This window comes from Ochotona princeps, chromosome 30, assembly GCF_030435755.1.
Source record: "Ochotona princeps isolate mOchPri1 chromosome 30, mOchPri1.hap1, whole genome shotgun sequence".
Lineage (NCBI taxonomy): Eukaryota > Metazoa > Chordata > Mammalia > Lagomorpha > Ochotonidae > Ochotona > Ochotona princeps.
The window spans coordinates 4,544,125-4,663,934 of NC_080861.1; the positions used below are offsets into that span (position 1 = coordinate 4,544,125).

Genomic DNA, 119,810 nt, shown 5'->3' on the forward strand with positions numbered 1-119,810 from the left:
AAGAAAAAATTACAAGTGGCAAAAAAACACCCCACATGAAAATACGCTCAATATCACTAGCCCCTGGGGGACTGTAAGTCAAATCTACCACCAGACATCATCTTCCTCAGTAAGAACAGTTACGGTTAAAAAGTTTCAAACGCTGCCAGAGAAGTGGAGAGAAGGGACCCCTTATGCACTGCCAATGGGGATGTAGATCAATGCAGCCAATATGAACAGCAAGGCGGCTCCTGGAGAAACTCACTCCCCGTTCCAGCTAATTCCACGCCCCTCCATCAGTCAGAGCAGGCCAGGCTGTGCTGCTGTTAAAGCAATTCCAAGACCAGAGGCTTGCTGCGAACACCTGCCCGGGAATGGGCCCTCCAGGGAGGTGCTTTGCAAGGACTTCTGAGCCTAAACTTTACATTTGTGCCTTTCACATCATGGAGAACTATCCAGAACCTGAAGGCAGACCTTATTTATGATGTCCTAAAAGGGACAGATCATGTTACTTTGATCTCATGATTCCTAAACTTGCTTCAGGATCAAATGAGAATTAAAAAACAAAAACAAGACGCACAAACTGCACTGCTAAACATTGAGATTGGGGCTTTCGGGTTGAGGTACAGGAAGCTAGACTTTTAGTGAGATCTCCAAATAACTCTAAAAATTATCAAGGTTTAAGAACTAACTCCTACTTTGAGCCAAAGCTAGCCTGAAACCAGCTTTTGTAATCCTAAAATTTGATTGGAATATCATCAGATAATACGCCATACATATCTACAATTTTCATGGCAGATTGTAAAATATTTTTTAAAAAGTAAAAAAGTGTTTGGAACGCAATGTGCCATCCATCTGTGTGTTCTATGGTACTGCTTATATGCCATCATGGCAGAGCAGAATAAGAGGAGAGCCCTAAGGCTCTGACACACTGTGTAAGTTATGTACCGTAGCATATTTATGGGAGAGCTTGCTGGCCTCTGCTTGAATCAATTTTCAGAGTCAGATCACCACTTGTGATGGATTTCAGCGATACAACATAGGAAATCGCTCATGCAAACAACACCTGCGCTACGCTTTTTACAATCGGCTTCAGGTGAGAGATGATTTTTTTCCATACATGCAAATTACCAGCCTGATTTAATTTTTCCTGCTATATACTGACACCTAGTGATAGAGATGTGAAACTACAGATGCTTAATCAGTAATTCCTGAAATTAAAGAGTCATACTAAATAGACTTTAGGAATCAGACTTTGCTTGAAAGATGTGAGCAGGGCTAGGCAGCCTGAAAGAAAACTGATGTCTATCTGATGTAGTTGAAATCACAGGAACATTCATTATGATGAAGTGTGGAGGAACCGAGGCTCCAACAGCAATCACAGCACAACACACTGTCAGTGACGACACAGATGCCGGCCGAGGTTGGGCTACAGCTCGTGAGGCTGCCCGCCCAGCTTGGAGCACCGGCTCAGTGCCCGGCTGCTCCGCTTCCCATCCAGCTCCCTGCTAAGGTGCCTGAGAAGGCGGCCAGGTCCCAGTGCTTGGGCCTCCGCCACCCACGTGGGAGACCTGGATGGAATTCCTGGCTCCTGGTTTCACCTTGGCCCATTTTGGGGAGCGAACCAGCTGATGAACAATCTTTTTCTCTGCTGTAAATAAATATTTTAAAATATAACGAGAGAGATGGCTGACATAAAACCTTTGGTTTTATCTTCTGGGGAAGCCTTTAAGGCATAGTTCCAAGGTGATTGCAATGAATTGTCAAGCTTAAGAGCCATTGCTCAAACGCACATTAAGTCACCTGAGAGTCGTTTTAATATTCAAATTATACTTCAAAGGTCTCTGAGGGCACCTGAAATATTGACTCCTAGCAAGTGTCGAGGTGATGATGAGTGTGGGACCATGCTTGGAGTGGCAAGAAATGATGTCGTTTTAGGCAATCTCAGAGGATTAGGGTTTGAAAAGCGATCATTTGGGAACCAAACACACATTCACGGTTTCTGATCTAAGAAGTTAAAACACAGGATATCTCATGGTTAAGCAACTGACCCAAGTATTTCTGAGACTCACAGTTTGAGGACCACACACACAGCAGCATAATTAAAAATTTGTTTATTAATTTTAAGAATATTTATTTTTAATTGAAAGGCAGAGGGAGAGAGGAGACACAGAGAGATTTTGCTACCTTTGGTTCACTCCCTAAATGGCTGCAACAGCCGGAGCAGAGCTAATCTGAAGACGGGAGACAGCGACCTCCTCTGGTTTCTCCACATGGCTGCAGGGCCCAAGGACCCGAGCCGTCCTCCGCTGCTTTCCCAGGGGATGGGAAGCAGGGAGCTGGATGGGAAGCAGAGCTGCCGGGACTAGATCCGGCGCCCATATCGGATCCCAGCGCGTTCAAGGCGAGGACTTTAGCTGCCAGGCCGCTGCTCTGGGCCCTCCCCAGTGGTCCTAAGCAGAAGCTAACTCAGGGCAACACACGGTGTAACAGCAATGACACGAACGGCTGCTGTCATCCCAGACTCACTGTGGATGTACCAGGGGACAGTAAAGTCAGAATGCAGGACTGTGCTTTGTACGTGGTGGACCAGGATTAGCTTCTAGACTTGGAAAGAAGCGGGATTTAGCCAAGAACACCGAGAGGAAGTAGAAATCTTGCCGGTGTGAGAAGAAAACCCGCCTGCCAAGGGGAGAGGAACATGGGGGGAGAGGAACATGAGGGGGCCTCAGGAGGCATGGATGCTTCGGGGTGCTGGTTGACTCCCCGAGACTGCAGCGTCTGCGGGACGTTCGTGCAGCTGGGCCATCAGGCGGTGTTTGTGGCAGGAAACAGGTGCTGGCTATTTCGTTATCCAGACATAATGACGAATGTCTTCAGCTGGAGGCACACGTCGAAGCTGGCAAAACGTTCCAGACACGTTCCAGAAGATTCGGTTGGAGACCCGGCACGTGATCAATCCTCTAATCTCCCACCCTCAATGAGGACTCACACACAAAAAAATGGAAATCTAGAGAGTAGAAAGGGTTTGAAAGGCTGAGCATACTTTGGGTGCTGTGGGACCAGGAATGTTTGCTTTTACCACAGGAAACACCTGAACTGCCTCGCGCGACACGCCCTACCTGCTGCCCCGCCCAGGGATCGCCCCGCCCTCTTAACCCCGCCCCGCCCTCTTAGCCCCGCCCCCGGTCCTCAACCTGCTGGCCGCCCGGCCCGAGAGGCTCCTCTAGCCCCGCCCCTCCATCCTAGCCCCACCCCTCCCACGCCAGCCCCGCCCCCTCCCGGCCCCTCCCACCCTGGCCCCGCTCCTCTATCCGGGCGCAGGCCGCGGCGCCCGGGGAGCCATGGGCACCGCTTCCTCTCTGGTCCGGCCCGCGGGCGGAGAGGTGTTCGAGGACACGTACGGGGCGGGCGGCGGCGAGGCGTGCGAGATCCCCGTGGAGGTGAAGCCCAAGGCCCGCCTGCTGCGCGGCTCGCTGCGCCGGGGCGCTGGCTCCGGGCCCGGGGCGCAGGCGCGCGGCGCGGGCGGCGGCGGCGGCCTGCTGGGGGCGAGCTTCAGGTCGACCGGCTCGTCGGTGCCCGAGCTGGAGTACGCGGCGGCCGAGTGCGAGCGGCTCAGGAAGGAGTACGAGATCTTCCGGGTGAGCAAGACCCAGGAGCTGCTGTCCATGGGCCGCCGCGAGGCCAAGCTGGACACGGAGAACAAGCGGCTGCGGGCCGAGCTGCAGGTAACGGCCCGGGCCGGCGCTGCCCGCGTGCTCGGGGAGGGCTCCGCGGCCCTCACGTTCGCTTCGGGGACGCCGCCAGGCCTCAGCCTCCGAGTGTCCTGAGGCCGCAAAGGTCGAGCCCCCGGGCCCGGCGACGACGGAAAACAGACGACGCCCCTCTGATAGCGCCCCTCCACCTGTGCCAGCACCTCCGGGGGGGCTCCTCTGTCTCCACGACACCCCTCTAATAGCGCCCCTCCACCTGTGCCAGCATCTCCCGGGGGGGCTCCCCTGTCTCCCCGACACCCCTCTGATAGCGCCCCTCCACCTGTGCCAGCACCTCCCGGGGGGCTCCCCTGTCTCCCCGACACCCCTCTAATAGCGCCCCTCCACCTGTGCCAGCATCTCCCGGGGGGCTCCCCTGTCTCCCCGACACCCTTCTGATAGCGCCCCTCCACCTGTGCCAGCATCTCCCCGGGGGGCTCCCCTGTCTCCTCTCCGCTGCCCCTTGAACCACCTGCACCTGAGTTTCCCTGGAAGCTTTGCTATGGTTCCTGTAGCCAGGTTAATTTGCCAACTTCCTCATTAACTGGTATGTAATAGATCCTACTGAGGGGAATACTTCCCGTGGCCCTGTGGCTTAGCAGTTTTCCTATACTTGCCTGTGTAAAATAAACCTGTACACTTCATGTGTTGAAGTAGCCGACCAGTGGGCACTACACACTGGTGGAAACCAACCAGGTGCCCAGAGTAAGGGCTGCCCCACAGTCGCATTCCCCGACGGCTTAGGAAACCCATTCACTTCCTTTCTCAAATATGTATGAAGGCCTGCCCTCCCAGCAGACACTCATAGAGGGCCCGGCACTGCGGGAAAGCAGCATGGATTAGATGTAGTGCCAAGCAGTGGTGGGTCTCCCAGGAATAACCCTTCTTCAACTGAAACCTCACAAATTGCACTTAAAAACAAAAGCCTTGTGCACACAGGTCCCTGAGGTGTAGGCAAGTCCAGGGGCTGATGGATGGAGATTTCCCGAATATTGATCTCCACTGAAAGCTTTAGCTGAGGTGTCTTCATGTGGAATACAAGTCTATTTTCATTTTTCCCATTATGTGTTTGGATGCAATAGCAACATACAGTTCTTTAATCTGTGGTAAGATAAAAGATTGTTAAACATTGTAGATTAGGTCTGGCACTGTAGCACAGAGGGTAAAAGCCACTGCTTGCAACACCAGCATCCCATATAGGCACTGATGGGAGTCACAGCTGTTTCAGTTCCAATCCATCTTCCTGCTCATTTGCCTGGAAAATCAGCAGCAGATGGGCCAAGTCCTCGGGCCGGCACCGGCGTGGAGGAGCCTGCTGGCCTCGCGCCTGTCCCGCGCCAGCAGTTACAGCCACTCGGGGACTGAACTAGCAGATGACCGCTCTCCGTAACTCTGCCTTTCATGTTAATGTTTCAAAAATAAATTCTAAGATCTGTAACATAAGAATTTAAAATTTAGGAGACCATTTCTGTTGAGCAATAAGAAAGTAAATTATTTCCAGGCACTTCAGAAAACTTACCAGAAAATACTTCGGGAAAAAGAAAGTGCTTTGGAAGCAAAATGCCAAGCAATGGAGAGAGCTGCTACATTTGAACAGGACAGAGACAAAGTGAAGAGGCAGTTCAAGGTACAGTCCTACAGCGTCACCCCCAAGTGACATCGAATAGTGTGTCTTAAAGGTTTCTGTGGCATTGTGGTGAGTAAACAGAAATAAGCCATGCATGATTGTGGAACTTAAAAGAACTGAGTGTGTTTTCCGAGTTTGAGTTGGCTGTGCTAATCTTGAGATCGTTCAAAGCAAAGGTAGAAAAGCGAACTTTTGAGAAGGGATTTTGGGGAAGGAGTTTCTGTGTGGGGGAAGCACTGGCGAATGTTGGGGGGACATTGGGTGTTCAGAGGGAGGTAGTCTGCTACAGCCCCTGCCAGCATCTCAGCGGGGCACCCCTCCAGAGCCTGAGCAGGTATGGGCACCCCTCCGGAGCCTGAGCAGGTGTGGGCACCCCTCCGGAGCCTGAGCAGGTGTGGGCACCCCTCCGGAGCCTGAGCAGGTGTGGGCACCCCTCCGGAGCCTGAGGAGGTGTGGGCACCCCCAGAGCTTGAGGAGGTGTGGGCACTTCCAGAGCCTGAGCAGGCTAGCTCCAAGTGCATGTTAGTTTTATGAATGAAAGATTTTCTTTTCCTTTAGAAGTTGATGCCATGATTTTTTTATCCAGAATATGATTCCAAAATTAAAAATCTTCCTTTTCAGATTTTTAGGGAGACCAAAGAAAATGAAATTCAGGACTTGCTGAGGGCCAAGCGAGATCTGGAAAGCAAGCTTCAGCGGCTGCAGGCTCAGGGGATCCAAGTGTTTGAGCCCGGGGAGTCGGACTCCGACGACAACTGCACAGATGTGACCGGTAAGCCTGCTTCCTGTTGGCAGTGTTGACCTAGTGACGTTGCTGACACTGTCCTGTGCTCCTCCCCCCGGCCTGGTGGCTGGACGACTGCGCTGCCTGCTGGTGTGGACGGAGTTGTGCTGTGTGACTCTGAGCTGCTAGGCCGCCTCTTCTCTGAGGGGTCAGGGGCGGAGGTTCACTCTGTCCTGGTGCCCTGCTGGGTCTACCTCACAGCTCTTCCCCCTGCTCTAAGATGGGTAAGGGGAAGAAGGGAGGGGAAAACACCTTCCTTCCTTTGAAGGCACATCCTCAAAGATACACGGAGTGCTTCTGCTGCAGTCCCGTTGGCCAGGACTGTACCTAGGAGAACTGGCCAGTGTACTCAGTGGCTGGCTGGGCATTTGTTCAGCTGATAGGAGGAGTTCCGGTGCCCAGGGGAAGATGGATATTGTAGCTAGTTGTCTGCAGCACTCATTTTGTATAGAATGATGTATTCTTTGGTATTATCATTTAACTATTTTATATATCTGAACGGCAGATAGAGACCCATCTACTGGGTCACTTTGCAAACATGCACAGCAGCCAGGGCCAGCTCAGTCCACAGCCTGAGGCCAGGGGCCTGGTCCAGGGCTCCTGCGTGGGTGGCAAGAACCCACTAGCTGAGCCACCGCCTCGTGCGTCCCATGCTGTGTACCAGCAGGAAGCTAGCCCTCGGACCTGGGCGCTGTGTTGTGGAACCTGCACATTCCAAGCAGGGTCTAACTGCTCCCCCCGACGCCTGGCCCACAGCTACACTGAGGCATTTCCAGTGTCGTTTTGGGAAACATTCAAAAATGTGGTGTTCAGGGGCAGATGTTTGGCTTAGCAGTGAAGAGGTGGGTTAGGCTGCTCATGTCTCCACTCTTGGTTCTGACTGCTACTACTGTAAGAGCCTGGGAGGAGGCAGTGCTGGCCCGTGCCTGGGCCTTGCTGCTCCTATATGAGCCTGGGAGGCAGTGCTGGCCCACGTGCCTGGGCCTTGCTGCTCCTGTACGAGCCTGGGAGGAGGCAGTGCTGGCCCACGTGCCTGGGCCTTGCTGTGCACATGAGAGCCCTGATTGCATTCTGTCTCCTGCTTCTGCCTCCCCGCTGGGTTCCATTACTAGCGCTTGAGGATAAACCTGTAGCAGGTGCGTGCTATCCGCTTGCTTGCTTGCTCACTCGCTCTCTGCCTGCCTTAGAAACATAAATTTTTGTTATTTTATGTTGCAGCATACATAAGATAATCTTACCAGAAGTAAAAAAAATCTGAAGTCAGAACAAAAAATTCATCATGTTGCAAGAAAATAACTAATAAAATATATGACTGATTCTGGAAAAGATATTTTAAATACAGTGGGAAAACGCAGTTACTCTTCCACTTGTAAGGAACTATAATTCTCACGGATGCATTGTGGAGTAAAATGCGACAATGGATGTCTTTGTAATTTCGTTTTTTGTACCGTCAGAATCTGACTAGCATCTTGGCTTTTAATCATAACTTCCAAGGAAGAAATGAAATGCTTTTTACTGGCTGAGAGTGACTGATACAAATGCTTATGTCCCTGTTAGTAGTCTTGATAATCACTCAGTGTTGACATTTGCAAATGCATCGTTTTAGGACTGTCATAATTGTCTTGGCGTCTTACGTGTTACAGCAGTGGCTCAGGTCTGCCCGGGACTCGGCGCCTGTGGTGGTGTGTGCCCAGCAGGGCATGGAGGTATCCTGCCAGCGTAACTGCTGATGAAAGCATGAACCTGTTCGTCAGTAGCTGTTGGTTGAGATGTTACTTTTCCGTTTTAGAAGACTTAGAGCAGTGTGTTCCCTGCTGAAGAGAGCTTGTTTCCTAACAAATGACCAAGATTGCTAGTGTGCTGGTGGAAGTGTAGCTTTGGATTCTTTCTCTTAGGTAGGAGTGGCGTGTTGTTAATGGCTCTGCTATTCACTTCCTTTATTATTTCTTCTTGACTTTTCTCTAATTGCCTTTTTGAACTTGATAATCAGAATTATGCCAACCGTTACCTTAGACCTTTGCTGGAAAAGCCAATGGCAGGCTGATTTTTAAGCCTTCAGTAATTTAATTTTCACAAGATATAAACCTCTTGTAACAGCTGCTGGGACCCAGTGTGACTCCTGGAGTGGCGGGGCCCTGGGCAGCGAGCCCTCCCTGGGCAGTATGATCCAGCTCCAGCAGTCCTTCCGAGGCCCCGAGTTTGCCCACAGCTCCATCGATGTGGAAGGCCCCTTTGCAAATGTCAACAGAGGTAAGTACAGTCTGCCAGGTGCTCACCTAGAGTAGTGATGGGACAACCCCCAGTAACCTTCACCAGCCTGCCCCAGGTTCCTGCATGTGCCAGTATGTACACAGACTAGTCCTGTCCGTGCCACATTCCAACTGGACTTTTGTACGCACCTCTGAGGGTTGCAGCTTAACTCAGTACACCAACCCCATGACCCGGGCAGCATGTTTGGATGGGTGCTGCTGCCTTGTCCAGCCTGGTCTGCCCCCAGCCTTGCTCTCATGCACACCAGTGGAACTGCAGGCCAGCAGAAGATGTGCAGTTTCCTACTAGTCTCAGTCCAGTCCTGGATCTTGCACTTTGGTCCGTTCTGATAGGACTCATACCTTCTCCCACCACCTGCCAGTGGATACTGCGTCAAAGCCCAGCCAGCCAGCACTTACCCTGGCTCTTGTGTGCGTCAGCAGATGCAGTGCCTGGCCTTGCCCTCCTCCACATGGTGTGGCTCATGTACAGACCGACAACTGTTGCAGCCCTGCCCAGTCTGGACTGCCTCCGTTCTCAGCTCTCATGCTCCCCAGTGGAAGCAATGGCCCAGCAGGGAAACCTTGGCTCTCAGCCTGGGGTCTTATGTGTGCCAGTGGGCACTGCAGCCTGGCATAGCCTAATCGCTGTCTTGGCCCTTGCTATAGGATGCTGCAGCCTGGCCTGGCCCTGTCCACCCCCAGTGCCAGTTCTTGCTGGGCCCTGGCTGCGCCCAGCTTGCCCCCATCTCTGACTTTTTTTTTTTGAAGATTTTATTATTATTGGAAAGCCGGATATACACAGAGGAGGAGAGACAGAGAGGAAGATCTTTGATCCAATGTTTCACTCCCCAAGTGAGCCGCAACGGGCCGGTGCGTGCTGATCCGAAGCTGGGAACCAGGAACCTCTTCCAGGTCTCCCACGCGGGTTCAGGGTCCCAAAGCTTTGGGCCGTCCTCAACTGCTTTCCCAGGCCACAAGCAGGGAGCTGGATGGGAAGTGGAGCTGCCGGGATTAGAACCAGCGCCCATATGGGATCCCAGGGCTTTCAAGGCAAGGACTTTAGCTGCTAGGCCATGCCGCCGGGCCCCATCTCTGACTTTTATGCAAACCATTAGGTATGACAGCCTAGCCCAGCATGGCCCACACCCCATCCTGACTCCTGCACATGCCAGTGTGCTATGGTTCAGCCCAGCCCTGCCTCATCCTTTCCTCTTCTCCCCGCACCGCCTGAGCCATCTGGCACACGAACCAACAAGTGGAGCAGCCTTGCTGGGCTGGCCTACACCCAGCCCTGACTCAGTACTCAGCAGCGGGAGCTACAACCCACTTGGGGAGTTCCCCTAGTTCCCCCACTAGACCTCCCAAATCTAATCTTGTGCATGCCAGCAGGTGCTAGGCCCCTAGCCGCCGTAGTCCCCCACGTAGTTACAGCCTTTGTATGAGCTGGTGGATGTTATGGCCCGGCCCACCCCACCCCACTGCCTCTTGGGTATTGCTGCGAGTACTCTACCCTAGACCAGCCTGGCCTGCTCCCAACTTCAGACAAGATTGGGCACATTCAGGGTGGTATGGCCATAGACTGCTCCCAACTTCAGGTCCCTGGAGTGTTGGTGAGTTCCATGTCATGTCCCTCTAGCTTGACCATCACAACCACTCCAAGCTCTCAGGTAAGCCAGCAGTTCCACAGAGGTGAGCCCACAAATCCCCCAGAGAATCTCCCCCAGACCCAGTTCTCTTAAGTGCGGTTAGTTTCGTGGCCCAGCCTAACGTGGTCCACCCCCTACCCTGAAACTTGCTAGCAGGTACTACGGATTAGCCCTGCTGGGCAGGTGCCCCAGCTCTAGCTTCCACGTGTTCTGGTGGGTGGTGGTCAATGATAACTAGCCCAGTTCAGGTCTCATATGGGCAGGTGCTCTGGTCTGACCCAGACAGGTTCTCTGATTTTCCCCTAAACCATCTGATCTCAGCCTCCTCGTTTACCTGCAAGTGCAGTGGCCTGATCAGCCATTTAAAAAAGTAAGTAACTATGCTGGCATACTGGTATAGTTAACTCAAATTTGGCCCAGAATGCCGCCAGCTATTGGCTCTCTTCTCCCAACAGTGTAAGATTTGCCTAAATACAGTGCAGCCTAGGCAGTTGCCTACAGCTAGGGCTTACATTTTTTTGTTTGCTTGTTTTCGCTGGCAGTGTGGCACAGTCGGTTAAGCTGCCACCTACAGTGCTGGCATCGCATGCCAGTGCTGGTTCAAGTTGTGGCTGTTCTGCTTCCCATCCACCGTCCTACTAATGTGCTTGGGTGCTTACTGGACGACGGCCTGCGTCCTGTGGTCCTGCTCAGGTGGGGGACCCGGGTGGGTCTCTGTGCTGCTGGTTTTGCTCTGGCCCAGCCCCACTAGTGCAGCCATTGGAGGAGTGAACTCTTGGATAGAAGATCTTTGTCTCTCCCGTTATGTCAGTCAGTCTTTCAAATAAAGCTTAAAAAAATGTATTGTCACTAAATGGCATTAATTTATTTTGTTCCATCTTGAGCTTTTCTTTTTGACTGTTTCTCAAGAATAGCAAGGTGACCGTGTGTGAGCCTGGGCCTATCAGCTGCTCACTGAACAGCTGGCTGAACCGTTGGCGTGCAGTTACAGGAGCCGCAGGCACCCGGCAAGGCTCACTGGGGACAGTCATCGTTTCAGGTGTCCAGTGGGCACTGAGGTCAGGGAGCTGGCTGTCTTCTGTTAGCCTGGAAGCTAAGTCTGTGTTAGCGTGTGAGAGCAGATTTCCTCCTATGCACTTGTTGTGGTTTTCAGACTTTTTGGGGGAATCATCTTGTCCACTTCACTTCTAATACTTTCCTGGTGAACTTGACTTTTACTTCCAGATGACTGGGACGTTGCCGTGGCTAGTCTGTTACAGGTCACACCCTTGTTTCCACACTCCCTGTGGAGTAACACAGTCAGATGTTACCTCATCTACACAGATGAGACCCAGGCCGAGATGGAGCTCTTCCTTCAGGTGAGGCGATTTGTACATCTTACCTATTTGAAATGGAAGTGTTTCCTACTTATGATACTGTGCCTTCTACCAAAATGGTTCATTGCCTACTTCGCTGCATCTTAAAGATCAGGGAGCCTCTGGGGCTTTTCTCCAGAGATTTTTTTTTAGTGTTAAGCTTGCTCTAGGATTGTTAGGAGCTAACTGAAAAAGTTTCTAGCTTGTCAATAGTTTTTGAATATCATGTTAACATGGTAGAATTTTTTTTCTGGATATTTCTGTAGTATTTCTTCCCACTGTTGCTCATACCTCAGGGGGGTTAGTTCTGCCTTTCAGTCCTGACCTTGTATCGGTTCCAGGTAAAACAAAATGCGGTCCTCGTCCCGATTTCTGATTTTTTTCATGGTAGTCCTTGGAGTGGTGGTAAGATGGGGGTCCCCAAGTTCCAGCCTGCTGGCCGACCTGACCTGCTGTGTGTGTGTTGGTCCAGAGCTAAGATTAGTGTTCGTATTTTAAATGGCTAGGGGGAAGAAAAGGCAAACGAAGAAGATTTTGTGACATGTGAAGATTATATGACGTCCAGATTTTCGTGCCGATCAATGAGGTTGTATTTAAGGCATTGCCACACTTGCTCACTTAGGTACTGCCTACAGCTGCCTTGGCATTTTTTTTTTTTAAAGATTTTATTATTGGAAAGCTGGATATACAGAGAGGAGAGACAGAGAGGAAGATCTTCCATCCGATGATTCACTCCCCAAGTGAGCCACAACGGGCCGGTGCGCGCTGATCCGAAGCAGGGAGCTGGATGGGAAGTGGAGCTGCCGGGATTAGAACCGGTGCCCATATGGGATCCTGGGGCGTTCAAGGCGAGGACTTTAGCCGCTAGGCCATGCCGCCGGGCCCTGCCTTGGCATTTTAAAGCCAGGTCAAATTTTATTAGGAATCAGGTAGGCTACAAGACCTGTGGTAAGGCAGCCACGTCGATAAGCTTTGTTTTCTTTTTTGTAAACTTTTTGCCACATGACCCTTTATAGAGAAAGCTACTCTATTACTGTTTCCAGTGAATTCTAAGTAAGTCTGTGTGTTACAGGCAGTATCTGCTATATCAATACCCTCCAGATTGTTGGTTAGCATTTATTTGTGATATTACTTGCTCTGGTAAAAAGATCTTTTAAACCTCACAGCCCGTTGGGTGCTGGAGTGAGTTCCTCCTGAGGGCGCTGTGAGGCCCTCGGTCATACCCCACAGCCCGTTGGGTGCTGGAGTGAGTTCCTCCTGAGGGCGCTGTGAGGCCCTCGGTCATACCCCACAGCCCGTTGGGTGCTGGAGTGAGTTCCTCCTGAGGGCGCTGTGAGGCCCTCGGTCATACCCCACAGCCCTTTGGGTGCTGGAGTGAGTTCCTCCTGAGGGCGCTGTGAGGCCCTCGGTCATGTCTTGCGCAAGCGCAACTTGTGGACCAGCACCTTGGACTTGCGCATGCTTCACTGTTGTAATAGATCATGATGCTTTTTATATGCAGATCTACAAAATGTCCTGTTTTAGGATGTTTTATGAAATCAATACTTTTCTGAGCTAGAAAATGGCCAAGTAGTTAAGCTGCTATTTTTTTTCTTGGTGAGAGAAATGTGTCTTTTTAGGATTTTCATTAAAATTGATTGTATCATATTTTAAGTTTTATGTTGGAAAACATACAACACAACTGTTCTAATATGTGCTTTGCTTTTAGCTCATGAGATCTTTACTTAAAGATGTTATACTTTTATGTATATTAATTTGTTTTTAGGACTGTTCACCTAAACTTAAAAGAATGTGTGAGACAATGGGATATTTTTTCCATGCTGTTTATTTTCCAATAGATGTTGAAAATCAATTCCTCACAGTGAGAAAACGGGAGATTGAGAAGAGTTCATTAGTGATTTTATTCGTTCACTTAACTTTACCAAGGTAAGCTGAAAAAATCTATAGTTTATTACAGGCGGTGGTAAATAGAACCGAGATTTCCAAATGAAACACCACAAAAAGTCGTAATTATAACCTAACCTGAAACAATTTGAAATTCTGTGAGCTGCTTTATACCCTTGGTTGTATTTAAAAGATCAGACAACTAACGTCATCAAGTTAATGCTGATTAATTTTGTTTATAAATATTTAGCTGGTTAGCCATCTAGATAAAACACAAAATAGTTAACTTTCCCTTCTAGATTTGTCATCTGATTGGAGTTGTTCTCAAAGAATTTTTTTTTAATTGTGGACCAGCTCTGTTACCTGTGCAGAAAAGTGTGGGCGCCTTAAGATCAGTTTTCCTCCAGTGTAATCCATCCATGACCCTCAGGGAGGCACCTGCTCAAGCCTCGCCCAGAGCTTAGCTGAGCAGTCCTTCAGCTTGATTGTCTGTTTTTATATGCCTCATGTTACTAATATTTGGGAGTATTTGATGTTACCTTGTAATATGTCATTTGTTTTTACATTATTTTTCTGTAATTTCAGCCAATTCTTGAAGCCGTATTTTTTTTCCCAACCTTAAATTTATGTTAAAATGTAATACAGTGTTTGTCTTTTACTATTTTAATATTTATGTTTCTAAATTTAAACTCGGTATTTTTTCTCCCATTTCTTTCATATTTTGACTTCACTTGTCGATTTCCATTTATCTCCTTAACTAAATTTTCATGGTTTAAAAAGCTTCATTTTGAAAAGTTTCATTTTGAAGTAAGGATTTTAAGTTCTTTGCCCTTTGCTCTTGCTTCGCCCGTATTTGGACTTATTTTTTTCCTGCTCCGTGTGCCTGTTTCTCCTGTCGTCCTCGTGGCTGTCCTGCGTGGCTTGGGATGGGCTTCACGCTGCAGAGGGGCCGTGGGAACCTTTGCCCTGTGGGCTGCTCCAGCTCTCTGGCTTGCCCGTCCCTGATGAATCATCTCTAGATCTTGCTGGAATAGCATGGGTGGTTGGGGGGCTCCATGAGGAAATATTTTTAAAAAGATTTATTCATTTTATTTGAAAGATTTAGAGCTGATCCATCACTCTCTGGGCTGGGCCAGGCTGCAGGCAGAAGCTTCGTCTGGGTCTTCCACATGGCTAACAGGACCCAAACACGAGCGCGCGCTTCCCTGCTTTTCGCAGGCATGGACAGGGAGCTGGAGCAGAAGTGGAGCAGCTGGGACACGAACTGGCTCCCAGAGGGGTTGCCGACATCATAGGCAGAAGCTTTACACACTGTGCCACAATGCTAGCCCCAGGAAATACTTTCCTGGTCAGTCATTCTTCCTGGTCTGTGGGCTCATACCGTGTAGTCATCACAGAAGAAATCTGTAGTTCAACATTGCTGTCTTGGTGCAGGTGTTTGATGTCATGGTTAAGACAAAGCCTGGGTGTCTGCGTCCCAGAGCGGTGGGTCTGGGTTTGAGAGCTGAACGTGTTTCTTGGGGGCAGCAAGTGAAGATTCTCGGGCCTGAGTCGGGTTCCTCCCGTCCATGGGGAAGACCCAGGCTCCTGACTCCAGCCTGGCCACTAAACCTGGGCCTGTCGCTACTATCTAGAGGCTTCAGGATTCTATAAAAAAGGACAAATCTTCAGAGAATGAAATGAGCAGATTCGGCGCAGGCTGTGCTGACACGCTCCGCTGTGGATTGGAGAGGAGGCAGGAGGAGCTGGCAGGCAGTGAGGAGCCCGGCCCATGCTGCTTCGCTGTCTGCTCTGCCAGGTGCCTGGTGAGCAGGCTTGTGATACTGCTTGTCCACAGAGTCTTCCTCCATGGATTTAATGTAGCCCACGCCCCTGCATGGCAGTACAATAGAAGAAATTTCTTATCAAAAAAGTTGAGAAGTGAAATACAGAGAGTAGAGCTCGGAGGCTGGCTGGCACTGGCTCTGTCAGTGCCCTCCTGGGTGGGACAGGCTCGCTGAGATCACGTGGGCCTGAAAAAAGGCAGCCTGCTGCTTTCTGCTCGTGGCAGCAGGTGCGGGTCCTGTGTGAAGGTCCACATGGATGCTGGCTGGTTCTCTGCAGGCCGCCATCTGTCTCCAGGGAAAGGATTTCAGGGCCCGGAGTATAATTGTAACATCTTTGACTTCCTGGGCCTCCTTTCTGGCTTTCTTCAGTTCTCTGTAAGTAAATCTGAGTTCCTCAGAGAATTTGGTTTGGTGGAAGCTTTTGTTTGTTCTGTGTCTGAACCTTCTTGCTTCTTCATCAGCCTCACAGTGTAGTGGCCTCTCCTCCCCTCCATCTTCGTCCACTGCAGTCACTTCTAACTGGGTTCTGAAGCACAGGCCACCAGTGTGTTCGCTGGCCTTCCATTCTGACGACTTCAGCAGCTCTTAGTCATGACCAGCTGGTTTCTTCTCCACCATCTACTTCACTTCGACCGAATTATTTTGTAACTAATTTTTTTTATTTGAAAAGTAAAGTTACAGAGAAAGAAGGGGAGAGAGAAAGGGGAAATCAGGGAGAACAATCTTCCATTTGCTGGCTCCCTTCCCAGATGGCCACAACAGCCAGAGCTGGGCTGGTCCAAAGCTAGGAAACTGAAGCTTCTTCAAGTCTCCCACATGGGTGTGCAGGGCCCAAGGCCTTGAGCTACTCTCTGTTGCTTTTCCAGGCTGCTATCAGGGTACTGGATCAGAAGTAAAGCAGCCAGGACTTGAACAGGCACCCAGAGGGGATACCACTACTGCAGGCAGAGGCCTGATGTGATTGGCTATGGTACCCCCTTCCCCTACCGCCCACCACCAGAATTTTTGACCCAAGTCCCAGACAGCATGTTTTGTGCGATTCCCAGGAGTCAATTTTGTTAGGAATGATTCTGTAATGTGTCATGTAGCTGAACAGAAGGTGTACTTTTTGTGTTCAGTAGGTCGCATATTTCTCTCTAAAAAATAAGCCCCTGAAATCTAAAAGTCCATAGAATGTGCTCAAAATGATTTGAACATGTATAACTGGTTTGGATAGATTGAATTGGTACAGAAATATGTTTAAAAATTTTAAATGCTATTTATTTGGAACTAGTGCGGTCTTTGTGAATTCTGAATTGTGTAGTAGCTCCGCCTTCCACGCAACACGTACACAGTCCATCTCTGATAGTTTTCATGTAATGCGTTCTAGAAAAGACTTGATCGCAATGTTCCTTGTGATGTTGAAAACCCCAGTGAATTATTCTAAGATTTCTCTAGAACTTTTCTAACAAATACGACTGATTCCTATGGCAAAATTTAATTTTTAAACTTGTAACCTGGAAATTTTTGCTGGCCATCTAAACCACAAATAGTTCTTAAAATACTGGATATGTAGATCATTGATTAGATCAGAATAGGCTAAATGATTGGAGACAAGAAAAATGTTGAAACTTTGAGGGTGATAATATTTGTGTTTGAACTTGGAAACTTTAGATTTGTAAATTTTATTTTCCTTTACTTTGCAAAGTCTTATGAGTGCAATCAGTTATTGGGAGCTGCGTTTGTAAGGTTTATAGTATATTGCATGATTTAGTTTACTGGCTCTCTCTGTCAACGAATGAGCACAGTGTGATTTAAAACCAAGCTAAACAGAGGAAGAAGGTCAGACTTTGGAAGGCTTCACTGTTTCTGACTGCTCGTCGTGGTACTAGGACCCTTTGGGGTGACAGTTTGCTGTCACACTGCAGAAGTAACACAAAGAATGCTGATTTCCAATCTAGCCCTTTACTGGAAGACTGTGAAGAGGCTTTTCTGAAAAACTCTGAAGGAAAACCACGCCTGATTTATCATCGTTTGAAGGAGGGGAAAGTCACTTCTGACTCTGTCCAGCAACTGCTTGACCAAGTTTCCAGTGTAAGCAAGACCAGCAAAGCTAAGGTAAAGTGTGTAGCATGGTTTTTCAGTATGCGCTTGGCAGAGGGAAGAGCTGGAGCAAAGGTATAAGGTGTGTGCGTGAACCTGCTATGTCTGGGGAGGGCAAGGAAGCCAGTCTGGCTGGAACCGAGGGAAGGGGAGTAGGAGAGGTGCCCAGCCCATGCTGAGACAGGGAGCGACCCGAGGGAGGTGGGCAGGACCAGATGTGATCCACCAACAGGGAGGTTGCTGTTCACTGCGTGAGAGTGGAAGGTAGCTTGGGAGGTTCTGGGCAGTCTGCTGCCGCGTCTGGATGGGAGCTCCTAACGGCTCAGACCAGAGCGGTGCCCAGGGAGGTGTCAGGAGATGGTGGGAGTTGGGGGTAAATCCTGATGGAAGAGCCATCAGGACTTCCCAACAGATCTGTGTGGGTGGTGAACACGAAGAACAAGCAGCAGTGTGTGGCTAGAGAGAATAGGATCTGGGAATGAGCCAATTTGGTTCCTTTCTTCTAAGCACAGGGTCCCGTCTCCTGGCCAAGGGTTAGTGTAAGAAGGGGACTTTCCAAAAAAAGATGTTCCCTAAAAGCATTGGAAAAAGCCAAGGTGGTCGTATGAGAGAGATGTGGTCATCTCCAGGTGCAAGGCAGGACAATTTTTGAAGTAAAGATTACAAATTACTATACCTTTGAAATAAATGTTTATAGTTAATAAGAAGAATATAATTGGAAAAAAGGCTTTGTCTAGGGTGTATATATTTTTTTGATTTTACAGATTTATTTGTTTGAAAGAGAGGGAAAGCAGTCTTTCATGCTGTGATCTGCCCCTCACATAACTGCCATGGCTGGGGCTGGGCCAAGCAGAAGCCAAGAGTCAGGACTTCCATCTCCCACGTGGGTGCAGGGATCTCCCACGTGGGTGCAGGGATCTCCCACGTGGGTGCAGGGATCTCCCACGTGGGTGCAGAGATCTCCCACGTGGGTGCAGGGATCTCCCACGTGGGTGCAGGGATCTCCCACGTGGGTGCAGGGATCTCCCACATGCCCACCTGGGTGCAGGGATCTCCCACATGCCCACCTGGGTGCAGGGATCTCCCACATGCCCACCTGGGTGCAGGGATCTCCCACATGCCCACCTGGGTGCAGGGATCTCCCACATGCCCACCTGGGTGCAGGGATCTCCCACATGCCCACGTGGGTGCAGGGATCTCCCACATGCCCACGTGGGTGCAGGGATCTCCCACGTGGGTGCAGGGATCTCCCACGTGGGTGCAGGGATCTCCCACGTGGGTGCAGGGATCTCCCACATGGTGCAGGGATCTCCCACATGGTGCAGGGACTTGAGCACTCGGGTCGTCCTCTGCTGCTTTCCTAGGCACATTAACAGAGAGCTGGATTGAAAATGAAGCAGTCACAACTTGAACCAAATATGAATACAAACATTTTCCCTTATATTGTTTAGTACTGAAAAGAGAGCTTAAAATAAGCATGCCATTAAACCAGAGTCTAAAGGGAAAAAGTTCTTTTTCACGATCTTCAGTGCCTTTCATTTTTTTTCACTCTCAGCCTAGTCTGCTGGATTCCACGAGAGGAGATAAGTTCATTGTTTTCTTATCTTCAAATAGTACTTTAAAAATCAGTACACTAGAAGGATAAATTTACTTCCCAAAAATAGAAGTAGAATAAGCTGTCTGTGGTGATTATAAATGAGAGATAAATTTCCATGCTGGTTCGGTTGACATTCTGTTTGAAATCATTGCCTTTTTCTGATTTGAACAGTTATTAGCCATTTGCTAATTCCTATGCTTTACAGCAGAGCATTTATAAATGTATTGATTTGAAAGGCAGAGTGATGAGAGAGCTGTCTTTAGCTGCTGGTTTGCTTCCCAAATGCCTGCGATAGCCGGGGCTGGGCCAGGCTGCGTTCCGGTCAGGCCTACGTGCGTGGCAAGAACCCAGCTACTCTGTCGTCCTCCGTGTGCCCCAGGCGCGTTAGCTGGAAGCTGAATTAGGAGTGGAGGTGGGACTTCATTTCAGGCACTCCAGCGTGGCACACAGGCATCCCAGGTGCTGGCTTACTCCGCTGCTCCATGGTGCCTGCCTCAGGGCCTTCTTTGAGCCAAGTCAGGACTCCTGTCTTATATAGCCAAATGAAAGTTTGCTTTTTTGTTTTGTGGTGCTACAGCTTTACTGACATAAAAAATGATTTTGGGAAACGGGAGAGGTATTTAGCCCAGCATGTCAGATGCCTCAGGGGAGACGCCTGCATCATATATCTGAGTGCCTGAGTTCAAGTTTAGCTCTGCTGCCGATTCTAACCTCTTTCCAACGGGCGCCCCAGGAGGCAACAGGGGCTGCAGTGGCTGGGTCCCTGCCACCCACTTGGGAGACCCGCGTCAGCCTGACCCACCCCCACTGTTGCAGGACTTTGGGGAGATGCAGCACCACATGGGAGGGTGTTCTCTCTACCTCCGAGATACATACATTAGTTTTAAAAATTGATATTCACGCCTTGTTAAAGTATGATTCTCAGTAGTATAGAAATATAGAAGACAAAATTTGGATGCAAATAACAAAACAATAAGCATTTGGCTTTGTGGCATCTAAATCCCCACGTGACCTCGGATAGGTGATTGTCTCCTCCTGTCTGTGAAATGAGGGTGACAGTGTCTCCCTCCAAGGCTGCTGTGAGAATACATGTGCTCATGCAGGTACTTAGACCAGTAGGCCCTAAAACTGCGACCAGCGTCTCCTCCTGCAGCTGTCTTTGTTGTTGTAACTGCTAACCTTTTTGTTACTCTCAGGTCATTGATCACCAAGGGGATCCTGCAGATGGAGTCCATGAAACTTACATTTGTGTGGAAAAAATTATTAAACAGGTATACAGGCATTCCATGTTAAGGTTTCACCTGAAGTATTTTAAGATTTTTTTCCATAAAATTGGAAGTTTTTCAGAAGAAAAACCCTGGCCGGTTTCCTGGAAGGCCTGGTGGCTGTGGTGGGGGCCCTCGGCCTCGCAGAGCCCGGTGCTCGGGCAGCTGCTCAGTGTGGAGTGTGGCAGAGCTGTCCCTTAGAAAGCAGGTGTTCCTGGAGAACGGGCTCCCTGATGGGAGGGCTGCGTGGGTTCTAGTCTGCTAGGGGTTCTGGGTGTTAGAACAGTGTGCATTTCCCCCAACCACGTCGTCCCTAACAGCACAGGGGGTGAACGAACACACCCCGCCAGAGGGCTGAAGACACGGGCAGGAAGTGCGTGCAGCTCGAAGCCTCTGGGAGACTCTGGACTGTGTATTACAGCGTCTGCTTGATAGTGTGCCTTGTTCTAAATATAAAAAGCCATTTAAAATTAAGTATCAGCAAAAATCTAAGGATAAAAAGAAAAATGAGCCCTGCATGTTCAAGTAATGGGACACAGTGGGATGTGCTGGCCTAGCTTGTGGTTGCCTCTCTCCTGTCCCTTCCTCAGGGAGTAATTATATAATGGCAGATTCTTAAGATCAAGGAAAACCCCATTTTAGTAAATTCTTGCACTGTAAATATTTCTTAGACATTTTTAAAAAATACCGTAAAACTCTTCACCAGCCAGATTTAATTAAAGAGACTATGTCATGTTTTTCAGGGAATAAATCCCATGATGGCCAAATATCCCTTTTATTTTTAATAAGCAGATATCTGGTTTTTATTAATTTTTATAGTGAAAATTAGTGTTTATTTGTATGCTTTACCAGCTTGTTCTTGTAGGTGTTCTGCCTGGCCACCCATAGCCTGTGGGCTGAGCCCGGCTGCAAAGTCTGTTCATTGTTCTTGTGTTCAGGACATACTGGGGCTCGAGAACACAGAGCTGGAATGTAAGGATCTGGGCAGCGGAGAGGCCGTCCCCGAAAAGGCTGACTTTGGTGATGTGCTGTGGGACATACATGACGAGCAAGAGCAAATGGAAGCGTTCCAGCAAGCCTCGGATTCCGCCCGGGATCTGGGATTTGAGAAGGTAAGTGTTTGGACTATTGCTCCAGCAAAGACCAGGCAGCACGCAGAGACCATGTCGCCACGTTTATAAATGTGTCCCCTGCCTGTTCTCATGGTGTGGTTACCCTGGTTGAGACGCGCTGTGCAAGATGGGAGAGTGGTGAACATTTGGTTATAGTTTGGGATTGGTCAACCATGTGTTCATTATATTACCAGCGTGGCTTGCTCTGACCAGGCCTGGGAGAGCAAGGAGGTTTGCTAAGGATGATAAGGGTTCTTGTTCAAACAATGGTATCGAGGTATTGGTGGTGCAGAAAGCACAGCACAGGAGGTAGTTTATAGTGTTTGGATCAATGCTTTATTGATCGCATCAGCATTTTCAATGTCCAGACAAATCAACAGAAATCTAAGTGCAAGTTTAAAAAAGATACTTAATAGTATTTGAAAATTAATGTAAAACCAGTGTTATAAATAGTACAGCAGCTAATATTAGTAGCCATATTTTAATAGAACAGTTATAGTTTAGGTTATGTATTGATGCTCTCACTTTCCAACTGAAATAGTAACTTGAAGTTTCTTGGATGTTGAAAACTTTGCCTTTCTTGGCCATGAAATAGCAATACCTCCCTCATAGTTGTTGCAAGTGTTATACTAGGGAGTGGTGCAGCACAGTGCCTGAGACATGATCAACTCGCTGTTGTTCTGTAAGGGACTGTGTTTCAGGTTCCCGTTGACTTAAGGAACCACATGTAGGTCGCAGATCTGAGACCTGAACCTCTGTCCTCTGGCCCTGAGCAAGGGCTCTTGGAAGCCGTGCTTCTGTAAGTGGGCTTTGGACGCGGCCATGAACTAAGGTGTCAGGCTCTGTGAGGTCGTGAACACATCAGTCAGGCTGTCCCTATTCCTACAGAAATGTCTTTGCTGTTGGAATTATCAGAGTTCCTTGAGAAAATATCCTGTGCTGGATGCAGGAAGAGAACAGATTGAAAACCTATTCCTAGTAATGTTTTGTTGTAGTTACTGGAGAATCTTGCTGCTATAGCCATCCGCAAAGTGCGCGTTCCAAGTTGGGCTCCCTCCCCGGCTGGCTGTTGTTGGACCACTGAGACACTTAGTGAACCTCTGGCAGAATTCCTCCGGGAACTCCGTGATCAGTGCTATGATACTTTGGCTTTCCAAGTGTATTTTCATCTGGCCAGCTTTGAATGTCTGAAGAAAGCTTGGGAAATGGGGTTCTTTGCCCTCAGAAGCCCTGGCTTGGTCGCACAATTACTTCAGGCAGCCTCTGCTGACTCTTGGGCAGGTTGGAAGAACCACAGCCCTGCAGCCGTTCTCAGCTGAGCTGGGCCCCACCGCAGAGGCCCCTCTGCTGCCAGCCAGTGGCCGTGGGGGTGAGCTGGGCCCCACCGCAGAGGCCCTCTGCTGCCAGCCAGTGGCCGTGGGGGTGAGCTGGGCCCCACCGCAGAGGCCCTCTGCTGCCAGCCAGTGGCCGTGGGGGTGAGCTGGGCTCCAAGGGCAGAGGCCCCTCTGCTGCCAGCCAGTGGCCGTGGGGGTGAGCTGGGCTCCAAGGGCAGAGGCCCCTCTGCTGGCAGCCGACTGTGGTGGCCTGCAGCGTCCTGGAGGCCATGGGAGCGGTGCAGGGCCACATCCTGCTGAATATCTGAATGTCACAACCCCATGGGATCTGTTGGAATGGTTGACCTTCACCATGAGTTTGCAGCAATGCCCCCAAACTTTGGAGTGGTTCTTCATCTGCTGTTCAGCTGTAGAAGCAAGCGACCGGGAGGCTGCCACTAACAGTGCAGGGTCCATTTTTTTCTCATGCAGCTTTTTTCTAGCAATTCTAGAATGTTAGAATAAGAGAGGCACATCTTTCCTCACAGTTCATATTCATTGTTTTTAGTATTATCAGCGCCTGAATGACTTGGTCGTGGCGGCAGCCCCGATCCCGCCCCTGCTGGTGTCTGGAGGACCAGGTTCTGGCAAGTCCCTGCTTCTGTCCAAGTGGTACGTGTGCCGCAGTGCCGCGCGGTCATCTCCGACTCGTTTGTTGAATTGCTGAGGTCACTCAGCAGCGTGTCTTCAGTGTCTGCCTTCTTGTGTGTCCTCCGCTAGATGCTAACGAGCGCAGAGGAGCAAAACGATGGGCTGAGGCCGAGATGTGTAGGGTTTCACAGTGTTAGAAGAAAGACGCATCCTGTAGGGGAGGGTTGGGGCAGTGCTAAGCGAGGGGACAGTTGCCTTGGACCTGGATGCGTCGTGGAGGGACCGGCCTTGATTTTCAGTTAGCAACCTCATCTGAAACATTTCGTCGGGGTTTTAAAGACTTGGAACAAAGCAGAAGGACATCAAATGAAGGATAGTCTGCACTGTGAGAATAATCCAGTCCTCCAAGGTGCAGATGAGCTAATAAACTTACCTTTGCTGTGTTATTTAAAAATGACTCATAAGCAAATAATTCTTAACAAGCTGTAATGTTTTGTTTATAACTATTTGCATTGAAGAGTTAGTGTAGATACTTCCCTTTTGTCCTTTCTTTACAATGATATGTGGACTTTTTTTTTTAGATTTATTATTTAATTTGAAAGGAAGAGGGAGAGTCAGAGATGGCGATCACTGTTGGTTCACTTTTCTTTCCCAAAATGGCCACAAAGGCTAGGGCATGGGCCAGGTCGAAGCCAGGAATTTGATCCAGGTCTCCCGTGTGGGTGGCAGGGGCCCCAGTTCCTCTGCCTTCCCAGGCACATTCAGCAGGAAGCTGGACGGGAAGTGACGTGCCTGGGACGAGCTGAGGCCCACATGGATTCCCAGTGTTGTAGGCAGCAGCTTAAACCACTGTGCCACAAGACTGGCCTCCGAAAGTAATGTTTTTTAACCTCCTGTTTTCCTTTGAGTAATATATTTGCATTTAAAAAGCAATGGTTTTTTTTTTATTAATAACTGATGCCAACGCAAAGCTATTTTGGTTTACATTAATTAGCACGCAGTCATGGTTTGAAGTTGATTTGAAAGAATCTTCAATGGGAACCCCCATATTTATTTGCAAGGGCACTGTTAGGGAGCACTGCAGTCCAGGGCACCGCCGAGGGCACCGCGTGTCTAGGCTGCTGGGGTCCAGGGGCTTCCCCGGCTGTGTAGGAGTGCCGCCTTTCTCTTCCAGGATTCAGCTGCAGCAGCAGAATTCCCCTCACACGCTGATCCTGTCTCACTTTGTGGGGAGGCCCATGTCCACCAGCTCCGAATCCTCCTTGATCATTAAACGACTCACTCTGAAGGTACAGTATGTGTGGGGATTCTCAGAATCGGATTTAGATTCAGAAATTGTCAGGACCCACGCTGAGCGGATGGCAGATCAGCTTTCGGTGTCCGTCCACCTGTTTGGGTTCTCCCGGAGGCTGACAGGAGCACTCAGCACACCTGGTCTTCTTGGTGACTCAGTGTCAATCTAAGCAGTAGGGGACAGAAAGGCTTCCCACCTGTGATAAAACTGTCGGCTTCCTGTCCACGTCCCGTCTCATAGTTGATGCAGCACTCTTGGGCAGCATCCGCACTCACGCTGGATCCTGCGAAGCTCCTGGAAGAGTTTCCACGTTGGTTAGAAAAGCTCTCCGCTCGTCATCAAGGCATCATCATCATCATCATCGACTCTATAGACCAAGTTCAGGTATTAACTGTGTACCTGTTGACACACTGAGGAGCAGGCGCGTGTGCAGGTGGAACATGCTGGATGGCGGTGCTTTGATTTCCACTTCATTTTCAGGAATGAAGCAAGTGGATTTTAGAGAATAGATTTGATGTGAGAAGGCACATGTCTCTGAAGTTATACAATGAGCATGCACTGTTTTGACATAATGTTAGGGCCTTCACATTGCTTGAAGTGCCTAGGACTCAAATTTGAAAATAAAGCCTTACAGCAAAAAAAAATTGCAAGATAAATCAGTCAAAAATGAGATGTTTAGCCCTAGCAATAATCAGTACAATGAGAATTTCATTTTGCCTGGGGAGCTATTGTTGGGTGGTTTCGAAGTCTTTGACTAATAAATGAACTGTTTCTGTATCTTTTTTAAGCAAGTTGAAAAGCACATGAAGTGGCTGCTGGATCCCCTGCCGGTGAACGTGAGGGTCATCGTGTCTGTGAACGTGGAAACCTGCCCTACAGCCTGGAGGTACGAGGCGGGCCAGGGCGTTCCGATCGTGCAGTGAGTGGAGTGCCAACCAGGAGAGGCTTTTGATCCATTTTGGTGTTTTTTGTGTCAGTGGCAGTGAGGATGGGAAGCTGAGGGAGGACCCACTCAACAAGGAGCTAGAGTGTTTAGGATCTGAAGGAGGTCAGCTCTGGGGTGTGCCGGGAAAGGAGCAAGCTCGGTCCACTCCCGAGTTTCATCTTAGGAAGTGACGTGAATTGTGATTTCCTGAGCTGAAGGTGAGAAACCCACAGCCCAAGGAGATTTATGGGGGAAAGGTGAATTGAGTTTTTGTATGTCAGTAATTTGAGGTTCTGTTCGTAGCTGCAAGTGACAGTCTAGTGGGCCCTTGGATTTGTAGGCAAGGACAGTGGGGAGCTGGCCGGGCAGAGAACAGACACCTGTTACTGAGCGGGCAGTGCCCTTTAGCAGTCCTCCCCCACCACATTGGCCTTTTAAGCATTCTTTCCCAATCATCCCTCCTGAGAAATGGCAATATGCATGTGGCTTTATGTGGATAAGCCGGTATGTACATTTGTGCTTTACACACTTACAAAGTGAGGGTTTTTCCACCAACCCCAAGAAGCTGTTTTCTCTGCCGTGTGCAGGAGTGTGCTGTAAGCTCTGACTTGAGTACTGGGGCCAGTCTCCACCTGCACCGTTCCTATGGTTACTGTTACTGAAAGTGCGGAACACAAGACAGATGTTTGCCTCAACAGTCTAAACATGCATGTGCTGTTCACACGTTATTGTGATTCATTCCTGAAAATAATTTGCATTACGATGAAAAAAGATTTAGTATAGTTAACACATTAGTTTTTATTTTTTAAAGACAGTTATTAAAGCTTATTCTCACGAGGGCTTTTAACTGGTGGGTAAGATTACAATTCTTAATATATTATTAACATTTCATTTCATTTCTTTCCATGAAAGGCTGTGGCCTACACTTCATCTTGATCCTTTAAATTCAAAAGATGCAAAATCTATTATAATTGCAGAGTGCCACTCTGTAGACATTCAGTTGGATAAAGAGCAGGTAAGGTTGTTTGAATTCTTTCATTCTCTTTCAGCTTCCTATAAAATATCTTATATGACACTTACAGTTCAACCAGGAGTCCTGCCGTGTGCAGTTAGAGCTTGGAGAACTGTGCCCTTTGTAAACTTATACCACCTGCAGAAGCAGCAATAAGCGCTTTGGGGCATAGAGGTCACGGTGTGGCATCTGGCAGGTGTGTTCAGACCTCACAGTGTGTCCCTTCAGCAGGCAGGCTGCCACAGCTGTGGACCTGCTGCCCCCACAGGGACAGCACCAATAGGTCAGCGGGCATCTGGAATGTTGGTGGCTTGGCAGTGATTCCACAGTGGGTCTCACATGTTTGTGTTTTTTCGTTTTGGGTGAACTGGTGCAGGAGAAGAAGCTAGAACGACACTGTCGCTCGGCTGCAACCTGCAATGCCCTTTATGTCACGCTTTTCGGCAAAATGGTTGCGCGGTAAGTACCGCATGCTTTGTGTTTGCTGCACGACACTTCCTCAGTGCGTGACACCGAGAACGGATCATTCTAACAGCCTGCTGGGCCCCTCGGAATCTGTCCTAACAGGAATACTAACATCCTGTGAGATTGGATGATCAGAACTTGATAGATTTGTTTCATTTTCATCACCTGCTCCCTGAAGGGGTTGCCAAAGGACCCCTTGACCCTCACATGGGGCACCCAGGAGCTGAGACACTGATCCCTAAGAGGTTCATTCAGATGTCTGAATGCTGGTAGGTAGGTAGGTAGGTACGTAGGGCCTCTGGTCTCTTCCACAAGTCCTAATGATCTTTCCCTCATAAGACAGTTGTTATGTGTTAGCTCTCCACTGGTAACCTGCGTTAGAATAACTTAGTAAAAAGCATTTGGAATGTCTTACTCTGTTTATACCTTCAGTGTAACTGCGTGATCTGCTCTAAGCCGTAGGTGCAAAGGAGGAGTGCTGTTTCAGTATTCGTCTCAACAGTATTTCTCGTACAACTCTGACTTCCAGACTCAATCTAATGCTCTTGTCTCTTAATTGCACATTCTCATCTTGAGCACCAAATTTGAAAGTAAAAAAATTCTTAAAAAAAATTGCTTTTCTTGCCAAGTCAGATATACAGAGAGGAGGAGAGACAAAGAGGAAGATCTTTCATCCAGTGATCCGCTCCTCAAGTGGCCACAATAGCTGGAGCTTCAGCTGATCTGAAGCCAAGAGCCAGGAGCCTCTTCTGGGTCTCCCACGTGGGTGCAGGGTCCCAAGGCTTTGGGCCGTCCTCCACTGCTTTATCCCAGGCCACAAGCAGGGAGCTGGATGGGAAGCAGGGCTGCCAGGATTAGAACCAGTACCCATATGGGATCCCGACGCATACAAGGTGAGGACTTTAGCTGCTAGGCTACCACTCTGGGCTCAAAATCTTTTAAAACTAATTTGTCCCTGGTGTTTCCACGGTTAAAGATGTGGTGACGTGCCCGGCCTCTGCGTGAGGCAGCTTGTGTGGTTCAAGAGGGTGTTGTTTTCTACTCTGTGACATTTAGTCCAAGTCTTCTATGGGGGACTGTAGACCATTATTTTGCTTCTTTTTTTACACATCTTTGTAGTTAAAGAAAAAAAAGAAAAACTGCTGGCAAATATTTTATGATACCTTAAAAAGAGCCCTATTCCGTGTCCCAGTGCCGGCACTGCACAGCTTTAGTTTGCATGGCTAACTAAGCGGGCTTCTTTCTCCTGCCTCGGGGCTGTCGGCTTGCTCCTGGAGGAAGAGAGCCGTGGCTTAGACATTTCTCTCTTGTGGAATGTGTGATCCGTGCTGACACTCAGGATGTGTGTTCGCTGAACTGGATTAAATCGTATGCTAAAGCAGACACAGTGGCTCGAGCATCGTCCTGTATCACGTTTTATTGAATTCGTATGATCAGCTGCAGAACCTAAGTGGATGGGATATTGTTTGTACTCACCTGAAAGTTGTCACCAGTGCTGGCCGTTTATAAGAAACTGCATCTCTCTCGATCCCAGCAGTGCTGGGAAGGCAGGCCACTTAGACGCGACCCTGCATCAGTGTCTCCAGTGCCAAGACACCGCGTCACTGTACAGACTTGTTCTGCGCTCTGTCCGCGAGTCGGTGGCCACCGACGGAGGCCGGGAGCTGATGACGCAGGTAGCGTAATCAGCAGGTGAAGATTACGGTGCCCGCTCGCATCTGTGTGTGAACTGAACTGACAGTTCTCTCAGTCTGTGCTTCGCCACGTTCAGTCTGCATTTTCATGATGACCAAGGAGCTTTATCAGCTTTCCTGCATATTGGCTGTCCTTGTTTCCTCCTGTATGGATTGCAGGTTCTGCTCCTTCACCCACTAAAAAGCATTTATTCATTTTAATTTTCATTGAGAAGCAGAGAGGTCTTCTGTCTGTTGGCTTACTCCCCAAATGCCAACCCATGTGGCCAGGAGCCGGGAGCTCAGTCCAGGCGTCCCGGGAAGGTGACCGAGACCTGCCTACCTCACACCACCTGCTTCCCGCCAGGACTTGCACTAGGCACTCCTGTACCCGTAGGTGTACAGGTGGCAGGTGGCCCCAGGGGCAACTAAACCGCTGCGCCACTCACTCGTCTTCGCAGCCTGTTTTAATTGGATTGTCCTTGCTTAGTGGGCTCTAGTGATTAGATGTGCATATTGAATATAAATACTTGTTGCAGGGTTTGCAAATACAAATGTCTTTTCCTTTTTAAGTTCATGGTGTCATGCATTCAGAATTTTACATTAGTAAAATCATAATTATCCATTTAATGTCTTCAAAATTATATAAATATTTCTATGTGTTTATGTGAATTTCCTTCAAAAAATTTTAGACTTTGGATTAATTTTTGCTCATTGTATAAGGAAGCATTCTGCTATTTTGAGTCTTTTGTCCTGCGGCTGACGGCTCTTGCTGCCGAATGGGGCATCTTTGGTGCCGCTTTGCAGCACTGTCTGATGAACAGCAGGCTCCTCTCTCGCTTGTTCTTTGCTGATGCCTCACTGTCCTGGTTGTTACAACTTGAAGCTGTGACAGCTGGTTTGAAAAGGCCCCTTGATTGTTTTTTACAGCTGTTCTGGTTCATTTTCCAAAACGGTTTTAGAACGGGCTCCACAAGTACCTTGAAGGCTTTCAGCAGTATTTTCTCTTTTTCTCCATGCAGTTCAAGTGTATCTATGGTTAAAATCGGCTTCTACGTACTTTAAAGCAACACTTTGAGTTGTCATGCATTCAGCTTTGACTTTGAAACTGTTTCCGATCCATTTTTGCTTTTCGCTGGACTCTTGCTGCTTGGATCCCGTTTCCTGCGAATCTGAGCGTGGTGCTGCCCGGGGTGCGTGCTGCTGTCGCCCGTGAACCACAGATCGCACGTATAACTGGCCGCCCTTTCTGAGGGGTCCTGGTGCTGGAAGTTCTAGTCCCATCTGCCCTCCTTGGGGCGGGGAGACGGGGGCCCTTCCACCTGCTGCCTGTGGCGTGAACACCTAGGCCTGGCTGGGTCCTGGGCCTGCTGTCCTTCCCCGGACAGCAGCTCCAGCCTGTAGAGCTCTGACTGGCAGTTTCCTGTTGTCTGCAGCACTTCAGCAACAGCATTTTCTTTGTTTCGTGAGGTCACTGTTTTAGAAACACTGTGTTTTATAGGAGATCCACAAGTGTTTCTAGGACTACTTTTCCCCACTGTCTCCGCAGAATTAGAATTCTGGCAAGGAGCACTAGCAATACATTTTATGGGGCTTAATTTTTTTTTTTAAGATTTATGTATTTTTATTGGAAAGTCAGATATACAGAAAGGAGGAGATTCACTCCCCAAGTGACCACAACGGCTGGAGCTGAGCCAGTCCTAAGCCAGGAGCCAGGTCTCCCATGTGGGTGCAGGGTCCCAAGGCTTTGGGCTGTTCTTGACTGCTTTGCTGGGCCACAAGCAGGGAGCTGGATGGGAAGCGGTGCTGCTGGGATTAGAACTGGCACCCATTTGGGATCCTGGCGCATTGAAGGCGAGAACTTTAACCACTACGCTATCGCGCCAGGCCCCTGGGGCTGAATTTTTTGACATGGTGTATGGTGAGCAAAGTTTTATATATATATTCATTATCCTATTCTTGATTAATACCTTTTGACGTGTGTTTTATTGTAAGAAATTGTTTCTTGGTGTGTTTAACTACAAGTATGTTTGGAGTAGATTGAGTTGTGAGTTCCAGGTGGCTTACGGCGGCTGTGCTGCGCTTCTCCCCAGATTCTCTGCCTCGTCGGCGTCAGTCACGATGGTGTGAGCGAGTCGGAACTCCTGGAGCTGTACCCGCAGCTCTCCGCGGCTCTGCTCGCCTCCCTCGTTCACAGTCTGCACAAGATGTGCGTGCTGACTTACGGCTGCGGCTTGCTCAGGTTTCAGAACCTCCAGGTAAATGATATTTTAAACATCTTCTAATCAGACTTTGTGCTTAAGAAATATGAACATAGTCATTTGTCTTATATATTATTATAGTTAAGGTGCTTCAGTTAGAAGAAAATGTTGAAACCTGAAACTATGGGGTGTGTGTGTGTGTGTGTGTGTGTGTGGTGACTTCGAACGCTTGGTGTAACGTGTGGCTAAGTTCAGGCTCATTTCCGTAGTCAGTGGCTTCTACCGGATAAGTGAGCTCTCGGGCTGTGCTGTACAACACCCTGCCTCTAGCTGCTTCTGCTTATAGATGTATTAAGAGGCAGGTCTCATGTTGAGTGTTCTCACTATGATATGATAGGTTTTAATGGAAGAACTCGTTTCTTTCTGGAAGAGAATGGTTTCATTTTCTGCCCTTGACCTGCTGATGCCATGACGCACTGAGAGCCTGGCTGTTGAGCACTCAGCCCCTCTCATCACCCTGCTGATGCCATGACGCACCGAGAGCCTGGCTCTTGAGCACTCAGCCCCTCTCACCACCCTGCTCGCTGTAGCTGCTGGGCCAGCTGACCTTTAATAAGTAATTTAGTTTATTACATAAGTATATTCTGAATTCTAAACTACCCTGATGTTTCTGTCATACAGCTAGGAAACTGGAGGAATAACTGCCTTTTTACAGATTCCCTGGCAGTACAGATGCACAGTTGTTGGGGCCGGGTTTATCCCACCGCCTTGAACAGAGGGGTTCCACGCGCGATCATGCAAAAGCAAAGGAAGTTTATTGCTAGCGTGCTGGGGTGCAAGTCTCATCCAGCACAGTGGAGTCTGGACAAGGACCCCAAACGTACATTTCACATAGTTCATGTAGGGCTTTGGCTGCAGTTCCAGGGATGGGCCATTGATTCTACAAACAGGCATTGGCAAGATTGTGATTGGTCAGTTTCTATCACCTGCGACCACTCTGGTGGTCGATCTCTTAACTGTGCCCACCCCAGTGGTCAGCCTCTATCGCCATGACAACCCGATGGCCAGGGACCTTTCAAGTCTGGTCGGCTCTGTTTAGGGTGTGTGGCGGCCCACTTCGGGGAAATGGGTGCCTCACTTCTGGGGACTGAAACTTAGGCCTAGTCTGCCCGAGGCCTGCCCGAGACCTGCCCGAGGCCTGCCATAGCTTTACCTTGGTTCCCTTTGCAGCAAGCAGAGCTCTCATTACAGAAGCCAGGCTTAACAGTCAGCTTAACAATCGATCAATCTGCATCATTCTACCATCATTTCTCCTATGGTCTAATTACCATTACTTATCCAACCCTCTGCCAATTACCATCTCATTAACACCTACACATTTGTTTGAATTATCTTATTACTAGTTACTTATTTAATGCTATCCCTTGACCTTAATCTCTCTAACCACCTAATGTTATCTTTTAACTTACACATTTTTGCCATTAACCTAACTTTTTCTTTATTGCTAGACACTCATTTATTATTGAACTATTTCTTAATACTACTCCCTAATATTATTACTGTCATTCTAGTACTATTTACCTACTGCTTAACACACTGTTCTCTGGACTCCTCTATCACTCAGCACACCTTAGTACTACTTAGCTCTTCCTTTGGTTGCAGTCTGACACAGTGACGTCAGGAACGGTGCTCGTCTTTCTCCCTAGGCTTGGGAGACGGTGAGGCAGGAGTACCTGGAGGGGCCGGCGCTCGTCCCCGCCTACCGGCAGAAGCTGATCCACTACTTCAGCTCGCAGCTCAGGTGATGGCAAGGGCCTGCGGTGACGGCTACCGCGCACGCGCCTGTCTCCTCGCTCTCTGCTTGGCTCACACCCAATGTATGAATGTTCCTTACTGTAAGGAGTAAATCCTCTCCCAGTTCTGTTCATGTCAAAAGAAGGAAAGATGGTTTTGTAAGTCTTATATGCTGAAGATTTGCACTTCAGTGATGCCAAATCATTTTTATTTCGACTCAATAATTTAAAACTGTGCATGTCTTATCAATGTATTTGTGTCCATTGAAGGTTTTTGTTTATTATTCTATTTGTAGAAAAATACCTTTGAAGTGTATTTAGTTAACGGTCCTAAATGTTATGGAATTGATTTTCAAAGTTGAGTCGGTGAAGTTTGGGATGTTGACCTGACTTTGCCGCAGAGCGTCAGAGGTGCACATCCGGTGTGCACAGGGCCCTGCAGCGCCTGTCTGATGGCGCGTGTCACCTTGTCTCCCTGCAGTCAGGACAGGGTCACTTGGAGAAGTGCCGACGAGCTCCCCTGGCTTTTTCAGCAGCAGGGAAACAAGCAGCAGCTACATGATTGCCTGCTCAATCTCTTCGTGTCTCAAAATCTTTATAAGAGGTAAGAAGCTTGTCCTGCGACGTCTTTCCCCAGAGACGTGGGTTTCAGCAGCATTTAGCTTAGCGTGCTGTAGAATGCCCAGAAGGGTTCCGATGCACTTCCTGTGCCGACAGCAGCCAGTGCCAAGGAGTGCGTGCTGTGCGTCATCCTCTGCTTCCGTGTCCCGTGGTGTCCTGGAACAGGGCAAGGTGTGAGAAATCAGACACCTGCTTCAGGGGACGCAGCTAGCCAGCCAGTGTTGGAACCTGGGCACCTGGCAGTTAGTCCACCTGCTGCTGAACTGTCAGTAACTGGAGGGAATTCCGCCATCTTCATTGTGTAGAGCACATTCAAGTTAGGTCTCCATCACATTCTTGTCCTGTCTTGAAACAGAGGCCACTTTGCTGAGTTGCTGAGTTACTGGCAGTTTGTCGGCAAAGACAAAAGCGCGATGGCGACTGAGTACTTTGACTCCTTGAAGCAGTACGAGAAAAGCTGTGATGGCGAGCAGAACATGGTTTGCTTGGCTGATCTCTACGAAACCCTGGGGCTGTTTCTGAAGGACCTAGGCCTGCTCAGTCAGGTGGGTGGACGCCAGCTCGCGCCCAGTCAGGTGGGTGGACGCCAGCTCGCGCCCAGTCAGGTGGGTGGACGCCAGCTCGCGCCCAGTCAACGCTGCTTTCCTTTGTTTTGCATTTCCTGCTTGATTTAATGGGCCTTTCCCCTTCACCCCTCAGGCTGTGGTGCCTCTGCAGAGGTCTCTAGAAATTCGAGAAACAGCTTTAGATCCAGATCATCCAAGAGTAGCCCAGTCCCTCCACCAACTAGCAAGTGTGTACGTGCAGTGGAAGAAGTTTGACAACGCAGAGCAGCTATACAAACAGGCCCTGGAAATCTCAGAAAATGCCTATGGTGCAGACCATCCTCACACCGCTCGTGAACTGGAGGCCCTTGCCACTTTGTACCAGAAACAAAATAAGTAAGATGTAAATGAGGATCCCTCTGGCTTTTGAGGGGGTTAGGGTTTTCAATGGCCATATGTGGTAAGCCTGGCTTTATGGCTGATACTTTGCCTATTCTGTGCATCAACTTCACAAAAAGTACTTCTTGGTTGCAGTCTTAGTAGGGCGGAAAAAAAAATCAGGATTGCAAGATTCCTTTCTAAAGACGCCTGCAGGTACAGTGTGGACCTTGGAGTCTGCAGGTCTGGCTTGCTCACTCACTAGCTGTTGCATCTCGTGCCTCTCCAGCACAGGTTCCAGACACCTTCGTCCCAAGGCTGTTTTGGGGACAAGGTTCTCTGGGAACAGAGCCACATGGGTTTCCATTTCGATGGCTGGTGCGGCCTACCTGCTTCTGTGATGCACCCCTGGAAGCCTGCGATGCTGTGCGGTCGCCCCCGGGAGCGCTGGGCTGGCCATGGCTGTGCGGCCGCCCCCGGGAGCGCTGGGCTGGCCATGGCTGTGCGGCCGCCCCCGGGAGCGCTGGGCTGGCCATGGCTGTGCGGCCGCCCCCGGGAGCGCTGGGCTGGCCATGGCTGTGCGGCCGCCCCCGGGAGCGCTGGGCTGGCCATGGCTGTGCGGCCGCCCCCGGGAGCGCTGGGCTGGCCATGGCTGTGCGGCCGCCCCCGGGAGCGCTGGGCTGGCCATGGCTGTGCGGTCGCCCCCGGGAGCGCTGGGCCAGCCACGGCTGTGAGCGCCTGCCACTGCCAGTGCTCACCCATACCATCTCTTCCTTTGTGAGAAAGTATTTCTTTGGCTCCTTGGCTGCTGGTGATACATGTTAGAGCATTCCTCTTAATTTCTTGTTTTGCACCAGTTTTGTATGAATTTCACGTTTGTATTTAACCAAAAATATGCAGAAAAATGCTATAAAAAATAAGCTAAAATTGTGGATTCCCGTTTAGGTAGGTAGCCCTATGGAGACTGAGTAGCTGATATTTAATTCTTTGTAAGTGATTTTTTTTCCAGATTTTTGGTGAAGGTTTTGATTCGTTTTTTAATTATATGTGACTGCCACTTGCAGGCTAATGCTGTACTAACAGCCAGAAAGGGTTTACGCTGTGTAAGTATTACTTTTACAACATTGTTTGACTTACTGTATCTTGCTTTTTTATATAAGGTATGAACAAGCTGAACATTTTAGGAAAAAGTCCTTTAAAATCCGGCAGAAAGCTACAAGGAGAAAAGGCAACTTGGTAATGAGCTTCCTCTCTGGTTTGGCTTATTTTTAAGATGTATTTACTCAAAAGGCCGAGTGCAAGAGATGCATAGATCTTCCAGCCCCTGCTTCATGCCAGATGGCACAAATGGCACCTGCTGTGGGATGCTGGCGTCACAGGTGGTGGCTTAACCCACAGCCCCTCAGCGTCAGCTCCTGCCCAGGCTCCGAGCAGGGGAGAAAGAGCACGTGTGAGCATGCTGTCTAACCCTCCTGGGCTGGGAGCTGCAGATTGAGTGACTTCCAGGAAAGCTCTGTTTCACGGGGTGTTATCAATAATACCTCTGTGAATAGTATTACAAGAAGTTCAACTTGTCCTAATCCACTTTGAAGCATTGTGGAGACACACTTTGCTGAACTGTCTCAGAATGAAATAGTTTTTAACAAACTGTAGAAAGTCTTGCTATTTAGCAGTATATGTATTAATAAAAATTCAATGTGACTCTTAATTGTCATCTACAATTAAAGGAGAAAGGATTTTTTTATAAATTTATTTTTATTGGAAAGGCAGATCAAATTTACTGAGAGAAGGCGAGACAGAGAGATCTTCAGTTCGCTGGCTCACTCCCCATGTGGCTGCAAAGGCCAGAGCTGAGCTGATCTGAAGCCAGGAGTTTCCTCAGGGTCTCCCATGTAGATGCAAGGTCCCAAGACTTTGGGCTATCCTCTACTACTTTCCCAGGCCACAAGCAGGGAGCTGGATGGGAAATGGAGCAGCTGGGACATGAACTGATGCCCAAGGGGGATCCTGGCACATGCAAGGCAAAAAATTAGCCGCTGAGTCATTGCACCAGGCCAAGAAGAAAGGAGTTTTGGGAACTGCAGTGTAATGTTTCAGGGTCAAGGATGGCCCTGCTCAGAGATGATGTTCCCTTTTGTGTTTGCTGCAGTATGGATTCGCCCTTCTGCGCAGGCGGGCCCTGCAGTTGGAAGAGCTCACGCTGGGGAAGGACACCCCTGACAATGCTCGGACCCTCAACGAGCTGGGTGTTCTGTATTATCTTCAGAATAACCTCGAGTGAGTATGTGCTGGCACAGTGAGACTAGTGTCTACTGACCCATACTGGTCTGTTTCCATCAAGGCCCAAAGCAGAAAAAGTTGTAAAAGAAAAAAAAAAAGAAAACCAGGGAGGGGGTAAATTTCATGCATGATGGATCATAGAATTTTTTAAGTTTCCTTTACATTGTTTCTGAATTAAAGTTATTTTGTAACCTCCCCACTATGGTTTCTGCTTGTGAAGAGTGACTAGGTATTGCACCTAAGACGACAGCTGGGGTTAGTGGAAATTAAAGAGAACAGTGCAGATGGTTGCCAGTCTTACCATTTTACTAGGACATTTAAGATCCAAATTGTAAAAAGTATTTATCTAGATCATTCAAAATGAAGATCAATATATTGACCTGTGGTGCCAGAGGCTGCCAAGTCCAAGGCCACAGAGCCAGCGTCTGGCAGAGCTATTCCTGCTTTGTCATCCCATGGGGGCAGAGCAGGGCAGAGCAGCTGCACCTGTGGCCTCCAGCACTTTCCTAATCAGCATGTCACAAAAGTACAACATTTGAAACGTCAGGTGTCAGAAAAAATGACATATGCTTACCTCACAAATATGCTTTTACTGAAAATCAATTAGTACTAACTCTAAAGGGAAAATAATAGAGACCAAGCTATTTGCTTACGTTTAATAATGTTTAACATTTAAAAAGCTTGTTTTGGAAAACAGGAATTCATCTCTTAGGAGAAGTGAAGGGAAGCTGTTGTCCTGTGTTCCCTCTGCAAGTAGCAGGAAGGCCTGGGCAGGGGACAGGGGAGGGGATTGCAAGCCTGAATTCTTCATCTTAACCATTTTCTACCTAGCTAAACCTTGGACTGTAACCTCCAGGGAAGAGTTGATTAAACTGTTCTGGGGTTTTGTTCTAAGAACAGCTGAGCAGTTTCTGAAGCGGTCCTTAGAGATGCGGGAGCGAGTTCTGGGGCCCGAGCACCCCGACTGTGCCCAGTCCCTGAACAACCTGGCGGCCCTGTGCAGTGAAAAGCAGCAGTACGAGAAGGCGGAGGAGCTGTACGAGAGGGCGCTGGACATCCGCAGGCGGGCCCTGGCACCCGACCACCCTTCCCTGGCCTACACCGTCAAGCACCTCGCCGTCCTGTATAAGAGAATGGTAGGTGAGCCGCGCTCACGCGGGGCTGTAATAAGTCTGCCGAGCCACACTCACTGCCCACAAACTGTCCCCCAACACAGATCCTTTTATATGCAACTTGTAATGGCGCAATTTTTAACAAATAGCTGAGTAGAACATTTAAAATCATTACTTCAAGTTTAAGGAGGTTACTGGTTTGGTTGTGTTAAGAATACATTGCAATTACAAATGCATGTATCAGCATTGATATCCAAGCTTTCTGATCATCAAAGAACGTTTGTATATTCAGTGTCACTTCACCTGCATGTTGCAGTAGGTTTTCAGTTCTCTATTGACTTGTCCGTCTGTCCTGGAGAAAATGCTTCTGAGATATTTTTCCTCAGAATGATTTAATATGAAATTTTATTTATTTGAAAAGCTCTTATCAAAACTGATTATCTTAGTATTTCTATTAGATTCCACTTTTGGCTTTTGTTTTGTTTTTTTCAGGGAAAACTTGACAAAGCTGTGCCTTTGTATGAATTGGCTGTTGAAATTCGACAGAAATCCTTTGGGCCAAAGCACCCTAGTGTAGCCACCGCCTTGGTGAATTTAGCAGTCCTCCACAGCCAGATGGTATGTACCCACAGCTTAACCCTGTAAATGAGGGATTTTAAAGTATAAAATATAAACATGAGTTAGATGTGGCACAGTGCAAGTACATCAGGTTTGAGACGATTGTCTGCTAATGCCTCCTTTAATATCTGAGCTATTACTGAGGTTAAGAGTTGTGAAACGGCCCTGCCCCTTTGTGGGTGTGCAACATGACTCAGCGTTTAGTCCAGAAGATGGGCTTAATCGTTTGAAATTCCAGACTCCTCCATCTCGCTTCTAATGAAATGAGAAATGTGTAGTACCTATTGAGCTTAAATAGATAGATTTGTGCTTATTTTATTTGGTTAAGGCCAAATATTACCAAGCAAGACCCAAAACTCAGCTGTCTGGCTTTGTATTATGTTACTTCTCATCTTGATTATTCATAAATTAATCTGTTTATTCATGTTTGTTTTCATCTTTAGGAGGCTACTAACATTCTAAATGTGCTTGCCAGTGTAGGTCTGTCAGCTTAGTACAGAATATTCTAATAGTTTTAGACACTGTGTAAGTGAATATTTCCTTTTCTTAAGAAAAGACACGGCGAAGCTTTGCCATTATATGAAAGAGCGTTGAAGATCTACGAAGACAGCTTGGGTCGGATGCATCCTCGAGTCGGAGAAACACTGAAGAACTTGGCTGTGCTGAGGTAGGGATTCCTGCCCTTGTCCGTTGCAGCCTGATGCATTGAAAAGGACCTTTGGCTCATGTCACAAAGTCCTCCGTGCTGGGCCCGCGGCTCCTGGAGGGAAGGGGGTGGTTGGTTTGCTTGCTGCTGTTCTGGCCGGCTGACTCCGGGGTGGGCTGGGAGCGTGAGAGGTGGACTGCGTGGCGAGCGGCTGCAGCGGGGCCTGGCCCAGCATGGGGAAGGGGGCGTTGGATTTGTCATTCGCCACCATCGTGGTGTGTGACACTGCAGTGTGACGCTGTCCCTGTGAGCGCACGGGGAGCGGGGACAGCGAGCAGTAGTCTGCACTCTGTTGTTAGCGGTCATGGTGTCATCCAAGTTGTTCCCCTTCCTAAGCTATGAAGAAGGGGACTTTGAGAAAGCTGCTGAGCTGTACAAACGGGCCATGGAGATCAAGGAAGCAGAGCCGTCGCTGCTGGCTGGGAAAGCTCCTTCGCGACACTCGGGGGACACGCTCAGCGTCAGAACGGCCCATTCCGCTCAGGGCTTCCTGGGGCAGGGTCGGCGCTAGCAGCAGGCACGGCGGCCATGTGCCAGCGTCCCCGAGGAGGAAAACACTTGAAGCGCAATTCGAAACAAAACTGAAGAATATTTATTTTGTACTAAATTGTGTTGGACTCTTGGTTGATTAAGCCGGAGTGGTGTGCCAGTTTGTTGTTTAAAGAAATGAGGTTCCCTGCCGAGAGCCCAGGAGGCACACTGGAGCTGCTGAGGGGTCCCCAGGCTGGGTCGGTCTGGTGGGGGCGCTGCCAGCGCAGTCGGCCGAGGACACGCCATGGCCTCTTCCTGCCCCTGCCCCGTGGCCCTGCAACCTTGCCCAGCAGCGCTCGGCCCAGCTCTCTACCTCGGAGGGTTCGTGTTTAGGAAGCTCTCACCGCCTTGCTGAATGCTGCTTCTGTTCTGCCCGCCTGTCCTTCAGCAGCTCCCCCCGGCTGCCTGTGCCCCACGTGCGGCCTGCCCAGGGCGGTGTGGCGGCCGGCCGACCCGCAGTCAGCAACGCAGCAGCTTGAGCGCTTGCACCTGTAACGTTCCCCTCCTCAAGTGGCCAAAATCCACCTCGCTGACCTCAAACTCAGATTAGTCCTCCACTTTCATATTGAAAAATATAAGTATTACCACATTTTGGATATTGTTTCATTCCATTTGTGTATTTGCACATGAAATCAATTGTAAAATTACAATATGTATTATAAAGGTGAAACACGTAATGACTATGCTATTTAAAATAAAAGTGCATTCCGGGTTCTTTTCCCTACTCCGGTTTATACCAGATTGTTATTCTGCATTGTAACTTAATACGCCGAACATTTTTTAGAAAGAGCTGTATGCCTCTTAATACCCATGGAGTAGTTGCTCCATTTACAGATGACAGACTTTTCTGGGGACTGTGTTTCGCCCGCCGCCTTTGGAGGATGTTTATAGGTTAACTTTCAAGTTCACTGTTGGTCAAGTTAGTGGTCGCCGTTTTCTTGCAAGAAGCCTTGGCCTCCCTGTACCTGTCCAGGTGACAGTCCTGCCGCAGGACTGGGACACAGGGTCACTGGCTCCGGGTCTGCTGCTCTCCAAGGGCATCTCAACGGCCGTTTCCGATCAGCAACTGCCTGCACTAGGCTTTCCAAGTTTTCTTACCATAACGGAAGTGGGGGCATGAGAATAGTATTTTCAGCTGAGTGTAACAAGTCCGTGAAAATTATACACGTCAGCTGATGTTGCTCTAATTTTTATTAGATTAAGGGGAAAATGTCTTTAATTTCAAGGAACTAAACTCAAATAGCAGATACCAGCCCATTATCTATATATTCTTCATCTTGGCCATAAGTTCTTCCAAGCTTTCACCAGAATCTTCCACCGTTACTGCAGGCGCAGAATCTTCCTGCTAACAAGTGAGGGAAATATAGTTGAACAAAATAACCATGTAAAACTTAGTTCTTAGGAATATATGCTCAGTAGGCCTTAATCATACTCAGTTTCTGAGGTAAATTCTCTAATAACTACCTGTTTCTAAGTGTCAGAAGTCCTTTCCTTGCCAGCCGGGACATATAAGCAGGAATTCCAATATTCTTGACACCTCTGCTAAGGTATTCTTTAGATGGTATTGTGGCTAGGCCATCCATATAAAAAGCCCCCGTCACTTAATTCAAATCAGCTCTCGTGAGGAGAGTGTTTGGCCTGGTGGTCAGCCTGCCTGCGTGGCGTGCCTGGTTCAGTCCCGGCCCCAGTTCCCGCGGGAGGCAGGTGAGGGCTGAAGTGACTGGGTTTCTCCCCCTCATGTGAGACATGGATCGGGTTCCTGCTGAGCTTCCGGCCCAAGCGAGGGGCGTTTCAAGTATTTGAGTAAAACGTGAGATGGGAGCTAGCTCTGCCTATCAGCACTCGCACGTGACCCACTGCTGAGTAAACAAAACATCTCGCCCCACTTTGTCAGCACAACCTCCATCTTCACACTGAACACCCTTCCCTTCCTCACGGCTCAGCGCCCACTGTGTAACAGCTCAGACAGGAAGATGCTGCGCTGGCATTACAACTAGGATGAAGGTGGAAGAAGGCGATTGTCTTGTGACAGCCGCTTCTCGGGAAGCAGCTCCTGGAAGTACCTTTTCGGGAACCGTGTATGCCACCGTAATTCCTTCCGGGAGGTCAGGAACGGGGCCTGAAGAAGCCCTCAGCTCTTCTTCGGAAACCTCCGCTACCAGCTCGATCCCTGCAGAGGCCAAGTTGGTCCTGCTGTAATTACGGACCCACTTTGAGGAATTCACTAAGCAGTAAGGACTCAAACGTGCACCCTCCTCTCCTAGCACAGAGATACTGAGTTTACAGAAGAATTCCTACCCCATTCATTATCTTCATGGATGATCTCTTCCTCTTCTTGAGCCACTTCCTGTCTGGGTAATGCTGCTTCCTTTCTCTGTAGAAACCAAACAGCCGCTTAGCAATTTGCTCCTCCTCGGTTATCGGAAGCATTCCTCAAGGATGCAGATATGTTTTTCATCTTACCAAAAGCCAGAAAGGACTTTGATTTTCAAGTGTGATGAATGAGTTAAAGCCATTGAAATCTAGATCGTGTATTTTGTACTGCAGAGCTGTTCCTGATCTCTGGAATTCCTGTCCAGTGAGGCTGACCCCGTCACACCCTGACAGAACGAGCCACAGCCCTACCTTGTATTCCTCCTGCTGCTTCCGGCAGTGTCTGTCATCGCACTGGGGGTTTGGCTTCATGGACATGGTCGGGAAGAAGTCCTGCATGGCATTGTAGCCCAGGTAGAAGCTAACTTTACCGAAATTTAACAGGAACCTTGAGAAACAAGGTAGAAGGCAGTCCGTAAAACCGTGCAAATAGAAGTCATGAAATCGTTCAACAATGAGATGGGATAGGTAATGATTTGAAGAAGCCTGCATGTTCTTTAATACAAGGAAAGATAGTAGCAGGCAATTCACAGAGAAACACTAGTGCTCATTCCTTTTACAAATAAATGTAAACTAAGGGGAAACTCCAATCTTTTTTGCTTGTAAGACTGAAAAACAATCAGGTGACAGCCAACGTCATCGGGGATGAGTGAACCAGGCGCTCCTACACGCCAGGCAAATTCTCAGTGCTTCTGGAGGACAGATTTAATAACATCGAAATAAACACTGCATAAACTCAAACTCCACTAACAAAAACTCATCCCACACAGTGACCCGGGGTACTGGGCCACATCGGAGACGCTCTGGGCAGCAGCCGACAGTGTTGTTTAGCCAGAGCCTAGAGGTTTGCCGAGGCTAGTCGCTCTACAGCCCTGGCCTATCTGTGAGACCACTTCGGGAAGCTTCTGAGACCAGCTGTGCCGGCAGCTGCCGTTGCACTGCCTCTGGGTGCCTCCTGACATTTTGCAGTTCGTGCTTGTTATAAACTGAAACCTTAGAGTATATAACTGAGCTTCCAGAAGTTGTAAAGTGAGAAGAAAACCTGGCCTGAGTAAGGGAACACCTATGGCACCTCCGCATCTAATGAGGAGTGGTTAGTTTGACAACAGTTTCATATAAATTCTACCAGCAAAGAACACTGTCCCCCTTCTTTCCAGCTATGATTAAACTGAAACTGCTGCATAGTCACTTTTGGGTAGCAGAGGAGTTCACCCTGGTTAACGTTTAATCACACTAAATTACAGTTGAATCCAAATGGTGGGAAGAGGTGTCTTCATGCCTGGGTCTCCACTGGAACCAGCCCTGCAGCGGTGTGCACCACTGGACGAACACCGCAGTGACACTTGTAAACACAGCAGTAGCACCATGCTGTATAACAAGAGCTTTCACGTGCAGAGCAGCTGGTATTTCACAGGTAAATTCACATGTGTATTAATATGAAAACATTCAAATTAACTATGTGTGTAAATTAAAGTACACACACTCAAAAGTGCTTCGAGAGGTTCATGACACTGAAATGAAGAGCTCAACTTAGAGGCAGGCATGTGGCCCAGCGGTGAAGGTGCCACTTAGAAGCCTGCCCTGTCGCAGTGTCTGGCCTCCAGTCTAGCGCCACTCCAGCTTCCTGCTGACATGCACCCTCGCCGGCACCTGGGATGGACCAAGTGGCTGCTGTCTTGCAAGGGAGACAGCTGAATTCCCAGCTCCGGGCTCTGGCCTGGCCTGGCTCTGCTCTGGCCTTCCTCCGGGCTCCGGGCTCTGGCTGGGCTCTCGCCTGGCTCCGGGCTCCGGGCTCTGGCCATTGTAGGCATTTGGGGAAATGAAGCAGAAGATGGGAGCTTTCTGTCTACATCTTCCTGTCTCTCTACCTTTCAAATAATTTTTTTTTTAATCTTAAACTTTTAAAGATAACTTAATACAAGAATATTTTGATTTCACATCTTCCAGGAATTTTCTAAAAATGTCTTTGTATATAAAAGCATACAATATAAAAGAAAAATATATACATACATAACAACATATATAAAAGATATATAAAATATTTTTAAAACTAAATTTTAAAAAAGTAATGTCAATTTTTTGAAGTATTTCATAAAGACACTTTTTAAAAGCATCTAAGACTGTTTAGAAAAAATTCGCCCTCACTCACTTTAACACATTTTGTACCAGGATCCCAGCCACTACGCCCATGGTGGTGGGGAGACTGGCCGCGCAGACACCTTCTCGTTTCAGAGTCTTCTCGTCGATGTTGGCCGCCACTACGAGAGGTGGGGCACACTGCGTGCAAAAAAGCAAATTGCACAGGGAAGAAGCATGAGAGGTTCCAAACCGTGTTCCGTCACACTCAAGTTTGCTTTTCCCTTGAACTGTAACACATGTCCAATGTTCCTGGAACTCCAGGACCTACGAGGAAAGTTACCCCCAGTGCCGCATACCGCAAAGCAAGCCGACTCTCCCGGAATGATGAGCTGTATGTGCCCCGAAACGGCGTTCTCACTGACCCCGGACTCCATCCACGTTTGTCCAAGTTCATTGCAAGCCTTAGAAATAAAAAGGGCAAAATGGTTTACTCTAAAATCTTTTAATAAAGAAGGCTTTAATAAGGATCACCAAGGTCAATTTCTGAAATAAAATAGGAAAGCTGCAACCAGGATATTTCTTGCCGATGACACTATTCAAAGAATAATTAGGCCTGGTGTTGTGGCGCAGTAGTTTCGGCCACCGCCTGCAGCACTGCCTTCCCAGGAGCCCCACTTCTCATCCAGCTCAGCTGCTGCACCTGGGAGAGCTGTGGAGCACGGCCCCAGCCCTGGGCCCTGCCGCCCATGTGGCAGGCCAGGACGAAGTTCCAGCTCTGACTTTGGCCTGGCCATTGCAGCCATCTGGGGAGTGAACCAGTGACAGAGGCTTGCCCCTCCTCCTCCTCCGTAACCGCCTTCCAAATAAATCTTAAAGAGAGTAAATCGACATTACTCAAAACTCACTTTATTATTAAACCGAGCTACACTTTGTTGGATTTCTTATCAAATGAAATTTTCGTGTATGTGCTGCCAAAGCAAGCATTATCAAATGAAAAATTCATCTAAAAATTTTTTTCAGCAACAAAAATATGCCAAGAAAGTTTAAATAACTCATAAGAAAAAAAAACTATTTTTTTGAAATAATTTTTAGGCAATTTATATATTTTAGATCTTTAGAATATAAAGCATCAAAAGTTAAAACCAATGCTGACCCACAACATGTGGTAGAAAAATATTAATTTACTTGAAAAATAGACTATTTCCTGTGGTCTGGCTTCCTTTGTGGGTGTTAAGAGGAGGTTCTCTCACAGGTTGCAGCACAGGCTGTAGGCCACATCTGTTAGAATTTTCTTTTTCAAAAAGATGCACTTAGAGAGTTTGAAAGAGTTGCAAAGAACAGGGAGAGACAGATCTTCCACCTGCTGGTTCACTGCCGGCCAGCTATGATGGCCAAGGCTGGGCCCGTGCAGTAGCCAAGAGCCAGGAGTCTCCAGTCTCCTGTGTGGGCAGCAAGGGCCCGGGACTTTGGCCATCTTGTGCTTTTCCCAGGCTTTGGTGGGGAGCAACGGGACAGACCAGTGTCCCTCTGGGGTGCTAGTGTCACAGGCTGTGGCTTTACCTGCTATGCCACAACACTGGCCCCCTAGAATAAATTTTAAATGCAGACAAAGAGAACATTAAAAAAAATACATAAAAATGTAAATTCAGTGACTGGCACTGTCACAGAGCAGGCAAAGCTACCACCTACAATGTCTGCAATCCAAGTGGGTGCTGCACTTGGGACCCAGCTCCTTGCGGAGGTGCCTGGGAGAGCCGCTGAGGACGGCTCAGGTGCTGGGCCCTGCCCCCGCATGGGAGACCCGGCAGAAGCGTCAAGCTTTGATCTGGCCCAGCCGGACTGCTGTGAACATTCCGACAGTGAACCAGTGGATGGAAGACAGCGCGTCCTCTGGTTCTCTCCCTCTTTCTCTGTAGCTGTGCTTTTAAAATAAATAAATCTCTTTAAAAAGAAAAGTTGAAATTCAGAACTATTTTTAGGATGGAGATCCTACACCAACAGGAACACAATGGGTAAATGCATGAGTACAACATCTTACACAACAGGAATACTTACTGTATTTATTGCCATTCGAGCTTCAAAATTGTCCACACAGCTAAGAACTAGATCAACTGGTTTTCCTTCTTCTAACCCACCATTACTGGTCAAAGAAAGTAAAAATGTTTTGAAAAAAGTAAACACATAAGACATGCTAATTAGTCTATCTGTTTAGTCACATTCTTTCACTAAATGTTTTACTTATAATAGTATTAACACTTAAAGACCTTATGGGGAATGTGAGTGTCTATTATGAATGTAATATCAACGCTACTTGGCAGTGCCTTGACCAGCAGTACAGGGTGAGGGAAGTGCAGCTGGCTCAGAGGTAGTCTAGAACACACAACTTGAACTTGAGGCTTCCTTGTTACATTCCTGCTGTTTTCAGGGGTTTCTTCCCTGCACTAACTATGCTTTTGTGCTGGTGGCGTGGCAGAGAGGGGCAGACAGAGGTCCCATCCGCGGGTTCACCCTCCAGAGGCCCACGGTGACCAGGGGCCCAAAGCCAGCAGCGGAGAACCCAATCCGGGGCTCGCTCGGGGCTGGCCGGGACCCAGTGGCTGGAGCACCACCCCTCCCAGGGCTGCACCGGCAGGCAGGCGGGCAGAGCGCAGCAGGCAGGCGGCAACCAAACCCAAGCACTGTGATGTGACATGTAGGTGTCCTGAACAGCATCTAAACCACTCGGCCAACTGCCCGCCCTGGATGATAACACCTTGTACTCAGATTCAAATACATATAAATTATACGAAGAATAGTAGTAAAAAAAAACAATTTAACCTAGCAATTCACTGAATTAACAGTTTTCAAATAACAGATTTTATAGTAATACTTGTTTACCTGACCTGGATATTGTACAAAATAGCTATAAACAAAAACTTTTACCTTATTCTATCCATGAAATGGTGGAAGTTGTCCACTGTGGTTATGTTGTAGTTGTGTACTTCAAACAGAACATCAGGATTAATGTTCCTAAGAGGGAAAAGGGGAATGATTAAAGTCAGCTAGTAACCAAATAAGTAAAAGCAGAAAGAAAGAAGGGTTAAAGAGCTAGAGAACACTGAATATACACTAAAAAAGTGAAATTCAAGTTGCTCAAGGGAAACCCAAAGTCTTTTCCTGCCTGCCTTCTCTCTCCTTCAGGACTAGGGTCCAAAATGAGCAGAATCCCATAAGACTCTTTTTAAAAGTTCCCACTTCTGCAGAACCAGTCCCCCATATGGGCAGCAGCTCAGGTCCCAGCTGCTCCACTTCTGACCAGCCCCTTGCTAGCGCATCAGGAAAGCAATGGATGATGTCCAAAGTCCTTGGGCATTTTAACAGCATTGACACTTAAAGACCCTATGGAGAATGTGAGTGGCTATCATGAATGTAACATCAGTGCTACTTGGCCGTACCTTGATTGGAACCTTGAACATTATATTACATGTTCCTCACACATGTGTGAGCTGTGGACACAGCTGCAGGAGGCTCCTGGCTTCAGCCTGGCCCAGCCCTTGAGAGAGAACCAGCAGATGAAGGCCTCAACTCCTATCTAATTCCTTCAAATAAATAAATAATTTTTAAGAGTAATAATAAAAACATTTGTCAATGTAAGTATAAGCACAAGAATCCTCTGTATAAGTGGTATCCCAATTTTTATAGAAGAAAATGTAGGCCACTTTTGTATTAGGTGAGTTCATGTATCAGATCCACAGAATACGGAGCTGGTGAAGATGGACTGTGTTATTCTGCTTACCTCAAAGTATGTTCTGCTGCTTGGACTTTACTTAATCCTGCTTGATGAGGCTGGAAGAAAAGTCTGTTCATGTTGGCCAGTTCCACCTTGTCGTAGTCAAAGAGTAGCAACTACAATGAAAATAGAATGTTATTTCATTGAAAACCAGCAGCAAAGTACAAACACCCGAGTGGACTTCACACACGTGAGGGCTGGCAACTCCAGCACCTCCCAGATGCGTGTGCTGATGGCAGTATTTGCTGACTGCTGCTCTAGGTCTTTGTTAATTAAAGTGCGGCCCGCTCTGGCAGCGTTGGCAGCACCGGGAGTCTGTGGAGCTGCAGGACGTGGCCTGCCTGGGCATCTTGTTAGACACAAATTCAGACTCAGCGCTTCCAGGTGCAGCGCCCAGACGCCACCGGCGCCGCCACTCCAGGCACCGGACGACGACCAGCAACACTCCAAGCGTTCTCATCTCAGGCTCACCCAGGAGCTTGTCAGAGAGGACACCATGGCAGCCAGCAACGAGGGCAGCCTCTGGCAATGCTCAGCAGTGAGGCTGAACGGCACCTTGGGAGGCCCTGGTCACAGCGGGCTCCAACATCCCTTGGGCAGGCCGAGGCACGTGAAGTCATCTGCACACTGCCCTGGCCTGCTTCTTCACACCTCTCAAAAGGTGTTACAACTTTAATAAATGTTTTTGTATTTTGATGTTTTCTTTCTTATGGAGAAAGCTGACTGCCAGGTTTGAAATCCCTTTAAGGATCTGGAGTGAAGCAACATACTGCAAGTTGTGGAGAATGCTGGCTCTATCAAGACGACCAACTGCGGGGTGCGCGGGCAGGGGCAGCTACGGCCACTGTGTCTCCCCTGCCGACCTCGACTTCACAAACCCAAGAGCACTACATCATGTTCTGGTACGAGAAAGCTACTTCCTGCTATCCACAATCCAACTCCAGACTGACCGGCCAAAGAAACACAGCTTACCTTGCCAATGCCACACCGCGTGAGCATCTCCGCGGTCACACTGCCGACTCCACCAACACCTACTACTGCCACTGCAAACGTCCGGATTTTCTGAGAAGCAACACAGTTGTGTACATGTTTGTCTGCTGCTTTTTATCAAACAGATCTCCACATATTTTTTATTACAGGAATCTTTATTAAAAACTTGGAAAGATTCATCATACCTCATAGTCGCTGACGATCCCCATCCGTTTCAATGCCATCAGGCGGCTGAAAATAGAGGACAAAGCATCCTAAAGCCAGCGGTCAGGTGGGTGGCAGTGACGGCCACAGACGGAAGCATCAGAGAATAAACGCCAAGCCTTGACCGTTCCCAGTACTGTCCAGGGACAGGAACCTTCCAGAACTCTTCAGATTGAACACATCACCGGACAGGCTGAAGGTACGGATACGCGCGCACGTGGGGGTAGCCTGGGACACATGGCTTTTTTTTAAGCTCTTTGTTTTTGTTTTAAGATTTGTCTTTATCATTTGAAAGGCAGAGCTACAGAGCGAGAGGGGGGCAGAGGTATCCACTGGCTCATTCCCTAAACGGGCACAACTGCTGGAGCTGTGCCAGGCTGAAGCCAGGAGCCCAGAGCTGCTCGCATGTCTTCCCTGGGCGTCTGAAGTGTCAGGTCTCATACCTACACCCACAGGACATGCTAGATCGCAAACTGTGGCTTAACCTGCTACACCACAATGTCAGTCCCTGTTTGTATGTCCTAAGGTACAGCCAAGATTGGGACTTCCTGACTTACATGTTAAGGTTCAAAGTGAAATTTTGACATTTTCCAAGCTTTGTTAGCTTGTGTAAATATTTAATGTTTAGCATTCAGACCTCAGCAAGCTCATGGCTGGAACACTTGTCGCCTCTGACAACAATGGACAGTGTCTATTTTTTTTTTTTTTAAAGATTTATTCATTTTATTACAGCCAGATATACACAGAGGAGAGACAGAGAGGAAGATCTTCCGTCCGATGATTCACTCCCCAAGTGAGCCGCAACAGGCCGATGCGCGCCGATCCGAAGCCGGGAACCTGGAACCTCTTCCGGGTCTCCCACGCGGGTGCAGTGTCCCAAGGCATTGGGCCGTCCTCGACTGCCTTCCCAGGCCACAAGCAGGGAGCTGGATGGGAAGTGGAGCTGCCGGGATTAGAACCGGCGCCCATATGGGATCCCGGGGCTCTCAAGGCGAGGACTTTAGCCGCTAGGCCACGCCGCCGGGCCCAGTGTCTATTTTTTTTTTTTAAGGGTTATCTATTTTTATTTGAAAGATCAGATTTTACAGAGCAAAGGAGAGACAGAGGGAAAGATCCTCCATCCACTGGCTCACTCCCCAAGTGGCTGCAATGGCTGGAACTGAGCCAATCTGAAGCCAGGAGCCAGGAGCTTCTTCCGGGTCTTCCACATGGGTTCAGGGTCCCAAGGCTTTGGGCCATCCTTGACTGCTTTCCCAGGCCACAAGCAGGGAGCTGGATTGAAGTGAAGCAGTAGGGATACAAACTGGCATCCAAATGGGATGCCAATATTGTAGGCAGCCACATAAGGCTCTGTGCTGATGCTGACCTCTTGGTAAAGCTTTCTGTTAACTTTGAAGTGTGAACGAATAGTTGTGTTTATATAGAGATTTTAAAATGTGTGTATGTGTATATAAAATTTAAAATTTATGAGGCTAATAGAGTAGTAAAACCAAAAGTAACTAACTTTGACTTAGAATAAGTGCTTATTCGAAGTAGACAATGTTGGGTGTGGCATGGTGGCTCAATGGCTAACTCCTCACCTTGCAAGTGCCAGGATCCCATATGCGTGCCAGTTTGTGTCTGTCACAGCTGCTCCACTTCCCATCCAGCTTCCTGTTTGTGGCCTGGGAAAGTAGTCAAGGACGGCCCAAAGCCTTGGGACCCTACATTCGTGCGGAAGACCAGAAGAGGCTCTGGGCTCCTGGCTTTGGATTGGCTTAGCTTCAGCTGCGATGGCCACTCGGAGAGTGGACCCGCAGATGGAGAACCCTTCTGTCCGCCTCTCCTTCTCTCTCTAAATCTGCTTTTCCAATAAAAATAAATAAATACATATTTTAAAAAAAGAACAGCCTCTCCTTACATTATGACAATCCAGTTTTGAGCCACACTACCCAGTGGCTTACAGCTTCCAGATCCACCATCCCAGACAGCTGTCCCTTCTACCATGGGGTAAATAGCCTCGAGCCTCTGGGGCAATTAAGAGGAGGCTTGGGAGACCAATGTTCCAGGCCCGGGTCCCAGCTCTGCTAACGTGTACCTAGGCAGGCAGCCGGGAATGGTCCAAGTCCGCGAGTCCCTGTGTCCCAGGCTGCACACGCAGACCTGGTCTAGCCTGCCTACTGCATGTGGGGAATGAACCAGCAGACGGGAAGGTGGGCTCAGGACTATCAAGGCTGATGCTGCACAAACGCTGCGCTTGCCAGCTGCACAACTCTTAAGGTACTACAGCAGCTGGAGCGCGGGAGGCTCAGCCTGGCTTCAACCGACCCAGCTGCTACCGTACCCCCAGGCAATCCGTCCTTGAAGTCCTCACCCGAACCACCGCACTAAGTCCACCCACTCCACTGACAAGACTTCTCAGGAAAGAAGACAGGAGAGCTGCCCAACGGTCTGGGATGCCCACGAGCACCCCGACATCTGGAAATACTGCTGACCCGGCCCTACGTTAAGAAAACCCTGATGAAACCCCGAGCTGACACCGGGCGGGTTGGCCACCAGATGATGTCATCTTACCCAGGTTCTTATGTCCGTCTCCCGTGGAAGGAGGCAAACGAAACGGGGCCAGGAGCTACGGGGAAAGCAGCCCACGCGCTCCGCAGGCCGGAGGGCAGCCCCCAGGGCTGGGCCAAGCACGTGCCGGTCGAGGACGGGAACCCCGTGCCAAGAGAAGCACCCACCCGGGCCCACGCGGGGACTGGGGCCCTCTGCCCTCCGGCCCGCAGCCCACCTGTAAGGGTTGGAGTCCACCACCTCCGGGCTCATCTTGTCGATGCGGGCGCGGCCACCGCCCTGCACGCCCCGGCTCCTCTCCTGGGCCAGCTCCCGCTCCAGCTCCTGCACCCGCTGCCGCAGCTGCTCCACCGACTCGGCCATGGCTGAGCGCCTCTCGCACCTGCCCACCGCCGGCCGCCGCCCAGCTCGCCCGGGCCTGCGGAAGCGCCCGGCGCCTCACGAGCCGCCACGTCCGCGAGCTTCCGGGGCCAGGCAGCCGCAGGGCCGGGTTGCCAGCGGGCGGCGCCGGGGCTCCGACCGGCCGGGGAAGACGCCGGGACCTGTTATTTCCTGGGCTCGAGGCCCTGTCGGGCTCTTTTCTGAGACGGACTCCGTGAGTCTTCCGCCTGCCGGTGCTCTAAAAGCAACAGTGGCGTGGCCTCAGCACTCTCACTGATGGAGCGCTAGTTTCTTTAACATCAGAGTGTCCGACTCATTTTGAACAGTTTAATTCGAATACACCCGGGGCGCCGCCCGCACTTCCAGATCAGAACCCCGGTCCGAACGTCCGGCGGGTCTGTGTTGCCTAGCAACAGAGCCCGCCCTCCGGTGTGATAGGCTGGAGCAGGGCCCCGCCCACTGGGACTACCACCACGCGCACATGGGGCTCCGCCCACAGGGATGATGTGCCCGCCTACAGCGTCGCTCTGCTCACAGGCACTACCGCCCCGCCCACAGGGACGATCACCCCGCCCACAGGCACTACCGCCCCGCCCACAGGGACGATCACCCCGCCCACAGGCACTACCGCCCCGCCCATAGGGACGATCGCCCCGCCCACATGAGGTCGCCCAGCCACAGGAACTCCCGCCCCGCCTACATGGTCGTCCCGCCCACAGGAACTCCCGCCCCGCCTACATGGTCGCTCCTCCACAGAAAGGACTTAAGAAGCTGCGTGCAGGGGAGTGTCTGCTGCGACAAGGACCGCAGCCATGGAGGCCAGAGCCACCTTGGAGCCCGACGTGGTCGAGGTGCTGCCTCAGCACAGGTTCGACCGCGCGTCCTTGGAGACCTACCTGCACCGACACCTGCCTGGCTTTGGGGCCGAACCCGGGACCTCGCTGACCGTAGCGCAGTACAGGTATCCGCCGGCCTCCAGAGGTCGGGCTGTGCTCCGTGCTCGCCTCCCCTCGGGAGCGGGTGGGCAGGGCTGCCCCCGGGCCCTGGTGGGAGCACGAGGACGACGAGGGTGGCACCTGTGTGGGCATGGTGCTGCAACCGCTACATCTTTTTTCTGAGAAGATGTGATAGTAGTACTTGGCTGAGTTCTTGGCCTCTGAGGGTTTCAGATTCTAGCTCTTTGACTTACAAATGTGAGCCGCTTTGAAGGAATGGAACCGGATGAACCAGTCTCTGGCTTCGGTCTGATGTTTTAGAGTGAGTAATGGCATTCTAAAACGTAATTGTAGAAATTGTACAAAACAAACAAACTAGGGCTTTGGAAAGAGTCTCAACTCGCAGAAAACGGGAATCGTGTACTCTGGAGGGATGGGTGATTATGTTCTAGAAACTCACGGAACAAGGTTACAGTTGCGCGTTGGTAAGATCACCGTGGCCTTGACCCATGTGGGTGAAAGGTCTTGCACTGTGGGAAAACACTGCACGTTGGTGGAGTATTTATCATGGACCTCTGTGTTTGGGGCTTGCTTCCAGTGAAGCTCGTGGTGAAAGGAGATGGCTAGCAAGGTGTTCTGGGCTGTAGAATGTAAGAAGCCCAATATCCTAAGAAAGAGAATGAGGGGGAAAAAGTGGAGTCAAGAAAGGCTTGTGCTGTCAACAGCCAAACCGATCGAAGTTCAGATTTCAACTATTGTCCATGGAATTTGAACTCGCGATCTTTGGAACTTGAGGTTCTGTTTTGCAATATCTTCTAGGGTTACTGGAGATTCATCCAAGTGGAAGATTCTTCATTCTGAACCAAGTCACATGTTAAATAAACTGTGCTCATGCTCAATAAATGAAATTCATTGTAGCTTCTTTCTGAGATGTTAATGTAAGCTTGATTGCATAGATATGTGTAGCCCTGTGGATCCCACAGAGAAAATACCTTCATTTCTAAGACAAATAAAAGAACTCTGAAAATTGACAGCACCGTTGGCCACAGGAACCATAGCATCCATCATGGCAAAAGCAACATGTTTGGAACATAAATCCCAAAGACTTAGCAGAATAACATGCTTAGAAACGAGTTGGTGCATGGATCAAAGAAGAGGTGCTAAAATATGCAGACACAAATGGAGTGTAGGTGGGTTAGCAACCCCAGGATCCTGTATCAGCGCCCTCTGCCATCCTGCGCCTGGGAAGCCCGCAGGAACTGCCCCGAGTCATTGGGCCCTGTGACCCACACGGGAGACCAGGGAGCAGCTGCCCACTCCTGCCCGCAGTCCAGCCCACACCTCCTTATCGCAGCCACTTGGAGAGTGAGCCAGCAAATGCAAGAACTGTTTTTCTGTCTTTCCGTCACTCTTTCAAATAAATAAATATGTAAATCATTAAAAAGTTGATCAAAATTCAATGTGCTGCATTTCTATAGTTACAATGTCATTTTTACAAACTGCTGTCCTGGGCAGACCTTGTGGCAGAGTGGACGTAGCTGCTTCTGGTAACGTCCAATCCCATACCCAAGTGTGGGGGATTTAGTCCCAGCTATGCTTCCACAAAACTCCTGGGAAGCAGTGGACGATGGCCCACAGTGCATGGACCCCTGTCAGCTGCATGGACCCCTGTCAGCTGCATGGAAGGCCCACAGTGCATGGACCCCTGTCAGCTGCATGAGAGGCCCACAGTGCATGGACCCTGCCAGCTGCATGGAAGGGGCACAGTGCATGGACCCCTGTCAGCTGCATGGAAGGCCCACAGTGCATGGACCCTGCCAGCTGCATGGAAGGGGCACAGTGCATGGACCCTGCCAGCTGCATGGAAGGCCCACAGTGCATGGACCCCTGTCAGCTGCATGGGAGGCCCACAGTGCATGGACCCCTGTCAGCTGCATGGGAGGCCCACAGTGCATGGACCCCTGTCAGCTGCATGGGAGGCCCACAGTGCATGGACCCCTGTCAGCTGCATGGGAGGCCCACAGTGCATGGACCCCTGTCAGCTGCATGGAAGGGGCACAGTGCATGGACCCTGTCAGCTGCATGGGAGGCCCACAGTGCATGGACCCTGTCAGCTGCATGGAAGGCCCACAGTGCATGGACCCTGCCAGCTGCATGGGAGGCCCACAGTGCATGGACCCCTGCCAGCTGCATAGGAGGCCCAGATGCAGTTCACTCCTGGGTTTCATCTGGCCCAGGTATGGCTGGTGCAAATACTAAGGCAAGAACTAGCAAATAAAAGATTTCTCCGTCGGCGGTTGGGATGCTGGGTGGCTTCTGCCCTTGTCTCCCCGTCCCCCATAGATACAGCAGGAAGAAAAAGAAATTTTGCAAACAACGATCTCACACACTTTCCCCTAAGCTTTGATCCTTTCTACCCTGATCAACTATGTGAACATCATCAACAATAAAAATAAATTAAAACAAAGAAAAAATCTACAATCTGCCTTTCAGATACATACATGAATCAATAAATCCTATTTTTTAAAAAAACAACCCATGCAATCGATAAGAACATCAAAGATATAAATTTTCTAAGCTAATAAAATTAATCTAATAAAAACTATGCAAACATTTTGTAATAATTTTTTTATTCATTTTCTTTTATTACAGCCAGATATACAGAGAGGAGGAGAGACAGAGAGGAAGATCTTCCGTCCGATGATTCACTCCCCAAGTGAGCCGCAATGGGCCAGTACGCGCCGATCCGAAGCCGGGAACCTGGAACCTCTTCTGGATCTCCCACACAGGTGCAGGGTCCCAAAGCCGTCCTTGACTGCTTTCCCAGGCCACAAGCAGGGAGCTGGATGGGAAGTGGAGCTGCCGGGATTAGAACCGGCGCCCATATGGGATCTCAGTGCGTTCAAGGCGAGGACATTTTAGCCGCTAGGCCACGCCGCCGGGCCCTGTAATAATTTTTAAAATGGAACTTTATTGGAATCTTAAAAGGAAGTTTCAGATAGACAGATGTCATGTGCATGACGAGGAAAAGTCAACAGTGGAGTTTTTTTCCTTCCAATTGACCTGCATATTCATGCAATGGGAATTAAAAGAACAATATTTTTTTTTCTCTAAATTGAAGATTTTCCTCTGAATGTTATGTGCGAGAGCTAAGGACTAACAGAAACACGCCTAACTGACAAGGGCGTGGCTTTCATCACTAGCGCGTCATGATTTCAGCACAGAGGTGGACAGTCAGACCAGTGAATTGCTCTTAGAAAGAGCCCCATTTCTGGAGAGGTTGGACAGATGACGACTCTGGTGCTGGAAGCCAGGACAAGAAGCGCTGCCCCAGGAAGGTGGGGGAGAAGCTGAAGGTTCCACACAGTTCCAGGGAGATGGTAGCAGTCTTGAACGTTAGTAGCAGAATTAGAAGTGTTGGGAAGATAGGGGAGGTGTTTTCCTTCGGATACGGGTTAAAGCAAACATTCTTTAAAAAGACAAAGGAAAAAAATCACCAAGGAAATGGTGAATAAATTCTCATGGAGAGAATCTTCAAGTGAAAAGGCAAAACTATTCCAGTACATATGACACATGGAAATATTACTGTCTGGGTTATAAAGAATTACAGTAACCTGGGACTAGCACTGTAACTCAACAGGCTAATCTTCCTCCTTCAAGGGCTGCCGTCCCATATGGGTGCCAGTTCATGTCCCAGCTGCTCCACTTCCCATCCAGCTCCCTGCTTGTGGCCTGGGAAAGCAGCGGAGGACGGCCCAAGGCCTTGGAACCCTGCACCTGCGTGGGAGACCTGGAGGAAGCTCCTGGCTCCTGGCTTTTCTATTAAAGATGATACAAAGGCTTTAAGTGGCAAGAGGAGTGGGGTCAAAAGAAAGCTTTACAAAAACAACAGCCTGTCTGCGTGCTACCGTCAGTCATCTAGACGACTTTTGTAGCAGAGGCAGGGCTGCAGCAAGGTCCTGGCGTGCCGGAGCTGTGGGGTGCCGGAGTCCAGCTCCAGCCTGGGTTTCGGAACTCGGGAAGGGTGCGTGGATGAGGCGCAGAAAGAAAGAGACGGACCACTAGGATTCCATGATGATAGTGGACACGGCAATAAAGCCGTCCGCTTTATTTATACAGAATCAGTTAAACTCTGGCTCAGACTTTTTACGTCATCATTAAATGGTGTTTCTAAGAACAACCCTGCCATCTGCTTTATCCAAAAACATTAGAAATTCGTGCTACAATTTTTACCCTACAACCTAATCTTGTGTCACAAAGAAAAGGAGAACCTAAAGATTAAGAAAAGAATGAAACCCTAATTACAGGTCCCTTGATTAGCATAAGGTCAATGGAGACAGCCAAGACAGTAGGAATAATAGAAGGCCCTTTTGCAAGACATTATTATTGACATTAACCTCCAAGCTCACATTGTGTAAAAAGCCAGTCTCACTGTAGCAAAAATGCCTGGACAGATTAGAATTAACAGGACAATAGGACGTCAATGAGTCTGCAAAGGCCAGGTGCTACTGCCTTAGGCCTGATTCCTGAGTGCTCCGCCAAAGCAATGTAAATCAGCTCCACAGCCCACAACACTGGGACAGGTAAGAAGAGGCTGGAATCTAACCAGGGCCAGGAGCTGTCGTCAGAAGGCACCGCGGGAGGCACTTGACAGGCGGGGATGACCGGGCAGTCGATGGCAGTAAGGTCAGCTGGTGGAGACACTCGTTTGACCATTTCTGTTTTCTTGATGAAATCGGAGGCTAGGGAAGTAGCTGAGAGTGAAGTGCAGGAGGTCTTAGAGGAGAGAAGAGAATTATGAAGAAGTCACCTAGGAGCCCGGGAGGCTGCATGGTCTGAGCCAAGCGAGTGCCAGATGTGACCGGGGTTGTGGGCCGTGGTCATGGATTTGAAGCAAAAGTAGTTCTAGTGGATACTGTTGATTCTTTGCCCAGATCTCCCTGGGTCCCTTCTGGTTGTTCCTGTCTGTACCTTGCCTGGCTTGCTTATGCTTCCAATCACCGGTACCTGTTGTTGGGGAATGGCACCTAAGCTGCTGGAACCTTTCCTGCCTGGAACGTTCTAGAGCCTGAGATGCTTCCTAAGCAATGCTGACCTGGGAGCAGGAACTCTTCACCATGCCCCCTTCAGGGAAGTGAAACAGACCCTACAGCGTTCACCCCACACTCCCTTCCACACTCACAGTTTGAGGACAACCTGAAGGAACTTGAAGAATTCATCTTACTTTGTATCCTTGCGTAGCTCTGTCTTTCCCTGACCCACTTCCCCCAGTTCCTCACCAGTTTTTCCAAGAATTTCCTTGAAAACCCACTTGCATGTACTCTTCCATCTTAGAGAATGTGTCGTTTAGGAACTTAAAGCGATTATGCATGGAGAGACTGAAAACCATTATTATCACTTTCTACCCCCCCACACACTATATTCAGTTAGAGGAATACAAGCCAAGAACTGGATTCAACCAGATGTGGATTTTGTCATGCAGACACTGTGACGTGGAAAGGGCCAAGCGCATGGCAGGTGTATTCAAGATGGGGGTGATGTCATTACCACATTCAGACCAGTTGAGGAAGGATGCAGTGGTGGAAGTGAGGTGAAGAGTCAATGGATGCAGGGGCTAGGACCGAAGGGCTGTTGGAACTGAGCTTTCGGCAGGAGCGAGTAGAAAGAAAGGACAACAAAGATAAGAAGGCTGAAAATGTGGGCAATAAGGATCCAACATGACGTGTCGACAGCAGTAGTGCGCAGAATCATCCTTTGGACGGGTGGAGTGACTGGTGGAGAACAGGCCAAGATACTGACGCGCTGTCAGATCGGAGTGGATTCTGACACCATGAAGGTTATCAACATAGGAGCTGTGTTCATGAAGTTAAAGCCTCAGCGCATGGAAGAGAGCAAGTGACTACAATGAAAAAGGGCAGAGGGGACCCTGTGACCCCAACTTGAACCTTGGGCCAAAGGCCCTGTTGACTTCCTGACCCCCTAGGTCATTGCCACCTTTCTCCCTGCTAAGAAACCCTGATCATGAGCTGGTGCGAAGGCTCAATGACTAAAGCACTAGGATCCCGTATGGGTGCTGGCTCATGTCCTGGCTGCTCCACTTCCCATCCAGCCCCCTGCCTGTGGCCTGGGAAAGCAGTGGAGGATGGTCCAAGGCCTTGGGACCCTGCACCCGCGTGGGAAACCCGGAAGAGGTTCCTGGCTGCTGGCTTTGAAAGCAGATCACCTCCGCACTGGCCAGTGTGGCCATCTGGAGAGTGAACCAGCAGATGGAAGATCTTTCTGTCCCTGCTTCTTTCTGTTGGCCTTATCTGTCTTTCCAATGAAAATAAATAAAACAGAAAAAATATTTCTTTAAAAAATAAAGAAAAGAAAGGGGGTAGCAGGTGGTAGTGTCGAGACACAGGAATCGAGCCTGGGAGAGGGGTTTGGGCGGTGTCTGGACTCAATAGATTGTTCCAATTAAAAAAAAAATGTTCTTGAATGCATCCAATCAGATATTTGGCATTTGTAAACATGTTTGTAAGATACATTGCCACCTGTGGATAGAATGTTTCATGGTAATGGAGACAGCGTAACTCGAGTGCCCAGGTCTGGGGCACTGCCGCCCGTCCCTGGCTCGGCTGCCCACTTGGACCTTGCTCCTCAGAACTGCAGTCTTGGTTCACACAGAGCCTGAGCCCCGCTGCCCCAGCGCGCTTCCATTCAGCTTCTGTGACATCGCCTGTCATCACTTCCCCCAGCACCTGTTCACTCAGGTCCAGGCATTGATTTTTATGACCTGTTTATTCTGAAATGTCAGTAGGGTTTGGGAGAGAAGGAAAATACATCTTTTTTTTTTTTTTTAATGAGCCCTTCAGCGTGGCGGGTTAAGCAGCCGCAGCATCAGCATGCAATATGAGCACCCGTTTGGGTCCTGGCTGCTCCGCTTCCCGTCCAGCTCCCTGCTAATGCGCCTGGGAAATAAGTAGATAATATCCCCAATGCTTTGGCCCTTATACACACATGGGAGACCCAGCAAAAGCTCCTGGCTCCTGGCTTCAGATCAGCTCAGTTCTGGCCATTATAGCCATGTGGGGAGAGAGCCAGCAACTAGAAGATCTGTATGTGTATGCCTCCTCTCTCTATAATGCTAACTTTCAAATAAAATAAATAAACCTCATTTTTTAAAAAGATTTATTTTATTTTTATTACAAAGTCAGATATACTGAGAGGAGGAGAGACAGAGAGGAAGTAGAACCGCCGGGATTAGAACCAGCGGCCATGTGGGATCAAGGCGAGGACCTTAGCCAGTAGGCCACACTGCCGAGCCCATAAACCTCATTTTTTAAAATGTGAAAGGCAGAGACAGAGAGAGGAAGGGAAGAAAGGAGCCGGTGATCTTTCGTCTGTTGGTTCGTTCTCCAAATGCCAGCCGCAGCGGGCTGAGGCAGGCTGAAGCCAGGGGCCTGGAACTCAAGCCGCGTCTTGCATGTGGGTGACCGGGACCCAGCTGCTTGAGCCATCCCTGGCTGCCTCTGGCTGTGCGCGTTGGCAGGGAGCTGGATCTGGAGTGGAGCCAGGACTCCTTGCACGCACTCTGATAAAGACAAGCCAAGTAGTGGCTTACCCTTGCACCAAACACTACCCTTCCAAAAAAACCTTTAACATGGATTTTTTTTTTCTCTTTTATCTAGATCTGGGCAATCCAATCCAACCTTTTACTTGCAGAAGGGCCTCCAGGCGTATGTCCTCAGGAAGAAACCGCCGGGCACCCTTCTGCCCAAAGCTCACCAGGTCTGCTAGACAGATATACTGAGGAATTCCCTGCTGGCGCAGCAATGCTGTCTCTCCACACAGACACTTCCGAATGTTCAAAACGCTCTCTTACAATGACTAGATCATTGAGAATGTGTAATTTCATGTGCATTCCATCCCTGCTTTGCTTTTGAAAAGCTTCGGGCTGACGTCTAACTGTCTTTGGGCTCTTCGACCCGAGCAGTCCCAAGTCCTCGTGTGGCTTCGTTTCCTCCCTGAATGATTGGCAGCCAGCAAATCCCTCCTGTGCCACCTGGCTTGCTTCAATCCCGTCAAGTTTGGGTGACTGCTTTAGAGTTTCACATCTAGTAATAGTGGTAGTGTTCCAATCTACTCACTGAATTATGTTAATGCATTTGCTGTGGCAATTCCCTGTTGGTGATAAAAAGACTTGGATAGGCGTTGATAATATACGCTGACTTAGTGGGGAATGTAAAAGCTTTTTTATCAAAAGCTGTGTTGTGTTGGTTTGCAAAAGCCAGATAATGCCCACAGATTCTTAGAGAAGGGGAGAGGATAGAAACTGAAGTCCCGCAAGCCCTGAAAGGGCTGGCACACCGGGTTTACCAGCTGCCCTTCGCAGGGCAGTCCCACAGGAGGGACTCCCGTGGGGTGGTATAACAGCACAACAGAAACTGCAGATTGGTACTGCCCAGAGTACCAATGCTGAATGCTTTAAGAAGTTGGATAACTTTTATAAAGTCTCCACCTGGTGTAACTGAAGGAGACTCCTGCGCATGCCCATAGGGTCATGCCCGTTCGGCAGTGCGGTCTGGGTCCGGCCCCTTCTTGATGGTATCCTAGCCAAGCACGTCAGAGCCTCACGTGAGACTGTCAGCCTAGGAATGGCGGCGAGGACCTGGGGCGCCATGCACCAGGCCCCTAGCTCCCTCCCAGTCTTCCCTGAGAAAGCAGTGCTCCTGTTTGGCCAGCTGCCGTGTGCCTCTCCTAAGCCTTTCATCCTTCCCCTCTCCCCACCTCCCACACATTTCCCAGCCCCAGGGTGGTCAGAAACCCTCCTTTCCATGCCCATGGCATGCTCCCCTAGCCCAGTTACTGCCAGCAGTGGCTGCTTGGCTCCCTGGCCTGGCAGTAAGCTGCGTGGTTGCCCTTTCTCAGCAGGGCCAGTCACCACAGCCTGTCTGGGCTTGGTATGCGTCATCCAGGCTTCTCTGCATCACAGCTGTGTTGGAAGTAGCCCCTCGATCCTGGGTGGCAGCCCCGCACATCGGCCCTGAGAGAGGAGCGCAGTTTTCTTTCTGTGTCTTGTTTGGGCTCCTGTGACAAGCCCATTGACTTCCGCTTGCACACTGTTGCAGCTTGAGTGCCACACCAGCCCTGGCACATCGAAGAATCCCCGTTCTCCTGCCTTGCAAATGCACAGCTCTTTTGTGCCCCAGAAGGGGTGGATCCTTCCCCTGTCCCACCACCCTGGTGCTTGATTGCAGTAGAATGCTACAGCCCACACTTGCCTCAGCCCCTCTGGGCGCACCAAGCACTGCTGAGAATAAAGGAGAAATTGCAGTCAGGAACTATTGCTTTCTCGTTACCAGAGCCAGGATCAAGCCCCGTGTGGGTGCCCTTCTTTTGAGCCTAGGGACCTAGTTGTTAATCTAATTTTAGTCAGAATGTTTGCACCGAGACTACCATTAAAGACAGCATTACTGCTACCCTCTGAACCATCAACATTGTTTTAGAGTTGCTTTCTCGGCTTAGGCTTAGCACACAAGAAGTCGTTAAATGTGTGTTTCTGGTTTTTGATTCTCATTGTCCCACATAGATTGATAGAGAATTTAGAGTCCAGAAGGCCTTATCTTCTGCTGGATTCCCTGTCCCCAAGCCTTTACTGTACTGCAGTGACACTTCTGTCATCGGGACGGAATTTTATGTGATGGAGCACGTGCAGGTAAGCGAACGACCTCGTCCAGTGAGTGCTTTTATTCTAAATTCTTCAATTCACATTTTATTGGATGAAACTTTGTTACATTAATAAGTGGCATTTATTGTTTAGCACTGCACATAACCGGCTTGCTTTGCAGGGGCTTCCACAAGCTGTCGTTGGAGCCCTCGCTTAGAGAAGGCTGGAGTCTCAGTAGGAACGCTCTTCGCCATCAAGGAGTACTGATGTATTCTTGAAGTTTCCTCTGGGTGTCACTAGAGGGCCACGCGACGTGGCCATCCCCAACCATCTGGGTTCTAGAGCCTTTAAGAACAACCATTTCAACCTGCCTTTAAATACATTTTTTGAGGGTAGTTGTAGCCTTTGAGTTCATCTTGATGTTTTCCCTCGACATACATACTCATATTAGACATGTTTCACAAGTGAATTTTTTTCTAACATATGCTAATAAAGCAATGGGGAGCAAAACAGTGAATTCTCTACTGTCATTGCTCTCCCAGGGCCGGATCTTCCGTGACCTCACAGTTCCAGAAGTGAGCCCTGTGGAACGCTCAGCCTTGTACGTGGCCATGATAGAGACTCTGGCTCGGCTGCATTCCTTGGATGTCCGTTCCTTGCAGCTGGAAGGGTACGGAGCAGGTCCTGGGTACTGCAGGAGACAGGTAAGGCACCCCGCAGAGGCCTGCTTCTTCACGCTCTTGCACATAATATACCCTACACTATTAATGAAGGTAGTGCTGCTATTGTATTGTCTCCCGAAAGTCAGCTGCGGCGTGTAGCAGCATCCATGTGCCTGACAGGCTTTCAGCAGAAAGTAATTCCAGATTCCTAGATCACATCTAGTCCAGCCGAAGCTCCTGCCTCAGACGCCTCCCTGAACTGTCTAATATATCGACCGTGCAGTTTCCCTTCCTAGGTTGGACTAGCGGACATTGCTTCAACTTAACTTGCATTTAATCTTTGCCAACTACTACAGGAAGCATCGAGAAAATAGAGGTTCTGCCCACAAAGGAACTTGGGGTGCCTTGTGTGAGACCTGCGCATCTCACAGACGTGAATGCAGAACCACGTGACGCAGTCGTAACTGGCTCGGTGCTTGTCCCGGGGAGCTTGCTGTCCACTGGCTGCCGATGGGTGCACCCCGCCTGGGCAGGAGAGAGAATCCTTACAGTACATACTTAAGGAGAGGTTAAATTCAGAGTGATGGGAAGCAAAGAGAGCATTTCATTTGTATCCATCTAGTTGTAAGACTTATGTATATGTCTGAAAGGCAGAGTCATGGGGCCAGATCTTCCAGATGGCCGCAGTGGCTGGAGCTGGGCTGGTCCGAGGCCAGGGTTCTGCAGCTTCTTCCAAGTCTCCCATGTGGATACAAGGAGCCAAGTACTTAGGCCTTCCTCCTCTGCTTTCCCAGGCACGTTAACAGGGAGCCGGGTCAGAAGAGGTGGGACTAGAATTGTGCCCATTTGAGATGATGGCATTGTAGGCAACGGCTTAACCCACTGTGCCACAGCACTGGCCCTGAAAGGTGAGCATTTCAACTCAAAGGAAGGCTAGACCAGGCATGTGGGATGCTGACTGTGGGGGCTGATGAGGAGACCATGAAGATGGCTGCGGTTTAGGGAGGACTCACTGTGAGCTAGATCCCGTGCTGAGTTCTGGAGTTTCTTTGCTGATCTTTGCAACAACTCTCAGACAGATATGATGACTCCCATTGTGCAAATATGAAAACTAAAACTTTCACAGATCTAACAATGTACAAGCAAACTGCTGAGACAGGATTTAAACCCAGGTCAATACAGCTCCAAAGACACAGATATTCTTGAGAGATGCCGAGAGATGTAAACAGATAAAGAAGGCAACCCACTTGTTGGAGGATTTTGAGACTAGGTTGATCTGTTTGCATTTGATGTTAAGAACAAAGCAAAGTCTGCATCCCCAAACACATGATGTGTTTAGAAGATTCTGGGTCAGAGGTTGTGGCTCAGTGCGTTAAGCCACTGCCTGCAATGCCGGCATGCTGTATGAGTGCTAGAAAAGTCCCAGCTGCTGTACTCGGATCTAGCTTGTTACCAAAAACAAAACAACAAAACAGAAGATGGCCCAACTGCCACCCATGGCGAAGATCTGGACGGAGTTCCAGGCTCATGGCCTCAGCCTGGCCCAGGCCTGGTCATTGCAGCCACCTGGGAGTGAGCCAGTAATGGGAGGTGTCTCTGTAACTGCCTTCCTAGCAGGTGAAACAGGGCAGATGGGTGAATAGAAAGGATATCAGCGTGAAAAGGGCAAGCCTCCCTTCTCCCTCTAGTGGTTGCCTGTTTCTTGTGACCCTTCCTAGGAATTGTCTCTCTCTCTCTCTCTCTCTCTCTGTGCATTCTATTTTTTCTTTGACAAAATAGTTCCTAAGTGAAGACTGCGAGCCGCATCACTCTATGCCTACACTGGTTTTATTGTTGTTTTGTGTTTTCCTGATGAAAAACTAGCTCAGTAGAATGGAGCTGATGGAACCAAGACGTAACTGCCATGCCCTGGGTGTCTTAGGCCGACGCAGCTCGCTTGGGGCTCGCCCAGAATGTTCAGGAAGACCACAGACTTTGACCCAGTTGGTTGTGTTTGAACTTTAGAGCTGCCGGATCCTGCATCTCACTGCTGGTTCCATCATCTTCCCTCCTGGTGTGTCTGCAGGTGTCAACGTGGACAAAGCAGTATGAGTCCACAGCCCACCAGGACATCCCGGCCATGAGGCAGCTGTCGGAGTGGCTAATGAGGAACGTGCCAGAAGATGACCATGAGCAGATGCTGATTCATGGCGATTTCAGGCTAGATAACATCATATTCCACCCCACAGAGGTACCAGGAGCCTTCTTTACAATAAGCTGAACGGGTCGCATGTAGATCCCAGGGCACAGAAGGGGCCAGGCCATCTCCGTCCCTGCAGGACCGACCTTACCCCTCGGGTCAAGGAGTGCAGGCTCTCAGGCCCAGCTCTCTCTGCTCAGTTGCTGTTTGAAAAGGACCCCTGGGGGTTATGTGCAGACCCCTGTTTTCTACAAACAAGTTTTTTCACCTACTGCGTAAAATACTTGGGAAGCCTTATTCGTGTCTACCTTGTGGCTCACTCCTGTTTCTTGGGTTTCTTTTGTTCCAGTTCATGAAGTGCTTTTAATTTGCTTATGATTAGCTCAGAAAAGACAGGTTCATGTAAGTCCCTCTGGGAACTTCAAAAGTGTTGCCAGGAGAGTGACACAGACTGCCGTGTATCAGTGAACACAGTGTCCACTCCACAGAGCGTAGACAGGGTGGGCCGTCCTCTAGCAAGTGCAGGTGGCCGGGCCCAGACTGTAGTGGGCCGGGGGATAGTTCTTGACTTATGCCTGGGGGCTTGCCCACAGGTCAGGATGCAGTAATGAGGGCTTGTAATTCCCCAGTCCTACTTCAGGGAGGAGAATCTGGTGGGGGGTGTCGCTCCACGTCCGTGCTGAGATCTGGGGCAGGAAGAGATGTTCTGAATTCACATGCTAAGCTGTTGGAGTTCATGTTCTTCCCCATGGGAAGACGCAGGGAAATACCAAGATGAGCCTCGCCTCCCTGTTGTGATGATTCAAAATACTACAGTATTGATGGAACACCCCAAAGTAAGATAAAGGCATGTAAGTATATTGCCTAGCAGGAGAGAACCAGAAAAAAGTCTATTTGGATGTTAAAATTCAGTGTACCTAGTTATGTACAGATGCTCCTTGGCTTCCGAGGGTTACACCTGCTCAACCCATTGTAAGTAGAATGTACTGTAAACTGGAAATGCATTTATTGTGGCCGAACTCCCACACTGGAGATCAGCACCCTGTAGTTGCCTGGTTTTGATGTGGAGCCGTGGCTCGTTGCCCTGTCCCTAGAGAGAGTGGAAGTGACAGAGGGAGAACAGGGAACCTATTGTGTGTTACTTAATCTGGGAGAGGATCAAAATTTAGGAAATGATCCAAACTGCAAGTATGAATTTCAACTGGAGGCATGTCGCTTTTGCTCAAGTTGGGAAATCGGAAGTTGTACCCTTGTAAGCCTAGAGGGGTGTGTGTGTGTGTGTACGTTATATGTAACATGTTAATAGCACAGAGGAATTCTGAATTCAGCCTTCTTGGCTCTCTATTTTTAGATTAGGAAGATATTAAATAGTGTTGACTTGTAATCTGGAGGAATTATTAAAGTTTGCACACTAAAGCATAGCAGGATCTGACCTAAAATTTGATCCGTTATTATTTTAGGAGTCTGTTTTTGATGAGCCAGAGTGTTCTATAGTTCTGTAACTACAGGCATCTTGAATTCTTGGGCAATTAATGAGCATTCCATCCCAGCTCTCCCAGTGGATTACATTTTGCTTACTGAATTGTTGGAGTTTCAGAATTAGTCACAACATTGTGAAAATAATAGTGAACTGCACTAAATATCCTATTGATTTCCCTTTGATATTTAATTATATTAAACCTCATACTTAAAAATCATTTTACGTAGGATTAAACTTGTCAAACAGGTATCATTTTCCTTTAGACAAGCAGAATATTCATTTGTTTGGAAATGACTTTTTTTTAAGAAGCCACTAGCAAAGGTGTAAACTTTTAGTCATTTAGCTGTAATGCCGATTTGCTAAATAGGTTTTTATCTTGTAATACTTTAGGGTCATGTGGTAGTTGATAGAGTGCCTTTGGCCTTTGTATCTAGTAATCTCATAATTATTAGTCAAGGCTGAGGTAGTCGTTGTGTTCCTGCTGTAAATATTGTAGCAGGTTGGTGGAACTCAAGCCAAGCTCCGTTGATTTGTTGCCAGCCATGTGCGCTGAAGCATGGGGTTGGGCAGGAGATGGACCGGCTCTTAATGGTCTCTGGGTACGGATGGAGGGCAAAGGTCCCATGGGGAACAGCGAGAGGACAGTCCCCGCCCTGTTGGTGCACGAGCCAGGCCAGGAGAGCTGGTGGAGTGGCTGCTGAAGGAAGGGCGCGCCCAGAAGGAGAGCTGTGAGGTTGTACCTTTCACTTTTAGTTAATAGTTGATGTTTTCTTTTTAATACCATAAGTAAACGAGAAGTGAGACCATATTTCTCTTTAAATATTTATTTGAAAGGCAGTAACTCAAGAGAGAAAAGCGGGACAAGGAAGGAGATCTTCCATCCACTGGGTCACTACCCAGACGGCAGCAGCAGTCAGGGTTCGAACATCCCAAGTCGGGAGCCAGAAGCTTCTTCCAGGTTTCCCACTCGAGTGCAAGGGCCCATGCTAGCAGGCAGCTGGATCGGAAATGAAGCAGCCTGGCCTCGAACCAGTGCCCATATGGGTTACTGGCATTACTTAGCCTGCCATGATGCCGGCCTTAAGAATCAATTTTAGATAATTAATTGCTAGTTAACAATTTCTAGCTCAAGTATTTGTGCTTAATTTTCATTCCCTGGTCCTAGCTATATGACCTTGAAGTAAATTACTCTATTTTTTTACTGCCTTCATTTTTTACTTTAATTTTTAATTTTGAAATAATGATTAAGCCTGAAGTTGTAAGAATAGTACGCAGGGGTCCTGTGTACCCAGCGTGCAGATTCCTTGAAGTGCTTCTGACAGAGCTGTGGGGCATCTTTAAAGCCAGGCAGCTGACTGTGTGCTCTGTAATTTGGAAGGAAAGCACCACCATGTGGAGGTGGCAAGGTGCTAACATAAGGTGACGGGAAGCAGCAGGTGCTGGCACCTGGCATGTGGCTGACTTTCAACCTGCTTCAAGTCTCTTCTCTGCCATTTCCCCCATTTTTCTATTCTATTTTCTTGAGACTGCTGGTCAAATTTTATGCTTTAGGGAAACATTAAGGTTTAAGTAAATCTTTCATATTATGCACGACAACCGCAGTTGTAGGGGATAGCGTTAAAGGATATTATAATTGTACCTTTCAACAATTATGGAAAGAAAACAACAGTATCATCGGAAAATACAACAGTTAAGGGAGGAAAAACAAAACAGTTTTTCAATGGCAGACCTTCTAGGAATGCGTAGAGTAAACCAGACAAAGACCACTGTAGTGTATGGCAAAACAAAAAAGCATATTAGTTGGTTTCATAATCTTGAGTTATTTCCAGTTACTTACTTGTGAAGTATCTGAAGCATGTCGGAGCAAGTTCTCAGTAGGACATCCAGTTTTCCTGGAACATACTGTTGACTTTCCAAATATAAATCTTACGGTAGAGAAATGGTAAAGGCGTTGCAGTTCGAGCTTAACTCTACATATGGACCTTTCAGCTTGAGAACCAATTCTGTTTCATTAGGAACGAGTGGATCCATCGATGTCCCATCTGCTCCTTAATTAGGACTCCAGTGGACTCCAAGTACAAAGGAATGTCTGCCCTGCAGACTCATGTTTGTTAACCTTTGAAGACGAGGAATGGGCGAGGGTGCAGACTTGAACTTGTACTTGAATGGGTGCTTCCTTTGAGCTCCCGCTGTCTGAGATGTCACTGTTGAGAACACGCATTGTTACTAAGTTTGGTTCATTTTACAGATGGCTCTAAAATGCCCTTTGGTAACTACTCTTGGATAGTTGCCTTAGCTTGAGGCTGCAACACGCTTATTAGAAATAAAGAGACAGAGGGAACACTCAGCCATGGCTCATGCTTCCTAGTGCCCCAACAGCTACAGCTGGGCCAGGCAAAGCTGGCAACCCAGAATTCAACCTACTTCTCTCAGGTGGGCGGCAAGGACTCAGCTGCTTGGCCCATCACCTGCTGCCTCCCCTGTGCGCATGCGAGGAAGCCGGGCTCAGGTGTACAGCCAGGACCTGAACTGGGTGCTCCACTCAGGATGCTAGCCGCCTTGGTGGCGGCTCAACCTCCTCTCTGTAACTCTGCCTTTCAAATAAAATAATAATAATAAGAATAAGATGAATATCATAGGTCATGCTCAGGGTTAGTGGCGGGCAGTAAGCTATCCAAATTTTCTGGGAGACATGGTGTGAAGCAGAGACAGTTACACTGCCACGTGTCTAGGTTAAAGCAAAGCAGTTGCTCAAGAGAGACAACTTTGTGTGTCAATCAGTCTTTCAACAAACAAAGAAATCAAGAAACAAATCGAGTTATTGCAGAGAGGACCTCAATGTCTCCAACATCATCTGGACCACGTCCAGCATGCTGTTGTCCCTAGGAAGCAGCAAAGTACTGAAAGGCCATGGCAGAGTCAAGTCCAAGGCAGGACCACATACTGAGCATGGCTGGCCAGGGGGACAAGCGACGGGAGAGCTCAGGCAGCACGGAAAAGCTCTGGGAACGCCGCCTCCCAAAAATGTCAAGTCTTCACTGAAAGATGAGGCTACAGCCTAGACGAGACGGTGAGCCAGACTGTCCCCAGACTCCGATAACTTGACAGGCCGGCTTTAATTGGCAGTACAAACATCATGGCCCGAATTCAGTGTTGGAGATTGTGTAAGTCAAAGGCTGAAATGATGTTGGGATAAGCAGCCTCTGGCCAGAGCTGAGCCTGTCCGAAGCCAGGAGCTTCTGCTGGGTCTCCCATGTGGGTGAAGGGACCCAAGGATTGGAGTTACCTGTTGCTTTGCCAGAGCTAGTGGGATACTGGTGCTGCAGACAGAGGCTTAGGCTGGCACTCCATTGCACCAGGCCCCATTCTGCGTTTGATCCAACTCCTTGCTGATGTGTTTGAAAAGGCAGCAGAGGATGGCCCAGGTACCATGGCACTTGGTGCCAGTGTGGCAGACCAGGGCAGAGTTAGCATGCCAACCTTGGCCTGGCTGCTGTGACCATTTGGGGGTGTGGTGCAATAGATAGAAAATATCTTTTCTCCTGACGCTGTCTTTTAAAGGAAGAGAATGAGGAAAGAAAATGGTTTGAATTATTAATAGGTTCTTTGAACTAGTCTGTCCTAAGCACCTAACACAAACAGGCAGAGGCGGGATTCTAATAAAGTGTTGTCATTTAATTCACATTAATTGATACTATTTGATGAGCCATCCACTTTTCCAATTGACTCTTGCTTTATAGCTAGTGGTGTGCAGTTCCCAGAAAAATATGTCAGATATCTTGAAGCTTAATTTTAGGGAAATTTCCCAATGTGTGCTTTTTTTTTTTTTAAATAAACATTTACAGGGTAAGGAAACGTCTCTTCTTTTGTTTGGATGTTCAGAGCACAGATAGCAATAGAATGATGGTAGGGAAAATTACACCATTTAAAAACAGAGCTTAACAAGTCTAGCTGGTAAACAACTAATAATGCAGTATAATCATGAAAACAAACGGTCTTAATAAAGTCAAGATATGGAGGAGGAGGTGATCTCTTTTTCCCATAGTACTGATACATTTTTGATCACTTGGTATATGTTGGCCTTTTAAAATCATTTATTAATTCCAAATATACATATTGGTGGCCTTCTGTGTGCCAGAGCCTGTGCCAGGGAAGTGCAAGATAGAACAGACATACTCCCTGCCCTCATTTGGTGCCTCTTCACACATAGCTTATGTGAGAAAGGTTATTTTATGTTGAAAACACCGAGGATCAGAGAAGTTAACTAACCTGTCCAGCACTAAGCATCCAGTAAAAGATGGAGCTAGGATTTGGACATGATTCCCAGGAAGCTGCTTCCAGGAGGCTTCCTAGGGCAAGTGTGAATGAAATTGCGGGATTGGCATCGCCCAGAGGGCCCTGCTGCTCCCCTGGCCCCACACAGGCCAGTTGTCTAAGTGACGGTTCGGAGTCCTTCCTGGCTCTGTTACAGTTCATCCAGAGCCCAGCAGCCAGAGACTACTGAGATACAAGTGTCACCATGCCATGTAGAGGGACATCCGAGGGCGGCTCCTCGCCCGGTCCCTCCTCATCCCTGCTCCAGTCCCTGGAAGGAGCCACGGCCATTGCCGGTCGGATGCATAGCCTCTCCTTGTGGGAGTATTCACTTACAGCCCTTAAAAAATCCCCGGGGTACAGCAGGCCTGTTTTCCCGCAGCCTGCCTTTTCCTCTCGCATTGGCAGTTGGATGTGCTCTGAAAGTGAAGATCCTAGTCACTTGATACATGTGATTCCAAAGCGAAGAAAGAAAGCGTTCTGTCCTGTTGGCTTCAAGTTACATACTCCTTGTTTTATTGTGTGGCTCAGTGGTCATGTTTTACTGCAGCACAAAATAGTTTATCATTGCCGTCGGCGTGTAACCCTGTTAGGTAGTTTAGTTCATCAGTGGAGCAAATGTGTGCCACAGGACATCTTGCAATGTAAGGAACTGTGACTCCACGCTGAGAAGTGCCACTTGCTTTTCGCTCTGCTGAGCTGTAGAGATAGACTATGCAAGGTCAAGTTCAGAAGGCTGGCTGGTCAGTAACGCACCAGAGGACCTGGGGCTCCAGGATGTGAGCTGGCTGGTCACCTCGCGGACAAGCCGGGAGCTCCCCGAGGGAGAGCAGACCGTGATGGCCTCAGGCTGGCTTTACAAGGGAAGCGGGATCTTACATGTCTGCTGGTTCCCCGCTGGTCTCACTGTGCTGCGTCACATTTGAACATACTCAAGGCCTTTCTGTGTGGTTACAGTCTCGGGTTCTGGCCGTGCTGGACTGGGAGCTTTCGACCGTCGGCCATCCGTTGTCAGACTTGGCTCATCTTTCACTGTTCTACTTTTGGCCACGAACAGTTCCAATGATAAATCAAGCTTTTCATATCCAAGAAGGCAGAGGTACGAAAGTGTAACGTTGTCTAAATTCCTAGTAACTCAAATTTCTTGTTATTGTCTTGATGACTAAAAAAATTGTATCGCAATTTTAAATACTTTTGGTTTATTTACTCATTTCTTTTCTTTTTAAACATTTACTTATTTATTTGGGCCCAGTGCGGTAGCCTAGTGGCTAAACTCCTTGCCTTGCATGGCCTGGGATCTCATGTGGGTGCTGGTTCATATCCCAGCTGCCCTACTTCCCATCCAGCTCCCTGCTCATGGCCTGGGAAAGCAGAGGAGGACGGCCCAAGGCCTTGGGACCCTGCATCCATGTGGGAGACCTGGAAGAGGCTCCTGGCTCAGGATTGGCTCTGTGTCTCTCTGCCTTTTAAAAAAAGTGTTGAAAGTTTGTAATTTATTTTATTTTTAAAGCTTGACTTTGAAAAAAGAACATTTAGTTGGAAGGCATAGAGACACAGAGAAGGAGAGAAAAAGAGAGATTTTCCAGCTGCCGACTCACTTCCCAAATGCTCTCCCACGTCCCTCGGACTAGGGGCTGACATCTGCAGCTGGGAACTCAGTCCGGGTCTTCCAGCCAGGTGGCAGGGCCCGCGGTGAGAGCCAGCCCGTGCTGCCTCCCCGGGGCACAGGAGCAGGGAGCTGGAGTCCAGGCCTGGGAGTGGCTGTCCCCTCCAGCATTGGCTGTGTGCCACAGGTGTTTCAACTGCAGGCCCAAATGCCCACCCTCATCTGATCCATATAAATGTGTTTGAACTTATCCTCCCACTTTTAGTAATTTATAACAAATCATAAGCCTTTGTATACAGGATTCTTTTTGGAAGCAACATTTAGGACATGTTTTATTGTGTGTATCTTTTATGTGTGTGTGGTTTTTATGTTCTGTTGTACAAATCTATGCCTTATTGAGACATTTTGAAATTTCAACATGACATTTTCATTAAAATTTATTTTCTATGTTGGTTTTACAGGAATACCAACACTGGAAGAACTGATTTCAGTATATTGCCGCTGCAAGGGAATTAGTTCTTTTCTCCCTAATTGGAATTTCTTTCTTGCCCTTTCATATTTTAAATTTGCTGCGATTGCCCAGGTAACTTCTTAACTTACGCCTCACTGTCATTTAACCAGCATACCAATGGCAGTAATTCACGGCCTCCTGAGTGTGTGTGTTCCCTATTCTTTGATTATTTTGCTTTTCATAGTAACAAGTATCAGACAAGCATAAAATATAAATCCAGAAGTTACAGAATAGGGATTTCACAGGGAAAAAGCAAAGTCCTAAGTCACTTTTTGGCAATTGCATAATCAAGTAACAAGATGGAGGACGAGAAAGAGAAAGGTACAGTGACCAAAAGAGGAAGTCGCGGCGGGTTGGCCACTTCTTCACCTGTCAGATTCCACAAATCAGATTCCAAACCGGCTTGCAATGCAAAGTGGCTTTTCAGGATTAGGTGCTTGGCTTGCCGGTGTCCCATTTTAGAGTTCTTGGGTGGTTCTCTGTTCCTGCTTCCTGCTGGTATACACCCCGGGGGGCGGCAGGTGCTGGCTTAAGGGGTTGGTTTCCTACCACCCACCTGGGAGGCCTGCATTGAACTCCTAACTCGGCCTGGCCCAACCCTGGCTGTTGCCAGCATTTGGGGAGTGCTCTACAGACAGAAGCTCTCTCTGTCTCTTTCTCTGCTTCTCAAATAAACACTTAGATTTTAAAATGGCTTTTGAAGTAAAAATCTGGCATAGATTATAATTGAAGTTAAAATGTAAATCATGGGCCTGGCACGGTGGCCTAGCGGATAAAGTCCTTACCTTGAATGCAGCAGGATCCCACATGGGTGTGGGTTCTCATCCCAGCAGCCCCGCTTCCCTTCCAGCTCCCTGCTTGTGCCCTGGGAAAGCATTCAAGGACAGCCCAAAGCCTTGGGACTCTGCACCCACATGGGAAACCCTGAAGAGGCTCTGGGCTCCTGGCTTCTGATCAGCACAGCACCGGCCATTGCGGCCCCTTGGGGGAGTTGGTCAATGGACAGAGTATCTTCCTCTCCTCCTGTCTGTATATCTGACTTTGCAATAAAAATATATAAATCATCTTAAAAAATGTAAATCATAAACTACACACTACTCTCACAGATCATAAATATTCCATTCTAATTGGATATATGAAATTGGAAATAATAAAAAAGCAATTTATAGTGTTTATTACATAAAGAATGAGTATTCTTCAAAATGTCTGTTAAAAAGTTGAATCAGAATGTGTTCATTTTTGTGCAAAAATTTTTGAAATCCATGTATAGAATTTTTATAACATACATTTTTCCATAAACATAATGTATGTAATTCCAATTCTTTTGGCACCAAAATACACTTATTTGAAGTTCTATGTATTTGAAAAGCAGAAAGATAGAGGGAGAGAGAGACAGAGCCCTTCCATCTGTCACTACACCCCCTACACACTGGGCACAGCAGAGCCCGGGCCAGGCTGAAGCCTGGGACTCCATCTGGGTGTCCTCCACGTGCGGCAGGACGCCGAGTCTGAAGCGGGCTGGGCCCGGAACCCAGGCTCTCTGAGAGTGACGTGGAGGGCCAACAAGCAGATTGTAGTGCCAGCTGCCCAACTCCTATGCTGACGTTTTTAAAGAGAAATCAGAAAATGTTATTCATTTGTTTGAAAGGTAGAGTTGCAGAGAGAGCGGCAGAGACCTTCTGTCTGCTGGTTCACTGCCTGGATGACCATAGCGACCAGGGCTGGGACAGCCGAAGCCAGCAGCCGCTTCTTCCAGGCCTCACATACTTGGGTCATCTTCCAGTGTTTTCCTCGAGCCATCAACAGGAAGCTGGATCGGAAGTGGAACAGTCAGGGCATGAACCTGCTGCCATGTGGGATTTGGATCTTGCAGCAGCAGCTTTACACTCTGCTCCTAGAGGCCTCTTCCAATGACATTGGCTTTGAACTTTTTATGTACCACCAGACAAGAAAATAATGAAGTGTAATTGTACTTGGATGTATGGTGGATTTGTTATGTTGGAAGTGCAGAAATAGAGACTATGAAGGAGGGCCTGATAAGCATCTAACTATCACTGTTCAGAGTTTCACCTGCAGTAGAGACCCCAAACTGATATTTAAAATACTTAGAGGTGCCCGAAGTGATAGCCTAGTGGCTAAATCTTCATCTTGCATGCACCGGGATCCTATACAGGCACGTGGTTCGTGTCTTGGCTGCTCCACTTTCCCATCCAGCTCCCTGCTTGTGGCCTGGGAAAGCAGTCAAGGACGGCCCAAAGCCTGGGGCTCCTGCACCCACATGGGAGACCTGGAAGAAGTTCCTGGCTTCTGATTGGATCGGCTCAGCTCTGGCGTTGTGGCCACATGGGGAGTGAATCGATGGATAGATCTTTCTGTCTCTCGTTCTCTGCAAATCTGTCATTACAATAAAAAATAAATAAATCTTTAAACAAAAATCCTTGTTGACCATCTTATTGGCTTTTCTTTGGCTTTGCCGTTTTTCATGAATTTGTGGTTTTTAGCTTTAATCCCCCCCAGAAGCGGTGCACACGTGCTATGTTTGGTCACTGCCAAGGTCATTTTCAAGAGTGTTCTGACTATTCTTGACTGCTAGCGTGAAAAGGCATGGACCCTGACATGGACCTTAGAGAGGTGTGTTGACCCCGGCAATGAGGTCATTGCTGACAGGCTGACGCCAGCTCTGTCGCCCGTGAGCTTGATGCACCCATGTTGCAAAAGACCTGGGAAGGGGGTGATGGGGGGAGAGGAGAGTTCTTCCCGTGTTGTGACTGTTCTGTGTCCGTCTGCTCACAGGGAGTATACAGCAGGTACCTTCTGGGCAACAATTCTGCTGCCGACAGTTTCAAGTTTGCCAGTATCGTGGGACCCCTGGCAGAAACCGGATTGCACCTCTCCAGAAGGTAAGGGGTGCACCCCTCGGCTGGCTCAAGCTCCACAGTCTTGGGGGGGTCTTTGCAGGTGATCCCCTTTAGTGGGGAATGACATGTTTATATGGCTTACTTCACTATGTCAGTCATAGTAGTTCTTTCATAAACTTCTTATATGCCTAAGTCTAAACTGCCCTAAAATGTAGAGGCAATCTGCATCTTTAGGAGGGTATCTTTTTTATTAATTTGAATAAGTAACTTGAGTAAGATATTGCCAGAATCACACAAACACCAGGAGGTGTTGCGGCTCGCCAGGAGGGAACGTGTGCTGGTCTGCCCACACTGCGGTCGTGCTGATTTGGGCCTCGGGAGGGGACGTGTGCTGGTCTGCCCACACTGCGGCCATGTTGACTTTGGGCCTGCCACCAGTCACAGTGCCTTTGCTGAGTGCTTGCAGGCACTGTGCAGTCCCCACAAGTGCTGTGTGAGCCCCAGGACAAGGCGTGTTGTCACAACAGCCGTTTTCCCCAAGGGATCTTGCAGGTGGACGTCTGTGATTTGACTTCTAACAGCCGTACTTGTGAGGCACGTGCTTAAAAATGATTAATTTGTGCTGTTTGCTCTTCTTCAGTAAAGATTCAAAAATAGCACCCATGGGGTTGTGCCCATCTTCTGGTTTCCCCAATCATGCTTTAAAGCAAGATAAAGTGATCCTACGTCCACCCCCTAACACGAAAGACTTTTAAAAGTTCAAAATGTGGCAATTCCTCTGAGAAATATTTTTGGGGATCTGTGAGACACTGTGCATGACAATCAGAAATATGTAATAATGGTTTTGGACATCTCTGTAACTTTGAAAAAACAAAGATTTTTTTCTTTCTTTGAAAGGTTGGTGGGGGGTGCAAAAGCGAATGGAGACAGAGAGCTCTCCTGTCAGTTTATTCCTCAAATGGCCACAGTTGTCAGGGCTGGGCCAGACCAAAGCCATGAGCCACTACCTTCCTCTGGGTCTTCCACATGAGTGCAGGGCTCCAAGCACGGGGCCATCTTGTGCTGCTTTCCCAGCGCAGTAGCAGCGAACTGGACTGGAATTAGAGCAGCTGTGACATAAGCCGGTGCTCCTAAAGGATGCCAGTCTCGAAGACAGAGGCTTAATCTGCTCCCCCACTGTGCCAGCCCCATCTGGTAACTTTTTAGAAGCTATTTATTTGAGGGCCAGAGAGATAAGAGACAAAGATCCATTCTCCCCTGAAATACCTACGACAGCTGCCAATAGGCCAGGCCAGAGCTGAGTGCCAGGAACTCAAGCCAAGCCACCCACATGGGTGACAGGAACCAAGTGACGGCGCTGTCACCGCTGCTTCCCAGGCTGGGTGTTAGCTGGAGCGGGAGGCAGTTGTCCAGGTCGGGTGTCCCACCCTGGGCTGTCTGACGAGGGAGGCAGGTGCCTTCAACACGAGGCTGAATGCCAGCTCTCCGTAACCTCTCTTCTTTCTCTCTTTCTTTTATGTATTTTAACAGAACTTTCAGTACTGAAGCACCGCAGATGGATGCCACAGGGCAGCTGTTTTCACAGACTAGGAAAGGCCAGGAAGTTCTTCGCAGGGTGAAGCAGTTCATGAAGGAGCACATTTTCCCAATGGAAACGGTGAGTGGTGCACAGGGCGCTGGCACTGGGGGCTTGGGTAGCCACTGCTGTCCCCTCTGCCTGTGGGAAGCAGCTCGACAGTCGGTCCTCCCCCAAGTCCCCGCCCACTCAACACGGAGAGCCGCAGCAGAACCAAGCCAGCAGAATTGGTAGCTTCTAAAATATGCCAAAGGATTGCACAGATAAACCTGCAGAATTGCAAGTCAAAAACAATTAGCGGCTTGTGGATTTGGGGACCTGGATATACTGGAGGGAAATATTGCTTTAAGCATCTTTTTTAAAGGCATTGACTTAGCTTGATTGATATATCTATATCTATATAGATAAAGATATATTCCTTGAAAATCTGTATACCCTGTCAGATGGACAAAGCCCAAATTTTATGTATCATTTCAAGTTCTTCACAAATAGTGTTACACCTCTTCCTCCATAAGCTACCATTTCAAGATGTTAAGTTTCGGGCCCAGCACAGCAGCCTCACCTTGCACTCACTGGGATCCTATATGGGTGCTGATTCATGTCCTGGCAGCCCCACTTCCCATCCAGCTCCTTGTTTGTGGTCTGGGAAAGTAGTTGAGGACGGCCCAAAGCCGTGGGACCCTGCACCCTCTTGGCTCTTTGGATCGGCTCAGCTTCAGCCGTTGTGGCCACTTGGGGAGTGAACCAGTGGGTGGAAGATCTTTCTGTCTCTCCTCTCTGGAAATCTGAGTATCCAATAAAAATAAAGGTTTACAAAAGAGAGAGAGAGAGAGAGAGAGAGAGAGACGTTAAGTTTCCACAGGTTCACTGAGGATGGAGAGGTGGGAGGCCACAGTCTCTTCCATGAACAAGTCAGTCTCGGGTCCCTCGTAGCAGGTTAGACCCGAGGAGCATGGAAGGCAGAAGAATGAACACAACAGGGTGTGTGCTCCATGTGGTCCATTCTCCATGGCCAAGGCCGAGTTCTGAGGTGGGTTGGAGGTTTATTAACTTCCACTTCAGAGGGCTGAAAGCCCCAAATTGGGCACCTTCACCCTCGGTGTGGCCCCTGGTGAAGGCCCCCTAGGCCGTATTGCATTGCAGCAAGAGGAAGCGATTCCATCCACCCTTGAGCCAGGAAGCGGGAGAGCAGGGATGGGCCAGTGGCTGCTATAGGACAGCCTGCTCCGTGGGATTCACCACGGTCCCGTGAAAACCACACTGAGGCCTCCAGAAGATGGTACCTCAATAACCCCAGCACCCTTTGAGGCTCCACCTGCACTGCAACACACAGACTCGCAAGCAGCACGCTCCTAGGGAGCTTGCATTTCATCAAGAAAGGGAGACATTGAATAAAGAAGAGGAAGCAAAGATAAAGCGCTTGTCAAACCATGTGAAGGAGGTGGGGCCCGCGGTGGGGCGAAGGAGGACACTGCTAGGGATCTCTCGCCGACCATGTGGGCTCCCGTGTCAGGTGCTCGCCTGTGGCCTGGGGAGCTTGTCTGCGGGTGAGGGGCCTCCAGTCCGTTGGGATTCTGAGAGGCCTGCAGCTTCAGACTTGCAGGTATCAAAGAGGGAACTGAAAAAGACCAGATGCTCCCAACAAATAGGTCCAGAGCCTGCAGGTGTTTGGCAAGCAGCCCGTGTTGTTGCTGGAGTTGCAGGAGGATTTTTTTTCTTTTTAGCAGGTATCTGTCCCAAGATGAACTAACTTCCTTCCTTCCCTCCCTCTCTCCTTCCTTCCTTTCTTTCTCTCTCTCTTTTTCTATTTCTCTTTCTTTCAAGATTTTTTATTTTTATTGGGAAGGTAGATTTACATAGAGAAGGAGAAACAGCAAGAAAGATCTTCTGTCCACTGGTTCACTCCCCAAGTGGCTGCGATGCCCAGAGCTGAGCCAGTTTGAAGCCAGGAGCCAGGAGCTTCCTCCAGGTCTCCCTCAAAGGTGCTGATTCCCAAGACTTTGACTCATCCCTGATTGCTTTTCCAGGCCACAAGCAGGGAGCTGGATGGGAAGTGGAGTAGCCAGGACATGAACCAGGGCTTGCATATGGGATCTTGGCACTTACAAGGTGAGGATTTAGCCACTGAGCCATCGTGCCAGGCTCTTGGTTTCTTTTTCAAATTGAATTTTGACCCTCACTTGCTTTGTGACTGACATGTGACCACATATCAGAGTGCCTGGATTTGAATCCCAAACTCCACTTCTGACTCCAGCTTCCTACTGGCACAGACCCTGGGTAGCAGGTGATGGCTGTCACGTGAGAGAGACCCAGACTCTAGGAGCAGAACTGGGACTTGAACCTGGGCATTCCAGTATGTGATGTGGAGGTCCCAAGTAGCATCTTAATCCTAGTGTCAAATGCCCATCCTTATACCCTCTCTCTCTCTCTCTCTCAAAGGGTTTATTTATTTATATGAAATGCAGAGTTACAGAGAAAGGGAAAAATAGATCTTCAACCTACTGGTGTACTCCCCGAATGACTGCAATGGCTGGAGCTGGGCTGATTCAAAACTTGGAGCAGCCTTTGCTGCTTTCCGAGGTGTCAGCAGGGAGCTGAGTGAGAAGTGGAGCAGTTGGGGTTTAAACTGGCACCTATGTGGGATGCCGGAGCCGCAGGCAGCAGCTTCACGGCTGTGGCACAGTGCCAGCCCAACTCTCTTGAAAAAGAAGATTGGTTTATTTGTTTGAAAGAAGAATGATGGAAGAGGGGAGAAGAGGAGAGAGGAGGGGAGGAAAAGAAAGGGAGAAAGAGAAAGAGGGACAAGAATCTTCCACCTGTTGGTTTACTCCCCGAGCGCCTGCAGCAGCCATCAGCTGGGCGAGGGCCAAGCCGGGAGCCAGGAGCTCATCCAGCCGCGCACATTCATGGCAGGAACCCAAGTACTTGAGCCTTCATCCACTTCCTGCCAGGCACATTTAGCCAAAAGCTGTGTCAGAAGTGCCGAGTAACCGGGACTCAGACCAGGCACCCACAGGCGCCGAGCCTTAGCTTGCTGTGCCGGAGCACTCGCCTCTTGCCTAATCTTTGCAAGACAATTTGATTGTCTGTAGAACTAGAGGTTAGCAGTTACTTTGTCTTAGCAATTGAAGACCAATGTTTTTGTTTCATCGTGGCTGCAGTGAACCGGCTTTCAATCGCAGTCTTTGCTTTTGGTGTCTGTTTTCCCTGAGGGATTTTTCTTGCTCTGGCTTCACTGTGCATCCTGCATTTGCAGTGTCTGCTCAGCTCCGAGAGCTCTTTCCTGTCATTTCTCAACAAGGGCTCTCATCTCCTCTGGTCACCCAGGGTTCCAGTTAGACCCACATTAGGACTTCTCTCTAAATCCATCAGGTCCCGGACCTGCTCCCACTTCCAGTCTCTCTCTCTCTTTTTTAAGGATTCATTTAATTTTTATTGGAAAGTCAGACATACAGAGGAGTGACAGAGAGGAAGATCTTTCATTCATTGATTCACTTCCCAAGTGGCCACAACAGCTGGAGCTGCTCTGATCCGAAGCCAGGAGCCCAGAGCCTCTTCCAGCGCCCATATAGAATCCCAACGTGTGCAAGGCGAGGACTTTAACCGTTAGGCTACTTCACCTGGCCCTTCCCGTGTCTGTTGAATCTGCTTTACCTGAGTAAGGTCATCAGCTGTTTCTTTTCCTTGATTGTGAACGATTTTCAGATGTAGCCAATCTGCCTTTTCCATCCTGAAACCGTGGTTCTTAAATTTCAGAGCACGTTGGCTGCTGAGAGCTAGAGCATGGGCCGAGGACACAGAAGCCCGGGCTCGGGGTGAGCCCTGGGTCGCTGTGATGTGACCCTGTGGTTCTGATGCCTGTCGCGCTGTGAGAACCTCTGCCATAGTCCTGAGGACTTACTCAGCTCCTGTCATGCTTGATGGTGCTTTTCATGCCTTGCTTTATTCTCGTGATCTGCTGGAGGCGAGCGTTCTGTCCTGGATGTGATGGTAACTTGATGGCCTCTGGCCGAGACCTTGCTGGTTGGTTGTGTTGTGGTTTTGCCAGTTCCTGCTGCCAGTGGCTTGTTTCCTTGTGTGACCAGCAGCTTGTCCTCTGGGTTCGAATGCTAGTTAGCTAAGGGGTCACCGAGGACTTTTGTTCACTGCTCTTTGCCAGGGGCGTAAATTCAGATTCCAAACGTGGGCGAAGAGCTGCTTTGGATTTGAAAAGCCTCGTTCTCTTTCATGCTGAGCTAAGCGCTGCCTGTGAGCGAATGTGCTAGTGCTCTGTCCTTGGGGGGTGAGGACCGCTTTGTTCATCCTGGCTCTGGTGGAGGAAGGGGATGGTCCTGGAGCCCACCCGCTTGTGGGGGCACTCAGCTCTGTCCGCTGACATCCCAAGGCAGGGCCAAGATCACCCCAAACCCCAGGGCACGCTCAGCGCCAGTGTCTGCTCACACCTGAGAGCTGGGTCCCCCTTGCCGCTTGAGAAGTTCCCTTAGGTTTCTTACCGGCACAGCTATGCTTTATTAAATAGAATTAGTTGATTCGCTGTATTTTATTTAGCTTAGCTTTTTCCTTTTTAATTTGAATGGTAGAATGACGGATCTTGCATCTGCTGATTCACTCCCCAAGTGGCTACAACCTCCCAGGCTGGCCAGGGGCAAGATGGGGTCTCCCCTGTGGCTGGTGAGGGTGCCTTCCCAGGCACATTAACGGAGCTGCATCAGGAGCAGAGCAGCCAGGATTCAAACTGGGAGACGCCATGTCACAGGCGACGGCCTTAACCTACTGTGCCATAACACCCCAGGTCCCAGCTTAGCAGCTCCATGTCGGAGAGGTTTTTTCACCATGGAGTGTGCTGCATTGCTGGAAATGGTACGGTCAACTTTTAGTGTAAGATTCGGAAGTTTACTTTCTAATGTTGGGGTGGTCTAATTTGGGGACCAGCAAACTCTTTAGGATTTATATTCTGGCTCATGTCTGACTTTAAAGATACATATTGCTAATTTTGTAGCAGCTGATCTTCACCTGAAAGCAGTTTACTTGGAGATTAGCAATTTATAACTTTTTTTTTCAACTTTGAATTAAGCTTTGCTAATAAATGCTTTTCCTCTTTCTTTTAAGGAGGTGATCAAATTCTATGTAGAAAATGAAAATGTCATGGATAAATGGGAAAAACCTCCAGTGATTGAAAAACTCAAGGTAAGAGAAAGCAAGAAAGCATCTTACATCAAGAAAAAAAGATCCATATACAAGTGTTTTTTTTTTTAAGACCTTGGGTTTTTTTGTTACATAGCTATTACTGACATAATTGCCCTATAGTTATTTTAAAAGAAAGTTAAAAATAGAACCCGTGAAACAGCGGTTGGCACGCCTTGAGTTTGGTAAATGGCGTGTCATGCCGACAGCTGCTTACTGGCAGCTAAGGACAGAACCAGCTACCTCTGCTCACCTGTGCTGCGTTCACAGTGAGGTCAAGACGGCGCTTGTCCTCAGGGCCGGCCCTCGGACCCCATGTTTTAAAGCAGCAACACCTAGAAGAAACGTCAAAAGTAGTACTTATATTTTGTAAAAGTTATGCTGAAACTGCCGCAATTTAATCGGAAGTTTTAAAATAAACAAGCTCAAGTTTTTCAGCTGAAATCCAAGGCAGCCTGGAGGAAAAGGCCCTTCATGGGAAGCAAAGTGCTGATTTGTGGTGAGTTAGGAACCACTTGGCTTGAACACCAAGAAATGAGTTAGCTGCCTGATTCTTTGAAGTTTCCAAAGACATCAAGCTCAGTCCCTGTCTTTTCCAGGCTAAGTTGCCTGGGGTTGTGGTTCATCTTGACAGCCCTGCCCTGTATGTCTCCCTGACAGGAAATGGCCAAAGCAGAGGGCCTCTGGAACCTGTTCCTGCCAGCTGTCAGCGGCCTCAGCCAGGTGGACTATGCCTTGATTGCGGAAGAGACGGGAAAATGCTTTTTTGCTCCAGATGTCTTCAACTGCCAGGCTCCAGGTGACTGTGCTGAGTGGGCTGCTTTGAGTGGTCTTCAACATCGCTTTTTTTTTTTAACCAGAAAGTTTTTCTGCCAAAGTAAATTTATAAAACAGCTGTTTTGCTTTTTAGTTACTGTGATACAAAGATAGTGTTGGTTTTGTTGAAAGGAAACTGAGCTGGTGGTATTTTATTTAGAAGCTTTCTGATTGCTACACATGGTGAGAATTTTTAAAAATTACATTGTGTGGGGAGCGGGGTACTGAAGCCGCTCTGGGATTGATAGGGGCCGGTGCAAGATGGCGGCTGGCCCAGGGCCAGGAGGCGGGGTTGGTCTCGCCAGCAGGTAAACAGGAAGTCACAGGGATAGGCTAATGCCCTCGCTGTGATTACTGGCCTATCACATAGCGCCAAGTTGACCCACGGGGAGAAGTGATTGGTGGAGAACTGTATAAAAGTAGCCGGTGAAAGACGGACTGCGGACGGAGAAAGACAGGACGAGGGAGAAGGACAGGCAGGAAGAAGGGTTGTAGGGAGAGCTGGAAAAGAGGGATTCAGACAGAAGCAGTAAAAGCAGGATGGAGAGACGGGGACAAGAACGGAGAAAAATGGGAAGAAGGGTGGCGGAAGGAGGGCTGGAGAAGCGGCAGAAGGAAGCTTAGACCAACGGGGACAGGAGCAGCAGAGATGCCTCGTCATTTTAGTGTCGCTGCTGGGCGGCGGCAATATTATATTTATTTGAAAGTCACAGTTACAGAAGGAGAGAGAAACAGAGGCAGAGAGCGTGCGAGTGCATTCACCAAATGGCTGTGAGGGCCAGGTCTGGGTTGGCTAAGCCAGGAGTCGGAAGCTTCTCCCAGATCTCTCTAACTCGGCCGGAGGTCTCCGCTGCCTTCCCCGGCCACACGCAGGGATCTGGGCTGGAAGTGGGACAGCTGAGACTCAAGCTGCTGCCCACGTGGCATGCCAGCACCACAGGCAGTAGCTCTACGTGTTATACTACAGCACTGGCCCAAGACATATTTTCTTTTTCTTTTCTTTTTTTTTTTTTTTTTTTTTTCTGTTTTAGTTCTCTCCAAAACTTTGAGCAGTTACATTGGGGTTGAACTGAAGGATATAAAAACTAAGTTGAACTATGAGAAGAAATAGTTATTTCTTGGTGAGAGCTGAAATCGATGCGTACCCTTTCGCCAAACACGGGCAAACATTTTCTACTGTGATATAATGTGTGTGTGCGCGCGTGTGTGTGTGTGTGCGTGTGTGTGTGTGCGTGCGCGTGTGTGCGTGTGTGTGCGCGCGTGTGTGCTCACTGAGGAATGGAGCAGTGGATACCTAGTTTCTGATGTCTAGGACAAAGATGTGACATTTTCCCTTCCTACCTGCAGTATATTCAGATATTTTTTATTGTCTGAGCTACTGCCTCCTACTTTTCTTAAAGATTTATTTATTATTGGGAAGTCAGATTTACATTGAGGAGAGCAGAAAGATCTTCTGTCTGCTGGTTCACTCCCCAAGCTGCCACACTGGCCCGGAGCTGAGTCGATCCGAAGCCAGGAGCCAGGAACTTCTACCCGGTCTCCCACACAAGTCAAGGGTCCCAAGGCTTTGGGTCATCCTCGACTGCTTTCCCAGGCCACAAGCTGGGAGCTGGATGGGAAGTGGAGCAGCCGGGACACGAACTGACGCCCACATGGGATCCCGGTGTATGCATGACGAGGACATTAGCCTCTAGGTTACCGTGCGAGGCCCTACTGTGTCCTGTTTGATTCTGTTCTGTGTGTCAGGGAATGCTCTGCCCGGTCCGTTTACTGTAACATGACAGGCAGGTCTGTGGGATGCCTTCCCGGCTGCTGCCCTTTGACCTGTGAACTCAGCAGTGCAGTGGATTTTCAGGGAGGTCCTTCTGGCACCAGTCTGTCCCTGTACTATCTCAGGGATATCACAGTATTGTGGAAACTTTGGGCAAGGAAATGCATTTTTCTTTGACTAGCAACTCTCCTGAGCAAAGAAAGCCTGAAGGACAGGAAGTGGGAAACAGGGCGTCTTCCCCCTGGGGTGGAGAGATCTTCATGAAGGCCTTGGCTGCTGTTTTCCAGTGCTTGCAGAGCAGATAAAAATGGAAGGTTGCTGATACAGAGTAAACACTTTGGAAGGATTGTTGAGTATTAAGAGGAATTTCCACTTTGCCTGTCCAAACCTCCTCCCAAATACTGTAGTTCTGGAAGCTAATGGGAAACATATGTGGTCTTATAGTTTGTGAGTTTTTTCTTCCCTATTATTGTTATAGGAGCATTGAAAATAGCTGTTTTAATTCAAAACCGATTCCTGGAGAACTGGAGGGCTTTGGGGATGAGTTATTTTTTTTTCAAATGGGAAAAATGTTTTGTGGAAGTAATTCATCTGAGCATGTTTTCCCAGCCCAACTTTGCTGACTTCTCAGGATAAGAGAAAAACTTTGGGGTGTTTGTTTGTTTGTTTACTCAGTATTTATCTTGACAGCTGAATCTAAGATGAGCAAAGAAAACAAACAAGCTTCACTAGTTATAAATCAGGAGCTCTTATCTCCTTTCACCTACCAGGGAGCCTGTGTATTCTGAGTGTCTGAACAGAGCACAAACATAACTTGAAATGCTCACCTTTGGTTTAGCTCAAATCTCCTGGGCCATTCACGAGTGACCCTTCAAGTCATTGCAGGGGGTGCTATTGAGAAACCCTGGGGGTGGGCGCTTGAGATAGTCACTCGGGAAGCCAGCATCCCTCTTGGGGACCCTGGGTTTGAGTCCCAACTCTGTTTCTGCTTTCCGCTCCCTGCTCACGTACTGCCTGGGAGGCAGAGGCAATGCTCCAGCAGTAGGGTCCCTGGCACCCAAAGGTGGCCTGACCCAGCCCTGGCCACTGCACGCATTTGCGTGGGAGTTATTCTTGCTCTCTCTTCCCCATTCCTGCCTTTCAAGCAAAATAAATAAACCTACTTCTTAAAAAAAGGACAAAGAAGGAGGTGAATAGGGGTATCAGAGAAAGGCATCTGGAGCACTTTGTGCCAGAGCAGACTGTTCCTTCTTAGCTGAGGGGACAGTGCTGTGTTCCTGTGTGACCCCAGGGCTGGGGTGTGTGATCCCAGGGCTGGGGTGTGTGACCTCAGGGCTGGGGTGGGATGGTTATTTCCAGAGGAGATGTCATACCCCCAGCATCCTTCGTCCAGAGCAGATGCTGTATCCTCAGCATCCTTGAGGGAGGATCTGCTGCTTGTTCAGGTACTGTGAGTTGCACAAAGGTAAGGAAGCAGGGGTCAGCAGACTGTAACTGTTAGGCGAGAACAGAGGAGGACTGAGTCTGGGCAGTGAGAAATGCTTTCTAGAAGAGCTGGCTCCCAGCTCCCAAGTAGGAATGTCACTCGGGAGAAAGCCTTTTCCAAGTGAAGCTGTAAATGTCACACAGCACAGAGCGTATTTGCAGAACAGCCAACGGGCCAAAGGGCTGGAGAGCCGGTGGGGCAGGGGATGCTAACTGTGCGTGCGCTGAGCAGGGCATCGAGAAGTTTAGGTGAGTGGCTTGCTTCCTTCAGCCCCACGCATGCTCAGAGCCAGGCACCGACAGGATGAACGGGAGTGCGTCTGTGGCTCAGAATGACTTGAATGAACATGTGCTGAATGCCTCGGGCTTAGAACCGTGACGTGTCGTCCTTGTGTGTTCAGTGTCCATCCCGGAATGTTTTTGTCAGCAAACACCTGTGGGGATGTATTCTGGGCATCAACGTGTAGATTCCTTATGGGTGAGTGTGTGCTCAGAGCGCGCTTTTTCTCTGTAGACACGGGGAACATGGAGGTGCTGCATCTGTATGGAAGTGAAGAGCAGAAGCGCCAGTGGCTGGAACCTCTCCTGCAAGGGACCATGGCCTCTTGCTTCTGCATGACAGGTGAAGGCTCCCCGCCCTCGTCCCCTGGGACTGTCACATCTGCCCGTGGCCAGAAATGCAAATGTTTCAAGCCTGGTTGGAACTTTTGGCCTTTGGCAGCGTGCAGGGTAACCTTTTGGCAGGGCATACCCGCTCAGCAAGCTGGTGGCTTGCTTTAGCTATAGGGGCAGAGTAAACTTAGTTTTCACGAATTTTTTTTATTTGCATTCCTAACATTGCCAGCTATGAATATTTAAGATCACTTTTGCTGTTATGTAGCAAAGTGTAGATGATTGTGGTCATTTTGTGTCAGTATTTACCAAATATTCAACTTTTCCACAAGCCAAGAGAACGGATTTTCAGAATTGTTACACATATGGCTTAAATTAGAGTTATGTGGGAAAATGGAACCAGGACCGTGTTCGTGGAAGTGGGTTTGAGCAGAGAAGACTAGGGACGGAGCAGCAGGGGTCCTCGCTGCAGCGGGGGTCCTCGGTGCCGAGCCCGTCCTGGGAACAGCGGGCGGCCTCACGGCTGAGTGCGGCGCTGGCTGGACTCTTTGGCCGCCGCCCCCAGGCTTCCAGTGTGCCGTATCTTGTTGTCTATAATGTATGTATTTATGATAACAAAACTGATCCCCACTTCAGTCAGTGAAAGACATCTGTGGAATGCCAGTAAGGAGATGTGTTTCTTACAGAGCAGAGTTACAAATAAGCACACAGCCCCCTTCCTGTAAAACCAGCTCCAGTTGTAGGAATAGAATACCCAACGGGCCTGAAGGGTGGCATGTCACCAGGTTGCTGTGTTTGAGCTGGCTGGCCCTAATGAGCCACACAGCAAAGTGGATCTTAAAGGGGACATCCCATGGAGGGCTTTCTGGAGAGCTTGAATTTGAGCAGGCTCCAAAGAAGGCAGCACCTAGGAGTTGGTGCAAGCATTCTTGATGGGAAGTGCAAGCTAGAAATGGCTTTAGATAGCAAGCAACCAAGAGGTGAGGACATCCAGCTTGCCATGGTTTCGTAGAGATTTTCCCACTAGGAGGTAGGAAACTTCCTTTAATTGACCCTCGGTGACTGGGAGAGGGCTGAGTTAGCTGCACCCCGAGGCTACAGCCACGGGAAAGCCAGACAGACGGCTCATATACTGCAGTCTTCCAGTGTGTACCAACTCAACACTTACTGTTAGCGTTTCTAGTCACAAGCCCAAAAGCCAGACACTCTAAGTCACTCAAGGAGGTCTTTGTTTCAGTGGAAGAGGTAGCCATGGGGCAGAGAGAAAGTGGGAGTAGAGACAGAAAGCACTCAAAACAAAGGGAAGGGCCCCTTTATAGCCTGCAGGTGGGTACAGTAAGTGTGGGCGGTCTGGGATTGGGGTTTAGGGCTGTAGGTGGACACGTGGGGTAAATGCCTTGGGATTGGTGGAGAGCATGGTTTGACCCTGAAGGTCACTAAACTTAGGCAAGTGGGCCTTAAGGGGGTCCGAGATCTAAAGGATTTAAGGTAGTATTGAGTTTGCAGGCCTTCAAGGTGGCACTGAGTCAGGATGGGGGGTGTTGGAGTCACTCCTTACACTTGGCACGCATAGATTGTGGGGTGACCAGAGTAGAATGAGGGTAACGATGGGAAGGAGAAGTTGCCAAGAATGCCTCAGAACTCAAACACTTATATTCTCTTCTTTAATCCTGTTTTGGACACTGAGGGTATCGTGCCGCGTGTAAGCTCAGCCTGTGTTTCCCTGTAGAGCCGGATGTGGCTTCCAGTGATGCCACGAATATTGAATGCAGCATCGAGGCAGATGGCGACAGCTACGTCATTAACGGCAGGAAATGGTGGAGCAGTGGTGAGTTTTCGGAGTGATGTTTTCCCTCCATTGAATAGATCTTGTTGCTGGCTGCCATGCTAGAATGTAGTTGCTAACGTCATAATTCTTTGAATTCTGCCTTTTCAAAAATTAGACGTAGGTGAGATTTTAGCATGCCTTGATTCTGTGATGCTGATTTTTTAAGCAGAAGATGTGTCTTTTTTGTTTTGAAAGAAAACCTCCAGTGTGTGCTTCTTCTGACTTCTATCATTTCTGTCCAAATTCAGTGATTCATGAGACATGAGTTACAATAATTTACATGTAATTGCTTTTTAAAAAAGATAAGCTGTATGTGTTATTAGAAATAACTTAGTGCGCCTGTTTTTATTGCTTGAAAACATGAGTGCTTCTGGGTGGGCGTGTGGCACAGTGGTTCAGGCTCTGGTATCCACATCCCGTGTGCGCGTGTCTGAGTCCCGACCCCCTGCCAGCCTCTCGTCCAGGCTCCTGTTAGTGCAGACCCCAAGAGGGAGCAAGTGACAGTCGCGTCATGCGGCTCCTGCCACCCAGGGGGCCTGGATCGAGTTCTGGGCCTTGCCTTTGGCCTGGCCCACGCTGGAAGCCAACAGCTGGAAACCTCCTGTCTGTCTTTATTTCAAATAAGTCAAAACTTACAAAAATGCAGTGTTTGAAAAACAAGAAACTTGAGATACAGGATGATACATTTTTAGTTAAGTATTGAGGAAAATGGATGGGTTCTGTAAGGAGCTGTAAAGCTGGCACAGAATAACATGGCGGTGTGAAGGCCGCTGCCAAACCACACAGGGCAATTCTAAGTTGCCAGGATTACCAGTTGCTAGTAAGACACGTGGACACTGGAAGCACATGGTGAGCTTAGATACTTCGCAGAGAGGAAATGAAAGGGCCAGAAAAATGATGGAAGTGTTTGTTGGTAATTGCTCTTCTTTCCATGATTTCACAAAAATTACTTAAAATAAAAAAATGGGAAAAAGATAGTTTTACTGCATGGTTATTCGAGAATAAAAATTATACAAGGAAATCACACGTTAAAATTACAAACGCCTCTGAACGTTAGCATCTTCATTAAACTTTTAGATGATCTGACTTACAGCAGGGTGTGTTAATTTTTATTTTCGAAAGCTTATTTTGAAGTTATCATAAATGCACAGCAAGCTACAATGACGGTGTGGAGTGGCCCAGCGCACCTTCTGCCTCCCCCTTTCTCCCAGCAGTGGTTCCCCTGTTACATGATTCAGGTACAATTAGCAAAACCAAGAAATTGAACTTGATACAGTGTCTGTCATTTTTAATCACCTGTGCGAACTGACACACCTACAGCTGCCATCAAGACAAGGAACTGCCCCATGGCCTCGGCTCTTCCCTGTGCAGCCCCGTGTTTGATTTCCCTATGCCTGCTTCTACCGTCTTCCTGCCTCTGCAGGGTTCACTTTGGTATCCCCACCGCTTCGATCACGGTTCCTCTCCTTGCCTTCTCCCCCCCGCTGCGTTCTTATCCCAAGGACAGAGCCAGGCAGGTGCACAGGCCGGGGGAGCTGCGTCAGAGGTGTGTCCAGGCAGACGCAGCGCCCCCCGGTGGTTAGATGCTGAAGGTGCTGGTGGGCTCCGTAGGCCCCTCGGAGTCGAAGGGAATGTCTTCCACCTGTTGCTGCCGCCTTCTCCAGGACCCGTATCTCTTGGCCACTTTCATGAGGTAGTTTTTAAAAGAGGCCCCCATGAAGACGTAGAGGATCGGGTTGAGGCAGCTGTGGAAGAGCGCGAGGCTCTCCGTGACTTGGATGGCCACGTCCATGCGCTTGCTGGCCTCGCAGTCGGTGACCAGGGCGTAGATGATGTCCACGGCCTGGCAGAACTTGACGATGTTGTAAGGCAGCTGCGTGGCGATGAACACCAGGACCACGGCCAGCACCACTTTGAGGGGTCGGGACTTCTTGATGTCCGGCGTCCTGACGAGCGTCCTGGCGGTGATGAAGTAACACACCCCCATGATGAGGAAGGGGATCAGGAACCCAAAGCAGATCTCCAGCAGCCAGATGGAGGCTTTGACTGAGGTTCCCAGGTGGTGGGGGAAGATGGGGACGCAGCGGGCCTGGCTGTTGACCGTGTGGAACAGCAGCTGCGGGATGCTCAGCAAGGTGGCAGCCAGCCACACCCAGAGGCAGATGAGCCAGCTCGGCTTGCCCGTCCTGGACGGGCCAGTGCCTTTGGTGACCGCCAGGTACCGGTCTACGCTGATGCAAGCCAGGAAGTGCATCCCGGAGACGAAGTTGACGGTGTACAAGGCCGAGGTCACCTTGCACATGGCTCTCCCCAGCACCCAGCCGTGGACGGCGTTCACTGCCCAGAATGGCAGGGTGAGCAGCAGGAGTAAATCGGCCACGGCCAGGTTCAAGATGTACACGTCGGTCTTGGTCTTCTGTTTCTTGTAAAAGGCGTAAATGGCCACGACGACAGAGTTGCCCGCGAGTCCGGTGATGAAGGTGATGGTGAAGAAGACGGGCAGGAAAACCTTGGCAAACTGCCTGACCTCTTCCTTGATGCAGATGGCCTCGTACAGGCTGTAGTCAGTGCTGTTGAGCTCGCTGTCCTCGTAGTAGTAATCTGTGGACTGGTTCTGCTCCCACGCCATGGCTCCCGCCTGGGCGGCCGAGAGATGCCGCTCCTCACGATGCCTGAGCGGAAACAGTGGGGTGGGGGAGTGGTCGGATTTTCCCTGGGGGCCACATGAGCCTGCACCTGCCACCCCATGGGAACCCACAGGGGAGCATGCCCCTGTTTGTTCTTAGAGTCCCTGTGCAGGGGCTGGGGGTAGGACCAGGAGAGCCCACTACAGGGGTGTTGGGGAGGTAGAGGCAGTGCCAGGGTCCTAACGATGCTGAAACATCTACAAATGTGAGCATTTAGTCAGACTTCAACTAAAGAGAGCAAAAGCTGCAGCTTTTACTCGAGTACGTGATGCTGAAAGAGGTAGATGGACAGTTAGACCAAAAGCAAAATAATTTCAAACATTTCTCCTTGATGTTCATGTTCCTTATTTATCAATGTAAATAACGTGAGTGCCTAGCATCAGCACCTGCACTGACTGCCCGGCCGGCCTGTGTTACACAGGGTGTAGCCGGTTTCCTTCCCAAGCCCGTTACTGCTTGCTTAGCACATGCAAACTACCCACATGTAAACTACGCCAAACTGTGTCACTGTCTTCCCCAGCACGCTCCTGGCTAGACGCTAGCACTGTCTGACTTTGGTCTTGTCCTCACATCTGAGTTCCAGTCAGACCCTGGGTTCCCACGGCACCTGCCAAGCAGGTCTTGTGAGTCCTTTACCCCATGGGCACCTGCCGCCAACATACTTCTCACCTGGCTGCCCGTTGCACCTTCTGACTGGCTCCCCTCTGCGTTCTTGCCCCCAGCCAGCACTCCGGCATTCCTGCTGCATACATTCCTCTCATGAGCCGGTCTACGCAGTTAACTGATGGGTTTCCTCCCCCGAGAGCCTCTGCTGACCCGATTGCACTGTGCACCTGCAGCGCAGGGAACTGACCCGAAGCCCTGGGAGCACTGTTCCCCAGACAGCCTTGTCCCTCACAGCATGAAACTCCCCAAAGTCAGACCCGTTTGGTTTGCCTTTGTAATTCAGATGATACCAGCTACCAGCGTGCCTGGCACACGCCAGCTGCCCAGGAAATGCTGGTCAGACTCCCCAGTTTTGTCAGCAGGTAAAAGCTGTTACTGCAGAAGCGCGTCTGTTGTCTCAGTATTAGGTTTCTGGATTGCGTTGGCTCCGGCACCCCATAATACTCAAATACACTTGCCAGGATTCACAAGCTTTAAAATGTATATAGTAATGACTTTCTATGTTCTTATTACCACATTGAGCTTTGTTTTGCTTTTTCTCTAGTTTTTTTTTTTTTAATCTTTTGTGTATTTTTATCCTTTGGGGGAAAGTAAAGCTCAAATTTTTATCTTTCAAACATTCTTATAGATAGTAAAAGTATTTTTTTTAAGAATGTGGCCATTTTATGGTACATTTTCAAAATACCATTCTCCTACTTGTTGACTAACCCTTCTTGAGGGAATACAGCAGAATGAAGGGGGTGTCTCAGGAAAAATCCACAGAGGAGCCAGGAGCCCGCCGCTGCACACACCTGTCACGGGGAGCTTTGGAAGGCTGTGATCTGGAAGGCCACATTGGTTTTCACTTTCTTATGCATTCATTACTAACACCCCATGAACTTTATTCTTCCTTTCCCTTCCTGCACGGAGCTCTTGAACCTGATAAGTGATAATATGGCCAATAATATATTAAGGAAGAGTATTGTTAATTGGGAATTAATCACACTAAGAATGCGAATTCAGGGTAGGACTGGAAACTATTTGCAAGTTACACAGGAACAGTTATTCTCCACAAGAACCAAAAATTAGCATTTGCAGAAAAAAAATGATAGGGCAAAGTCTGCTCATCATGAAGTTTTAACGACATGTAACAGGATTTAAAATAAAACTTTCTTCCGACCACACTAAGGTTTTCATTTTAAGCTTAAACTGTAGAGCAGTTTTCAAATAGATATTTTTCTTTTTTTTCTCTCTGATTTTTAAAGAAATTATATTTTTGACAATCTTTACATAGTTAATTAGGGAAAAAAGGTTCAAGGGCTATAGGGAAGCGGTAAGACCACCGTATCCACATTGCTTCCTTCATGTATCTGAGCAAATAGATCTTTTTCTTGGGCATGCAGGCATCTAAGATTTACCGAGGAAATCTCCCTCCCTAGCGGTAACCACGCTCTGTCTGCGGCTTAAATAGATCCCCTGAGGCAGAAGGAGCTAGAAAAGGAAGAACTGACCTGTCCCGGGCCGGAGTGCCGCGACTCTCCGCTTGCGTTTCTCACCCTCCTGTGTCTCACACCCAAGAGGGTTTCCTGCAGTTTAAGCTTGCGGAAATTTGGGGTGTGTGTGTGTGTGTGTGTGTGTGTGTGAGATGAGAAGTTAATCCTGCAAAGGAATCACACCCAAGTTCTTCAGCATGCCAGCAGACGGACTGCAAAGATTTCTAGCTTGATTCCCAAAGCACCCTCCTTTTCATAGTTTCCACTCAGCCCGGGGGAGGAGCGGAGTGCCTGGAGCCCAGCAGTACGGGGCGTGCCCCAAGGAGAGCCTCCCCCACGGAGAGCGCCAATCCAGGAGTGGGAGCTCCCCAGACTGGCATGGGGAACGGCAGTAGCAGGACTGCAGGACTTTTTATACCACTGATGCTTAATATTTACTTCAGCTAGGAGACTCTCCTGCTGGCTTCCCTATTCACTCTGCCTGCGCTCTGCCCCCGCGCCCTCCCCAGGGCCTTCAGTTCCCCTGGCTCCTGGTGCACCGGTGCAGCACAGGCAGGGAGATGACTACAGGCTTGGCTTCAGGGGCCGTTTGCACTGCACTCTACCCCTCATTTGCATGGCAGTTGCCCTATTTATTTTCTCATGCAAAGCCAGTCTGGTATCCTGCACAAGTTATTTCAGACCCCAGGCCATTTTTGGTTTTCCTGCAAGCAATTAGTCTCCCTCGTGGCTAAGGGACAGGAAGGCAACTCAGTAGGGTTTCCTGTGGCTTTATTTTCCCTGTGTTTCTGGGACAGCTGCTGTCTGTATCTGCCACTTTTTTTTTAAAGGACTTACTTGATTGAAAAGCTGAGTGAGAGAGAAGTGATGCTTTCTGCTAGTTGACCCCTCAAAGGCCTGCAGCATTTGGGGATGGACCTGAGGCTGGGAGCCAGGAACTCTGTCCCCCATCTCCCACATGGGGGCTCAGAAATCAGGGTGCTGCTTCTTAAGCGCATTGGCAGGGAGCTGGAGCAGAAGCCGGGCAGCTGAGACTTGAGCCAGCATTCCCAATGGGATGTGGATGTCACAGACCGTGGCTTCACAGGCTACGCTGTGGTTCCCACCTGCCCCAGTCACCTGTGGCAAAGCCAGCTCACCCAGAGGAAAAGGGCCTGGATTGTGCTGCTTCCATCTTCTGTGGGGTGAGAACTCCCACCGTGGCCAACTTCAGCTGGCGGCACAGGGCAGCTGGAGCAGGTGCCGAGAACAGCATCCTGGCACTCAGTGCATCCTGGCGCTCAGTGCATCCTGGCGCTCAGTGCAGGCCTCCACGCAGCTTTTCCCCAGGAGGCGGCTCCCTGTTGGGCTACCTGATCCCTGCACGGGCTGGGCTGGGCGTGGCGGCCACAGGGTCCAATCGCAGATCCTGCACTAGGTGGCTGGCGGCTGACAGGCCCCAGCGGGCTCTGCTGTTGCCTCCCGCTGCTGTGCTGTGGTACCAGGCTCCTTCCGTGCCAGGCATGGCCCTGACTATGCCTTCTGTGCCGGCTCCTCTGTTCACCTGGAATGTGCTTCCTCCTCGTACTTGGCAGGGCTAAAATTCTTCTCCTTCCAAGTCTTGGCTTAATTTCCACTTATTCCAGAAACAATCTCTTACTGCTCAAAATAACCCATGCCCAGCAGTACTGCCCCATGCACCTCACCCATAGCACCTGCTGGGTCCTGTGCAGCCCGTCATGTTTGCAGTCTGCTGTCTGACCCCGTGTTAGAATACAAACACCAGCTTTTGTTGGCTGTGATCAGTGGAATCTCCCAAGTACCAACCAAGAACAGCATTTGGCATATCACAGGTGCTCAAGAAATATTTTGAATTAATGAAGATTCATACTGTCCTTTAAAAAAAAAAAGATTTGAAAGGTAGAGAAGACGAGAGGGAGAGAGAGCTTTCAACTTGTTCGCTCCCGAAGTGGCTGGGACAGCTGGAGCCGAGCTGATCAGGAGCCATGAGCTTCTGGTCTGGCACGTGGGCCAAGAGCCCAATGATTTAGGGCATCCTCTGCCCTTTCCCCAAACAGGGGGCTGGGTCAGAGTGGAGCCCATGTGAGATGCCGGTGACAGGGGAGAGACTTCGCCCGCTTGTCCACTGCACCAGCCCCAACCTCTGTCCTCGACCGCTCCTGTTCACTTGCCTTGGCTGCTACACTGGAGTGACTGCTGTGTCACCTCCATCACGGCCAGTCCCCTCCTCTTTGAGCTGCCTGTAGAATATACAGTGCTGGCGCCGGGCCTTTGCAGGCTTTTCTGTTTTTGTCCAGGATATCCCTCTACTCCATGTTCAAGTCCAAAGTGCTTTTTAAGATTCAGGTTCAGGCCTGATCTTTACATTAGTCAGTCCAGGAAGCCTTTTGTAACCATCCTAGATCAGCTCAGACTTGCCTGCTCTGTTCTATAGAACACCTCACTTACGGTTAGAGCTTTCTGGCATGTTCTGTGTGCCTGGGCTGGCATCGCGGTGCAGCACGTAGGCCATGACTTGCCACCTCTGTCGGAGTGCTGCTTTGAGTCCTGGTTGCTCCGTTTCCAATCCAGCTCATTGCTTATGTGCCTGTGAAAGTAGTGGAAAATGACCCAAGCATTTGGGCCTCGGTCACCCCTGTGGGAGACCTGCATGGAGTTCCAGGTTCCTGGCTTCAGCTTGGACTGTTGTGACAATTTGGGGAGGGAACCAACAAATGGAAGATCTTTTATTTTTTAAAAAAGGATTTATTTATTTATGTGAGGACAGCAGATTTACAGAGAGAAGGAGAGAACAGAAAGATCTTCCATGCTCTGGTTCACTCCCCAAGTGGCCACAACAGCTGAGCTGAGCTGAGGGCAGGAGCCAGGAGACTCTTCTGGGTCTCCCACATGGGTGCAGGCTCCCAAGGCCTTCGGCCGTCCTCCACTGCTTTCCCAGGCCACAAGCAGGGAGCTGGATGGGAAGTGGAGCTGCCGGGATGTGAACCGGTGCCCATAAGGGATGCCGTGTTTGAAGGTGGAGGGTTAGCCAGCTGAGCCATTGCAGCAGATGGAAGCTCTCATTCTCTGTCCCTCTCTCTGTGGCTTTGCCTTTCAACATCTTAAAACAAATTTTTGTTTGTCATGCCTATTGTGTACTCCACTGTTTATCAACACTTAGCTAAGGGAGCAGCTACTAGATGCATCAGTGCCTGAGTAGCTTACCCTGCACAGAAGCTTAGCAGTGGAGTGGAAGTTGGATGGGGAGCTTCATTCCTCCACTAGTCCCGAGCTGCCTCTTGAACAGCTCTGTCTCCATGCTGCCACCTGCTCTGGGGTCTGGCCGGCTGAGTGTGTGTGCCCCACCAAGCACACCCTTGCTTGCGAGTCGGCTCTAATGCTGTCATCTGCACCTCTGTATCTGCATGTCGCTGCGTGCTCCCTGGAGCGCACGCCCCACCCTCGGACATCGAGCTGCCGCCCGTGCATGAATCATGGTGGCACTGGCTCACCGGGGCTGGCCTGCGCCTGGGCTGTCGTCTTCAGGGAGACGTCGGAGCGTGGGCGATACCAGGGGAGATTTGGAAGCTCGAAAGGCAGTCCCGGGGCTTGGAGGGGACGGAGAGGCCTCACTCGCCGCAGGCTGCTTTTGAGCTCAGCAACTTGCTGGGTGCTGTCTTTGCTTTCCACCTCTGTTCTTCTCAAATCCCTAAGAACGCAGCCCTGGGCTCTCCAGTTCACTGCCCACCCTCACTGGTCTCCTGCCCTGATAGAACAGTACTGTCTCCCCTTACACACTCCTCACTGCCCCCTGCTGGAGGGTTGAGAAGCAGTCTACGTATAAACTCCTAAGTGATCCCTGAAAAAGCCATTTGATATTGAGAAATGTTTGAACTTTATCTAGATAGCATTATGATTTTTTAGGGTACATTCACATACTGCATTCTTGCTATACGTAATTTTTAAAAATTTTCATTTTTATTGGAAAGGCAGATATATAGAGAGAAGGAGAGACAGATCTGCTGGCTCACTCCCCAAGCAGCCACAACAGCCAGAGCTGAACCTATCAGGAGCCACGAGTTAGGAGCCAGGAGCCAGGAACTTCTTCCAGATCTCCCACGTGGGTGCAGGGTCCCAAGGCTTTGGGCTGTCCTCTACTGCTGTTTCCCAGGCCACAAGCAGGGAGCTGGATGGGAAGTAGAGCTGCCAGGATTAGAACCGACACCCATATGGGATCCTGGTATGTGCAAGGCAAGGACTTTAGCTACTAGACTACCACATTGGGCCCTATGCATGATTTTTAAAAGTTTACAGCTTTGCATAAGTAAAATGTTCAGGTTATTCCAAGTTCATTAAAAGTGGCATTTTCAGTAGGTAATATTTTATATAGATCATGGTTTGTTATGATATACTTTATCATTTCTTCTGATGGGATGTTTAGATAGCTTCCAGTGTTATTACAAGTGTTCCCAAGATCACCTTTGTGTGTATCTGTGTATATATTACACATGTATAAAGTTTTCCTTTGTAGATATTGTAGGAAACTGAACTTAATCTAACCCCACTGAGGAATGTTAAAAATGTCCCCTTTGGAGGGGGCCTGTGAGGGAAACTGTGGACGCCTACCTGACGGGCTGACTGTGGAGTGCATGTGTTAGAACCGGACTTCCTCAGTGGCTGAGACGGAGCAGTGGACAACATGCCCCGACGCACACAGAGGATATGACAGCCCATTAGGACCTGAATGAATGATCGATTGCATCTTCTGGTTCACTCTGCAAAAGCCCACAACAGCCAGGGCTGAGCCAAGCTGGACTCCTGGGAGCTTCATTTGGGCCTCATTGTGGTCGGTAGACACCAAGTGGTTTGGCCACCATGCACTGCCTTCCCAGGCGCACTGGCAGGAAGCAGGTTGGAAGTAGAGTAGCTGGAATGGAAATGAAGTATCTTGGATCTTGAAGTGGAACTCTGACAGGGACGCAGGCATACATCCGCAGCAGTGGCTTAACCCACTACTTGGTAATCCCTGGGCCAGGGTTGTTGCTGCTACAGTGAAAACCAAATGCAGCTTAAGTATTTCAACTGAAGATTCAGCATTGATAAAAGCAAGACACTGCTTTCTGTTATGTAACCATGTACAGCACTCTTGCTGTTGCACAACGTGTCTGTATCCGCCCATCTTGTTTCTCTACTTGAATTCTTGCTTTTTGCCAGAAATGATCTGGTTTGATAAACATGTGGGGTGTAGGACACTAAAATTAAGTCATCAGCGTGTTTCAGGGAGGCTCTATTTTTGTTCTGACTTAAACTTGGCACTTCAACAGTCTTGAAATATTGCAAACTCTAGATTAAAAATGAAGTTGTTTCTCCATTGAGAAAAACAACTGAACTTGAAGGTGAGATTTGGGATATTCTGTCTATAAAGAGATGTTAAGTGCTTAAAAGGCTCTATCTATGTACGTCCGTTGGCGTAACCACGCGGTTCTGCAGTGATTTATCTGTGCCATCTGCTTTCATTCGTGGCCTCCGAACTCACAGGTGGAAATGGGCTCTGGCGTCTTCACATTTCCTCTGCTGTACTCTTTAGGACATTGGTATCCTGTGAACAAATGCTTTACAAGAGCAAAAGCTCTGGAAAGCAAGAATGTCTCGCTGCTGCACCTGCTCTCCTTGCCGCTGAGAGATGCTGATGTATCTGCGAGGGGGCTTTCCTCATTTGCATGAATCATTAGGTTAAACCTTAACATTTCTTTTTTTTTTCCTCTGCATGTTATGCATTCATCCGCACTTCCCTTACATAAGAATAAGAGAGCCAAGTTGGCTGTTTTATAATTCAAAATCTGAATTGTTCTCCACAGAGTGAGTCAGATAGAATCTAAAAATGATTTTTCTTTGTTTCTGGTGTTTATATAAGAATGCACGCATAACGCTAGGAGAGAAGGAACAAAGTAAGAAGTGATACTTGGAACTATTGCAGGAAAAATACATATAAACTGAAGCTATAAAAATCAAGTTTTGGATCCGAGTTCATGGGGATTATAGAGAAGTCTTTATTTTTGAAGAAACTGGATTGTCTAGTTGTCAGGGACACCTTTAAAAGGCTTGTCCAAAATGTCCTGATTTTAATGGAAGGTTGGGGAGAGAGAGGTAGAGGTGGAACTTCCTGCTGGTTTGCGCTCCGAAGGCTCACACGGGCCACTCTTGGCTGATGCTTAGATACCGGGCAGGTGCTCACATGTCCCGTGTGGCTGCCCGGGACTCGAGGACTGGGGCCGTTACTGCCACCTCCCGAGCTGGGGCCAGTACTCAAGCCCGGGCATGCTGATGTGGGGCACGGGCATTTTAGCCAACGTCTTAACTGAGAGGCCAAACGCCATCTCCCCAAAATGTTCTTAACTGCCAGGATGAGGAGCAGTGCAGCAACTATCTCATGAAAACGAACCCCAAGTCGTATCATGTCCTAAGCTGATTTTCAGAAGTAGCCCATTAAGGGGACAGTGTGCTACATAAGGCAAAGAGTCAGTAGAACTTACTTTGGGAATATATGGATTGGAACTGGAGCAGCTGACACATTAATGTACTTTTCATGAATACAGATGTATACTTATATTCTAATACACAAAACTGTCACAGTGGGTAGACAAGACCCAGTTCAGGGTGGGAGAGCGAAGTTAAGGAGAACTCGAGGGAAATTTTGCTCCTAGCATGGCTGGTCAGTGATTGGGATTGGTCTTAGCTAAATAGTAGCTTCCTGAGTTCTCTGGGGTGACCAAAGGCAAGCTGACTTCAGACTGTCAACATCTGGAAGGTGAGGCAGGCCCAAGGGTTTTCCAAAGGTAGACAGTAGTGTGAGGATGCTGTGTGGGATGGGGAAGCGGGAAGCCCTAGGAAACTCACCTCCCAGTCCCAGAGCTCCAGCAGACGGCTCTGTGAGGAAGGAGTTAATCACCAGGTGTCCCTCAGGCAAGCTCTCTTCCTGGCTATCATCTGCAGCTTTGCTTGCAGTCGGAAGCTAGATTTTCTTTAACAGTGTTGAAAGTCACTTTCCAATTAGAAAGAACAAACGAGAAAATCATTCTGAGCATCCCGCCCCTCCTCCCGCCCCTCCTCCCGCCCCTCCTCCCGCCCCTCCTCCCGTCCCTCCTCCCGTCCCTCCTCCCGTCCCTCCTCCCGCCCCTCCTCCCGCCCCTCCTCCCGTCCCTCCTCCCGTCCCATCCCGTCCCTCCTCCCGCCCCTCCTCCCGCCCCTCCTCCCGTCCCTCCTCCTGTCCCTCCTCCCGCCCCTCCTCCCGCCCCTCCTCCCGCCCCTCCTCCCGCCCCTCCTCCCGTCCCTCCTCCTGTCCCATCCCGTCCCTCCTCCCGCCCCTCCTCCCGCCCCTCCTCCCGTCCCTCCTCCTGTCCCTCCTCCCGTCCCTCCTCCCGTCCCTCCTCCCGTCCCTCCTCCCGTCCCTCCTCCCGTCCCTCCTCCCGCCCCTCCTCCCGCCCCTCCTCCTGTCCCATCCCGTCCCTCCTCCCGCCCCTCCTCCCGCCCCTCCTCCCGTCCCTCCTCCCGTCCCTCCTCCCGTCCCTCCTCCCGTCCCTCCTCCCGCCCCTCCTCCCGTCCCTCCTCCTGTCCCATCCCGTCCCTCCTCCCGCCCCTCCTCCCGTCCCTCCTCCTGTCCCATCCCGTCCCTCCTCCCGCCCCTCCTCCTGTCCCTCCTCCCGTCCCTCCTCCCGTCCCTCCTCCCGCCCCTCCTCCCGTCCCTCCTCCTGTCCCATCCCGTCCCTCCTCCCGCCCCTCCTCCCGCCCCTCCTCCCGTTCCTCCTCCTGTTCCTCCTCCCATCCCATCCTGTCCCTCATCCCGTCCCTCCTCCCGTCCCTCCTCCCGTCCCATCCCGTCCCTCCTCCCGTCCCATCCTGTCCCTCCTCCTGTCCCTCCTCCCGTTCCTCCTCCTGTCCCTCCTCCTGTCCCTCCTCCCGTTCCTCCTCCTGTCCCTCCTCCCATCCTTCCCGTCCCTCCTCCTGTCCCCCCTCCCGTCCCCCCCGTCCCTCCTCCCGTCCCTCATCCCTCCAAACTCCAGAGCAGTTTTTGCTTCTGCATTTCTTTTTAATCTTTTGATTTCCATTACCATGTCAGATGGTATTTTTCTCTCCCATCTTGGCGCAGGGGCCCAAGCACTTGGGACATCCTCTGCTATTTTCCCAAGCTACCAGCTAGGGGCTGGAATGGAAGTGGAGCAGATGGGACGTGAGCCAGTACCCATGTAAAATGCTAATGCCACAGGCGATGGCTTTACCCACTATGCCATAGCGCCAGCCCCAAGGCCAACTAATACTTATGGTCTATCTCACAGCCACAAGACTGTTGACCACAGGATGACTGTTCTGTCCTCGGTCCTCTGTTTTTTTTTTTTTAAAGATTTATTCATTTTATTACAGCCAGATATATACAGAGGAGAGACAGAGAGGAAGATCTTCCGTCCGATGTTTCACTCCCCGAGTGAGGCACAACGGGCCGATGCGCGCCGATCCGAAGCCGGGAACCTGGAACCTCTTCCGGGTCTCCCACGCGGGTGCAGTGTCCCAATGCATTGGGCCGTCCTCAACTGCTTTCCCAGGCCACAGGCAGGGAGCTGGATGGGAAGTGGAGCTGCCGGGATTAGAACCGGCGCCCATATGGGATCCTGGGGCTTTCAAGGCGAGGACTTTAGCCGCTAGACCACGCCGCCGGGCCCAATGTCCTCAGTCCTCTGTTATGGTACTGGGTATCCTCTGCAGGCTCCAGTGGACTGCCACATCCTCCAGGTGCTTCTGGCTATGCTGTCCGCTGCTCTGTCAAAGCCCCTGAGGAGGCCCAGCTCTGACACTTGCACTCCACAGTCAGACCATGGAACCTGCCTCTCCATGGTTGGAGTTGAGTCCAGTGGTTCAGCTGGGGGGATTCCCAAAGAAACCTCATCTGAGGTGATCCCAGACCTGATTTTTTGTGCGTGTATGCCAACACAGGGTCTGGCACACCATCCATCGCCCAAATCAGCCGATGGTAGATGACGATCTAAAACTTAGATCATCTCTGCCAGCCGTGTGGGGAGACCAGGATGGAATTCCAGGCTTCTGCCCACCTAGACAAAAGATCTCTTTTAATAATGCTGCCTTTATATATTTTATATCATTAAATATTAATTGTATATAAATTATGTGATAATTTATATAGAAATGTTTATTGTGCATTGTTTATAAATTTCTAAATATAAATGTAAGAATATGTATATATATATAATCTGAGTTTATATGTAATATATAACATTTCTATGTAATTGAGATTCCTGTGGAGTGTTTAACTGGGTGTGATCCAGTCGTCTGGCCTTGCAAGTGGAACACCAGGACGTTGGCAGCTCTGCCTGGTGAGCAAGGCAGCTGCTTTGAGTTCAACTTGGAGGAATTGGAAACTTTAGGGTAAAATGTCAAACCAGAAACTTTTTCTTTTAATGTATTCTGCTCTCTCTCCCCATGCTGGTCTTAGGAGCTGGGAACCCCAGGTGCAAGATTGCAATTGTTCTGGGAAGAACTAGATCGGCCTCTGGATCCAGGTGATCAAACAGCTCTGATTGCGACAGCCGTGTAGGCATTAAAAGCGATCTTTCCAGCCATTTAATTTGCTTGATAGCCACTGTTTGGTCTCAGAAATTATAAGGCAAAATACAGCATGCAGTGAAATGGCCTGTGTTGTGTTTCTAAATGTTTTGCTGGGGGATACATTCAGGAAATACTTGGGGGCGCTCATGCAGCTGTACACTTCCCACTGTGGCACACTACAGTTAGAAAGTGTCGCTGAGTCGTCACTTCTGACTCTAACAGATGTAAGCGTCTCGGGCACTCTCTGGGGGACTGACCTGAAGAGCTGCTGAGATTCTGGGCAATGGCACCGGAATGCTTTATCCTGCTCACACTGTGGCCTTCGGGGAGCCACACGAATGGCTGGGCTGCTCTCAGCCCACCTCCAACCCTGCCAGGCCCAGTCCCCTGGGTACTTCCTGTGCCAGTTCCCTTGGCTTATGTGATTGTGTGACTGCACAGCCAGCACAGCAGAAAGCCAAGCTTGGGTCTTCCTAACACGTTTGTTTTTGCTCCTAACAGTGGTTTCCTTGTGTCTAGGCACAGGCAACACAGCATGATTCTTGTTCCCATGGACACACCCGGCGTACGAGTCATCAGGCCTCTGGCCATCTTTGGCTACATGGGTAAGGCTCAAGAAACAGGTCCACGTGGCAGCGAGCAGTGGCCTGCTGAGGGGCCTCAGGAGCGCCCAGTGCGGGAGATGCATTCTCAGGCTTCCTGGTGGCCCTGACACCTCTCCTCCTGTCGCTAGCGGGGTTCAGAATGGAGCAGACGAGCAGGGCACCCTTCTACCTGCATCGTGATGTTCGGGGAAAAGAATGAGCAGATTGCATTCTAGGAACAGTGGTGCTCGCTGCCGGCCTTCTCTCTACTGTCCGTGAGAATGGGCTCATGCGAAGGTCCTGATAAAGTAAGCCTGGGAATCCACGACAGAGTTCCTTTTTGGCCTGTGTGTGTCGCCTTCTTTAGTGACCAGAGCTGCTGGTGAGCAGTGCATTGCTAGCTGTTGGAGCGTGAGACTTACCCTTCCCCTGCCCTGGGTGGAATTTCTAAGGAGCCAGGAAACTCTTGTTCTGTATGCCCACACTACTCAGTTCATCACTCAGCGTATATTTGTTGAGCCCTGAGTACTGTCCTAGGTGCCTGGAATATGTGAACATCCTAATTTGAGATCCTTGTCCTCATGGCACGCTCCCCCTGGTGGAAGGAGACAGGCTAGGTCAACTGCATGCGCTAGCCAGAGATGGTACAGAACGGGTGATGGGTTCTGTGTGACTCTGCCCTTCTGTCAATGAATGTGACTGATGGATGCCATAGAGTAGCGGCAGGTAAGACCCCCCCCCCCCCCCCCAGCTTTCTAGAAGCCTCAGCAGTAGTACTTTCTGCAGACTGTAGCTGTAGGGTGTATCCATGAGCCTGGTGCAAATGGGAAACAAGCCCACTGGAGCTTGGGGCTGCTGGGCTGTGGAGCTACAGCCTCCACGATAGCTAACTGGGCTTAGGAGGAAGGTGAGCTGCCAACACCTGCCACTTGAAGAGCCTCCATGTTGAATCTTCATAATGGAAGATTCACCAGCCCCCTCCCCCCATCCCGCAGACAAAGAGCAGAGGGCTCCGTTGTTCACGTCTGCTCCGACAGGAGAGAGCTGTGTTGCTGTGTGAGGTCTTCTGTAGGACTTGCAGAAAGTGTGTCTATGTCCCCAGTCCCGGTGACAGCCATGCTGGAGGCAGAACGGGACAGCGAGCTCTGGCAGGAGTCCAGTTTGGGTGCCACCTCCACACCCCACCTGCACTGCCCCCTGGGGCAAGCAGGAGCCTGGCATCCTCACGCGGCGCTTTCCGCAGAGATCCAAAGGCCGGCTTTGGTCACATTGCTCACTCCTCATCTTGGAATCATTCTCCCCCATTCACCCCCATGCAAGATTTTCTTTGAAATTATTTTTGCTTTTTCTAAGCAAAATTTTCTGTCCCCAAGCTACCTTGCTATGAAATCCCTTACATAAAAATATAAAGAAAGTTATAAAATAATGGTCAAATAGTCTTGGAGCAGGGGAAGCTGTTTTTCCTAGCTACAGTTTCAGGCAATGAGTTGGAAGCCTCAGCATCAGGTGGCTTCTCAGCTTTCTGAAGGGATCTTCGGTTGTGCTGGCGGACTTCTCTCTGGGCACGTTGGTGGCGTTTGGGTCCCTGAAATCTTACTTCCTTTGAGTAATTACACTTTGGCAGGTTGGTTTGGTCAACTCATTTTATTTTCAACATTTTATTTCCTATCTTATAGATAATTTTCACGGAGGACATTTTGAGATCCATTTTAATCAAGTGAGAGTTCCTGCCTCCAATTTAATACTAGGTGAGATCAATTAGGAAAACTCTTTCTTCTATTGTGTATACTGGTGGTTTCCGGTTTAAAATTCAGAAAATGCACGAGTCGGCCTTGACGGAGACACTTCGTGTGTCAAGGAAGTTTTTCCATATTGAGGATTTTTCTTACATGAAACAATAACTGTTGCAGTATTGGGTCTTCTGTACTGCTAGGTACCAGGTGTACACAGTTCCCAGCGAGACACTTCTTCCTGTAATGCGATCTGCAAGCCTCTAACTTGTGTTAAAACACTTCAGTGCTTTCTGAAGTCAAGCCTTACACTTGTGTTGGAGTTGTAACGAAGCCTGAACGACTTAGAATATTGTGTTCCTGGAATGATGCCACCCTTTGGTTGACTGAAATCCAGCCCAACTTAGAGAACACCTCTGGCCCTTTCAGGAATGTCTCTGCAGCCACTCAGGGAACCTGTGCCCCTGCAGCCCTCAGGTTAACCCTCATGTCTCTGCTGTTTCTTCTCTTTTGCCAGTTCTTATTGGAAAGGCAGAGTTACAGAGAGAAAGCTCTTCCATTTGCTGGTTCACTCCCCAGATAGCGGCAAGAGTTGAGCCAATCCGAAGACAGGAGCCAAGAGTCTCTTCTGGGTCTCCTACAGAGGTGCAGGGACCCAAAGCCTTGGGCAACCTTCGCTGCTTTCCCAGGCTACAGGCAGGAAGCTGAATGGGAAGTGGAGCAGCTGGGACATGAACCAGTGCCCATATGGTTACCATGCTTGGAGATGGAAGATTAGCCAGATGAGCCATTGTGCTGGCCCTAGCTTCTGGATTCTAAACTGCAGCGACTGTGTCTTACCCACCTCTGTAACTAGTGCAGATGTTATAAAGTAGCTGATGCACAGAGCCACTTCTACAATCTGAAGGAAGTTTTTTTATGAGGGTCTTAAAAGCCTAATTGAGCTCACATAAACGCACATGAGCCAATACGGCACTGCCCGCCTCTTCCAAGGACGCCGTCTTTATTGAAGGCAATGCATTATTTCCCCAGGATTTGTGCAGATAAAGAAGGGCCTGGACCATGATCCCGTTCTCTCTCTCCCCCAGGTGAAGGCAAGGGATTTGAAATTTCCCAAGGCCGCCTGGGACCCGGGAGAATCCATCACTGTATGAGAACAGTGGGCCTGGCGGAGCGCGCTCTGCAGATCATGTGTCAGCGGGCAGCCCAGAGGGTGGCCTTCAGGAAGAAGCTCTACGAACATGTAAGGATGCTTATTTATTCATATCTGTTGTAGTCCAGTACAACACACTAACTGAGAACAAAAGCATTACTGGGGGGAGCATCTGGCCCAGTTGCCGGTTACCTGGAACATTCTTATTTCCTACAGGCGGGCCTGACCAGGGTCCTGGTGACTCGTCTTCTGGTCCGGCCTCCTGCTGATAGAGGCGGCAGGGCATGGCTCATGCGGTTGGGTCCCTGGCAACCATGTGGGAGACCCAGCTGGCCTCCAGGCTCCTGCCAGCTGGCTGATCCAGCAGGGCTGTTGCAGACAGCAGTGGTAGATCTCTGTGCTTTTTAAATAAAAGGGAAAGTCTTTAATCCAAAATCCCACCAACATCATTTGGGGAGATTGGTTTCCTCATGTGAATATATGATTGCTTTGCATAAAGCCCCTGTTTCAGTGTGGTCGAAGGAGGCCTTTACCTTCCTGGAGTGCTCAGCTCAGAGTATATCCACAGTTCTGACAACTTTCTGGATTGTTCTGTATGAGCTGCAGCCTCAGAGCCCTCTGTGGGTGACTTGTCCTGCCCTTCGGCTCCCTGGAAGTCAGGACAGTTCCACGTAAAATAAAAGAAAAAACTCAAAACTCAGCCAGGCAGGAACACTGTGACGGGTTTGAAGAACGGGGTGGCCTGTTCCGGGAAGAAGTGAGCCTCTGTCAGTGCAGACACAGACCGACATTTGGTGGGACGCGACAGTCCCTGGATGCTCCACCTGGACCCTGCTAGTGCTGAGCTGGTTAACACAGCACAGGCAGCGGGCTCCACGTGAGCAGAGTCCTGTGCTAGAGTGCTGGATTAAGTCGATACCGTTCTGCTTCTGCAGTGGGTGGTGGTCCAGGTCCTGGGCAGAGGGGAGACCCAGGTGGACGCTTGGCTCGGTTCTGGCTGTTGTGGGCATTTCTGGAACAAACCAGCTCATGGAAGTTCTCATTCTCTCTCCCTGTCCCTCTGCCTTCTGAATTAAGAAATTTTTTTTCCCTAAGGCGGCAATACAGATTAAGAGGGAAAAAATTATTTCAGACTTCTTTGCAAAACTTCTAGAGGACTGGGATTTCCCAGTTATCCCCACCATCCCTTCTGATTTCTGAGATAACAAGAAAATTAGCATTTAGTGCTGCTGACACGTTAGTGTAGGTCCAATCTGGTGTCAGAATTGTTTCTGTTGCTAGTCACAAGTGCACGGACACCTTGGAGTGCACCCGTGGCACCATCTTACAAAATGTCGGAGTATGTTTTTATCTTACATTGTCACAGGCTGTGCTTGTGAATCATTCTGTATTCAGGGTTAGGAAAGCAGTGACTGTTGATACCATTATCAGCATGTATGTTTTTGCATGTAATTGCTATACAACAATATTAAGAAAAGATGCATTTATTTTATGACAGTCTATCTGGAACTACTTTGTGGGCCATTCCTTCCACCTCTGCCCAGGACAAGGTGTCAGCTACTGATGGGCACTAAGGGAGCAGGTAAGAGAGACAGAGAAAGCCATTCCATATACTGACTTGCTCCCAGGTGGCTGCAATGTCCAGAGCAGAGCTGATCCAAAGTGGACACTCAGGAGCTGCTCCCACATGGGAGACCGTCTGCTGCCTCGCCGTGCCGCAGACAGACAGCTGGACTGGAAGGGGAGCAGCCAGGGTAGGCATTAGCACCCATATGGGGTGCTGGGGCTGCAGGCTGAGGATTAATCTGTTATGCCACCACACCAGCCCCACCCATTCATTTCTTTTTAAAGACATATTTTTACCTCATTTGAATGAGGGGAGAGAGAGAGAGAGGAGAGGGCGAAAGAGGACAGGAGAGGGTGAGAGAGGAAGAACCTTCTATCTGCTGTTACGGTTCACTCCTCAAATGGCCACAGCAGCTAAGGCTAGGTCCGGCCAGGAGCAGGAACTCCATTCTGGTCTCCCACGTGGGTGGCAAGCCCCAAGTCCTTGAGCCATTACTGCTTCCCCCCAGGATTCCCATGAGCAGGAAGCTGGGCTGGGTACCAAGCTGGAACTGGACTCCAGGCATGACGGCTATGGACGCTGCAAGCAGCTTCCTCTGCTATGCCATAAGCCTGCTCCTCACCCACTTTTTCTAGTTTATTTTGTAATAGAGTCTATAGTACGTATTTATTTGAACCGGGGTGGAGACAGATGGAGGTCTGTCCTCCTCTCAGCAAGCATCACTGGCTCCTGACCAGCAGTAATGGACACGGGAGGAGCTGTAAAGTGCTGCTTTGTGGGGGGTGTCCCACTGCGCCGGAATGTCCTTCTTGCCGCATCACAGAGCAAGCCTCAACTTTCCTCAGTGGAAACTTCTTGCATCTGGCATAGATACAATGGTCTGACAGGAGCAAAAGGAAATGTATGAGCAAGTCGTAACCAACATCTGGGCCAGCGTTGCTGCGTTCCAGTTTGTGAAAGCAACATTCCATTTCCCTGACTATGGAGACTCCTTCCCGCTGCCTTGCTAAGTTATTCCAGGCTCTAAAAGCAAAAACTGTCCATCAAGCTTAGTAAATGACCTTGGTAGCTCTCTGGGCGTACTTCGTCTGACCTATTCTGATGCTTCCCAGCAAGTCCGGGGTGTGTCGAGAGTGACTTCGGGACACTGTGCTTGGCTCTCGAGCTGAGAAGTCAAGGCCTTCAGAGTCTGCTCATGACCTTGCGGTCTCCGCCCTGGCCGCCGTCACGGAGCACACACTGCTGGCCAGGCTTCCTCGGGGCCGTGCTGCTGCACACACAGCCTGCTCGCCACACACCTAACTGTATTTTATTTGAAAGGACCAGGCAGGGACTGCCAGAGATCCACTGGTTCAGTCCTCAGGTGCCCGCCAACAGCTGGAGCTATGCCAGGCAGAAATCAGAACTTAAACTGATCTCCTCTGTGGGTGACGAGGCCCCAGGGGATTTGAGCAGTTTCCTACCGTCTCCTGGGGTTATCTGCCATCTGCTGGGGTACACATGAACAGGAAGATAGAAGCAGAGCTGGGACTTGACCCGGGTGCTCCAAAGTGGGACACGGTGTAAGTGCCTGTTCTACAAATGTAACTTAAAATTTTCTAGTACAGGTGTAATATATTTCAAAAATATTGATCCCTTAAAATTGGGCAGGTAGGGACTGGCACTGGCATTGTGGCTCAGTGAGTTAAGCTGCTGCCTGCAGTGATGCCATTTAAAGGTCTGGCTGCTCCACTTCAAGTCCAACTACTTGCTGTTGTGTCTGGGATACCTGGCTGGAGTGCCAGCCCAACACCAGCCTGGCACCAGCCCAGCTGTTGTGGCCATCTGGGGCAAGAACATGCATGAAAGGTCCGTCAGCCTCTGTGTAACTCCACCTTTGAAATAATCTAGAAAATTAGGCATGCATTTTATATTTATAGTTTATTTCAATTCACATGCAGTATATTGCCTTTTTTCCATTTTATTTAAAAGGCAGACAAAGTAGTCTTCTTGGTTCACTCCCAATACCTGCCATTGCTGGGGCTGGGCCAGGGAGAAGTCAGGAGCCTAAGACTCCATCCAGGCCTCCCACCCGGGGCACAGGAACCCACGTGCTTGAGCCCTGACCTGCCTTCCGGGGTGTGCTAGGGCAGGAGTCAAGGCCGGGCGCTTGGACGTGGGGTGTGCGCACCACTTAACACCGGGCCACACCCCCACCCAGATGGGGGGCATTTCGAATGCTTAGTGGCTAGTATGCTGGACCTCACTGATTCAGGGGACTGTCCTCAAACGCCTGCTATTGAACTGCTCTGTACAAGGCCAAAGTGGCCTTTGAAAGTTATTGCCTGCTGCACTAACTTACCTTAGCAAACAGTATTTGTCATTGTGAACACCAATGTGATGTTTAACACGCGGGAGCCCACAGCTACTTACAAACGCCGGGTGTGTTTAGTATAGCCCAGCCACCAACACGGAAGTCTCCATGTGACTTGCTGGTGGACGTATGGGGAGCTCTGGCTAACATGTCAAGCCCTTGTACTCGTCACCGCCTCTCCCAGCGGCGACAACTGCAAAGCTGAGGGTGGCACCAGAACGGATATGTCACATTCTTAAAGGGAACAACCCACCAGGGGGCTGCTGGAGCCTGCCCGCACTGAAATTGCCCTGGGAATGACCCAGTTGGTCTACTAGCAGTTCCACCTCCACACAACCAAGTTTCAGTGGGAGTTTGTGATGAGCGCTCAGGAGGCCTGAACACCAATACCTTGGCAATGAGGTGGCAGCTCTTTCTGCCATATTGACCTTAAAAACATAGCCCAAATATCTCATTTTTCAAAATAAAATGTTTTCTAACTCTTCTGTACCATTTCACAGGTATGTGGCTGGCCTGGTCTCTATCAAGCACATTAAGTCACCCAGTGGAAAATCGAGCAAGGCTTGGCCTGGCTGCAGTGCCCCCGCTCGAGGCTGAGTGGCGTCCCTGGGGATCAGACAGTGGCTAATCTCCTCTCCCCGTGTTGCTTTCCGCAGGAGGCGGTGGCTCACTGGATTGCCGAAAGCCGCATTGCCATTGAGGAGATCCGCCTGTTGACTCTGAAAGCCGCCCACTGCGTGGACACCGTAGGCAGTGCCAAAGCCAGGAAGGAGGTGAGGCCCCCGACCCCCAAAGGCAGTGCCTTCCCCAGCTTCTAAGCATCAGCTGGGCAGCCTGCCATTGTCTGAACCCTTGGGGTTGGATGGGAAGGTCACACATGTTGGTCACTGGCTAGTTCAGCCTTCGCTGGGCTGCCTTAGGCAGTGATTTTAGACACTTCCCAGCTTTCTGGAGATGCAGCAAGCAGGAATGGGGGGAGTCCTAGGCTCTGACACCTAAGAGGAACTTTACCTACTGTACCTTTTTTTTTGGCAAGCCTCAAGGCAGAGTACCTGGCTGTCCTGCCTGTGGCCTCGGGCTCCCCTGGGGAGTGCAGGTGACATGCACACGAAGCAGCCATACAGACATTCTGCAGACTCATCTCAGCCTACTCATGCCTGATTCTTATGGAATACAGAAACAGTCACTGACATTGCTAGGAAAAAACCAATCCATGCAGCAAAGCCCCCTGGACTCTGTTTTTGTAACTTCTGAAGTAGTGTGAGTGATCTGCTCTTTCTGGAAATAAGTTATAAATAAATGAATATAATGTGACTTTGTGATAGAAGATGCTAGAAACCTTCTGGGAAGAGATGAGTGCGATGCAGCCTGGTGGCCTGTCCTGTCAGCTCCCACCAGCGATCCTGTCTGGGTGGCATGCAGGTGTGGTGCAGGTTCCGTGGCCCTTCACACAGAGGGCAGAGCACACCTGAGCCCAGCACGCTGCATGCCGCCTAACAAAGGTGCCTCCCTTCTGTATCTCGCTGACAGATTGCAATGATCAAAGTGGCCGCTCCGCGGGCTGCCTGCAGAATCGTGGACCAGGCCATCCAGGTGTGCGGAGCTGCAGGCGTCTCCCAGGACTTCCCTCTGGCCAACATGTGAGTGGGACTTCACTGAGGATATCTGCATTTGATAGGCCTGCAGATAAATCCTCCGGGTCCTCGAGCTAACTGGTGAAAAAGCAGCACAAGCTGCTTGCCTGGCGGTGTGAGTGAAGTCACGGAGGCTCTTTAACGCAGCAGGTCAGCACGCAGAAACAGCCGCTGCTGCGTCGGCAGGCATCTCACTGTGCTAACTTCTACAAACAGAATCATTTAAAAAGACAAGACAGGGAGTTGGGGAGAAATCTTTCATCTTCAGGTTCACTGGCCAAATGCTGGAAACGGCCAAGGTGGAGCCAGGCTGGAGCCAGGGTTTGGGAATTTGATTTGGGTTTCCCAGAGCCATCAGCAGGGTGGACATTAGCGGGAAGGCAGAATCAAGAACAGAACCAATGGTCTTGGTTGCAGGCATCCCAAGCAGTGGCTTAGCGTGCTGTGCCACTGCCCACCGCACTGCTAGCACCACGGGGACCCACATGCCTCCCGTGCACCCCAGGCAGCAGCGCACGGCAGTCCTTCCCTAAGACAAGACAGAACATTGTTCCCCAGACTCGCTCACAGTGCCGCCTGCTCTGGCACACTGAGGCTCTTTCCTAGCCCACCAGTGCAGCTCTTTGGGTTCGAACTGTGCTTACCTCCCATGGTTCACCCGTGTCCTTTGCCTTCCCCCTGGCCTGGAATCCTGAGGGGTCCCGTTTCTGTTGGGTTCACTGCCACCGTCTCCGCTCTGGTTGTTTTCAGGTATGCAATAACACGAACTCTGCGCTTGGCGGATGGACCCGATGAAGTCCACCTCTCAGCAATTGCAAAAATGGAGCTGCGTGACCAAGCCAGAGGGTTGGCAGCCAGGATGTAGCGGGAGCAGAGTGGGCCTTCTACACGCCTCGCCAGCTCCGACAGCCGCGCCTTGTATTTCTGCAGCAGGCTGAACTCAGGGTTAGTCACACATTTGTAAAGATTTTAGCAGCAGTGGATTTTATAAATTTCAACAAGGACAAGGGCTTTTAAGAATTTCGTAGCTGTTCATCAGCCTATTCCTCAAGTGGATTAGCATCTATTTTTTCTTAAACAATTTGTAAAGAGATCAAAGCAGAATTGCAGAGCGAAAGCATAGTCAACAGTAGTCTCGCTTTGTGACTCTTAGGAAACTCCAGAGATCATTCATCCTTGCTCTGGAAAAGCCAGCGGCCCCGCCAGTCTTGCAGGGCTTCAGCACTCTGTTCCCCAGTCCCTGTCACAACAAGCTGCTTCCTCATTCATCAGAGATCATTCATGCAGGAGATCTGAATGCAGCTGAGTTCCCCAGAAAACCCCGCTCACCAAGGGGAACCCTGACTCACGCTCATGACACGTGCGGTGCTGATGACAGGGTGGACAGTCTGAGCCAGCTGCAGGCCTGCTCGCAGTGCCAGGCGTGTCCGAGAGCGCCCTGGCCCGAGCTCCTGGGCTTCCAGCTCTGCTCCGTGGAGCGCAGCCGCAGAGCATCTGAAATGTGGCCGCTGCGACTGAAAAATGATTTTACGTTTCAAGAATTTTTAATGCATTTAAATATTTCACAATTAGAAAACCTTTAAATGTGCTTGGAATAACTTCAACAGTAAATTTTATGAAATCTAAATGCAGAGCAAGTATTTTGTATGAAATCTAACCACTAAAAAGCATATTTTATACTAATCTTTACAAAAAAGTGCAAATTAATCAATTTTTTGGTTGTTCGTGATTATCAGCTAAGTGGTATCCTCTATAGCAGGTAATAAAATAAATGATGTAAACATTGTGTATTGTCTCTGTTCTCTTTTTGCCACCTTATCCACATGCCTCCCTTGACCACCACTGTCTCAGCACTGTTTGTCATGCTCTGCCTGCCCCTTCCCGCAGCCCTGGTCATCTGAGGTGTCTCACGGCTACTCACGCCCTGTCTCCCCACAGCACTCAGATCCCTCACTGTCTCCCGGGTACCTGGAGCCAAGCTTGGCACCAGCACACTCAAGGATGTTCAAAGAGCCTGGGTGAGCTTCAGCAGTCAGCGGGCCTGAACACAGAACAGGGGCAGGGCCTGGGCCCCACCTGCTGCACCCAAGAACTGGACCTGAGCTCAGGGGTGAAGGGTTCCTGCACACAGAGCAGGCCCGAGAGGGGACATCAGTATGTGGGCAGTCGGCGGGTGGACATGGGGGGTGTGCACAAAAGCCTGGTCAGGTGAACCAGGTGGGCCGTGCGTCCCTAACGGCCCCGCAGAGTGAGCGTGTTTCCTCCTGCTGTCTGATCCAGCCTGGCGTGCCAGAGGCTGTGACCAGCTCAGGTACAGAGGGAAGCCGGGTGACACCTAAGACAACAAACCCATTTCTGGTGATTGTTAGGATTTTCCAATTAACTGAGATTCTGGGAATGTCCTTCCTTAACTCAGGGCAGGGAGGGCATGTGGGGTTTATGACCCTGCTTTCTTGTTTTTCTTTCTTATCTCCAGCACTTCCTTCCCACAGTGGCTCTGTGCTCCCAGCCTTGCTTTTCTCTGCCTGTCACCTTCCAAAATACGAGAACCAGATCACACGATCTGACGGTACCAGGCAGGCGGACAGAATCTTCCAGAAGGCCTTGCATACAGCCCTGCTTCCTGCTGGTGGGTACCTGTGCCAGGCCAAGGAGACTCAGGTATCTGTTAGGGTGCTTGGCCGCAAACCCCAGCAAGAGGCTCCCGTGCCAAGGAAGGCTGAGAAAGCCTGGGCGCTCTTACGGGGACAGAGGCAGGAGTCAGGTCTCCCTGGCTGGGACACAGCAGCTGAGCAGGCGACAGCAGGGCTGCTCCGCCACGAGTCTTCCAGTTCTCTCCATCCTGGTGTGGTCAGGCTGACGAGCGTGGCCATGCTCAGGGCACAGGGCTGTCCCCAGCTGTCCACGAGGAGCGAAGCTCTTCTATGGTGCTTAAGAGAAACAGAACAGTCACAGGAAAAAAGGAAAGGAAATGCAAAATTAATTTTAATGTATTTTACTGAACCCAATGCAACCACACCTTGGAAAATTTAGTTAAAAAAGTAGGCTCACATACCGAAGTTATACTAAACACTTAAAAATTTGCACAAAATGAAACCATTTCTTAAATTAGTTAATTAAAATTAATAATTCAAGGGCTGGGACAACAGTGCACAAGCTAATCCATCCCATGGCACCTGCATCCCACATGAACTCCAGTTCACATCCTGGCTGTTCCACCTCTGACACGGCTCCCTGCTTGTGGCCTGAGATAACGTGAGGCCGCGGGGTCCTGCACCCACATAGCGGAACTGGAGGGGCTACTGGCTTCGGATTGGCTCAGCGCTTGCCATTGCAGCCATTTGGGAAGTGAACCAGTGAATAGAAGACCTCTGTCTCTCTTCTCTCTGTAAAATTTGCCTTTCAAATAAAAATGAATAAACCTTTAAAAAACAAAACTTCAGTTCCTCAGGCACATGTCGACTGCTCAGCAGGTGGGCAGTGGCTGGACACTCGGCTCCTCCTCTGGCTTTTCCAGTTACAGAATCACTCAGCGAGGAAGTCGGGCACCCGTTCCTCCGCCTGCCTTTGGGACGTCATTAGAAATTGGAATGACGGGCTGATGCTGCGGCCTGTTGTGCTGGCACCCCACATGGGTACTGGTTTATGTCCTGGCCAGTCCACTTCTGACTCAGCTCCTTCCTAATGGCCTGGAAGGCAGCACAGATGGCCCGAGTGCTTGGGCCCCTGCCACGCATGTTCTTCCCTCCCCCAGCAGGCGTTTGATCTTAAAGTTAACAGCATATGTTGCAAGCCCAAAAATAAATTTAGGCATGCATTAAAAAAAAAAAGACATTCTCCTCTTTTCCTCTCTACAGCCTGAGGCTTCTAGGGTCTAACCGTACCCACATTGTAAGCTTTTACAACAAGCGCATTTGTAAGGACTTACTGCCAACCACCGAGCTGGGTACATTATGAATGTTCTGAATGTGTATGGATTTGCAAAATTTTCTCTTATGCCTCTTTCACGGGTGGCAGGGACACCACCCATGTCTGGGGTCACTTCCTAGATGCCTACACAATAGTCATACCTGTAGGCAGGGGCCCGGTCGAAGCCAGGAGCATGGAACTCCGACCCGATCTCACACAGGGACCCACACTTCATGGGTAACTGGCGTCTTGGGACTGGACCTTTCTTTTGTTTAACACTGTCTGGTTTATTTCCATTACTTTTAATGTGTTTTTCTGAACAGTTCTTCAGTTTTATCTGTCTTCTACTGCTTTTCAGTTCTGTTTTCATTGCTTTGTAACAACTGCTCAGAACTGGCTTTAGTTCTCTGAGACACACACTGTCTTTGAAGTACTCACAGCAGCTTTCTTTCCTGATGTTTCCTCTCCCTCCACCATCTCTTCACGCTGCTCTTTGAAGTTTGTCCTCGTTTGGCCTTTCCCATGCTCCTGCTCCCAAGCCTAGAGGAATGCACCTGTCAGCACTCACAGCAAGGCCCACCTCGTTTTTCCATCACACCGAGCTGCTTCAGGAAAGTCCCTGTCAGGAAGGGCGCAGCATCACCCAGCTCGGTATTCAGTGATAAATCCACCTGCTCTGAACTCCAGAGGGGCTCACTCTCAACTTATCCTGACCAGTTTTAGACTAACAAGATTTTCAGGCCAACTTTCTGCCCTGAAAGCCAGGAAATATATTCCATTTCCTGCCATGGAAGACTGAGACATCTGACACATGTAAGCCAAGGGTTGTTTGAGTCATGTAAAATATTAAGATAGGAGACTAGTGGTTTGGACTTATGTTCTAACTGAAGCAACTTTCCTGAATTTATACACAACTAAATATTTGTACAATTATTTCCATATGGTGTTCCCTTTTGAAGACAAGTGACTCATTCCTTCACAGACTCAAGCTACATCTTCATAAACTTTTCCCTGAATTGCAGAGCTTGAGGGAGCTGGGTTCCTGTTTTTCTGCCCACAGACTGCAGAGGGGTCAGGAAAGCAGGCAAACATTCTTTGCAGAGGTTAGAGACCGCCCCTGCACAGTAACCCTTTACAAATATTTGTTATTTCAACCACCCACTTTTACAATGGTAAGAAATATGTGTAATTGAAACATTGCATTAACAGTACTGGAGACTTCCTCTTCTTCAACAAGGTTGTTTCCTTAAACTGGAGATTTGTAAAAATAACAGCAATGTGCACATGCTTTTTCATAAGCTTGATGGCAAAACCACCATTTAGAACTGGCCATCCAACTTCCTCTATACAGGAAATCAGGGCCCTGTACCTGAGCAGCCCGGTCCACCTTTCACTCCCTGAATCTGGAAGTTAGCAGACAGTCATGCTGCACACTGAAACTCTCTGCTTTACAGATTTCCTGACCTGACCAAGCAAAGCACATTGCGGAAGAAACTCAGTCCCAAGGCCGGAAGCTTAAGAACAGGTGCCGTTCTTAAACCCATCCCTGCATTTCCCTTTCCCATTGCCTCGCCAACCCTCTCTGTCACCAACGTACTGACCCTCTGCCTCCTCCTGGACAAAGAGCTGGACACTCCTGCTTCCTTACACACCCAACACCAAGTCCAGGTTAGCCTTCCTGATAGCCTCGCGCCCGTCGTCTCCCTTTCCTGCCTGACGACTTGGGCAAATGGCTTCATGTTCAAGCCCAGATGAAGCCTCCGCCCTACACAACGAGCACTCCTTTCTTCCAGTCACAGACTCCCCGCTGTCCTAGGACAGCGGCTCAGTGCCACGGAGACACGCTGCAGCCCTGTGTTCTCCACCTGCAAGACAGTAATCACACCAGGACCAAGCCAAGGATTAGGTAAGGTTATATAATATTTGGCCTAAGATTGGCTGGTTATTATTGGCATTTAAACATCAATGATGGTAGATTAAGTGGGCCCTTAAATATAAAAATTCACAGTATTTACATTCTCTTCGTATTTGTGGCAGTCAGCTTTTCATTAGAACAATAAACTAGCCGAGGCAACTGACTTTTGTAACAGGAAAGATTTATTGAACTCACAGTTCTGACGATTCAGTCCAAGTTTGGGCAGTCCCACTGGTTTGGCCTCGGGTGAGGGTGTTCCTGCTGGCGGCGTCCAAAGGTGGCACACAGCATCACAGCATCATGTGGCCAGAGGCAGGGAGCCTGTGTGCAGGAAGCTCTGTGCATGCTCACTGAACCTGCAGGGCTTCGTCATGTGGCTCCTCTCACTTCCCAAAGGCTCACTTCCCACACTGGCTCAGCACCATCAACACTGGACGCTGGGGGACGAATATTCAAAGTACAGCAGTAGGAAAATCAAGAATATTGCATTGGTTTAGACTTGCTTAACATAGTCTCAATGTACCTATTAGAATTTCTCACATTAAACATTTTCATGACATAGTTTGGAAGCTAAAAAATTATATATATATAAAATAAGTATACAAGGCTATTTCAAAGAGTTTATAGAAAAATAGGATTAGAAGCTAAGTTTGGAGTACATGGGTCAAGTCCTGGCTGTGCCGCTGACCCCGGTGCACAGTCTGGGAAGGTGGCAGGTGCTGGCCGAAGGGGCTGGTTCCCGATCAGCTGGTCTGCACGGGGAAACCTGCACTGAACTTCAACTTGGCCCAGGATGCTGCGATCATTCTGAGGGAAGGTGAAGTGGCGAACAAACAAAAACAAAACATAACAAGGAACCCAGGCATGCTCCAAGAGTATTGTGAAGACCCCCCTCCCGTATACAAACCCAGGCATGCTCTGAGAGTATTGTGAAGACCCCCCTCCCGTATACAAACCCAGGCATGCTCCGAGAGTATAGTGAAGACCCCCCTCCCATATACAAACCCAGGCATGCTCCGAGAGTATTGTGAAGACCCCCCTTCCGTATACATGGATTTTAACATTTATGCACCAAAACAAACTTTTACTTTCCATGGACTTTCTCTGAAGTACCTTGACTCTACAATTTTTTAAGACACTTGACACAAAATTGTGAATTAGTATTTGGAGTAAGACAAAACTTCCATTTAAGCTGTGTTACACACCAACTGTGGAATAAATCTGTTCTTGCTTTGACAGGCAACTTCGCAGGAAATGTCTGTGTATTTTTGCTGTGTTTATATATTCTGATCACACTAGATCTACATGTTGAGACATGAAATTGAAATCAGCCTGTTCTCATTTTCTCTCCTCTTAACAATACTCAAATTCATGTCATCTACACTAAGTACTGATTAGCAGTCTGACACGTTCCTGAATAGTATACGGAAAACAAACGAGCTACTGTTTCTG

The 119,810-nt window shown here is 49.3% G+C and overlaps 4 protein-coding genes across 9 annotated transcripts; 2 read left to right on the forward strand and 2 right to left on the reverse strand.

Annotated features, from left to right (window-relative positions):
• Positions 1-3,302: 3,302 nt before the first annotated feature.
• Positions 3,303-39,286, forward strand: NPHP3 (nephrocystin 3). 6 transcript variants are annotated; one of them, XM_058657231.1, is made up of 27 exons: positions 3,303-3,707; positions 5,233-5,358; positions 5,980-6,130; positions 8,240-8,392; positions 11,265-11,398; positions 13,161-13,321; positions 17,046-17,202; positions 19,981-20,055; positions 20,988-21,161; positions 23,043-23,146; positions 24,300-24,414; positions 24,660-24,803; positions 25,208-25,305; positions 26,257-26,359; positions 26,733-26,815; positions 28,356-28,497; positions 30,588-30,752; positions 32,402-32,496; positions 32,970-33,092; positions 33,465-33,654; positions 33,809-34,050; positions 35,193-35,268; positions 36,182-36,309; positions 37,208-37,448; positions 37,917-38,042; positions 38,594-38,709; positions 39,085-39,286. In XM_058657231.1, exons 1-27 carry the CDS (start codon positions 3,324-3,326, stop codon positions 39,257-39,259), a joined length of 3,981 nt encoding a protein of 1,326 aa, XP_058513214.1. In that variant the 5' UTR covers positions 3,303-3,323; the 3' UTR covers positions 39,260-39,286. The 6 variants fall into 6 exon arrangements, with proteins under 6 accessions (XP_058513214.1, XP_058513215.1, XP_058513216.1 ...); XM_058657232.1 differs by having other exon boundaries at positions 28,359-28,497; XM_058657233.1 differs by lacking the exons at positions 36,182-36,309; positions 37,208-37,448.
• A 1,166-nt stretch (positions 39,287-40,452) lies between these two features.
• On the reverse strand, positions 40,453-51,726 carry UBA5 (ubiquitin like modifier activating enzyme 5). Its single transcript, XM_004588319.2, has 12 exons — positions 51,462-51,726; positions 48,676-48,721; positions 48,473-48,562; positions 47,507-47,616; positions 46,654-46,740; positions 45,787-45,871; positions 44,088-44,192; positions 43,802-43,929; positions 41,905-42,040; positions 41,578-41,653; positions 41,343-41,449; positions 40,453-40,624 (listed from the first exon to the last, which is right to left on the reverse strand). The coding sequence occupies exons 1-12, from the start codon at positions 51,605-51,607 to the stop codon at positions 40,541-40,543; spliced, it is 1,200 nt and encodes a 399-aa protein (XP_004588376.2). The 5' UTR covers positions 51,608-51,726; the 3' UTR covers positions 40,453-40,540.
• Positions 51,727-52,380: 654 nt separating this feature from the next.
• On the forward strand, positions 52,381-113,551 carry ACAD11 (acyl-CoA dehydrogenase family member 11). Its single transcript, XM_058657237.1, has 20 exons — positions 52,381-52,586; positions 60,234-60,333; positions 62,135-62,260; positions 62,755-62,916; positions 64,940-65,104; positions 71,805-71,946; positions 72,915-73,036; positions 75,758-75,864; positions 77,353-77,479; positions 82,508-82,585; positions 83,243-83,381; positions 87,169-87,276; positions 88,996-89,094; positions 103,401-103,467; positions 104,033-104,118; positions 105,774-105,845; positions 106,916-107,070; positions 111,557-111,673; positions 112,431-112,540; positions 113,285-113,551. The coding sequence occupies exons 1-20, from the start codon at positions 52,438-52,440 to the stop codon at positions 113,397-113,399; spliced, it is 2,346 nt and encodes a 781-aa protein (XP_058513220.1). The 5' UTR covers positions 52,381-52,437; the 3' UTR covers positions 113,400-113,551.
• Positions 90,596-91,723, reverse strand: ACKR4 (atypical chemokine receptor 4). The gene has a single exon (XM_004588318.2). It carries the CDS (start codon positions 91,721-91,723, stop codon positions 90,674-90,676), a length of 1,050 nt encoding a protein of 349 aa, XP_004588375.2. The 3' UTR covers positions 90,596-90,673.
• Positions 113,552-119,810: the final 6,259 nt, after the last annotated feature.

Bases quoted from the DNA above. Each gene is read 5' to 3' on its own strand.
- NPHP3 (XM_058657231.1), top strand. From the start codon at position 3,324: ATGGGCACCGCTTCCTCTCTGGTCCGGCCCGCGGGCGGAGAGGTGTTC. The intron at 21,162-23,042 runs GTAAGTGTTTGG...CATTGTTTTTAG, and splicing joins GGGATCTGGGATTTGAGAAG to TATTATCAGCGCCTGAATGA. The intron at 30,753-32,401 runs GTAAATGATATT...CTTTCTCCCTAG, and splicing joins TCAGGTTTCAGAACCTCCAG to GCTTGGGAGACGGTGAGGCA.
- UBA5 (XM_004588319.2), bottom strand. From the start codon at position 51,607: ATGGCCGAGTCGGTGGAGCAGCTGCGGCAGCGGGTGCAGGAGCTGGAG. The intron at 45,872-46,653 runs GTAAAAGTTTTT...TTCTTTGACCAG, and splicing joins CATTTCATGGATAGAATAAG to TAATGGTGGGTTAGAAGAAG. The intron at 43,930-44,087 runs GTATGCGGCACT...TTTTGCACGCAG, and splicing joins GAGAGTCGGCTTGCTTTGCG to TGTGCCCCACCTCTCGTAGT.
- ACAD11 (XM_058657237.1), top strand. From the start codon at position 52,438: ATGGAGGCCAGAGCCACCTTGGAGCCCGACGTGGTCGAGGTGCTGCCT. The intron at 60,334-62,134 runs GTCTGCTAGACA...TGTCCCACATAG, and splicing joins TTCTGCCCAAAGCTCACCAG to ATTGATAGAGAATTTAGAGT. The intron at 62,261-62,754 runs GTAAGCGAACGA...TTGCTCTCCCAG, and splicing joins ATGTGATGGAGCACGTGCAG to GGCCGGATCTTCCGTGACCT.
- ACKR4 (XM_004588318.2), bottom strand. From the start codon at position 91,723: ATGGCGTGGGAGCAGAACCAGTCCACAGATTACTACTACGAGGACAGC.